The 139,868-nt window shown below is 51.9% G+C and overlaps 7 protein-coding genes across 7 annotated transcripts; 3 read left to right on the top strand and 4 right to left on the bottom strand.

Annotated features, from left to right (window-relative positions):
- Positions 1 to 19,017: 19,017 nt before the first annotated feature.
- Positions 19,018 to 27,151, bottom strand: PLPP7 (phospholipid phosphatase 7 (inactive); the record flags this gene model as incomplete). Its single annotated transcript, XM_079544607.1, has 2 exons — positions 19,018 to 19,382; positions 26,701 to 27,151. The coding sequence occupies 2 exons, from the start codon at positions 27,149 to 27,151 to the stop codon at positions 19,018 to 19,020; spliced, it is 816 nt and encodes a 271-aa protein (XP_079400733.1).
- A 5,233-nt stretch (positions 27,152 to 32,384) lies between these two features.
- On the top strand, positions 32,385 to 37,966 carry FAM78A (family with sequence similarity 78 member A; the record flags this gene model as incomplete). Its single annotated transcript, XM_079544628.1, is given in 3 exon segments — positions 32,385 to 32,429; positions 32,435 to 32,715; positions 37,438 to 37,966. Coding segments are annotated over 3 exon segments (855 nt in total).
- A 7,521-nt stretch (positions 37,967 to 45,487) lies between these two features.
- Positions 45,488 to 84,578, bottom strand: NUP214 (nucleoporin 214; the record flags this gene model as incomplete). Its single annotated transcript, XM_079544650.1, has 36 exons — positions 45,488 to 45,521; positions 46,221 to 46,245; positions 47,088 to 47,230; positions 50,276 to 50,447; positions 51,988 to 52,137; positions 54,304 to 54,460; positions 54,965 to 55,035; positions 56,419 to 58,155; positions 59,760 to 59,833; positions 61,516 to 61,618; positions 62,152 to 62,260; positions 62,921 to 62,996; positions 65,782 to 65,890; positions 66,337 to 66,498; positions 67,202 to 67,447; positions 67,785 to 67,868; positions 67,951 to 68,036; positions 68,507 to 68,689; positions 69,219 to 69,322; positions 71,107 to 71,265; positions 71,493 to 71,642; positions 71,982 to 72,071; positions 72,662 to 72,753; positions 73,365 to 73,540; positions 74,905 to 75,348; positions 76,417 to 76,582; positions 77,946 to 78,069; positions 78,687 to 78,753; positions 79,143 to 79,249; positions 79,435 to 79,538; positions 80,255 to 80,318; positions 80,651 to 80,721; positions 81,323 to 81,527; positions 82,011 to 82,162; positions 82,740 to 82,935; positions 84,537 to 84,578. The coding sequence occupies 36 exons, from the start codon at positions 84,576 to 84,578 to the stop codon at positions 45,488 to 45,490; spliced, it is 6,234 nt and encodes a 2,077-aa protein (XP_079400776.1).
- A 2,576-nt stretch (positions 84,579 to 87,154) lies between these two features.
- AIF1L (allograft inflammatory factor 1 like) lies at positions 87,155 to 97,054 on the bottom strand (the record flags this gene model as incomplete). Its single annotated transcript, XM_079544577.1, has 5 exons — positions 87,155 to 87,242; positions 88,611 to 88,773; positions 89,895 to 89,936; positions 93,110 to 93,176; positions 96,977 to 97,054. 5 exons carry the CDS (start codon positions 97,052 to 97,054, stop codon positions 87,155 to 87,157), a joined length of 438 nt encoding a protein of 145 aa, XP_079400703.1.
- Positions 97,055 to 98,589: 1,535 nt separating this feature from the next.
- On the bottom strand, positions 98,590 to 112,589 carry LAMC3 (laminin subunit gamma 3; the record flags this gene model as incomplete). The annotated part of the gene is made up of 29 exons (XM_079544720.1): positions 98,590 to 98,840; positions 99,313 to 99,412; positions 99,575 to 99,721; positions 99,807 to 100,006; positions 100,087 to 100,189; positions 100,357 to 100,518; positions 100,628 to 100,772; positions 100,996 to 101,130; positions 101,289 to 101,365; positions 101,457 to 101,662; positions 102,009 to 102,147; positions 102,222 to 102,400; positions 102,476 to 102,618; positions 102,697 to 102,850; positions 103,047 to 103,292; positions 103,361 to 103,549; positions 104,534 to 104,748; positions 104,895 to 105,011; positions 105,154 to 105,352; positions 105,478 to 105,591; positions 106,768 to 106,904; positions 107,034 to 107,132; positions 107,210 to 107,327; positions 107,586 to 107,774; positions 107,927 to 108,093; positions 108,606 to 108,736; positions 109,112 to 109,282; positions 109,502 to 109,635; positions 112,226 to 112,589. The coding sequence occupies 29 exons, from the start codon at positions 112,587 to 112,589 to the stop codon at positions 98,590 to 98,592; spliced, it is 4,731 nt and encodes a 1,576-aa protein (XP_079400846.1).
- An 8,550-nt stretch (positions 112,590 to 121,139) lies between these two features.
- Positions 121,140 to 131,694, top strand: FIBCD1 (fibrinogen C domain containing 1; the record flags this gene model as incomplete). The annotated part of the gene is made up of 7 exons (XM_079544850.1): positions 121,140 to 121,211; positions 125,182 to 125,658; positions 126,428 to 126,587; positions 127,260 to 127,396; positions 130,482 to 130,578; positions 131,048 to 131,227; positions 131,435 to 131,694. 7 exons carry the CDS (start codon positions 121,140 to 121,142, stop codon positions 131,692 to 131,694), a joined length of 1,383 nt encoding a protein of 460 aa, XP_079400976.1.
- A 3,424-nt stretch (positions 131,695 to 135,118) lies between these two features.
- Positions 135,119 to 135,556, top strand: QRFP (pyroglutamylated RFamide peptide; the record flags this gene model as incomplete). The annotated part of the gene is made up of 1 exon (XM_079544724.1): positions 135,119 to 135,556. Exon 1 carries the CDS (start codon positions 135,140 to 135,142, stop codon positions 135,554 to 135,556), a length of 417 nt encoding a protein of 138 aa, XP_079400850.1. The 5' UTR covers positions 135,119 to 135,139.
- Positions 135,557 to 139,868: the final 4,312 nt, after the last annotated feature.

Below are 139,868 nucleotides of genomic sequence, written 5' to 3'. Positions count from 1 at the left end.
GCTCTTCAAACCTGTTTGCTCTCTGCAGCACCATTAACAGCAAATGTGGTGTCTAAAACATTTAAACAGCAACCCAGAAAGAACTCTTCCACCAAATCCCTTCCAACAGGATGCCACCTCTGTGAATACTGCAGTCTGCTCCTCTTTGTGCCGCTCACCTCAACTTCAAAGGCTACTGAGGATGCTCCCAGCAGCTAACCCGAGCCCCCTGTACATTTCAAATACTGCACTGCAATAAAGTAGTCCTCTTGGCCACATCATAGTGTGCCATTAAGCAAGTCCTTAGCTGCTTGCCCTTGGTTTCCTTTTCAAGCCTCCATACTTTAAGTCTGGCCCACCAGTTCTCCTCTCTCACTTCTGCCTGTGACAAATCCTACCATTGCTTCTTCCCTCTTGCAACCAAAGGGAGACTGCTTCCAGTAGTCCTCCATAAATTAACATCTACAGTCCTTTAGGGTGGTTGGATTCAATGATCTTGGAATGTCTTTTCCAATCTAGATTCTGCAATTCTGAAAAATGCAACAGTGAGCTCTCACCGCTTCCAGCTAAATGGAGGTGCTCAATACCAGGCACTGAACACGCACAGTGACACCCCCCCCCCCCCCCCAATCTCTTAACACCCCCAAACCTTCTCCTGTCCTCACAGACCCCACAATACATCAAGCCAAGCAGCTTCAATATAGACTAAATGCCACAGCTAGACAAAGAGTGATGCAGTGCTACCACGCCAGCTTCCAGCCCACCTGAGTTACAGCTCCAATGCTTCCAAAGGAAAATAACACACAGCACACAGAATTTACAGCTACACACTTCCCAGGTTTGTTCTCTTCTCTGCTATCTTTGCAGAGGAAGCATGTACACACACAGAACACCCTGAATGCTAGCACAAGTTACTAACAAGCAATTTCAGCAAGGCTTAATATGATGAATAAAATCTTCTGCTTCAGCCCCATTTCTCTCCTGTGGAATAGAACATTTCTTTAGACAAATTGGGCAGTTTGAGCACCCATCTGTCTCCTTCATAAGGTGATTTCCAGGCATATGCTATCAGGCCTTTCATAACAAAGCCATTTAATTTCACCAGTTGGAAAGATATATTCTGCTGAAGGAGAGAACTGCATGTCCCCCAGCTTTTACCTGTTTGCATTGCTTTCACCTCAGTGCCTGATGATACTCCACTGCATTTCTTCTGTTCCCAGTGACAAACTAGTGATAAGGAGCTGTGAAATTATCGACCTATTAGGAGAATGAGTCAGTGCCACATGAAAAACAAAACCCACTTACAAGGTATGAATAGCAAGAAGAGCAATACTGAGACATCACAATCATTGCCAGCTTGCAGAACACAGGAGGAACACAGTGAAGGAAAGGGATGAGCGCAACTGAAGTCCTTGCAGTAAACCCTCCCCCTAAATACCATCCTATGTTCAGCAAGTTTTCCCTGTTCATCGCTTCTGTTCCTGTAAGAAAGCATGGAATTACAAGTGGAAACTCCACTACAGCCACATCTCTGTGCAGAGTAACATCACAAAATAAAAACCTACACCATTATTTTCAGTGCAGCAGCCCTTAAAAGTCAGCCCAGCTTGCCTTCAAATACTTCCAATTACTCAGGTGAGTGTAATGAAGGCCTTGAGCAACTCACGCTTTTGAATCTTAAGCAGGTGGGGACTCTGTAATGGATGATCTAAAAGGCTCTGTGCTGCACGGCTCAGGAGGGCTGGAGGCACTAGAAAGCATGCCAAAACCACCGTCCTGATCTTCACCAGCAGCACCCCGCACTGGACAGCCTGCAGGACACTGCACAGGAGTTGGGAGCTGTGCAAAGAGCTTCTGCACCCAGGACTTGCCTTTACAGCACCGCTCGGGTAGCAGGGCACGCTGCGTCAGGCTCAGACAAAACACAACGCCATTCCTCCTTTTAAGAGAAGGCTGCTGGAATAAACGAGCCTTTGAAGTTAGGCACTACAGAAAGCTTTAATAGAGGGTTTTATGAAATGTCACCGTAGAAGTCAAAACCTTTTATTAAGAATCTTTAGAAACATTACTCATATTTATTAAAACCAAGACATTTTTAAGCCCTTCCTCTACTTTCCAGCGTTTGTATGGGCTGCTTCCTTACTGTTCCCAAGCTTTCATGCACATACAAAAATAGACAAAAAAAGCCAACAGTTTATCAAAACACACACTGTGTGACCAAAGAAAAATGTCTGAATTAAAAAAAGTGGGCTCCTCCCCTGAAAAAAAATAGTTTTTGCAAACTAAAAATAAATTAAAATTCCATGCAAAGTCTGCAGTGAGCACCATATAATGCCAGCTTTGGAAACCTGTATAAATGCCTTTGCTTACTATTTTCTTATTTTAAAGAGGAAAGACATCTGAGTCCTGCAGACAGATTTTCTTATCAGTGAACACTGGAAACATCCTAAGACATGTGACATGTTGTCAACTAAAGACATGCAGAAAACCAGACCAGTGAAAGTGCCTATGAATAAGAAAGGAATCAAGTTATATTCCTTGTGTGTGCCCAATTAAGCAGAAAACCAACATAAAGCTACCAGCAGATGTATCTGGACTGAGGAATGTAATCGATTTGGGGAATCAAGCAATTAAGAACACCAATCTCAAGCAGCATTTGTGATTTTGTCAGTATGATTTTTAATCTGAACTTTTTAACTATAAAAAGAAAGCACCAAACCGTTTCCAAGAGGTCATATGGGAGATGTCTTGTTTATCGTGCCCCCAAAATAGATTCTGCTAGCTAGGAAGAACCACTTTGACCACAGAAAGAAGCAGCATCACCCATGGACCCACAAGGATCTGAAGGATCCTGGGTGAACTCCTGATCAAATGCACGTACAGCATTTCAATGAAGGTGAAAAACACGGACAGGTATTTCAACAGGGCAAGGGCTAAGACAAGCCAAAACGTTCCATATAAACCTCGATTCTGTCCCAAAACGGGTGGGATGGCCTCCCTCTGGGCCGACTTCAGTTGATGATGCAGACACTGCAACCTGCTTGCACTCATTACCTATTCCTAGGAACAGAATTTCTGAGGTCCCGAGCATTTCTTTATCACCTTATCACCCCAAACACCAGTGACAAAGACACAAATGTTCGATAAGCCCACCCCGAGAAGACCATCCAAACCCTTCTGACGTTCAGAGGACAAAAACAACAAAAAAGCCCGCAGGGCAAATCAAAGCAACTTCCCTAAGGAAACCCAGAACTCCCCACTCACCCAAACCCGGTCAGGTTTGATTCCACAGACGAAGGGGTTGTTGATATTCACACAAAACGAGAAAACTGCACTCGCCTCACAGCCAGGGCTGCTGAACAAACCCTGCTCGGCGCTGCACGTTCCCAGGGCCCACCTCAGAGCCACCCCACAGCCTGCAGCAGCCACGCTCCCAAGAACCCAGCGACGACCAACCCCTTCCAGCAACCAGAGCAACCTCTACAAACCCACCCACAACTCCCCGAGCACCAACACCAACTCTCTCCTCGCTGAAACCCCCCCTCCTCCCTCTCACCAGGCGGCATTTCAGCTCTCCCAGTAAACCTTCAGCACCACAACAAAACAACCCAGAGCCTTCTGGATGCACCCCCCCCACCCATCCCAGCCTCCCCCTCCTTGTTTTGTCGAGACGCACACAGCAGCGCCACAAGAAGATCTTTGTGTCACACTCCAGACGGCGGCCAAGCAAACGAGCCGCGATCCTCACAGCAGCCCGCAGCCCCGCGGCCTACACAGCCCAGGCGGCACCGCAGCTCCGGGCCTGACGGCGGGGGCGGCTCGGGGACAATGAGGCGGCCCCAGGAAGGGGAGCGGGCTCCAGGTCCGGGGTGCCGCAGCCGCCGGGCCCCAGCTCCATTTTAGAGCTGCCTCGTCCCACCTTCCTTCACCCTCCCCTCCCTCCCTACTCCTCCTCCTCCTCCTCCTCCTCCTCCTCCTCCTCTCCTCCACCCCCCCCGGTCCCACTCACCGCCCCGAATACCCGCGGCAGCCGCCGCCGCCGGCCCCCGAAACCCACCTGCGGGGGTGGCTGGGAGCCGGGAGCGCCTGAGGAGCCGGGTGCCGAGCGGCGATGGGCGCGGGGCGCGGCGGATGGCGGCGGATTGCGCGGCGGGATGCGGGGCGATACGGGTTCTCGCTGCCGCTCCCTCCTCCTCCGCCGGCCCGGCCTGTCAATCCCGCGCGGGAGGAAACCGCGCCGCCGCCGCCCTCACAGCGCCGCCTGCAGGGCTCCGCCGAGCGGCGGCTGAGGGCCGACCCAAGATGGCGGAGGAGGAGCAGGGAAAGGGGCCGAGCTGCAGCCCGGCAAACGCCTCCTGCTCCGCGCAGCCGTGGGGGAGATGGTCCGTCAAAGCTAGCGGGGCGGGTCACGCTCGGGGCCATCACGGACAGTGAGGTCACCCAGCGCAGTCCACCAGGTGGCACACAGCTCCACAGCTGCGTGCGGCGCCGACGCTTTTACCCTACTGTCAGCCCTGAGCTCGGGCTGCCCGTGCTACAGACGTGCCTCCAAGGGGGGGCTGCATTTCACAGAATCACCAAGGTTGGAAAAGGCCTTCAAGATCATCCAGTCCAACCACCCACCCATCACCAATAGTTCTCACTAAGCCATGTCCCTCAACACAGCACCCAAACATTCCTTGAAAACTTCCAGGGTCGGTGACTCCACCACCTCCTGTGCAGCCCATTCCAGTGCCTGCCCACTCTTTCAGAGAAGTAGTATTTCCTGACGTCCAGCCTAAATCTCCCCTGGCGCAGCTTGAAGCCATTCCCTCTGGTTCTATCACCAGTTACACGAGAGAAGAGACTGCCCCCCAGCTCACTACAACCTCCCTTCAGGTAGTTGTGGAGAGCCATAAGGTCTCCCTTGAATCCCCTCCAGACTGAACATTCCCAGCTCATTCAGCCACTCCTCGTAAGGCCTGTGCTCCAGACCATCACCAGCTTTGCTGCCCTTCTTCGAACCCGCTCCTCAATGTCTTTCCTGCAGTGAGGGGTCCAAAACTGGACACAGTGCTCCAGGTGCAGCCTCGCCAGAGCTGAGTACAGGGGGAAGTACTATCAGTAGTTATGTCAGCAATAGTGTGGTCAGTGGGGATGGGAGTGGGTTGTTCCTCTGTAGTGTGGGGCTGCACCTCAGTGCTGTGTTCAGTTCTGGGCCCTAGAAAGACATTGAGGCTCCAGAGCATGTCCAGAGATGGGCATGGAGCTGTGTGGGTCTGAGCATGGCGCTGTGGGAGCGGCTGAAGATCCTGGGGTGGTTCAGCATGGAGAAGAGGTTGTGGGGAGACATCATCGCTCCCTGAAGTCCCTGAAGGGAGGTCATGGTGAGGTGTGGTCAGCCTCTGCTCGCAGGGAATGGCAATAGGATGAGAGGTGATGGCTTCACATTGTGCCAGAAAAGGGGTATTGGGGTATTTCTTCTCCAAAAGAGCAGTGATGCACTGGCACAGGCTGCCCAGGGGGTGGTGGGGTCACCGTCCCTGGAGGGGCCTCCTTGGTGAGGAGCCCCAGTTAGGACAGCGGGATGATGGCCATTGGGATTTCTGTCCCATCAGAGCCTTTTCTGTCTGTAGACAGTGGGAAGTTGGCTCCTTGGGGAGATTTCACTCCAGAGGTACGGATTTCTTCTCTCAGTGATGATGGAAACAAACTCAACAAACTCAGTAGAGCAAGACAGGCACTCCTGCTCTGGAAGAGAACTCTACCCAGCCATTAAATACAAGCAGCCTCATGAGGCCAACAGTTCCTCCTCAGCCTTGAGCGGAACTTTAGGTCAACACAGTGTGAGCAGCATCCCTGGCAGGAGCTTTGCACTGAAAATGCTGTAGAAGTTGCTGTGAAGTACAGTTCTCCATCCAGGGCATCTTAAATCTTGGGAGTTGTCACCTCAGTGTAAGGACAAACCATTTCCCCCTTTATTTTTCCATCCCAGCACTCTTAGACTCATAGAATCACTAAGGCTGGAAATGGTCTCTAAGTTCTCCCACTCCAACTCCAATTCATCCCCGCTATTCCCACTGACACATCCCTCAGTGCCACATCTCCACAGTTCCTGCACACCTCCAGGGATGGTGACTCCACCACTTCCCTGGGCAGCTGTACCAATGCCTGACTGCTCTTTCTGAGAAGAATTTTTCCCTAATATCCAACCTGAACCTCTCCTAGTTATATTCATTTCTCCCTGTTGCATGTTGTGATGCACCAGCCATGCATTTACAGGAAATATCTGCCCATTTTTGAAAATGACAAGCAAGCCCTTCCAGGGTGTTTTTGGTTGGAAAAAACTCACTATAAATCCTTAAAATCTAGCCTTACGTAACATTTTCTGGATCTCTGCATAGATTGTGATACATTCCCCTGCTTTACCTCAAAGGTGGCACTAAAGTTTCAAAATTCTGCTCGGTTTGAACCGTTTTGGTGATGTCAGTGCGGTGACAACCAACCCTGCAAAAGTCATGAAGGAATATTGGATTATTTACTCCTGTAAATACGTGTTATACACACGTGTGTGTGTGGATATATATAGAGAGAGAATAAACACCTGGGCTAATGCCCGGATGAAATGATCTCCTGCAAGCTCACCCTTTGACTTACCTGTGATCCAGTGTGCTGCTCATGAGAGATGTCTGATCTCAAACAAACTGAGAGTGATACAGAGGGAAGAAATGCAGGAACCATTTTCTGGACCATATGTGTTGTTCCTACGGTTCATCTGCACAGCTACTGAAGTTGCCAGGCACTGAGCTACCCAGAGATGCACAAAACCCACTGCCTGGCTGTTGGATCCCCTCTATCTCTCTTTGTCAAAATATCGCACTGCTTCTTCCCCTTTGGCATCTCTTCTCACCTTCCCCATCAGTTTTTTTCTCTCTGGTCTTATCAATGCCTTCTACTTCTCTGCTAACAGACAGAGGAGCCCACCCTCCTTCCTGGCACTGCTGACCTCCCACCACACAGTACTGATAAGCCATAACAGCAAACACCCAACAGCATTATTAGTGTCGCCCTTCAGGAGCTGGGCACTGTGGGATCCCCTTGCTTTCAGTGACTCATGCAGCCACCTACAACCCAAGCCACTGGCAGGTGACTCACAAACTTGTCCAGGTCAGCGCTATGCACACCTGCTGCTGTAATAAGCAGTTCTCCCAAAGTCCCTGGTGTATCTCCAAGGCAACGATCCAAGGCCAAGGGAACTGATGTGCCAATTAAAGAAAATGCTAATGCAACCTGTTGTGGAGATCAAAAGGACGCAGTAAACAAATGAAAGCCAATTCCACATTCATTATCATGTGTGTACACTGCAGCTCCTGCAAACCGAGGCTTCTCCAGCTCCGTCCAGCAGCAGGCTGAGGCAACTCCACAGAGTTTTGCCCAGTCTCGTGGCTGAGGACTGCACTGGGACTGGGCTTGTTTGCACAGTCTGAACAATGAAAAGCCATCACAGAAAAGAGCGTCTCCAACCCAGCCTGGTTTGTGAGGATGCCGAAAAACCTTGTCATGAAGTGACAAATTCCTGTGCCATTCTAGAAATATCCTGCAGCACTTTTCACCTGCCTCTGTATAAACCAGAACTGGTTTCACTGGTGCGATGAGACCCGCAACAGATGGCAGTGAGTAGGATGGGATTGGTGAGAGGAGATCTGGGCAGAAATCGATGAACAGGTTTTGCCAGGTTGAAGCTCAGTGCGCAGCTCTGTGCAGGATCCATTCTGCTGCCCACTCTGATTTTTGACCTCTTCCAGAGAGCTGAGCGAATTTCCCCTGGACGTGAGAGTCAAACTCAACCTCCTGCTTCTTCTTCCCAGGATTAATTACGAGTGAATGCAGGAACCCCGCTGTGTGCTTTGTTCTTCCACTAATTAAGAATCCTGTCAAATAGAAAATAACCACTGCAGAGGGCTTGCAACCCTGGTATAGGATTTGTATCTACAGAAATGACTTGCACTCTAAGGCTTCCAAGAATTAATTGAATTACTATTATATTCTGTTTTTTCTTCAAACATTTGCTGTACATCTATAAATCCTCAGCCATGTCTAGCATCATTCAGGCTGGTTACAGCAGAGCAGACCAAAGGCTAAATGCTCTTATGCCATTCTGCTATCGCTCAGCTGTAAACGGCAGCCTGCAGCACAAAACAGGCCCTTACTCTCTTTGCAGTCATTCGCAGAGCACCACAGTTCCTTTGGAGAAAGCAAAGGAGTCCTGCTCTGCACGCCATCCAGAGGCCGTTCAGAGCACACAGAGCAAGCATTTGCCTAATGGTGTCAGATCGTGGTCCTTCTCATTTCTCATCCACCTCAGACAGCAGTCAAATCAGCTGCTGCAGAAGAAACAAGGTGGGCAGTTGCGGAGTGCCCTATCCACAGAAGATCATGCTTTATAATCTCATAAGATAGGGGCTGCTTCATGCCTTGAAGCATGAAAATCCATTTCAGATTCAGGTCTAAATCAAGCCATGCCTCATGCCTGCACTGACTTCAACAGCTCGTCTGAGACTGCTACAGGGAAATCCTGGCCTACAGCTAAGTGAGCAGGGCTTAGGATCCAAACTCTGTCAGGAAGAACATGAGAAGAGTTAAACTGTCAAATAGATGAGGCAGGAGAGAAGACACGAGTGGCTCAAGCAGGTCCCTGCAATCCCACTTACGATGCTGCGTCAAACAAAATAAGGGTACCTTCAGTTGCAGTTACAAAAGATTTATTTTCCCCCTTTTATTTAAGGCTTAATATCAATGGAGATGGTTTCATAAAACTGTTTTAAGAAGAAAAAAAGAAAAGTGTTCCAGTGAGATAGGGAGCTGGAGCCTCTCACCTCTCTAACTCATAGTATGAAAGGCAGGGAATGGGAGAAGAGTAAGAAAACAGAGGAATCTTGGTTATTCCTCCAAACTGGGTTAAATATGTTCAGGGAAAGCAACGATTGCAACACAGTGCTCATTAACACCAAGTTGTGGCAGGGACTCTGTACAGCTAATTAGGTACCTGGGGTCTTGCAACACAATTCCAGTAGCACTGCTTTCAGAGCTGGTTTGCAGAGTATATTCATTTTTCCCCCTCCACAACATCAGTGGAGTTCATCCAGTTCCTATTCTCATTCAGTTCTCACTGCCAGAGCAGGATGGACCTACTGACTCCTGTCCCAGTGAGGCTGGGGCTCTCAGCCCATCTGATTTGCTGGTTTGTTTCCTAGTTCTCCCAGGTAGGAGCAGATCCAAGCAGCTGTTGCTCCTCCTAGCTGCTGGATCCAGTAAGGCTGTTCCTTTTCTTTATTCCTTCGTGGCCCCTGGGAATGGCAGGTTCTGTATACAAACAAAATGCCATCGAAGTGTTTCTATTTGTCAGACTATTGCTTGTCCTCCTAAAGTCTGCAGACATACATCATGCTTACTGAGCAAACACTGGCTGCCTGAAGGAAAAACCCAAATGACAACCGAAGGCACTAAAAAAGAAAGTTGTTTAAAACAAGGCTGATTAAAAGGAAGAAACTATTCTTCCAAGTGGAAGTGGATTGCTTTCAGCTGCCTTTAGTGCTGAGCATTGCCTGCAATAAGAACCAAACACCAGTTGCCTGATACTGCACGTATTTTGGAGGCACTTCATCAGCCATCACTTCAGCTTCTCCCTGGATGTGACTGCAAAACAAAGCTACAGCTTCTGCTCCTCCTGGCCGGGTGATTTTCCCTTCAGCTGTGCTGTTCAGAGGCTAACAATGCTGTTCTTCATCCAGACCTAAAAGCTGAAACTCCTTTCTACATCCACTGGGAAGCCTTCCCACAGCCATGGCTGCGTAAACAATATCTGCCAAATCTCCCTTTTTTAAAGGGTCTGGAGAAGGGAGGAAATATCAGAATCCAATTACTTGTCATAGGATCCTAGAGAGCACATCTCAAAGTACAAGAAATATTTCTGAGAAAGGCAACGTGTGACTGCATTAGACCAACTTGTCTGACTTCTACAGCAATTCATAAGCTGGCCTCTGGATTAGGTCAATATATGGGCTTTGTTTTGTTCCAAACTGAAGATCAGCAATTGTCCCAGGCAACACTAGAGCCAAACCTCTGGAGAAGCAATGCGGATGCTTTAACAACAACCCCCCCCCCCCCCACCTCCCCTCAGCTATAGAAAATGCTATTTCATTCACTTCAGTCATTAAACCACAACCAATTCTGAGGACAAACAGCCCAATATTTCAGGCTGGAGTTAGCCACCAGACCTGCATGGACAAAGAGGTTCAAACCTCCCAGAAACTGAGCAGATGAAAATCCAGTTGCCCCCAATTTATCAAAAGTATTTTGAAGAGTTGGACTTGAACAATCCATACGGCCCCCTTCCAACTTGGGATATTATATGATTTGCAATGCCTAATACTCAGTTGAGGCTTAAACTCGCACATCATTTTGTTGCCTACTTTCAAACCCTCCAAATGACTACAGATGTGGTAGGAATACAAGTTCAGGAAGGCGTTTGGGTTCACAGCTCCAACTTTCCATCACAGCCATCCAATCCCCCCGCTCCCTGTGCTGCAAGACAGCTGTTCTTTCACAGCTCAAAAATATCTCGCTTCCCCCTGCCAAAGGGAACTAACAGCTGCCTCTGAACGTGATGAAGCTAATGAGAATGAGTGATTTTGTTAGAAATGCTGTAAGCAAGCAGGCTCTGAAAGCGCAGCTCTGATCTGAGATGGGATCAGCACAGCCTGGCCAGCGCGTGCATCCGGCACAAGCAGAGGCTGAAGTGATAACTTGTGATTAACAGAGGCTGAAATGATAACTTGTGATTAACAGAGGCTGTGGGATTCACCTCCAGGAAAAGGTCATTGTTTGGACCACCTCCAGAGCTGCAGCGCTCCTTTCTTTCCATGGAGAATTTATGAAATGCCGCTATGCTTTAGCGAACCATTTTTCTCCTGACTACATTTGCCCCTTCTGCCTCACGAGAGCTCACCAAATCCCCTGCGAGTTCAGTCTGTCCTTTAATTATTAACAAGATTCCTAAATATTTCAGCGGGAGCTGAGCATCTCTGCCAGGAAGGAGGCAGCTCAACCCATGAAGATCCAACCCGGAGAGACCGGGACCTCCCGATGGGGAATCCTTTGGGATCCTGCATGGAACGCGGGGCATTACGCCCGTGGGGGCACAACCGAGCGCGGGGTTACCCCACCCGCGGGACCCTTCCCTCGTTCCCCCAGCCCGGCGACATCCTGCCGTGTCCCCACTAGGGGGAGCGACAAACCCGTCCCCTGCGAGCCCACGGCTCGTCCTTGGGCCGAGGAGACGCGAGGCGGTGGGAGTGGGGCTGAGGAAGCTGGAGGGGATGGGGAAGGAGAGGGAGAGCCCCGGGAAGGTGGAGATGGAACGGCTTAGGTTGGATGGGATGTTAAAGATCAAATGAAATTAGGGAGGAAGGAGGGATGAAAGAGCTGCAGGGAAAGGAGGGAAAGGGCTGGCAGGGAAAATTTGTGCTGTCCCCTTCTCCAGTTCTGGTCCCCATCAAGAACAGGGGCTTGTTTGTACACTGGGCTCAAGAGAAGAGCAAAGCAGGGTCAGGGAAAGGGGGCAGGGATGAGGCCAGGAGGAGGAAAAGCCATGGATGGAGCTGCTTCTCCCAGCGGGGCTCTGGGAGCTCCTCTAACACTGCCACGAGCCACTGGGCCAGGAAGGACACAGCCTGAGCAGGGAGATCAGAGCAGTTTGGGATGCTGTTCCTAGTGCCAGGAATAGTATCCCAAAAAATTATGGTGACAAGAGCAAAAACCTCAAGGATTCCATCGGACTGTTACGGAGTAAGATCCCAGCAGCTGCAAGTCTGTGTATAGCTGTGTAGGAGGGCAAGAAGGGAAAAGATAAAGGAAGTGATGCTCCAGCTGCAGCCAGGGCTGCTCCAGGCCTGAAGGCAGCACTTGGCTAATTAAAACCTGCCCAGGGAGTGCTAATTAGTCTGGCTAATGAGCACTAGGCATGGGAATCACTGCCTGGTTCACTTTCCAGCTGGAATACCCCAACCCGGCCTGTATCATCGCTGGGGTATCGCTGTACCATTCTTTCCCCTGGGGTCTCATACCTACCTGCAGGGTCCCTAAGGCCCCTGTGCTTCCTCTGCTTCATCCTCACAGCCCTGGCAAGTGTGGGCAAAGGAGGACCAAAGCAGTCCAGCAGAGATGCAGAGTCCAGCGCACCCAATTGGCCGTCGGGATCAAGTACAGCTGGAATCTGCAGTAGTGTGGGGATCCCTGTGTACCCCAGACTTGGATGGGCAAGCAGGATGCTCTGGTCCAAGAAACCCAATTCATCTCTCTTGCAGCCTGCACTGGGCTGGTTTTAGGTAAAAGAAAACAGAGGTCCTGGGACAGAGGCACAGTGAGGCTGATTTCAGCAGCACCAGGAGCTTCTCCTGTGCTGGCAGGAGGCATGAGTGGCCTCAGGGGCTGCCCAGAGCCCTCACACACCTTCTGCCCAGCCCTGTGGGTGGGAAGGAGCCCCTGACCTTGCTCAGGGCACGCATCTTGCCTGGCCATGGAGCAGACAGGCGATGCCAGGACTGACAGGCACTGCAGCAGGAGCACGGCCAGGGGGTTATTAATAACCTGCTGAGTCAGGGGGGGCTCTTAGATTTCAGGATCACAAGATACAGGCACCAAGCAGCTCAGATGCATTCCCCCCCAATTCCTGCTTTCGACACTGACAGGGACAACTGGGAAGCCAGGTGGGGGCTGATGTCGGGTGCCCTCCGGCGTCACACTGCCTGCAGGGCTGCCCAGCCCCATCCTGATGGTCCAAGGCACTCCAAGAGAGGGAGACACAGCTGCTGGGACATGTTTGGATCACCAGCTCGTTGCTCAGCCCCATGAACTACAGCAGGAAGTGGCAACTGGAGCTCTACTGCCTGTCAATATAACTGGATCACATTGTAGGGAGACAAATGAGCACCATGGCCTTTGCCTGCAATCCTGCTTCCCTGTGGGGTTCTCTCTTCAGCCCCCAAATAAGCTGTGATGGGGCTGCCACCAAAAGGAATGGAGCCGGGGACATTACAAAGCACAAGGAGAACATGGAAGGTCTTGCAGACATGCACATTGCTCTAATGGCAAGAGTTTTGCAGGGGATAAGAGCTGCAGGTTGGGGGTCAGATGTCCCAGAAAGCGCCTTGTCTCATCCTGGCTGCCACAATGTCATCTGTGCTCCTGCTGAAGCCCTCAGCCCTGCAACGCAGGCAAGCTGAGCTCTGCTCTGGGATGGCAATTCCTTCTGCTTTGCAATGGAAAGGCAGTCAGTGGTGTGGAACTGATTAACTTTCCGATGCAGCAGCCCATGGCAGCCGTGTGCATTGCCAAGGTGCGATTTCTCCTGAGGCTGCTGTGTGCCTGGAGCAGCAGGAGCAACCTGAGCCTGAACCCTGTCCCAGCAGTGCTCCTGGCACCCAGCATCACCGTCTCTTTTTCCACGCAGGACAGGACCAAAATACCCCATCGCACCGCTCTGCAGCAGCTGCTGGGGACATCACACTGACAGCACGGGCTTTCCCTGTCCCCTCTGCTGTCACAGTGCTCAGCCCCCGGCACCTGCAATTGCTATTGCTGTCGCTGCCACTTGCAGTGGCTGAAAGAAGTGAAGTACTGAGGCTCTGCTGCATTCTGCATCCCCAGAAATGTCTCATTCCTTCGTGTCAGGCTGTCTGAGCAGCTAAGCCCAGCTCATTCCAATTAGCTCGGTAGTTCTCCAGTCTATCTACCTTTATGGACGTGTTAGCATCTTACTATTTCCTGTGCTGAGCCTGGATGGAGGGGCGAGCAGGAGCAGTGTGGTGCTATGCAGATATGGCAATAACCCTTGCCGTGCCCCTCGCTCAGTGCTGAGCAGACAAACACAGATAGGCCGTATCAGAGAGACGCAGGAACCACATGCAGCCGGGAGCAGCCAACAGTGTTAAACCACAGGTTGGAGAGGAGCACGTGCCTTTGCTTTTAAACAAATGTTTTGCATTTTAGAAGATGTAGACAAACGATGGAAAAGCCTTGAAATCTTGTGGTCTTCTGGGTCTCCTTCCTAAATGGGCGCTGCTTCCCATCAGGGCCTGTCTGTAGGCCCACACAACTCACTTGGATTGTAACAATCATTTACCATTGCGACGCATTCCAGCACTTAAATAAGCTCCTTGAGAGGGAGAGATAAGGTATCAGCTTTCCTGTTCATCTTGCCAGTCTGTCTGCAGCAGATAAGCATGTTGGGCAGCAGGAAAAAGGTTATCTAGAAAGGAAACGGAGCAACGGCCACTGTTATTACAGAAGGCTTTGAAAAAAGGAATGCCACCAGGAATCCCGCAGCCCAACGAGCCATTCCCAGCGGGACGTGATTGATGGCCAGAGCCCAGCTGCCTTCCTCCCAGCCACAGGCATCCTCCCATCGATCCCACAGGCAGAGTGCCCCAAACCTGCTGTTTTCCCTCCTGCCTTGCACCTGCTGCAAAGCTTGGGGTTGCTGTAGCATCCCTCATGTCCTTGGGAACCTCTCTTCCACCTATCACAGAGCAGGAGTGGGAAAAGATTCTGGACAACCCCCAGCCTTTCTAAACCTGTGTATGTGCTTGGGACAGGGCGGCTCAGCCACACTGGGGGGTTTCATTTAATTTTGCCAGCTCCTTCCTGCCTGCCTCCCAAGTCATTCCCTCCATGTGCTCCCCTATTTCACTATTTCCCATTAATCTGTGTTTTATATAACCCCTGGCATGTGCTGGCCACGAAGGCTATGCATTGCCGTGCTATTAATACACATCTTTAGGTTTGGGATTTAAAGCAAATAAAACCTTCTTGCAGCCCAGGGAAGCAAACTGTGACAAACCAGCACTGGCAGCTTGGAGGTGCAAATCCCAACGGGGACAGAGCATCCTCAGTGGGCACCTGCACCCAGATGGCAGCAGCAGGTTCCTTTACACCACATGTGACTATTGCACAGCTCTTCAGCTGGAGAAAAACACCACTGAGCACGTTGGTCTCTGGGCAAGTGTTTCACTAGCATCCATCACTGCAGCTCTGAGCTCCAACTTCATTGCTCTTATTTTAATTAATCTCTGCAGGTCTGGCTTTTCAGCTCTGCAGAAGCCTGCTGGTCCTGGGAGGAGTTGAGAAAGCAGATAGGGCCCTGGAGATGATACTGGGGGGAAAGGGACTCAGCAAGGACAGGGTGGTTTTGGGGGAGAGAAAGCCAGAAATTTGGCTAAAAATAAATCCAGAAATTTGGCTGTTAGAAATCCTTAAACCAGTTGAGATCCCAACGCAATGCCCAGGTGCCCAGACCCATCCGTATCCACCCAGAAGCTCACAGTAATCACAGTGCAGAACATATCCACACCCCCAACAATGAGGCGCGATCTCTCACCCAGCCCCACTGAGCCAATTTGTTTCAATGCTGCAATTAGCGCTTCATCACGGCCAAGCTCTAATTCCTCTCCGGCAGAGAGGCTTCCCCTCCCTCAGCTCCAAGGCCTTACCTTGCTTTGGGGGCTGGAGGAGCATCTCCCCTCACGACTGCTCAGACTGCAAGAGGTTAAGGATTTTACACAACTCCTACTTTCCCTAAATCTGGGATTCTTCCCTGCCTTCTATTTTTATAAAAAGAAAAAGGGGAGGAGGGATGGTATTTACAAGGGATTTCACTCAAATAATGAAATAAATGTGATCAGCTGAGGGATTCTTAATCCGCTTTGACTCTCGCATCTTGGGCAATGACCGCGGGGATCTTTGCTGACACCGATCCCGGCAAAGCAGGAAGCAAAGCAACCTTTGTGCCTGCCCAGCCCTGGATGGAGCACAGGGTTGGGAAGCACCGAGTGTTCCCTTACCTGGAGGACGTTACCTGAGGCCCTTGGGTTGATGCTGGAGAAAAAAACCCCTTGGTCACCTGCTCACCCACAGCCACCGGCCATGTGTCTGTTTCAGGTTCCCTGGCTCTGTAGTGTATACCTGTGGGAAAGGAAGGAGCCCTCCTGTGCCTTTAGGTTTTGCCCAGTATATTCGATTTGTAGCCTGGGAATGACACAGTTATCACTTTAATGTAAAAACTCAACTGACGGTCAGTCACACAGCTGGTCTCCCTGACTGGGGGAGAGGTCTCTGAGTAGGAGATTCTTCAGTCTGCAGCTGCTGGGGGAGCTGGTTAAGCCTGAGGGTCCCTTTATCACCTCAGAGAGAATAAAAGGGATGAACTAGAGCCAGAACCCCTCTATCACAGAGACATCTTGTGTAACAGCCTTCCTAATGCTCCTGAGCCCTCAAATCCACAAACCCTCTCCCTGGGTGCCAGCCAGTGTTTGCACTTTCCTGCCCATCACAGCCTTGCTGTCACTCTGGGGCTGCAGAGAGGAGCCCCCAGCAGCCCTGCTGTGGAAAAGACATGTCCCACCGCAATCCCACTCATCACAGAGCTCACCAATGCACAGAGTGTACAAATAAATCACATGTTTCAGTTGGGGAGCGGGAGCTGGACACCCCAGCTGTGATTCCCACATATGCCCACAGATATAATCCAGATTTGCTTCTTTCCTAGGCACCTCATACAATTTTTTTCCTAATTATAATCCCTTTTTGCTGCTGAGTACCATCAGCATAAGGGTGCAGGGAGGGGGTGCCCATCAATGCAATTGCTGCAGCTCTCCCAGCTGTGTCAGTGCACGCGATGCTGTCAGCAGCCCACTGAGCCCCTGTTTCCCCCATGAGGCTTCTTCCTAATTCATCTGTTAGGTGAACTGAAAGCAGAAGATGCCCAGATCCACCTGGCTGCAGCCCCCCAGAACTGCTCCTTCCCAAATCTCTTATGGCTGAGTTTGGGGGCGCGAGAGCTCAGGGAAAGCTCTCTTTTATATTCCTGAAGATGCTCCAACCATTGGATACATCTCCATCCCTAAACACCTTCAAGGAGGAAGAAGCACTCCTGGGGCTGGAGCCAGGCTTTAGGAACAGCTGCATTGCTCTCCTTGGGACAGCCAGGAGCGCAGGGCTGGGAGGCAGAAATGGCATCCAAAAAGCTCGAAGCCCAGGCAGATTTCCCTTCTCTTCCTGCTGCCGTACCCTCCATGCCTCCAAACACTCAGGATCCATCCCTGTGGGTTCAGCACAGGGTGCTGGATCCATCCCAGCTCCCAGCACAGCCCACAGCAGGGTGGATGAGCGATATTCCCAGCCTGGAAGCTGGTTTGCCTGAGCTCCGGGGACACATAAGGACACGGCGGGGGGGGGAGCAGCCCCATGGCAGTTCCCTGCCATCCCTCACCGTTGCCATAGTGACAGAAGCTGGATTTCACCGCAGCGATGCTGGAACCCTGGGCACAGCAGCAAGAAGCACACCAGGCAGGCTCAGCATCAGCCATGCACCCATGCAGTGCCTCCCCAAAACATCCATGCAGTGAGCATCAGGGCCTTGGGGCACTTTGAACTGGACCCTTCCTCTGGATCAGCAAGATGCTGATCCTTAAAGGGCATGGAGCCCTCTGCAATTCCCATTCATGGGCTCCAGCCTCAGTGCAGGGCTCTGTACTGATTTCTCAGCTGGAGTCACCTGCCAGGGATAGATTTTCCCATTTATCATCTTTTTGTACTAATTATCAGAGAGCAACAAATGTTAACAACCTACAACAGTCATTATCTGCACGCTGCCTCATTCTCACCAGCCTGACCTGGAGGAATAGGGATCTCCAGGGTGCTGGGATGGGAGCTCAGGATCTGATTGCTGCCTGGCACTGCAAATCAGGGGGGTCCTGTTCAGCTGGGGCAGCCAGGAAGACGGGCGCTTTTGCAGAAACATCCAGCCAGAAAAATGCTGCATCCAGTAGTGCCTTCTGTCATCTACCAAACAACAAACTCTGCTCTAAAGAGAGGGAAACTACCAAGAGTGGGAAGGTTTTGTGCAAAACGGGGGTTTTCTTAGCCATGGCCGTGACCTGGGCAGGGAACAGCTGGTTTTCAAGGAGGAAAGCAGCAGCAATAATAAAAAGCAGCAGCAATAATAAAAAGCAGCAGCACTGTGTTGGTGCATCACATTCACATCACATTCAGCCTATCAGAACACTTAGCAGATATCAATTAGCTCCGCCTTGCAGTTGAGGAAGGTCAGGAATGCCCTCCTTGTTTCACACTCGGTGAGACACAGATGCCTTCAGGATTTTCCTCTTCAAACAGGTTAGGGCTGAGCCAGCAGCCTGGGCCTGGCCTCCTGCTGCCCTGCTGGGTGCACCAGAAAGCATCCAGGGCTGCAGGGGACTCACCTTGGGCATTGCCCTCTATAGCATTATTTGGCATAAGTATAAACTCATAGCTGTGAAGAGGTAGGAAAAAGAAGCTGTGCATCTTGACCTGCTTTGTGAACTCACCACGATCCAACACAACGCCCCCTGCCAGGGTGAAAATGGGCAGCAGTATTTGCCACTTAGCAGGCAAAAAAAAACCAACCCATAAACACCCCATGGTGAGCACAAACCTCAGAGCCACCCCGAGCTGCCCTCTGTCCCTTCCCTCAGCAGAAGAACCAAGCAGGGCAGGATTTTCACCATTATTTATTATCTGTGAAACGCCAGCAGTGTCCTGACTCTGCACAAGACACAGTTGCTTGGCTTACAAAAAGAAAAAGCACTGTGGTCAAAATCCTTTAGCCTCCAGAAAGTTAACAGCCGAGTCCTCAGGAAGCTCTTAGGCGCTGCCCACGCTGAGGACAAACCCAGGTGAGAGGTGAACCATTCCAATGAGGCAGGTGGAGCTCATTTCTCTCGCCTGTGAAGCTTAATTTGATTGCTGTCCAAACACAGTTTGAGAACATGGCCAACAACATTGGGTGCTAAAACCCAATCCATTGCAAGAAACTTTCTTTTCCAGGCAGGGAAGCAACATTAAAAAACGGCACTACTCATGGAAGTTACAACTGTTTCCAACAAACAATAGGTAAAAAATAGCAGGAGAGGGGACTCAAAGTATCTGCTGGTTTTGGGTGGAAAGGCATCGAGTCCCCCGCGTTCACCAGATGGATATCAACATCTGACACGTGTTGGAAGACATCCATATCAACTCCACCAGCCTAAACTGCAGGTAGCCGAACACGAAGCCGGAGAGCACGTCTGTGATGTGGTGCCGACCGATCATAACGCGGGAAAAGCCAACGCAGAAAGCCCAAAGGACCAGCAGGATGCGGAGTGGGATGGCCAGGACCAGGTGGTTGAGTAGGAACTTGGAGAGCATGGCGGCACGGCTGGCGTGCCCGGCTGGGAACGCATAGGTGTCCATGGTCAGGTAGTCCAAGAGCCCAGGGCTGATGTCGTACGGACCCTTGCGCTTGGCCAACTTCTGCAATCCAGCCACGATCATGATGTCCAACAGCAGGGCTGTAAAATGAGACAGAGGCAAAAGTCAAGGGCAGTTTGCAGTGCTGAGCACACAAAGGTCATCGCTGTCCTTAAAACAAGGCTCAGGTTCAGCCCGTCAGCTGCAGGTCACCCAGCTGGCAGCTGACCTCCCAGCTGAGCGCCATCAGCACCACCGCGCAGTGCAGAAACACAAACCACAGAGCACCCTCAGCACCAAATGACCTTTCAAACTGCTCTGGAACAACACCCATCTGTACTTTATCCTCTTTCCCTTCCTTCCATCCCTCTAGCACCAGCCAATGCTCCTGGCATTTCTACTTCCCAGCCAAACTCCTGGTTTTTCTTCCCAGACAAAGGTGATGCACCAGGGCAGCCCAGGGTGTGTAGGTGTGCACATGGAGGCGGTCGGAGCAGAGGTGCTTTAATAATCCTTTCATTCAGGGGATGAATAAAATGGACCTTTAGCACTGCTAGGTCAGATGTTCATCAAACAGTGTTCAGAAAGCAGAAAGCCTCATTCGCTTGCGTTTCCTGATCAGAAGGCATGCTAGCATCACAACTGGAGAGTTAATGTGCTGTTAAAAGTAAAAAAAAAAAAAAGAACCAAACCTAAGTGTGCTCCGTCGAGTGTTTTTTTGTACTTCCTCCTACACTTTCTGTTCCCTTCATGATGAGGAAGCAGCCTCAGCAGCCTGCCCAGCCCCAGCTGGGGGTGCAACCAGCACCCGTCCATTTGCAGCACACACACACAGACACACACACACCCTTCAGGCCGAGAAGAGTGGAGGCTGGAGGGGACAAAACCACAGGAGGGAACTTGGGGGGACTGATTGAGCAGACAGACACTTGGGGCTGTTGCATGTGCAGTGAAGAAGGCAGAGAGGTGAGATTAGGGGAGCAGGCACCGTCTTTCTAAGCCTTTTCCTCCATGCACATACAGGCAGCACTGAGTTGAAAGCAGCAAAGACACCAAAGGAAGGGTTTGATCTCACCCATTACTTCTCACATTCTTTTTTTTTTTTTCTCCAAGATCCAGAAATTTCTCTTTAGCCTGTTTTGAGAGAAGAACTGCAAGCCCATCCGATCACAGAAAGCACTGCTAACATCCAAAACTTCCTTACAGTGCAAACCCAACAAGCGAGCCCTGCCCATCTGCGACAATTCAGCATCAGAGATCACCTTGGTAAAGCAAATAGCCAACATCTGGCATCAGATGCACAGCAATGAGCTGAAAGCGAGCCCCCCGGGCAGACATTTTATATCTATTAATAAGAGAAGGAAAACAATTATTGCCTCACTCCTACTGCCACATGTTAGGAGCCCATTAGGAGCAGAGAGGCAAAACCTGCACAGGCAGAGCACAAGGACAAACCCATAGAACTGCCTTAGCAAAACCAAACCAACTGCAGCCCTCTCCCCAAAGGGAAGCTGATGCAGCTGCTGTCCTGTCCCTGCCAGGTCCCTTCTGTCCCAGCCCAAGCTGCAGTGACAGCAGGGTGAAGGGCTGCTCTTGCTGCCCATGGGCATCACCTGCCCATGCTGGAGCCAGGAGGCATCCCCTGGGGACCGAGTGGGCTCCAGCTGAGGTGTTTACAGAGATGTTTACATAAGTATCAAAATCACAGCTGAAAACTAGCCTGGGTGCAGTGCTGGGGGATAGAAAAATAGGAGGAAGCCAAAAAAGCCTTTGGCTTTGTCTGTTCCCACAGCCCCGATCCACACGACGTGGTGCACATGGGGCTGATTGCTGTGCCCAGGCATGTGGCAGAGGAAAAACTGAGTTCAGTGGGAGCAGCGTGCCCATCTCCTGCTCATTTTAAGGCAGGGCAAGCCAGGCAGTTGCTCAGTGCCCAATGCTCCCTAAGCCAGCAGCGCTTTGACCCCTGCCCCACTGTGTCAGAGGCCACGCGTAGGGCCCAGGTTGGCTCTGATGTTGCTTTGTTTCCAGATGAGCCAACTTCAGACACACAGGATCATAGAACTGTAGAATTGCTCAGGTTGGAAAAGACCTTCAAGCTCATCAAGTCCAACTACAACCTAATCATACTCCCCTAACTAACAACCCACATGTCGCCCTCCCTAGGAAACAGTTCCTTTTGATCCACAATTAGAATTCCCCCAACATTTGCTTTGAACTGGAGCTGTTCAGTTATTACATACAAGCCCTATCCTACTGCTTCTGCAAGGAGCTTCCCAAACCTCCTGCAGGCATGAGGCTCCCTGACCTGGAAAATGAGCCATTTGCAGCCTTGGCTACTTGACACTAATGAAAGATGCAGGTTCCAGAGCATCATCACCCTCGCTCCAGATGAGCTCCACTCCTCTGGAAGTGAACTCCTCTCTTGCATTTTCTTCCCCAAACGTGGCACCATTAGGTGCAGGAGCTGACAAAAGGCACAGATGGCACGACACAGTTAAGCACTGAATCAGACACTGTGGTGTTTTGGGGAAGGTTATGTTTTGGCTGAACAAGCAGCAGAGGGTTCTGGCTATGGGGTGAAAGGCATGCTAGGCCAAGTGGCCACAGGGAAGGAAAAGAATGGCAGAAATCAGCACTGTGCAATTAATTAAAAAGTCCAGTGACTGATTCCATCACCATCCTGCACCAAAGCTGGCCTGGGCCCTGCTGCCTGCTCAGCATCCCTGCTCCTGCTGCCTGCTCAGCATCCCTGCTCCTGCTGCTCACCCGCTGCACCTCCGCTGCTTCTGCTCCTGCCAAGAAGCTGGGGACAAAGCTGCTCACCCATCCTACGGATGCCCTGCTCAGCCCTGCTCAGCCCTCCACAGCAGCCAGCAGCTCGTGTCCCTGCCCAGAGGGGCAATGGGAAGCTGCTCGGGAGTGACAGACACGAGCATGACTCATTTCCCTTGTTTATTCCTCCTCTTCCCATTCAGCAACCCTCGCACTTCTTTTCTCTTTCAATCTGCATTCAGACTGGGGAATATTTTGCCTGCTCGATTTTAAGCTTCCTGCAATTCCCTGAGGGCTTCACACAGGGATTCAGGGCTCACACCATCTCCAGAACCAAAAAGGCAGGACCTGACCTCAATGCTGACCACAGGGACTTCTCAACCCTGGATCTAAAAGAGACCTTGCACAGATCCATGGAAATATCCCCTGTGTCTGCTGCAGCCACAGCAAAATGGGCTCCAGCCTGTCACCAACTGTCCTCTGCACACAGGGACACTGCAGGCTGCACGTCTGCCCTGCAGTGAACAGAATGCACTTGCCATAAAGCACGCAGGAGAGGAAGGGAAGGGGGCAGGGAGCTGGGCACTGTTTGCTGCTCGGAGCTGCCTGAACTCACCCAGGGGTATGGGGTAAGGATGGCACCTACCAAAGGACCAAGGGCAGGAAAATGATGGGCAGATTAGCAGCTGGATGTGATGAAGAGGAATGCTTAATGTCAGGCTGGACCTGTGACATGGATGCAGGGAGTGGGAGCGTTCCTGAGCAGGGAACACACACAGGGTGCCAGCCCTTGGGCTGCTCTCGTCTGCTGAAATGCTATCTGCCCTGTCTAGCTCAGAAAATCCCCAGCCTCGCAGTGGGAAAATGAAAAGGAAAAAATAGACACATCTGGCCCCAAACCATCTCTGGGGCTCTCAGCTTAGCAAGCTCTGCTGCGTCCGGACTGATCCATCTGCCAGCACAGCTCCCCGTCCTCTCTGCTGGGTCTGAGCCGCTGAGCCCCGAGGCTCAGTGGGATGAGTTTTTCTGTTCTGCCTGGGCATTTAATCTGCTCGGTGACCTTTAACAGCAGCGGGCTGTACGATCCGAATCTTCACTGCGTGGATTCCGAAGGAAAGCAGCTCCATACACAAAGTCCCTCTGTGCGGCTAGAGGAGGGTCAGAGGGTCTTTGAGGGAGCCGGGGAAAGCATTTCTTTCTTCATTTTCCCTTAAACTACCACTTTCTTGGCAGTTTGCTCTTGTGTGGAGGCTGCATGACGGCCTCCAGAGATCTCTCTGTATGTATTTATAAATACATACATATAGGGCTCAGAATGAAGTCGCCGTTCTGCAGGGCGATGTGCCTCACAGCGCTATGGCTTTGTTCCCAGTTGGACTAATGCTAGGTCTGCATCCACGGGGAGAGCATGGACTGAATTCTTGCTGACCTCCAGGCCTGCAGAAACAGTCCTGGCCTCCCTATGGTAGATCACCATATTCCGTCCCTCCTTACTCTACGAAGGTGCTCAAATCTGGAAAGACAATCAGTCTAACGAGATCAGTCTGTTAAGCTTAATGAATAGGAGCTGAAGAGGTGACTTGAGCACTGTCCAAAATATTGAAAGGCAGAAGGGATGCTGGATAAAAGAGCTATTCAGCTGAAGAGACAATGGTGTGCGGAGGCAACGGAGGGCAGGGAGCAGTCAAACTAAGAGCAATGCACTTGTGAGATCACCTACCCCTGCATTCTGTATTCTGTGATACAGAAATGGTTCTGACAAGTTCAGCGCCACTCCAAATCTTACGTCTGATTGAGTGTTTGGGTTTTTTCCCTTAGCAAATTGAACAGGGATAAATTCAGGGATGTGCTACTGCCTGTATTTTGCTGTGGGTTAGATCAGTGATCCAAACGTTCTTTGCTGGCTTAGCAGCCAATGAATCACTGTGTTCGGATCCACGCTCTCTCCAGATGGATCAGAACCAGAAACCAAGGCACTGCTTTCCCTCAAGAGTTCAACAGCTCTTCTGCCTGGTTCTAGAGAAGCTCCAGTGATGACAGCTTTATATCTGCTTTCCCTCTGAAAACCCAGTTGCAAGGTTCAAATGGTTTTCTAAGCATTTCAGTTTCCACGAGATTCTTGTGACTGCCTGACCGGCCCTGAAATTCCAACAGCGCCACACAAATAAAGCGAGCTTTAGCTGGGAGCTTTCCCAAGCTCTGATTTCTGCAGTGAGGCAGAGGGGGAGCAGACTTTCCTCCTGACTCTTTCACAGCCAGGCCTGGCAGTACCAAGGCAGTCTTCCTGAAAGCACATTCTGGCAGAATGATTTTGACAGTGGGCACAGATAGCCGTTTTCTTCCATCTTTTCAGTAACAGGCTGAGATCGTGCTTCTCTGTTTGGCATTTGCTGGAAAAGAGATTACGATGAGGAGGAGAATCAATAAATTCCATCACAGATGACAACCGCGGAGGGAAAACATTGCTGGGGGTTGCTAATCAACATCAGCAGTCAGGATGGATGACGTGTCCCAGGGAGAGAGGTCAGAAGCCCTCACCCTAAATGCTCCCACTCTTCTTGGCACAGATCCTACCAAGATCCCCCAGTGCAGTTCTCCCCCTCCATCTGCAGTGGTGCTCCTGCCAGGTTCCTGGTCCCATTTCAGCAGTCTCCTGTCTCCTCGCCTTGAAAGCCTGATTGCAAATCCTAAACAAGTGCTCTATGATGGGCTGGCTGCCTGCCCAGAGACTGCATCAGAAATTCTGCTTGATGTATCAAACCCTGAGCAAGCCAGGGGGAAGGGCAGAGAGCCAGGGGAGGTAAAGACGGGGTGCTGCAGACAACCCCAGCTTCCCTGCTTCCAGGAGCCCAGCAAAGCACCAGCAAGCTTCCCTTCTCCCTTGGACCTGTCCCTGCTGACCTGCTGGATTTCAATCCTAGGAAAACAACAGTGAGAGGGAGCCAGGATGCCAGATGCAGCAGCACTGTCACACCCCCCCTTTCCTCTGGGGGTCTGAGCCCCAAGCTCCCCTGCTGAACTCCTTCATCCATCAGCAATGCAGGCATTCCAGCAGCAGCCGCTCCGATATTAGGAGCTCCTGACTGCAATCTCAGATATCAACCCAAGGCCATGCTTGCAGAGATCCTGTTCTGCAGAGCAACACGAGTCCTGCCGGGAGAGCTCTGCTGGGAGGCTGCAGGCACCTTGGTCAGCGCAGCCTGGAGCTGCCTTTGCATTTGGCCTCCTGGATGGCAATGGAAGAGCAAGAAGGCTTTCCTTGGTTTTAAGCCAAAAGTGGCGTGAACTCTTCATAAAGATCTCAAATATGTTGGACTCAAAGAGGTGGATTTTCAGGCCCCAGAACTGTCGGAGCCTCTCAGGTCAAGAGACCTCTGGAAATTGTGCCGGCTGATGCTGGCTGCCTCCTATTTCATCCTCGTGCCCTTTCAGACGGAGCTTCTTTTCTCAGCGAGGGTTTTGACCCGGAGCACTGAGCGGCCTGGGGAAGAAGTGCTGACATTGGCGGCCCTGCATCACGCCGATGCTATTCTGGCTTCCTCCCCACCATGGCGTCCCTTCATTGGATGTCACAGCACGAGGACAGCCTCTTCAAAGGCAGAAGGGAGAACAGGGAAGCTACAACTGTGCTTTTCAAATTGGTTCAGCACAATCTTTGCCCTCCTTGAAGGATGAACTTCTGGAAAAAAAACTTGAGCTGCGCTGCAGCACCCATACAGCACACACTGCTGAAATAAAGCCTTGCTGTGACCCTTCACAGTGCTCCTTGAGAAACAAAGGCCTAAATCTAATGCCTTCAACCCTTGTGCTGACTGAAAGTGCGAGCTCTGCACGCCTGTTTTTGGAGAGGATGAAGAGCTTGGGGTGATCACTGCCACTATCACCAGGCTGCAGGCCAAAGGCAGAAGGGAGGGAAGAGGAGGACCTTGGGGGTGACAGCCAGGGTGGGCAGGGGTCTGGATGTGGGGTCCAGATGTGGGGCCTGGTCATGGCTGGGACAATGGCTGCTCTGCCATGACCAACCTCAAGTAAACGACCAGGAGGGGAGCCAGAGAGATCAGAGCTGTGCTCATGGCCACCAGGTGAAATGAGCGCACGGAAAAGAGGACAGCAGCAAGAAAGGCCCTCCTGGGATGAAGGATGGGAGATCAAATCACAGCAAGAAACGAGACAGGACTCCATCAGGCGGCTGCTGAGCTGTGGAGCCTGAGCCCGCTCAAGGAGGAGCAATGTTTGTTGTTTGTTTTCCTACGGCTCTGATCCACATATCAAATTTACAATATTCATGTTTTCCCCAACTCAACAAACCACCAGGGCTGACGGCTATAAATCAACACCGTGACCGCCAGCGTCCACCTGCACTCACAGACACTTTCTTGGCCCTATTAAACCAACCCAAGCCTTGTGCAGGGCTGCTCTATCGCTATGGCCATCCACCAGGATCCCTGCACCCCGACCGACAACATCCATCACCCCCAGCACCCAGGAGCAGCACGAAGCTGCCAAGGCAGCCAATAAGCACAGTGTTCCCCGGAAAGGTCACTGCGACATCGCGGTGGGAGCAGCCAGAGGAGGAGCCCCAGTGCCACCGTCCCTTGTGACCGGGGCTGGGCAGTCCTGTTGGGATGGGGCTTTGCCACTCACCTAGCAGCAGGTTCATGAGGACCTCCTGGCCCGCCAGCGTGCTGCTCTTCACCAGGCAGATGAGCGTGCCTGCGATCCAGGGGATGCCGTGCCCCGTTATCCCCAGCAGGTTGATCATGGAGCGGGCACCCCCCCAGGACGAGGCTCTGTTGGCGCACACCCCCAGCCGCTTGGACATGCAGATATCGATGGCCAGCAGGGAGTTGAAGGCGATTCCCTTGAAGGAGGGGTTGAGCTGCATGCAGTCCTCTTCGGGCAGCTGCTGCGATTGCCTCCGCTCCTTGGGGCTGCTGTTCTGGGTTCCGGCCGCCGCTGTTTGGCCGCTCTGCTTCCTGCCCGAGCTCCTGCTCTCCTGGGTCCCTTTCGGGGGCTGGTTCAAGGAGAGGAACTCAGCCCTGTTGAGGACATTGTTCCTGTCTCGCGCTCTGGACCGAGTCTGGGATGCTGGCATTGCAGTCTTTCTCTAATTGAACTGCTTTGCAAATACCGGGAAGGAGAGAAATCCCTCTTCTCCCTGCAGAAATCTTCCCCACGCCCACCCTCACGAGCTGTGAATTTGGGAAGCTACAAAGGTTCCCCTCTGTTGCAGTTGCCCCCAGCACAGTCTGCAGCTGTTAAATATAGAGTAAGGAATGCACATGGCTGTTTACTTCATGGGCCTAGCAAGCTTGGAAGGAAAATTAATGCCAGGCTTGGCAGCCACTCCAGTGCCAGGGAAAAAGGTTAAACAGCCAATAGATTGGAAGAAGAGGAGGGAAATGCTTTGTGCCAAAGGTTGGTTGCTTCTGGCCTGGTCTATTTAAATCTTCCAATAGCTTATTTCCCAGAGCTGCAAGGGAAACTGGGAAATGTAGTTTGGTTTGGGTTTTTTGTTTTTTTGTTTTTTTTTTTTTGTAGTGTAATTCACATTTTAATATCAGAGCATCATCAATGGAAGAGAGCATCAGTGCTGGGAGCGACCGCAGTGCTCCTGTGGCAGTCAGTGCAGCCTCCAAACTGGGCATCACTCGGTGACTACCCTGCAAAGGGCACAACCTGGATCCCTCCTGGCCCGCTCTGTTCTGTCTCTCCTCCCCACAGGGGCACCCTCAATAACATTTCCCTCTCCCTGATGTGAACGCCTTGCAAACACCCCCAGCCCCATCCCCTCCCTGGCACGGCATCCATCGCAGCCCTGCCTCCAGCCCCAGCCGAGCAGCACCTTCTGATTAAAAGAGACACTGCGCTGCTAATGAATTCCCATCCCCCTGCCCCCGGCGCTGAGCGTGCCCTAAATACAGCACGCCTTTCTGCCGTGTCATCCCGCATCGCATCGCAGACCCCGCGCTCAGAGCAGGTGACAGCAGAGCCCGTCCCTGAGCTGCACACAGCAGCGGTGGCATCAGCCCCAGCATGGCAGCGCTGCAGCCCGGGGGTCCCGCAGAGGGAGGTGGGGAAGGTGAGCGTGGCACCAGGCGGCAAAATGGGCACCGCTCCTGGATCCGTGCTGCTGCTTCCCCATAGGAATGAGGAGTTATAAAGGTCAGCGTTAGTACGGGTAACACTGTGAAACAGCACCCGTGTCTCTTTAAAAGCCTTATACAAAATGTACAGCAGAGCCTGAGTGCTGAATTAAAGGTGGTTCTTGGCTTTGTGAGGCAGCAAGCAGAACTTTGTGCTTCTTGTCTGTGGTTCTCCAAATCCTCGAGCTGAGCCACACACTGTGCCCGTCTGACACCCACACTGCCATGCTGGGCCAGCAAATCCGTGCTGGAGCCCTCACTCCCTCTTGGGTTTTGCTTATGAATCAAAGGAAAATAACACACATCAACTTATTTCTGAATCACATCCTCCAGGAGCCTATCTCGAGCATGTGACAGCGCCTGTGGGCTGCGGGAAGAGCTCTTCCCCTCCTTCCAACACATCAGTGCAACTCCTTCCACCTCAGGAATTTCTGTTGGGGTTGAGGCAGCCCACGAGGACACCTCGATGCCACCTGCTGCAGGGCTGCTGTGGTGCAAGGCTCCTTGCAAGCATCTGTGTGCAAAGAGTTAATGTGATGGTAGCCAGGAACCTGCAGAAATAGAGCGGCTTGGCACGTCACCTCTTGTCCCCTCCCCTGCTGGGGATGCTGAGCTATTACTGAGCACGTTCCCCGGGAGGTGTCACTGGGAAAAAATACCCTGCAAGCACTGGGAGCTGCTTTCATCTGGTGCCTGTCTGTCCTCTGACACGTTCGTGGACGTGGGGCTTTGCTCTGCATGGCACACACTGGGGCCAGAATGTGACAGGCTGAAGGAAGCACGCGCTGCTCATGGTGAGAGCAGAGCAGGAGAGGAGAGCAGCAGTGTCCCATCAGTGGGGCTGTTCTTCTTCATAGGAAAGGAGAATCTGCCTTTCAGCAAGCCTGGAAAGCACGAGGCTGATGGGACCACACTGCAGGGCAGTGATGGATGGAGCATCAAGCACACAGTGGAAGGAAAGCAACCCCCAGCATCACCAGCTCCTCCCAGCTGGTACTTGGCCTCAAAAACCAACTCCACCAGCAAGGCACAGCAACCACTCTGCATGAGGCACAGTGATTCAATCACACTGACCGGAGCAATGGAGGCAGGCGTGGCCAACACCGAAGCAAACTCCAGCTGAAGATGAAAAGCTGATTTAATTAGAGTGAGATAATGCCATTTCCTAGTCGACCAGAACATGGGAGAATGCCAAGTTGAAGCAAAGCAGGGGTGAAACTAGAGAGGAGCTGGGATCTCAGAACATGCAGCTTCACCAAATTCGTAATGCTCTGAGAAACTGTGACAAGCTTGTTTGAAAGGTGTGAAAGAGTCTTGGAAAATGTCAAAGTATTTCAGCACTTTCTGGAGGTTGCTGAAGAAACTGGATTTTTCATTGGGAGATGCTCATTTCATTCTTTCCTGCACCTCCTGGACTCATTCTTAGTTTTTCCCTCTGTTTCAAGGCTGGTAACGGCACCCTTCACAGACATCCTGAGAAGTTTCAAGCAGGTAAATATTTAGCTGATGTTTTGAGAAACATAGGAAGAAAACCGTAACAATACACGGCAATGGTTGCACTCCCTGCCACATCATTGGCACAAAGGTCTTCGGTGCACACCCTGCCCATGCCCTGCATGGAAGGGCAGCACCCAGCTGCAAGGTGCACGGGGTTGGAGCAGAGCTCCCAGGCACGCATGGGCAGGAGCCCCCCAGGACCTCGGAGCCAGCAGGAGCAGCGGGAGGGAATCTGCCCTGCCTGTGACATTCCCTCGCCAGGAGCACCTCGTGGCTCCCATCTTTGCTGGAGGCCAGACAAGAAGAGCACAGATATTGGAAAATGCTGAGTTTGCTGTTGCAAGGTGCTGAGTCTGCAGTGAGCGCGGGGCACGAAGGAGTAACAGGAGTTTCCTCAGCTCCAGGCAGCCGTGCAGCACTGCGAGCAGCGCAAAATAATTCTTGGCTCTCAGCGCAGGGGGTTTCCCCTTTAGGAGAGCATCAAGGTAGGTGTGCGACGCTCAGCACACAGCAGCTATTGCCCAACGTGTGCACGCCTGGTGCTGAGCTCTGCTGGGTGGCACCGACCCCTAAAGCTATCCTCAGTACCCAGCGCACTGCGGCCTCTGGCTCTCCCATTGCCTGTCCCAGCTGCTGCTCAGAGAGCTTTGCGTTCCCATTGCTTGAACCAGGGCTGCAGGTTTGGAGAGCATCCCTTCAGTGAATCGACCAGCTGGGAGAAAAGCCTTCACCAATACTGCGAGAAAACACATTGCATCTGAGCTGAGAAAAAGCAAAGGAGGGAAGGAAGGAAGGGAGGAAGGGTGGAAAGGAGGGAGAGAGAGAGGGAAAGAAGAAAGGAAGGAAGGAAGGAGGGGGGAAGGGAAGGAGAGAAGGAGGGAAGGAAGGAAGAAAGGAGGAGGGGAGGAGGAAACAAAAGAAGGGAGGAAGGAGGGAAGAAAGAAAAAAAGAAAAAGAAAGAAAAAAAAGGAAGACGAAGAAGAAGGAAGAAGCCCCTACCCTTTATTTGCACAAAAACTACATTACCCACAATTCACGGCCACGTGGGAGGAAATGCTGTTTCTGCAAAGGAGGTTTAGCTTCAACAGCTGCAGTTTAAAAGCGAAATGCAGGGGGAGGGATGGGGCTGAGCGCTGCAGGGCGGGCGGTGCGGGGCACGGAGAGCCGCTGCGCTGCGCTGCGCTCCGGAGCGCGATGTGGCTGCGGGGCTGCGGACGGAGCCGCTCGGGGCCGGGGCTCGGGTCACTTTGCCGCAAAGTTTGACCCGGCCGAAACGTTGCGGTTGCTGCGGGTGCCCCCCCCTCCCTCCCTCCCCCGCGCCCCCCGGAGCTGAAAGGCTGAAACCCAGCGGGGAGGGGGGGAGGAAAGGGGGGGGGGGAACCGGCGTCGTTCCCGTATGCGTGAATGTATTGCGAGAGAGGAAGCTTGCGACAGCCGAGAGGCGGAGGCACCGATTCTGCTTCTCTCACCTCCGCGGGCATTTAGCAGAGAAGAAGCGAAGAAATCAAATAAATAAATAAACAAAAATCTCTCACCGATCGCACGGCAGCGCGCAGGAGCCTCCACCCCAACCCCCCCCTCCCCTCCTTCCACCCCCCCCCCCCTCCGCCGCCACCGCCGCTCGGCGCCCCCGCGCAGCGCTCGGCGCACGGCCGCGGCCCGGAGCTGCTCCCCGCGGAACGCACGCGGGTGCGGGGCGGACCCATGAGCGCCGCCGGCTGAGAGCGAAGAGGAGGAGGAGGAGGAGCGGGAGGAAGGTCGGACGGCTGCGGACAGCGCTCGCTCCAAGGAGGAGGAAGAGGAGGAAGGGGGACCGCGGGGTTCCCCCCCAACCCGCCCCGCCGCCGCCGCCGCCGCCGCCGGGGATGTGACGGGCGGCGATTGTGCGCTGCTGAGCGGCCCCGGGGGGGCGGGGGGGGGCAGCGCGGAGGGGGGGGGTGGGGGGTGTTGAGTTGTGCCGCTGCCCTCCGCGCAGCCCCCCGGCACGGAGCGCTCCGGCTATTTCTAACGAGGAAAAAACAGCCAACCAGACGGCGGAGGAAGCTCCAAAACGCACTTTGTCGCTTTTTCTCCACCCGTCGGGTTTGAGGTTTGGTGCCGGGTTATTTATTTATTATTATATATATATATATATATATTTTTTTTTTTTTTTTTGCTTCTTTCTGTTATTATTGTAATTTTGTGCGAAAGGAAGTTGTGAACAACTGCGAGTCAGGAAGTGGAAATCCACACCGGTTGTGACAAGCTGGGGCTCCAAACTATTTCATTATTTATATAGATGTGTCTATCAACATTCTGCTTTTCATCCAAAGAATAAAGGGAAATGCCGGCCGGCCCCACGCCTGACGGGGAATGACAGACCGCATCTGAGCAAAGGAAGGACTAAATATATATCAGCTAAAGCAGCACCGGGATTTATTGAACTCGAGAGACTTTTTTTTTTTTTTTTTTCTCTAACCTAAAGACTGAGCGAGAGATTTAAAGGGTCATTAAAAGGGGAACAATTTGCAAGGCCCTTTGGCTCGTGGAGCGCAGCGAACCTCCGGGCAGGAGCGGCGTTTGTAGGACGGGCACCACATGAAGGCACCACGGCAAGGCTCTGCGCGATGAATTCTCTATCCTATGGATACCAGTTGTGAGGTTACGCACCAAGATCTGTAATTGATCTCGCACCCGATAATTTCAATGCCTAATATTCCCCAGGATTGCTGGAGTACCCGAGGAGCTGCGTCGGACTGTATTCGGGGTATGCCATGGGCTGTATTCAGAGCATTAGCTGCAAATCCAAAGTTTTCCGGGAAAGTATTTCGGTGATTGAAGTCAAAGCCTCCATCGATCCCATCCCCACCAGCATCGACGAGTCCTCCAGCGTGGTCCTGCGTTACCGCACCCCGCACTTCCGCGCCTCGGCGCAGGTGTTGGTGCCCCCCATCCCCAAGAAGGAGACGTGGATCGTGGGCTGGATCCAGGCGTGCAGCCACATGGAATTCTACAATCACTACGGGGACCAGGGAATGTAAGTCATAGAAGTCGTTCCAGAGCGCGTGTGTGCATGTGTGTGTGTGTGGGCATTTGTGAGGTGAGGGGGAAGAGCAGGGAGCCACGGCCTGGCTGGGATGAGCCAACGGCACGGTTGGGTTGATGCTAGAAGCTGGCTTCTGTGAAACTTAGCAGGACTTTCTCCTATGCTTTGAAATAGCGAGCGAGCTGGTGCCTGCACCTTTTAAAGCAGTGGGTGTCCTTGTCTTTCTGATGGGAACACGCTCAGAAAAACGTGCTGCTGGCGAACCAGGAGCAGCACCAGAGAGCCAAGCCCCAGAGCCAGCCCTCCTGCAAAGGGCAGCCCCCTGCATCCCCCCATCGCGCACTGCGCATTGAGGCACCCCGGGGCAGCCCTGAGGCTGACACTTGTGGCTGCTCCCAGCCCCGTGCTGCTGTGCTGCAGTGTTGCTACCAGTGCACCGGGGCACGGGGATGGCGTAGGGGAACCTGCTTGGAGTGCTCTTGGCTGCAGGCAGCCCTGAGATGGGTTTAGCCAGGGGGTAACACTACATCACCTTGGGGCAGGGTTCAAAAACAAAGACATTGGCTTCGTTTGGGGTAATTGGAAGAGTGGGAATAGGCATACATATCTATAGGAGTGGGAATAAGCATATATATGTACGGGAGGTGGGAGGATCGTAGGGGCTGTTTGCACTCCAAAAGCCCCGTGTTAGCGGTCAGACAGTCACAGTGAGACACGAATGAGTCAAATGGAAATGTCACCTCCCTGCTGTGAGCAGTCAGCCCCCCCGCAGCCCTCCGCCGGCGCTCTGCTCGTTGCAGGCTTTGGCCCACAGTGCAGCCGGCAGCAGCTCTGCGTGCCTGCATGGAGCTGCAATTCTGCAACTCATGGTGCCGGCAGCGCAACCCTGCAGTGCCTGAGCTTGGAGAGCAGAGCTGGGTGCAGCGGGGGCTGCGGGCGCTGCTCGGCTCTGGGAGCACGGAGGGAGGATGGAGGGGTGAGAGCTGCTGCCCCTCTGATGATCCTGGGGGGGCTGGGGGGGTGATGCTGGCTTGGCCTGCGTGGGGAGGGTTGAGGGAGAGAGTGGGAAGGTAGGGCTGGAGAGGAGAAATTCGGACACAGCGCAGTGCCCTCCCGGAGGCCTGAGCATCCGCAGCCCTCCATTCCTGCCCAGCTGCAGGCACGGGTTGGGCAGCTCAGACATGAGCAAATGCATGCAGGGAGACGCAGAGCACGGGGAAGGGCGCACCAAGGAGCAGCCCTGAGGGACAGACTCCTGTCCTCACGTCCTCTCTGCTCACACGGAAAGCGCCTGGAGGTGCAAACTGCAGCACCTGGCCAACGCTGGCAGCAGGAAGAGAGCAGCTGAGCTTATCTTGATTTTAGAAGTACTTAGCAGGCCTGAAAGCTGTGGGCTTTTTAGCTTCAAACCCTTCTATAGCAAGGACAATTTGTTGCTCAGACATCCCCAATTCCAGGCCGTGGGGATTTGCAGGTGTAATTCTCACATAGGAACCAGCAGCCTTTAGTGAGCAGCTGCAGGGGGACGTGGGGATGTCCCCAAGTGCAGCTCACATCCGCCACAGCAGGAGGAGCAGGCAGGGGACCAACGTGCCTCTGCTGCTCACCCCACACCCCCCCCCCGAGCTGTCTGACTGCTCTGCCCCCGAGTTCCCCCATTGGTAAAGCAGGATGTGGTGCAGTCTCCCCAGGATGCGTTGCTTTGAGAGCTGCGGGCAAAAGTTTGCTGTGAGCAGGCAGTCAGAATGAAGAGCTGCAGATGTGTGGGAGAGCCATTATCCAGAAAGCCAGGGAAGCAGAGAGACGTTTCCCTGAGAGGCTCATTGGGCTGATACGGAGGAGCAGTGCAGATGTAACCAGGATGGTGTGCCACCATCTGACAGCCCTAAATAAGGGCTGAAAGGCTGCTTCGTGCCATTAGAACACACTCTGGAAGATCTCTCTGCAGGTTATGCCCTCCCTGTGGCTGTCAGCCATTGTAATACCCCGACCTCTATGGAGCTGCATTGCTTTGTGCCATTCGTCCCAGCTTTCCACGAAGGGACGCCGCTGGAACAACCATTTTTCTCTTCTTTTTTTTTTTTTTCCTTCATCTCTGTGGTGGCAGCAAACCCAGGACTCCACATGAGGTTGGGCCAACCCCAACAGCAGCGCTTCCAGCAGCCCCCAGTGCTGGGACAGAGCAGTGAGGAACAGCCGAGCAGCTGGAGCTGTGCATCAGGCTCAGTGCACGGGTGTTGGATGCAGAGGGCATCAGTTTGACACGTGCTTTTAAAGTGGAACCAATGATTTTTTGGCCAGATGAAGCGTTTTTAGGCGTATGGAGAGAAAAATAACTAAAGCTTCAACCACACGTAAATGCTGGGGTTATTTTGCTGGTGGCTCACACTGCCAGGAGCACAACAGCCTGGGCAGGAGGAAACGGAAACACTCTGTCACCTCTCTGCATGCAGATTTGGGGAACCCTCCCCCCCCCCTTTATCCCAGTGCTGCTGTCACCAGGCAAGGCTCACTCCAAGCACCAGGACAGGATGCTGCTGTGCCACGTGGCATCCTCAGTGCTGGGCCGTGGGGTTCTGACCTGCAGGACCCAGCTCCAGCAGAACCAGCATCGCCCAGTCCTGCTTCTTCATCTCCATGGAGACGTGCAAGGAGCAGCGCAGATGGTGGTATGCAAAACAGAGCGAGAAATAATGCGGTTTGAATGGGACCAGCTGCAAATCTCAAGGAGCTGCAGGTAGATTTCCTGCCCTGAGAATCACTGGGACAGCCGGGCAGCGCCGTGCCATCAGTGCACGTTAGTGGGCACCTCTCTGTGGTGAGAGTAATTCTCCCACATGCGCAGGGCTGGAGGAAAAGCCTTTGGTGCTCTTACGGAACGCCGTGGCTGATTTATAAGGGTTATCCCAGGGCTGCTGCTGGGCAGAGTGCCTCTCCTGGTAGCACGAGGATGTTTGTTGTGAGGGGTTTGGTCTCTGGTGATGCTCATTCTGATTGAAGGTTTCGGAGCAGCGGGAGTGACAGAATTACAGCCCAGAACCTAGCAGCGTTGGAGCCGATCAGCCACAGCAGGCCTGTGAAACAGAGAGGATGGTGCCTTTCCTGCTGTTGTCAGCAAAGCGTTTACTGGGCACTTTCTGGCCTTCCCTTGGCTCGACACCATCCCAGAAAGGTGCTGATGCAGCTGAAGATCGTTCCATTGCATTCTTTCCAGCACCACTGCCGCATTACTGAGCGCAGACAGGAGGTGTGCTGGCAGCAGGGCAGCCAACAGCAGCAACCACTGCAGCCTCTGCTCTTCACAGCCCAGCCTGGCACCTTCCCAGCCACACAGCCTCCATGTGACCTTCGTGTCACAGCTGTGACCCTTCTGGACATCGTCACATCTCAGCCCCGGGCTGCAGTCATGATGAGAACCAGGCAGGTGGACAGCAACCCTAAAACCACTGCTGAAAGGGAAGGAGAGCCTGAATTCAACCTCCTGCGTGCTTCAGGGCTGCAGGGAGCAGCCTGCTGAGCCGTGTCCTCCGGTGTGCATCCCTTGGGATGGCTCTGGGTTGGAGGGGAAATGAGCGAGCATCCCTGGCTGCTGGGGGTCCTTCTGGCTGCTGCAGGTTCACGCTGACTTCCAGGGAAAGGACTCCCTCTGTCTGCTGGCTGCAGGGAGCAGAAGGCTGCAGCAGCCAATGCCGCATCCCATCCGCACATCCACAGCCACGCAGCCCAGCACTATGGTTCTGACCCCAGATCCCATCCTGCACCTGCAGATTTGTTCAGGTACCCACGAAAACCATCTATTAAGTGACCCCACGGGGAATCAGGCAGCGACTGCCAGACGTGTGTAGTGCAGTGCTGAACGAGCCGGTGATTACAAACATGTTGACGCTTCACGGTCGTTAACTAATTAGCAATCAGCCTTGTGAGATGGTTACGTCAGTCCCAGCCATGGGAGAGGAGCAATGTGTCCCCAAGCACCCCAGGAGCTCCTGTGTGCCGGCGCTGTGGGATGGCAGAGGGCTGCTCTCCCTTCTTGGCTGACCTTTCCATCAGGTTGGCGCACGGCGCAGTGCCACCGGCGCAGGGATGGGGCGGCGTTACCACCCTGCTGACCTCTGTTTCTCTGATTACTGTAACATCATCCCGGCCTTTGAACCGGGTCCTTCCTGGACTGTAGAGAGATGGGTTACACTTCCAGCATCATGCAGTCAGCGGAGAGGGACTGCAGCTTGGCCAGAATGAAAGGGCACGACTGCAAGCGTGGACACAGCATCAGAGCAGCGAGGGGAAATGGGAGCCTGTGGGGGGTGGGAGGCAGCTCTGTGGGCAAACCGAGTCCTGGAAAGGGTCCTCATTGTTATGAGTGGCATAGAAAAGGTCTTCTTTCAGGTTGGATGTTAGGAAAAACTTATCTGAAAGAGCAGTGCTGCGCTGGCACAGCTGCCCAGGGGATGGTGGGCTCACTATCACTGCAGGTGTTCCAGCCCTGTGGAGATGTGGCACTGAGGGATGTGTTGGTGCGCACGGTGTGGTAGCTGTGGTTGGGGATCCTAGAGGTCTTCTCCAGCCTTTGTGACTCTATGATTCCTGCATGAGAGAGATAAAACCCAATAAGAGCCGAACAGGAGTGCATTCCCAACTCATTCCTTCCTTGAAGTCCTGCGTGTTTCTGAATGAATTCATTAACGTGTTATCTGTAATTTGTTGGTTTTGCAGGTCAAGTTGGGAGCTTCCAGATCTACTGGAGGGTAAAATCCAGGCCATCAGCGACTCGGATGGAGTGAACTATCCCTGGTACGGCAACACGACAGAAACCTGCACCATCGTGGGTCCCACAAAGAAGGAGTCCAAGTTCAACATCAGCATGAACGACAACTTCTACCCGAGCGTGACGTGGGCAGTGCCCGTCAGCGAGAGCAACGTGGCCAAGCTGACGAGCATCCACCGGGATCAAAGCTTCACCACCTGGCTGGTGGCCACCAACACGGCCACCAACGAGATGGTGACCTTGCAGACTATCAAATGGAGGATGAGGCTGGGCATAGAGGTGAACCCCAGCAGACCCCTGGGGCAGCGTGCCAAGCTGCAGGAGCCCTCGGCTCAGGAGCAGCCCCAGGTCCTCAGCAAGAATGAGCCAATACCACCCAGTGCCCTTGTCAAACCCAATGCCAACGATGCTCAGGTACTCATGTGGAGGCCAAAGGACGGACCGCCGCTCGTGGTGATACCTCCCAAGCACCGATAGCAACAAACCTGGCGTCCCGGCACTGAAAGGGAGAAAATGTAACTGGAAACAAAGCGAAACAATCACGTAGGTGTTAGAATAAACACGTATAATCTGAGCGAAATCAAAAATGCACTTTTAGTCATTCAACAAATGCAACCATTCTACCTTCTCCCATTGGGACGGATTTCACTGTGCTAAAGCTACAGAGGAGACCTCGGGCCGGGGTCTGTCTCACCACTGGACTCCTAAGGGAAGGAATGAACACTGATGTCTACCAGTATTGCTTTTTTTGTTCTCTTCCCTCTTTCAGTTCCTGTTTGAACTTCAGTCTCATTAGCTTGCCCAGACTGCCCACGACAATAAGAGCATTTTATTTGGGATTTTAAGAGTCTTTGTGTTGTTGTTTTTTTTTTTCCTTCTCCTTTTTGGTTGAGAACAGAAGTTCCTGGGGCAACAAGTCAACTATTTAAGATAAGGATTTTTCTTTTTTGAGCTGTAAGGTTCTGAGTTGCAAATCCAAGTCATGCGGCCTTATGTAGACTTTGCTTTGCATTGCCAAACTTTTGCCTTAAAGCTACGTCTGAAAACAACAACAACAACAGCAACAACAAAAACACCACCGGGCAGAATGTCCTTTCTACAGAGCTTGTGGGAAAAGAGCTTCGGAGCGAGGAGGAGATGGTCAGCGCATCACAGGCAAACGAAAAGGGCACGGGATTGGAAGAAGCACCATCAAAAGAAAAACCTTCCTGGTTTTCAATTGAGGAAGCTCGGAAATCATCTCGGTTTCAAAGCAATGCAGATAAACTGCTGTCGGATGGAGCTCCGCGGCCGTCTCCCCCGCTCGGCAGGAGGAATCGAGCTCACCCCATTTGCACTTCTCGGCGTTGTACCACGGGATGCTCTGATGGGCAGAGCCAGCAGCTGCAGCCTCGGGGTCACCACTGTGTGCGGAGGCATCGAGACACACGGGTGTAAGCGAGGGCAGATCCATCCGCCGCGTCTACCCAGCAATATCCACAGTTCAGGAACGGCCGTGTCTGCGCCCAGCAGGCACCGTTCCTAGCAAACACTAGAGACAAAAGCTACGAAAAACTCTTCTTCCTATGGTAACGAATCACGTTGGGGTTCGTAGGTATTTTTCTTCCCAATGACCTCATGATCTACACAACTTCCAGGACCGGGGTGAGACCGTGCCCGTTTGGTTACGTAGCCAAGGATCCTGCACGGGGCGGGAAGCAGGGAAGACCCACATCTCGGGTGTAGATCCTCCAGTCAAGAAAGTGCATTTGGAGCAGGAGCCGAAACCTGGGTTTCAGCAAGAACCTCATCCAGATGGCTTCAGAGATAGCAGCTGTGTTTCTGCAGAGGAAGGGGGTGCGGGAAGGTTGCTCTTAGGGGGGAGGGGGCGCCTGTGGCAGCGCTTTCTGTGAGATAACGTTTCTTCCTCTTATTCACAACACGCCTCCAGAGCTGGGGCTGAGCAGAGCCCAGCTGCAGATGCTCCCGGCCCTGCAGAGCTGGTCCGAGCAGGTCTCGGTCCCACGCTTGCTGCTCAGAAGGTTCTCCCATGGGGGAGCACCATTCCTGCTATTGCTATTGCCACCTCCTCCTCCCACACAACAAGAATTTCTCCTCCTTCGCTTCTCCAAAGCCGCGCCGTCTATTATGGCAACAGGCTCAGCATCTCCCCTGCGTGGGGAAAGCACGCCCCACAGCCGCCTCAAACCAGCAAACATGGACGTGGGGTCCCTGCAGCGTGCCCCCCAGCAGGGTGCCCTCCTCCCTGTGCTGCAGAGCTGCTCTCCCCCTCCGATGGGAGACCCTACAGGTAGGCAGTCTGACATCACAAGCAGCTTGCAAACAACTGGACTGGATCAACCTCAAACCCATCAGCCAAAGGTTGCCTACATCTAGGCTTTGGGACGATCAAGGACGAAGCTAGGGAGGCTTTGACTTGCACAGTCACTCTCTATTAAATTCCATTTTCTTACACGGATTCGGATCCCAACTACAGCTCCACAGGCACAGCCCTCAGGACTTGGCTGTCTTTTCTCCTAGGCAATACATGCAGAAGAGGACAAAACGGGAGCTGTGGGCGATTGCTGGTAACACTTGCACACACCTCTGCTGCTGCTCCAGGCAGACCGGCGGGGGGGAGCAGAAGGGGTATTTATGTCTGGTATTCACTTTGTCTCCAGGTGCTGAGTACTTACAGTTCTCACTGATGTCAGCATGGGTCGAACAAACGGGGCCCAGTTGTCTTAATTAGCTGCACAAAGGAATTCCAAGGAAAGATTTATTCTCAGTCACCAAAAAAATCACATTCAGGGAACACCTTTGTCCTTTTCCACTTCGCTTCGTGTTGGACTCAGTTTCTCCCAGCACATCGAGTACATCTGTTTCCTTCTCCCTCTACCTGGTGGACTGGATGCACCCACGCAATTCCATACCGACCTCCTGGCTAAGTTGCCCCGTTGCACTGAACGGACCCAGCTGAGCAGCAATATAAAATCCAACCTTCACTTGGGTCAGCTTTGCATGGACCTCTCCCTCCCCAAAGAATGCCTTTATCCCGTGCCTAGTTTGGACCATGCCTCCCTCCACCTCCATCCGCACCACCACACCCAGCATAGAAAGTGCTGCTGCCTCTGGTGAGATTCCATGCTTGTGATTACAAACGATGTTTTTCCAATGCTGCTTCATTGCGAAACTGACGAGGACAGATGGGCTGTATCTGAAAGGAAGGTGGCTGGAAGGGGGTGGGTGCTGCCGGCACCGCTGGGTGACAGCTGGGAGTGGGATGGGAACCCGGGCCATCCATCCAGGAAAGCAAGCTGCTGCTCTGGCAGCATTCTGCAACAAAACTAGAAAGGATGCCCTGGGAAGGGGATGGGGCACCGCGCTGCCTCGCCACTGCCAGCAGCACCAGGGTCAGGAGCCCAGCAGAGCAAACCCAGAGTCAGAGCAGTGCGGGTGGGGGGGGGGAGAAGGGGAGGTGGGTTGGCCCATTCATTCTGCACGGCCCTGGGAAGGCGAGGGGTGAGGCACAGCAATAAGACTTGTCCTTGGTCTTGCAGAGATACTGTGAAACAAAACCACGATGTACCAAGTCTGGACACTCATGGCGATGTAAAAACAAAACCCTGCTTTTATAACAGACGGAAAAATAAAATGAAGTTTTCAAACCCGCCTGGCCTGGAGTCGTTTGGGTGTTGGCTGGTTTCAGTAGAGCAGTTCCCCACCTCGGCTGCAATGCACTCGTGGTGAGCAGGGAGCTTTTTCTCCCCATTGCAGCTCTGACTCCGCATCAGACAGAGCGAGGAGGTTTCTGGTTAAAAATACCAGCCAGCATCCTGCATTTTTCATGAGCAGGCCGTGTGACGGGAGGACAGAGCAGCGATGGGAGCACACGGCAGCCCAACTTCTGCAGCTCTGCTCCCTGATGCCGTTTGCTCGGGTAGCAAAAGGCTGCAGCCATAAATACTGCACCTGGGGGATCCCTCTGAAGGCGGCAGCCAACCTTTGCTCAGCCTTTTCTATGCTGTTGTTGGGTTCCTGCTCCCATCGCCCCAACCTGCGTGCAGGCATGCAATGCAAACAGCACCGTGCTCAGCTCAGGGAGATGCAGCAGCGCACAGCAGTGCAATGGGTGGGAACACAGCAGGGGAGGGCGAGCACGGCGTGCATGTGGGAAGGAATTCGCAGGGATGGAGAGGACAGGTTCAGAACGGGATTCATTTCAGTGGAAAGTCTCCAGCCTCATCTGTTGATAGGAGGCTAAATTTAGACATCCCAGTCTGGGAGGGAGGAGGGGAGAGGGGACAGCAGGCAGTGCAGCGCTGCTCTGACAGCCTGGGAGCACCAGGTCACATCAACAGTCCATAATGGAGCAGGGATGGGCAGTGCCGCCAGGCCAGTGCCAGCACCTCCAGCCTGCTGAGCCCACAAACCACACTTTGCCTTCCCAAGGTTCTCCTGCATGGCTTCAAGATTTGCTACCCTCCCTGTGAAGCAGAAGCAGCAGCGGCTCCTTGCTTTGCAGCAATATTCTGCTCACCTTGCCCCTGCTCGGGGCTTTTGGCAGGGGATTTCCCTCTGCTGGTACAAACCAGGTCTCTTTTCCTCTCTCTCTATCTCACACCTCTGTAAGCTGCTCAGATGCAGCAGCTGCTAACACCAAATTTCATTCCTCCGTGTTTTCAAGCTTTAAAGCGAGTTCCTTTGAGCAACATATTGACATGAATTGAAGAACCTTGAAACACCAGCTGAAAACCCACACTGTGCCACGTGCACAGAGCTCCTCCAACAGTTTGCACTGGGATTCCCTCACACACGGCCCCAGTGACCCCAGCACCCTTCTGGGTGCACAGCCCTGGCAATGAGTGCCAGCAGGAGAGCCAGAGTGGGCTGTGAGGCATCCCAGGGTTGCAGAGGGCTTTGGAATGCATATCCTGCATTTGGAATGCTTATCCTGCAGCAAAGTACAGGAGAGAACTGAGCATGAGGCAATATGGAGCAAACCACTGGCACCTGTGCTGAAGGACGGCATCCCCACAGAGCCCAGCCCCAGTTTTGCTCCTGGAGGAAGGAAGGGCTCATTTCAGGCCACTGAGGGCCATTCATTGCCCCCAAGCTGCCTCTACCCAGTCCCCCTTCAGTGTGACACTGAAGAACAGAAACTCCTTCGGCACTACCACGGGCTGCCATGCCTGAGCCTCTCGCAGGGTTATTTTTCCTTGTATGAAATGCTGAAAGCAACACACAAGGACAGCACAATGAAAACTAAGACAGGATGAACAAAATGTCACTGCAGCCCATGGGGCTGCCCTGGTGGGGACACGTATGGGGTGACAGGAGATGGGCTGTCACTCACAGGCACAGAGCAGCACCAGAAAAGCACCTGACCCAGCCTCACCACCTCCTCTGTCACTGAAATGGGGAAGAAAAAAAAATAAAGGGACAGAATGGTAACGGTAAGCCTTCCAACAGTTGTTATCACCTCTTTGAAGACCAACCAGCACGGACAACAAAAGTAACAAATAAGGGCTCCAGGCTCACACTTGGTCATTGGCTTCCTCACCAGCCCTGCCAGGCTGGGAGCTGATTTGTCATAGCTTTGTTCTTTGGTGGACATCTGTCCACATGCAGGGCAGAGGCCACGTGCTCCCAGGGCACCCAGCACAGCCGGCAGCCTGCAGCAGTTCCTGGCAGCCAGCAGCCGAGCAGGGCGCACGCTCTGCAAGCCCTCGAGTCATCTGGTAAAAATGCAGACTTTGGGAAGTTGACTTTGCTATGTTTTGTTCCTGTAGGCTCACGGTCACGATCAGCCTTCCAGTGCTGCTCAGCTCCTCCAGCAGCTGCTATGGAAACCAGGAGCAGCACCCATTCCCCAAGGGCAGGCGGTTCAGGGGTTGGCTTGTTTCAGCCACGATTTTGGAAGCGTTGCAAGAGAGCAACTCGTGTGCTCAACCAGCATCTGCAGTCATTAGCAGAGCCTCTCTATCACAAAGGGAAGAGGAGTTAAACAGTCAGCAAGCAGCACAGCAGGGACAACCCCCAACTGCTCCCATCGTTCCAAAAAAGAAACTTGAAATGGCTCCCTGTGCCAACACTGCATTCTTACCCAGCCGGTCTTCTCCATGCTGGCTATCTGGGGGAGCACAGCTGATACGGCCCTGTGAGGAGGTGCTGCATGCCACAGCCATGTGAGATTAACGCCAAGAATTTAAGGTCAGTCGATCAGGCCAGCTGCTGTTTATAAAGAGGAAGGAAAACAGAAGAGCAGTATCACCTCCAGGCCTTAGGAAACGTGCGGTCAAGGAGGGCGCATGGCGAGGGCACGCTTGGAGCTCTCCTGCTTTTCCTTCCATTCTCCAAACCAGCACCTTTCAGAAAACGTTCTCAGTTCTGGCACTGCGACCCCAGGGCTGCCAGCACCCACAACTCTTCCATTAGCAGGAAAGGTTAAAAACGAAACCATCCCAGCAGCACTGCCTCTAATACAACACAGCACGCCTGTGTTCAGAAATTCAGGCTACACATGAAGGCCTTACAGCCCACAGGCTCGCAAAGCCCCTCCTCATCTAAATACAAGCCCTCCCCGTGCAAGATATTCACTGCATGTCAGTGGTCTTCCTTTTAAAGGGAACCCAACTCACGCCATCCCTGGGTGCAGACGAAGGATGCTTCCCACAGCCAGGACAGGAGCCAGGCTGAACACTAAGGCTTTGGGTCGACTCGAGAAAGAATGACTGCTCCAGGAGCTGCTGACAGGTGTCAGAATTTGGTTTATAACATCAGATGTGAAAACAAGCAGTTATCAACTATTTACAAGTCCAAAAAAGGCTCGCGTGCCCACTTGCCAACCAGACCCCAAAATGACACTCGCTATCATATTGTGTGCTATTCAGAAAATGAAACTTCACAATGTTTCTGCTGAAAATAGAAAAAGCAGAAGTAACCCAAAACGTCCTATTAGGACCAAGGTGAACCCACCCCATCTGCATGTATTCAGTAATACATGAGCCCTTCTCTCAAACGCGTTTTTCACAGTGCAACAAAAACCCATCACATCATTTGGAGGTTTCGTGGAGGTCAGATGCATCAAATAGAAAAAGCATTTGTCCAAAATGCCTTGGGGGCATTCTTTATAGCATTTGCTTGGTATGTTTGAGTACAAACATATGAGGATTTTACAAATGTTACTGACTGAATCCAAGAGCTACAGGGAAGCAGTACAATCTCATACATGTTAGGAAGCAACAACAACAGAGCTGACAGTGGAAACAAGCAGCCAAAGCCATGAGCTGCAGAATCACTGATGCCTCTGGATGGAGGTCACACTTCTTCAAGGTCCACTGTACAAGTTTTCCCTATAGCCAGAAATCAGAACTCAGAGTTCTGTCAAATTCAGAGGAAGGTAAAAATAAGAAAGCTTTTACTTCCCACCTCTCTGCTGAATGTTACTGCCATGGGAACGTGCTCTGCACGCTGCCAGCTTCTTCCCAGATAATTTCCTATTTCTCTGCTAAGCCTCTGGCTCACACATGACTCAGATTTAGCACTTCAGTGAGATAAGCATGCACCCCATCCTATACTTAAAATTAGCAGGGCAAGCTTCAGCTCCTTCTTAAGAGCCAAGGATAATCAATCATTTACTTCAATGAAAAATGTGCTGGTTTGTATCCGAAACCAACTTGAGCTACTTACTCCTTTATCTGGGCATAGGGAAGGGCAACAAAAAGCAAAGCTGACAGAAGGCTATGAGCACAGGGCTGGCAATCACACCTCACACGTGTTTGTTTCTTCATGATCCAGGGAGATAAGCCCTTCCAACACAAGTAGCATCAAGACAGATAAAACTGTTTAATACAGAACGAAGATAGCTGCTGCATAAAAATAAGGATATTTAAGGGAAAAAAAAAAAAAAGTCTGACATTTTGTATTTAAACGAAAAGCTGTATGGATATTGATCACACAGGTGACTCATGAACGTAGGAGCTACAGCACAGTTCTCCAGGAGAGTTCAGGATGTTCTTAGCTTCTCCATCCGCTAAATCCAGAGGAAGATCTGTGGAGCAGAAAGAAAAAAAAAAGAGCACAGCAGTGAGTGCTGGAATTTCCCTCAGGCAGAATTAATTTAGCAGATCAGATCTCAAAGAGACTTCCAGAGCATCAGAAGCTTATTATGGGGATGTACTGATATTTCCAGCATCTTTTACTTGACGCTGCATCAATACATACTGCTAGATATAATTGTGCTCATTCTAAAGCTTATCATCCAGAGAAATATTCTACTTGGTAGGGAAGCAAAGTTTAAGAGTCTTGCTAAAAGCAATCCATCCATTCAGTGGCAGAGTGGATCACAGCGTTAACCTCAGTTCTCAGTTCAGTTCTTCAGCTGTAAATCACCATCTCAATTCAGCCAGAAAGGAACTGATTTATTTCACACCCTCTTTCAAGCTGACAAATGGAGTAGTAGCCAGATTCGCAGGCACAGCTGGAGCACACGCATGGTGTGCTCGAGGGGCAGAGGGAGGAGATGGGGATGAGGGTGACCTCAGTGAAAGCCCTCTCTTCTATGAACAACTTATCCCACTGGAAGGCACACAGAGCATGGACTACTAGCCCTGTGCACTGACATTCAAAAGGAGATCAGAACTTGTATGTTGCTGCTGCTTTCAACACTTGTTCTCATGCACTGCTCAACTGCTTTATTCTGGTTCTGTTCGTACTCTTAACGAAGAATTAGACATGAGAGGGTACTTACGTGTTAGTTGATCCAAAACCAAACCCTGGAAGAAAGGCAAAAATAGAAAAACCATGGTTAGAAGTGAATGCTTAAGACACACAGTACGCGTTCCCTCCTGCACACCAATAGAGAAACATTTCTTTCCTGCCTTAGGCCAGGGAAAGCGATGCCCGAACAATGGAAGTCAAATCCCCATCTAGAAGAAAAGTGACTTGGCTCAGCTCCTGGGAGGGCTGTGCTTTCACTGCTAATCTGCTAGCTTCATTCATTAGCACCAACTGCATACAATGAGCCTGCTTCATTCACCTCCCCACAATAAGAGGGCTGCTTTCTGAGGATGGAGTCTGTGCTTAATGCAAGCCAGCGGTGGCAGGCCACCAATGAATGTATGTGTTCATTCTCAAAGGCTGTTCTCTGCCCTGTGTAAATCCCTGCAGCTTCACCAAGCTTCATCAGGTAAAAAACCTGGCTGTTGGTGCTCTAGCTCAATTTGGCAGCACGCATTCTTTGCTTGCATACAGCCACCCATGCACACAGCACCGAAGAGATATTTGCTGCTTCTCAATATTTTTGTTTGAGAAGAGCAACTCCACAAAAAGAGGTGAACAGCAGTAATCAGGTATAGTATAAAGAAGAGTAATTTGAGTGAAAAGCAATAATCAGGTGTAGTACAAAGAGGAGCAATTTATTCACATGCAAAGCAGCAAGTGATGGAATCATGAGATTAAGTCAGATTAATCTCTGCAATGACTTCTCTAGGCCACAGTGCCTATACAGGAGGACCACGCTCTGTTTTTAGTGGGGAGCTGAGCAATCACAGTTGAGTTCCAGGGAAACCTGGAGATGTGGGACCTGTGAGACTTACTATAGTTGAGTTTCTCCTACCTCCTCCACCTGTCCCAAAAGCAGAGAATCCACTGCTCTGTGTGCCAAAACCAGTACCCTGCTGTGACAGCGATCCAAACGTCGGGGTATTCTGATTTGCTAACGTGCCAAATGATGCTGTGTTGTTACTGGTACCACCAAACCTGCAGTTTAAAAGAGAAAATTTGTGTTTGCAAGTTCATTCTCACTCATAGTGGAAGCTTTCCCCACAATGAAAACAGCACACTCCTTACACAAGGATACATCAGTAGAGTGGTATCACAAGACACAAATGATTGTACATTCTGGAAATGGATTTCCTTGATGTAGGAAGAACTGCTGCAAGTGGGAACGTCTGCACAGCCCCCATCCCTAATGTCCACCTGGCAGATGGGCAAATGTGTTCATACTTACACAAAGAACATTTTCAAGTGCTTGGCAATGCCAACACCAGCCACTGAGTAGAAGACCTTAACCCACCCCGAGTAACATTCACCCTTAAAGCTCAACAAGTACAGCACTGTTGTATTTCACAACCAGGGCAGCAAACAGCAATTTACTTCAGGTTGCTCATGGCCAGGACACAAAGCAGAGCCCACGTGCACAACTCAGACTCCCAGCTTTCAGACAGCACCTCACCCACTGCCACACAAACGGCCTGCAGGCTTCCCAGATCCTCTCTCCCCAGCCCATTTGGAAGCTCCACCGCTTCCCTGAGGATCTGCACCTACTTGGCTACTTCCCCACCACACCTTTGGATTATTTCCCCTAACTGCTTTTGGAAACTGAAATGAGAAACACATTTTTATATATGGAATTGATATCTCCTTTCTCCACCCACTCCATCCAACCAAGCCCTGTAGAGCTATCAGCGTGACACGCTAACGAGACCATGATACGCATTATGGTTCCCTACCCCCACGTACACTTCTTCCAAACCTGAATGCTAGAGGAGCACTCAAACAGAAGCTTCAGGCGTTTCTCTCTTAAACCAGGCAAAATACAGACACAAAATATTCAGATGACAAGCACTGCTAAGAATCTGCAAGCACACAGTGCTGCTGACACCAACCCAGTACCAGCCCTCCCCTGAGCAGGCTGCCAGCCACGCTGAACAGCGTTCCAGCTTTGCAAGGCTGTGCTTCAAATGCACTCTTGTCATTTCTGACTTAAAATAGGAAGCGACAGCGCATTAACCCACCTCTCCATCCATCCAGATCTAGTAGAGAATTAAAAAAAAGGAAAAAGAAAAGCAGCAAAAATATCAAAACCTCTCTCTCCAGATAAAGGACAGTCCTTGCAGCAGTGTGACAAGCAGTTTGCCTGCTAAAGGACATCACCTCTCCTAGTCTACACAGACTGTGCACACTGCCCCCCACACTGCATTACAACAGGGCAGCTGAGTGACTTTGCAGCTTTGGCCTCATTTACCAATCCTGGGCTGGCTCCTGGCCCACGTAACCTGCAGGCAGCATCAGTTCAGAACCATGGATGTGGATCTCCCAGCAAGGGGAGAGCAGGTTTTGTTGTTCTTTTAGAAAAGGAGCGAGGTGAGAATATGCAGTGAAGAACAAGAGGGTTTTGCAGTGCTCTGTCTGCTCAGGACTATGCCATTAAATGCACAAATCATGTCTGACAGGAAGCAGTGGTGAAAACAGCGACAAGGAAGCGCGGTTCAAAGTGCTTCTTCCAGCTGCAACCACAAGAGCAAGCCTGCTGAAAAAGGCTGAGCGTCGTGCAAGCAGGAAAACAGCTTAAGCTGTGGAGAGATTCTGTTTATTTATTTCACATACAGAAGGCATGAGATCCAGTCATTGCCTGGGAACAACTGAAGCAAACCCATCTCACCCAGATGTTCAGGTCTTTTGTGCAGCTCCGACATAAGCAGGATTGAGAGGCACTTGAGGTTAGTTTATGAAAGCAAAACCTTATTTGCTCACAAACAGCCGGAATTTCAGACTGTTTAAAGAAGTGTAGTGGTTTCTATTTTTGATACCTAAGTCATTTAGCAAGTGATGCAGATTCTTCAGAATTGAAGGAACAGTGAATCACGTATTTAAGCTAGAAGGAACTGGCAAGTAACTGCACTGGAATTGTGATTTTGGAACTCTCTCCTACAGAGGAAGGCGGAAAGGAAGTCCTGCACAGGACTAAATCACACTCTGAACTATGGCACTTTATGGCAGGACTTGTAAAGTTGCCTGGGGATTTTGAGTGCATTCAGTTTCAGTGCAAAAATCATGCAGCACGGCACTGAGAGATGGAAGTGAAGAAGGTATCACTTGATTTAAGTGCTGACATCTCTACGAGCACATCCTTCTTTGTGGGGATCTAATTAGGCTGTTTTTACCCTTTCCAAAGGGAATCTCCAATCTGCTGCACCAGAGTTCAGGGTGCTGCTGAAGAACCTAGCTGAGGCCTCCCACAGCTCGAGGGTGCCCTGGCAGATGGGTATCTAACCAGCCTCACGGGGGGATTCACAGGTACACTGCAGGATGTTCTACATAAAGGCAGTTCATCCTGAAACCAGGATGAGACAAACACTTGTGAAATGTGTAAGCACTGAGACTGGGAAGATGACCAGTCTCCTTTTTTCTAATTGGGTCAAACAAATCCTGATATAACTATAGGACATGCAGGTGAGTTGCTTGCAGGTGGCACAATGCTGAAGAGGTGGATTTGCTGCCTACTGCAGAAGTTGCTTTGTAAGGTTTGAACTTCTTTATTTGCTGAGCTAAAGAAGGAATCAAGTGCTTACCTGCTCTGGTGCCAAGCACAAACTTAAGAGATAAAGAAAAAAAATGATCAGTGTGAGATAAACACAACTCACACTGGGACCACAGGCTGTTCCAGGTACCTCCTCCCACCCTCCAAAGGTGAGAGAACAGACCGAATTCCCATGAGCATCCCTAGCCCAAATCTCACAGGTAGATAAGGTGGCTCTTCAGCGTCACAGACGGTATTTGTTACTTTCCTTGCTTGGCATAAATTGTAGGTCTCCAACTGAACACATCAAGCGTGCACACAGAAAACACTTCACTTACATGTAAGATCACTCCCATTCCCCATCAGACATTACATCCTCCGGGGCAAAGGCTTTTGCTTTATGCCAATTAAAGCCTTTCCCCTGCTGGAGAGGTAACTAAGCACAGGAGGAGCTGTAATGCAAGGAGATTACTTTCCCAAACCCTGGCCCCACGTTGGCTTACCCAAATCCTCCGGCGCTGGCTGCTGCCGTGCCCTCGCCGAACACTTTGCCTCCCGTCGAGCCCAGAGGGCTTGAAAAGGTTGGGGCTGAACCGAATGCTGGCACCCCTCCAAACCCAGGGGATCCCCCAAAAGTGGGAGGGCTGCCGAACACTGGAGCAGCACCGAAGCCACCTGAGCAAAACAGAGGCAAAAAAATAAAGAAAAAAAAAGGACAAGGATGTAAAGTAAACAACAGTGAAGAAAGAAGTAAAGAAAGAAGAAAACTGCATTTCCAAGTAGACAATCTCTACGAGGGAGCGTTCATCTTGTCCATCATCCAAACAAACAAAACCCACTGCTACAAAGCTTCCAGACTGCAGGATAATTTGGTACAAAAGAGGTGAATAGGAAAAGTGCCTGAATACGTGTGGAAAAACACTAGACAAATTAGGAGACTACCCACAGGAGACCACACTCAGGGCCTCCTGAACATGCAAACATGAAATCAACTCATCCTCCAGGGCTGGTAATAAATCCAGGGTGGTAACACATCATTCATGCTTGCACAGTGAGGCAGGATCTCTACCTGCTTTATGTATGAAGACCAGAATCTTAATTGAGACAGCAAGCATGCACAGTAACTAAGTTTCAGTAATTATACATACAACAGGGAACAGAGATGCTTTCATTGTTATAAAAAAAGAAAAAGATCCTTCTGGAGCTCTGAACAGACTTCTACACTACTCTATGCTCATCTACTGATATTATTGGCCTGTTTCTAATTGAGACTGTGGAATGTGAAGGACACCTGCTCTTTTGTTTGACTAGGGCTGAGGACTGGGATAGCACCACACATTTTAATACCCTGGGTGAAATTCTAGTCCATGTCAAGGTAATGGATACTGTTTGGCTGTAAATACAAAAGGCCTGGAAAAAATAAACTCTAGGCCTGAATTATTTAAACATAGATCAGCTATCTCATTACCCTTAGTCTAGGAAGTTAGAGTATTTACTGGAGGGGCTGAAGCTTTGCTAGGGATATGCTTTCTTTTGCAACTAATGTTAACAAGTAGTGGAGAAAGAAAAGTTAAACATGCAAGTAGTGAGTGCAGAACAAAATAATAATAAAAAAAAAAGACTGAAATTCTCTATATTTGATTAAGTTAATTCAATCAATAGAACCAACAGCTCATTTCCCAAGAGAGGGAGCTGAAGCATGTCTGATATCCACATCATGGAGGAAGCTATCCCAAAGTAGAAACCTGTGCATTCACTCACATGAAGAAATGGGAACGAAAAGGGTTACAAAACCCAGACTGAAGTTTGGAATATAATTTTCCAAGGAAGCAACTACAAGAGGAAAAATCTGTTCAATTCCATAGCCTGTATTTTAAATTGCACACTAAGTAAGACCAGCACTAATTCACACAGCTCCCTGCCTTTAAACCACAATGGGGATTTCTGGAATGAACCACTGAAAATGCAGTTCACTTGAAGTTTCTGCACAGAAGATTGTAAATCTCTGTCTTGGATCCACCAGTTACATACTCTGGGGTTGCTACCTACAGCTTAAAAAGCAATGCTAGTAACACATACTGATTAATTGTCCACAGACATTTCCTGCACAAATAAACAAAAGCCCGGGCTTGGTACTGACATAAAACCAGCAGAATGCTCTACCAAATAGCTGACACAAACATGAGTGCTCATAGAGAGTGGGTTAACAAAGTACCTGCTTTGGTCGGACTAGAGAACCCAAAGCCTTGAGACGCCACGCTGCCACCGCCAGAGCTGAAAGTGCCTGTAGGTTTCTGGTCTCCAAAAGATGAGTTGCCAAATCCAAAGGCCTTGGCTCCACTGTTCCCAAATAAGCTAGAAGAATCTGGGGAGATAAAGGTTACTTGTGAAGCTCATAACACACAACATTCTGTGCCACACCTCATTGCTGGGTTGGGAGAAAAGGAAACCCCTTTAACTTCCCCAGTCCTCACGCACAGGAAAGAGCACCTTGCAGAGGTAAGCTGTTTTCTCCATCTCTTCAGGGGTTTGCAGTTCTACCAAGCCATTCTCACGGACCACTAAGGGCACTTCATTATTGCAGTCTGAATGAATAATAGTAGGGTCACGATATTGAGATTTCTAGCACATCCCAGTGACAGATGATTTGTCAGATGACACTGACACACTGCAGTCAGTAGAAGTCAGTCACTCCAGTGAGAAATCAGAGTAACCCAATTGTCTTTTCTTGACAACACAAATATCCATTCACCACAACTACAGACCCTCTGTTCTTACGGCACTGGCCAGTATTTCTTAACACAATTATTTGACAGTTAGAATTACAGGGCCTGAAAGCAGGAGCCACACTTTGCCAGCCTCACAGAGGCTGTTTGTATTTCATGAGGCTACAGAGAATTTGACCATCTAGCGAGCCAAGGGAGAACAGCTGAAACCTTTCCCTGCTGAACCATGCATTTTATTTCATCACAAAACCCAATACTGCAATAAAGGAGGACTAAGTTAACAAGGATTGAGGACTGACCTCAACCATTAATCTCAGTGGCTCATTAAAGAGGCCATAAAAGAAACAGATTTGCTCTCACAATGCTTTAGATGCTACTTTCAGCCACATGGCTAATTCTACAGCTTTCCTTTGTTCCTCTACTTTCACGCCTTAGCCACTGCTCCCCCACTTCGTGCTTCCTAGCTGCTGGGCTCCACCCCTCCTGTTTTCCTCTTCTATCAAATCCATCTCGCAAGTGACGAAATAAAAAAGCTGGGCAGTCTCTACGAAACAAAAGCCACAGCTAAGAAATAGTTATCAGCAGCTTCTGTGGCATACAGATACAGATAAGGAAAGTAGACCTGCAAAAGCTGTGAACAGAAGGCACGAGTGAGCCTCAAACTAATTGCTACAGCACAGAACAGCACAGATACACCTCAGCACAAATCTTAGAGTATTACCAAGACCCATGAGCCTGGTAATCTCAAGACTAATGTGCTTTTAATCCAAGCCTGGCAATAAAAATAGATCTTTACATCAGTGGGCAGTGATCGATCCTTGCATTAACAGTTAATTGTTTAGAGCTTCTAAGAAAGGATTCCTAATAGAACCCTTAAAGTCCTTCTTGCAAAGGAACCTGGGGATACCTTGCTGTACTCTCAATACTTCCCCTGCCATCTTTTGTGAGGTTGCTTGGCTGGGCAAGAAGCAACATGTGGGAGGGCTGGTTTGGCACTTCACATGCAGATCAATTCAGCTACAACACCCATGTGAAGCGATGCCTGCTAGCTGGCAACCAGCACAAAAGGAAAGCCAAGCACTGAGTTCCTTCTCCTAAAGAGAACTTTAAGGCAATTCCAGACACCTGGAAGGAACCTGCCCTGTTTACCAAATCTGGATAAGAACTGACAAACGGAACTCTACAGCTCTGCTTCCTTACCAAAAGGGACTGCATCCCCAAAACGATTACTGAGTGTATTTATTTTTCTTAACTACAAATATACAACTAAAGAAAAAAAGGTATATCCTAAGCAATAACTGAGAGCTTATCCATGCAGCAAGTTTTAATCCAATATGTTATATATGCTGCAAAAAGACACTCATGTCAAGGACAGAAAGCTGAAGAAACTGCTGTCCATCACATGCATTGACTTGGTTTCACCTACGTATGAGATGCAGTGGCTTTTTTTAGAGTGCAAGGAAAAGCTTCCTAACTTCAACTAAGTTCGAAGCAGACATTCAGAGACAAGAATTTAGAGTATTTGATTTTAAAAAGCACTTTGGTTACAGAATTCCATGAAGAACATAAATATCCTTTGTATTTCTCCCCTTTGCTTGTTTGTTGCAATTGCTGCCCTACTTATTTTCCATAAACCTAGAAGGAAAACTACAGAAGAACACATCACACATCCTGTCTGCCTCTGTTACCCCTACAAGCCTTTCATGTCAACAGAGAATTTACTCAAAGAACAGCAGAAAAGCAGATGGGATCACAAAGCAGATGGGAATCAGAGCACATTTTGTATTCTTGTTTTCTTCACTTACTCTGGGAAGCTGCCGATCCAAATCCTCCACTGGAGGAACCAAAAGGATTCTTATTGGCTGCATCCTGACTTGGCTTTCCTCCCAAACCAGTGAAGAAGCCTCCACCTCTCCCGCCGCTTCCAGATCCAAACAGGCCTCCAGTGGAAGAGGACGACTGCTAGGACACAAGAAGGGCAAGAATGGGGATTTAAACAAAGTCAAAGCAGCTCATGCCCCCAGGGGTGACTTTCCCAGCTCTCTGAGGTACCAAGCGCTGAAGAACCAGTGAGCAGACTCTTCAAACACACAGCACAATGAAATCTGACTTGAGTCTCACATCTCATCTACAGAACAAAGTATGCCTTTGAAAAACGCTCCATGTTGCCCAAGTGACTAAAAAAGAAAACTCCACTTTCCACTTGGCAGGGAATAAAGGCAGGCTTATACTCCATCCCTACCTTATCTCCCCCATGATTAGATGTTTGTTTCTGCACACTCCTTGGAAAACATGCAGATGCAGTTTTGGTGCCTCCTACATTAGCAAATATCTTCAGTAGAGCCTAGGACAACTTCTACTGACCACATCAAATTCCCCCTTTGCTACTAGAAGCAGGTAGAGCACCCTGAACAAATCCACTGTATGTAACATTCCCTTATTTCTGCAAATGCAGTAAATACTTGCCTGCCCAAAGACAATGCCTCCAGTATTTGCTGCTTGCCCAAACACAGAACTCGTGTTGCTAGAACCAAAACCTGCCAAGAAAAGAAAGGAAAATTCATCACAAGAACTGTTTCTAGGATAGAAGACAAACCAGGGAGGCAATACTAGTCCAGAACAGGGAAGGACAGATCTCCTATGCCAAAACACCAGGATACAAATGATGTTACCAAACGTATCTAGGTTGGTAAAGTTTGAAACGTGCCAACAAATAATAAATTCAATTGACAATGTATTTGAAAGCCAATAAACAAAAGGCCTTTTGACTTATGGGATTGTTGCTACCAATATGAGAGAACTGAATTTTTTTTAACGTTGCTATAATAATGCTGCAAGTCATGGACAAGTGCACTGTACATTTTGATTTCCCCTGTGTAGAGAGGATCTGTGCTTTGTTACCTAAAGATTCCTTTTATAGATTATGAAACGTTTTGATTAAAAAAAGAACTCCCCATTCCATTTCCCAGTTCACTTAAATGTGCATTTTGTAATAAAACTTGCAGCTTCTATGATTAGGAACACCTTTCTCAAGTTCATTTCCTCCAGTTTAACTATTCTCTGTTACTGTAGTTAAAATGAACAAGAAGTTTTGCCTGCAGTGCCATCATTTTTAATTAAATGAGCCTAATTAGGTTTTCTTCTTTGGAAATACATGCTTTCTAATATTACTATGTATGTTTCTCTTTTCCCTGGAAGCTCTCTGAAGATTAGACAGGCAAAGCTGTAGAAAAAATCCCAATATATTGCAGCAATGTGAACAACAACAGGAGATTGACAAAGAAGGTCTGGTCTGGGCAAGTGTCCAATTTAATTGTATAGACAGGTAGCTGATGGTCATGTTACTGCTCTAATTTGGGATGCTTCCAAACACAAAAGTGGATTTCACAGATTAGTTCCTCACTAACCCATAATTTTGAGGGCTTAACACATTTTTTGCCATGACAGATCATGATATAACAGCAGACCCAGCTGTACAGCCACTGCAGCATGGGCACAGTGCAGAATGAAATGCTGCATCTGCATTCAGTCCCCTGCTTATAGCCTCAGAGCTACCTTGGTACTTCAGCGTAACAGTTCACAGTGTGATAGTTTGAGATCTTCCAGGTGTGCTGAATCCCACCCCATTCTTATGCAACAGACAGCACACCATGTAGTTCAAAATAAAGCCAAAGCAGACTTGGGAGTTGAGATGAATGCACGATTGCAAAGCCTACATTCAGTGGTGTTCAATGGAGATCAAGGCTGAGCAAAAGTTCCAACATTAACTTCCCCTCCTCATGCACTGCAGATCCTATCCTTACTAATTGAAAAAAAAAAAAATGAAGGGCTAGAGTGAAAGAAAAGCATTCAAAGCAGCCTGACTTTTCCCAGTGATAGACACTGCTAGAATACTGCATGTCTCTGCAGTTTGCTCTTACCTGAGGCCTGGCAGAAGCTGAACCCAGCAGATGATGTAGTAGTGGTAACAGCAGCGGTGTTACCAAAGACAGATCCCCCTTGCCCAAAACTGCTGCTTTGCCCAAACACCAGAGTGCTGCTCTGTCCAAACATCCCACCCCCAGTGCTGGCAGATGGCTGTCCGAAGGAGAAGGAGCTTGCACTGTTGGCACTAGAAGATGCTCCAAACACATTGCCACTGCTTGAGGCTGCAGTGGAAGCTGCTGGCTGGCCAAAGGCAGGCACTGTCCCAAATCCAGACTGGTTGAAGGTAAAACCACTTGAAGAACTGCTCGCTGGCTGCCCAAAGGTCGGTGCTTGGCCAAAGGCTGGCTGACCAAAGCCCCCGGTTGTGGTGGTCCCAAAGGCAGAAGTACCAAACCCTGTGCTGGCAGTCGGTGTGGTCACGGTGGCAGTGGTGGGTTGTCCAAATGGAGCTGATGCTGTGGTACCTGCCGGCAGTTGGCCAAAAACAGATGGTGTGGAAGGAGTGCCAGTCGTATCACTAGCAGGCTGGCTAAATGCTGAGCCAGAAGAGCTGGAATTTGGAGGCTGAGAGAACACTGAGGAGCCTGCAGAGGTGGGGACAAACACTGAGGCACCAACAGCTGGACTCTGAACGCAAGTAGGAACATCAGCAGCAGCAGCAGCCGGTGTGCTTGTTGCTTCTGCAGGAGAGGCAATGGTTGTTGCAGAGGCTGTCACTGAGATGCTCTGATCCTGTGGGACAGAGGCTGAGGCAGCAGGAGGCACCGGTGCCTTCAGCTCACTTATGGAAGCAGGAGTAGCAATGGCATCAGGGGGAGGTGCTACTGATGCAGTACTGGAGCCCACGGTGTCCCCAGCTGCTGTCTGAGACACAGGGGGCTCTTTCATGGGCTCCGAAAGCTGTATCTGAGGCTGTGGAGCCTGTGTTGTTGTAGGTGAAGACTCAGGTGCTTCATTTTCAGATTTTTCTGAAGCAGACAGCAGTTTGGCATCTCCTCCACCCTTATTAGAAGCTGCAGCTGGGGCAGCATTTTGTGATGAACTCAAGAAATTCCCAAACGAGAGAGATGTTGAAGTGGGAACAGTAGAAGGGGCAGAAGTGGATGCGCTCATGCTGCTTGCTTGCTGAATACCGAATGAAAAGTTGAGTTTGTTTCCACTTGAGCCTCCAAGATTAAATACCCCAGGAGACCCTGCGGTTATCTGAACATTGCCGAAGATACTGCCTGTGGCACTGGTGCTGATGGAGGTGGGTGCAGTGCCAGCTGACGTGACTGATGGTGAAGTAGCTTCTCCAGCTTTTCCTAGTACCAGGGGGGGACCAAAGACAAACCCAGAAGGTGATGTAGATGTTTTAGTTGACTGTGCTCCTGCAGCACTGGTGGATGGTGTTTTAGTGGTGGTTTTGGCATTATCATCTGCTTGACCAACACGCAGTCCTGAGAAGCTCCCCAGAGTTTCTCCAGATAGGTTGCTCAGAAACAAGCTGTCCCCTGGCTTAGTTGGAGGGATGTCTAACTTGCCAGAGGCTGCGGAGGGAGCAGAAGACGTTGTTGCAGCAGGTTTGTTTGACTGAGTGCCATCTGCTGAAGAGCTATTTGCTACTACGGCTCCTGAAGCACTTGCTGGCTTGAGGGAGCCAAAAGCAAAGGAGCTCTCAGGGACTGCTCCAAATTTGGAAGCCCCAGCAAGCAAAAATGAATCAGGTTGAGTGGACTCCTTGGCAGGGGCTGTAAATGGAAGACAGAAGTTACAAATTGAGTTATAATATGCTAAGCTCTATTTTTCTTAAACAACAATAGCATGATTTAGTGCTACGCAGATTGCAAGAGAGTGCTTTGGCCTAAAATCTGTAAAGCCTCCTAACCATCAGAAAACTGCTTCTCCCACATACATTCAGGGTATTACAACAGTGACACTTTCTGAAGCCTTTATGGACAGGTTTACAGTGGTAAACACTGTCACATACATATGCCTCAGCTTCCAACTAATCATTTTTTTCGGTGTAAACCAATGGTCAGAACAGAGCTCCAGTCATATTTTCTGGCACTTGAAAAACCTTCTCCAGAATCAAATCTTTCTGTACAGATTCAACCATTTATAGAACACTGAATGCTGTTTTTATGCAGATGTTGTCAGCTTTGAAATACTAGAGAAAAGCTCTTAAACATAACTGCTAAGCAGTCCCAACTGTGTGAAACTGCTGAAGTTTCAAGGGGGGCTGAGCCAACTTTGGTGAACTGTCATTTCATTTCAGAACACCACTGAAATTCTGACTATATGATAATGAGTTGTTGTTTGGACTGTTAATCAGTTTGGACAAGGTATGGGAATCTACACGAGGATCAAGTAAGCAAAAGATTCTTTGCACAACTAAGGCATCATCTTTGTTTTTTACCCTATACTAATAATACTGACACTGAAAAACGCTTCTTTTATTTCCTCCTGGAACACTGAAATTCCTTTTGTTCTTCTTCCATTATCACCTAACAGGCAAAAGTGCTGCCATTCCTTGGGGCAACGCAAGGAAGCCCTTGCTAAGGCTGTGCTGTACAATTCTGTTTCCAGCACTTCCCACTCCTCCTTTAATCCATGTTATTTACCTAAACTTCCAGGGTAACTTCATGTTCAAGTTTTAAAGCAAGTTAGTTGTTTCTGGTTAAGGTCAATAGAGCATTGGTAGCATTTCTGTGGCTGTGATAATTTAAGGACATAAGCTAAGAGGTGTTATCTTGTATCAGAGCCACTGATAATGGAGGAAGGGACAGAGAGGAGGACGGAGACTTCTGAGCATGCAATCTCTTTTTCAAGGCCAAAACCAGAGTCAGTTAAGTTCAAGACAATCACAAAGCACATGCTTCAGATCCCTCTTCCCAGACCAGGTGAATATGATGCACCTATGAAATGGAAAGGCAGCCTATACATCCACATTGTCAAGTTAGCTTTATAAGCAACATAAAGCTGCTTCTTTTACTCCCTTCCTCCCTTACTATTAAATGCTCACATAATGCCAGCTTCCTATGCCAGACTACTTCGGCAACTTAAAAATCTACAGATTAACAACAGAGGAAATGACTGCAGATATGTTACCCTTCTCATAAGCTAGAACCCCTTGGTATGGTAGCAAATATTTTGTTTCCTCTTAATTGAAATGCAGGTCGCCTAGATTCTCCTGCACTACAGCACATAATCCAGCATACGTATACAATGTTATTGCAGCTACTGCAATTTTAATAATAGAAGGGCAACATAAAACAAGAACCACATGAATTAGGAAGAGTAAGCATTCTCTTAGCAAAGGACAGATGCATTTTGCACACTCTTCCAAGCCAACCTTGTGAGGCAGCGAGGCTGGGCAGCGTCGGTGACGAAGCAGCTGACGTGACAACACCAAAATTAAACCCAGACCTAGGAGGAAAGAAGAGAAAGGGAAAGAATGACTTTGAGCTCAAAGCACTGAAATTTCCAACCCCGTGATTAACACAACCTTGAGACTCAGATTTCCTGTGCAAGCCTGTATTAGGTCAGACACACAGGCATATGTGCACAAGAACAGTCTCCTCAACTAGACACTTGTTTCTCCCCGACAAGTTTTCTAGGAGGGCTGATAAGAGTCAGAACTCAAAACCCTTCCAACTGTCCCTCATCCTCTCATATTCTTTCATTTCTGCTGTATGTTTCTTCTCCGTTCAGCTCAGCAGCCAAACCCAATGCACCAAACCATTATAACTCATGGGAGACCAGCACCAGCAGAGGCTGTAGCAGAGCTTATTGAAAATTAAAAGATCAGAATGGTAAGAGAGGCACGTACAGAAGGGAATAACTGGACACTGCCACCCCTTGAAAAGGAGATCATTCACAGCAAGGCAGAAATTAAAGTTTCTGTGATTGCTGAACACTAAAAAATTGTGTCTTGCAAGAATGCTGTGATCTTTCAAAATGAGCAATGGGGTGCTCCAGAGACCTTCATCCCCTGAGGCTTTTTAAGCTTTCTCACTGCCTCGTCCTCTGATTCTCAAGGACCAGCTGCTGATGTAGTAGTCAGGCTGCATAACTAAGACATCACAGACAACAGTGCTGTATTTAGCACATGGTTTATAGACTGAAGCACTGCAGCCTGGGACAAAGGCAGGGCTTGTTTGCTTTTTGAATCCGAATTTCAGTGTTTCAAGAAGACTATTTTAGCCTTTTGAAGAGTACTGCAAGGCATTTAGATAACATCCACTTGACAACCAACAAAGAAATGTTTAAGACTGAATGAAAACAGTTGTTTGAAAGTATGAGTGCATTCTGAAATACTTAGAGTTACCAGCTTCATAAAGAGAAACTCACTTCAATACCAGATATTTAAATATGGAGAAATTCAAACAATTATTTGTGAGGAGCCAACTCTTCTTCCTCAAAGATAGAACACAAGCAAAGAAATATTTTTTCCATCCCTGAAAAACACTCCATCAGAGAGGTTTCAGAATCACTAGATGTTCATACCCTGTTCCTTGCTCTGCATTGCTACATGACAGAAACCACCAGATGGCATGGTGATTCTTTCATCACAGAGAACTTTTCGAGTCACAGCATGGAATTTGTTCTGTTGCTTCAAAATAAAAAAGTAATTCAGCAAGTTTGACCATCAGCACAGATTTCAAGTCCTAACTGGAAATTCCTGCACTTCTGTATCTCAAACTTCTACTGGCATTGGAAACCTGCATAGGCACGTCCAGGTTAGAAAACACTGGATTACTCTCTTTGGAATCAGTCTCCAGAAGGATGTTTAAAATGATCATATTCAGGTTATTCCCCATTTTTCTCTGGATTTGGAAGCTTCCAAAGTTCAACTTCTCCACTTGCTGTTGTAAAGTCAAAATTCATTCTCACATGTAAAGATTTCTCCCTGTGCAACATACCAGGGATGATTTTCCTGTGACTGCTCTCTTTTCCCCTAAATAAGAGCAGAGTTTAAAACTACCCATGCTGTCATTTTATAGTACTCTGAAGCTTGTAGGTAATGCTTGCTGTAACAGATGATACATTCATACAAACATCAAATACATATTCATACATCAAACAGAAATGTTGAACTTCATACAGACCCCACAGAAGAAAATGAGAAAGCCTTGTTAGGCTGTGCAGATGTTGCTGGTCCTGATGTCACTGTAGAGGTCACAGCTGTAGCAGTTTTTGCTGTCCCTTGTCCTGTAAGTTATACAAAGAAGCATTACAAAAAAGAAGACAGCTCACATCATCCAACTACCAAAAAGCAACAGAAGAGTTTGTGGGCACAGCCAACAGTTTTTTTCAGGATTTTTTGCTAGTTGAATGAGTCTGATATTTGTGCATAGAAACACTCCTGCTGCTGTTACATCATCATAGAGTATGCAAATTATTTCAAAGATGGAAGGCAACAACATATCTGATTAGAGGAAAGACAGGGGTCACCATCTTTAGATGCTTTTTCAAAGCTTGCTGCTACAGGTTACACATTTTGAGTCCGCTCTGAAAGAGGAATCACTACATCCTAGATGTAGGCACACGGAGAATACAGAGTTGTACGCAACGCTGCACTCCTGCTCCTCTGTACTTCATCTGTTCAAATTCCTGCCTTCAGAAGGACACAGCAGCCTCTCAGTGGAGGCCGATCTCTTTTCCTCAGGGTCTTCATTCTCTAAACTGTCACCTTGACAAGCGACACCCAAGGCCTTATTTCTGTCTCCACCACCTGAGATTACCTGAGATTTTGTTGCCAGATGATGTGGGACCAGGTGCAGATGCCACAGGACAAGATGTAGATACAGAAGAAGGTGGAGCCTGTCCCTTAAGTGAGCTCGCTTGGGGTGTCTGAAAAACACAAAGATGCTTTAAGTTAACACAGTCTACACACTGACAAAAGTCCTTCTGATCTTGGTCTGATGTTACAAGAGGCAGGCATAACAAATCAGAGGAAGGTGATCAAAGTACTTGGCAGCATTTCAATTTTGGGCCCTCTATATCTTGACATTTAAACACTGCTTAATTCAACTCTTTCAACAACTCTCTTGCAGAGGCCAGCAAACCTCCATGTGCAACAGCTCACTGACTCCAGCAGAAAGAGACCATTGCATGGTTTTCCAACGTGCCATCACAACACTTAGCAGCTTGCCCACCAATAAGAAATGTTTTCAGTAAGACACAGGATAGGGAAACAACTCCTTGCCTTGACTAACTAGCACTTCATTTTGGTGAGATTTGAGTGTATTTACCCAACTCCATTTCCTTTGTTGTTAGCTGCAACCCTTACTGCTGCAAGACCGCAGCCACTGGAAAGCCACAAGGGTCTTCAATAGTGAGAAAAGCAAGACATAAAAATAAACCTAGGACACAGATAAATAAACAGCCTGCCAAGAATGCGGGGCAAGCTGTGAAAGATACAGATGACCTGCACACCAACAACTAAACCCTGAACTGTATTTAACACGTCTGGGCACGGTACACCACAGGGAAAGTTCTGTATCAAGATACCTGCTTAGCCTGATTTGTAGCAACAGTTGCCAGAACTTGGTGGACTGCCTGGGCTGCAGAGTGAGGAACTGATGACCTGAAAAAGAATTATTAAAACATTAAGTGAATGACAAGTCTGAAAGTAGATTTGCTTGTCCCTTGGAATGCACAGCTTCCAAAAGACTTGAATAACCTCCGTTATTAAAGATTCCAAGCACAACTCCAAATGAACAAATCTGATTAGGGAATAAACCTCTTAAATGAATCATCCACATTTAACAAAGGAAGCCTGCAAATGCGTTTAAAGCTCTAGACTTAAATGATCCAGTCTTCTTCACACACTTTGTCTCCAAAGAGAGTCAAGCTTTTCTACTTTACAAGGAGCTGGAGAAAATATCAGCAGGTAAGGGGATTACAATTTTATGCCTGGTGGATAACAAAAGTAAAAAGCTTCCTTTATAGTGTAGAGCCCAGACAAGTACATGTAAGTACATGCAACCCTCAGAAATGCTGAGCTAGGAGCCAAAGCTACAGAAATGATTAAAAAAAAAAAAAGGGTGTTCCATGTCTTTGAAGTGTAATATAAGAATTAATGAAGTTATGACAACAAGTGTGATAAGGCTAACCTATATTCTCCAAAATAGATTTGGAATTTTGACCATGAAATAAACTGCACATAGAGCCTACAGACAACTACTGCAGAATGACAGCTACTTCCAAAGTGAAGCATCCCATGTGCTGTGAGCCATAAATACACCTAATCACTATAGCTTGAGAACGGGCATCTAGTTTGAGCATCTCAAGTAAGAGGCTCACCAGCATTAATGGTTAGTGCCAGAAGCCATCAGCAGCATAACGAATTCAACACTTAATTGCATCCTCTTAAGTCTCTTACCCTAGTGGAGTCTTTCCATCTCAATATAGGCCAGGTATTCCCTAACACAATAAGCAATCTCTGTAGTACAGAAGGGGCCAATGCTGCAAACTCCAGACAGCAAGAGAATCTGAGCATTAGAAGTTAAAAGCATGAGCACTCCCAAAACGCACTGATCAGCTACATGCTGCTCACAGAACCTTCCTGCTAGATATGCCAAAGGCAGGGACACACTCATGCAACAACGTACATCAGGTTCACACAAACCCTGGACAAAGAAGGAAATGCAAAGCCTGTGATACTCAAGATAGGGTGGGCCCTTTTTCCAAGAAAGGTCACAAGCCAACTCGATCCTGAGATCCTCTGACAACGAGAAGGCTGGTTTTGATTTCAGTCTGAAAACTGAATACGAATAACTGGGCTGGAACCACCACCACACCTAGACACAGGGCACTGCACAGCTGGTGACAACTGAAAGATCATCACTGCTTAACAGCCCGCAGAACATGCTGCGGTGGCAAAAGGCAGCCAGTACCTCTGAAGAAGCAAAAACTGATGAATTAATTTTGCTCAGTGAATGCTCTTTATTTTAGTGCTCAATCTGAATGGCGGGCTCAGTCAGGCAGAATTGTTAGTGTTTTATGACTCCAAAACAAGACTGGAAAAAGCCTTCAAGACAACAAGCCAGCTGGTGCTCTATCCTGCCAATCTAGAAGTATTTCAAAGTAAAACGTGTCTTCAGCTACAGCCCAAGTGAACACCAATCTCAGATATGCATCACTAACTTGTGTCTTGGTCTATGTATTGCCAGCACTCTCTGCAGTTTTTATTACTGATTTGATGAAGATGGGAGATCTCCTTAAATCCATTTTACAGACAACCCACTTACAGCAGGTGAAGAACTCTTTCCAGTCAATGCTACTTTTGGCAGAATTTCCCAAGCAGAGCTGTTGGTTTTACCACACTTAGAAGAAAATACATCAGTAAAAAGCTCCCAAACTTCTTCCCCACTTAAAATGCAGAAGAATTCCTGTGTTAGCTTTCAATGAAGCTGAGCTCCATCAGTGTAAGACTGCTCCCTTTTTGAAAAGCTACACCAAAGGTATTTCACTTCCTTGTTGGACAATGAAGAGTATACACACAAGTATGAAAATCAGAAATAATGTAACAGAAATTGTCTCAAGAGCTGCACGTGTTGTCCACAGTTATCTGGATAAAGAATATGCAGCTCCATGAGGACTTACAATGAGGCGTACATGGTGATTTGTCCTGTTTTTAATGCCTTGGCACCATGACAAATGCAGTAACCTCAACTTTGCTCAGACCCTTCAGTAATGCCTTTCCCTCCCTACCCCAGAAATGACCACGCATTATCTTGGTCTTAAGCATTTGTAGGAACATCAAGCAAATACAGTTTCAAGGTCATTACCAACAGAGGGAAAGGGACTAGTTCTGCAGCTGGTGACAGAGCCTGGTGATAAGACAGAAATCTCTGGAATGAGCTGAGCTGGTTGTTGTCTCTAGGCAGCAGAGAGTAGGAAAGCCAAGAGTTACAGCTAACTCAGAAGAAATTTCAAATTCAAGGTTAAATACCAGAAGCCAACCTTGATAAGTTTCCCTATGAGGATGACAGCTTTACAGCTCTGTACTCTTTCACAGTGATCAACACCCAGCCCTTCAGTCATTATTCAGTATTAGTGACTGGAAATCTCAGATCCAAATGTTCACAATAAACCCACTAGATTTCTGCAGGAGAGAATGAATTAAGACACATCTCACAGATAAATGGAGGATGGTGATATTGGTCCTGTTTGTTCATTCAGGGACTTACTAACAGCTTGTCCCGATCTGGAAAGAAAATACTTTTTCCATTCATTCCACAAACTCAAGACTCATTTCTAAACAATCACCACTCCACATTAAGTCAGACTACTGCTCTACTCTGGTAGATGTGCCCTACTGCAAGCACTGGTGAAGGCTACCATGAAAACAGGGAGACCCCACTCACCCTATTACTGTAGAGACAGCTGGAGTCAACGCACCAGTCTTGAGTTCTCGTACATTCACCACCTGGGGAACATTCTTCAGAGTTGATTCAGTCAAGGAGGTACTCACAGCTTTAAGAAAAATAAGAAATGTGGTAAATACCTTCCCCATAACAAACACTGCAGTCAATATGGTGTCTCTGAGTAAATCCAGAAGAAATCTATGTAAATTTCTAGAAGGTATGTGGCACATCTGGCCCAGATGGTTGGCCATCTCAGCCTTCACAAAGGACACCAACAAATCAATTCTTCACCTGTGCCAGGGTCTCCTAAGTCATTGGTTTTTCTGCCACCACACAGATCACACAGGGTACAAAGAAAGGTGATGTGGGAGTTTCTCAGGCATCTTATACCAGCAGCTTACAGGAAAAAGGAAGACAAAGACCACTGGATAGCTCAGAAGCACAACACAGAGACGTGTTGCACTGCAACAGTCCTTTCCTTTAAGAGTGCTGAATCCCTGTGAAATTCACATTCAAATACTGGAGGGTGACTCGAGCAATCAGCCATCCTTTTACCTGAGGACTGGGTGGCCATCTGCCTCCGCAGAGCTGCCGCAGCAGCTGCCTGTGGTGCAGGAACAGTGACGGTGGGAGCAGGGGCCCCATGTTTCACAGTCTTTGTTGCAAGCATTGTGCTGTCGGCCCCTTGTGGGATGATTCTGTTCGAAGATGTAGGCACTAAACAGCAAACAAAAAAAATATTACAGTTCACTGTATCTTTTCAAATCAGGAAAACTTGAAAGCCTTCGCAAACTACATTTCCTACGATTACACAGCTTCCATCTGATAAGACAGTCAACACTTTTCTAGCACAGCCAGTTTGAGTGACTCAATGAATTCAGCATGTAAATTGCAGTAGTTGTCATTTCAGTGCATCAGATGACTTTCAGTTTGTTGTTGCAGTCACTTCTTCTGACAGCTTATTTTTCATTTTAAGGTGCTGACGTTCTCTGACTGCAGACAAGGAAATCTGAGCATACACAAATGTAGTTCTTACTGTTTCTGGGCTCAGAAATCCTAACCTTGTGCACACTGACCAACTGCAGAAGTACTTCAGCCTTCTGTTTTTGAGGGGCAGCATTTTAAGAAATAAGGCAAATTACTAAAGGAAGACAGTGCCACCTATGGCCCGTATGATCTATAAGTAACAAGCTGTCGAAATGCAGACACTAAGTCAAGGTCCTTTGCTGCATTTAGGTACTTTAGTGTGTTGACAAGATTACAATGCCACTCTGCTAGCTGCTTCTGGGAACTTGGCATTGTGAATCTCTTTGCTGCAGTCTCATTTCTCCAGGATTTGAAGCATGGGCAATTGATACAGTGGTTAAAGACCCTGACAGGAAGACACGCAGAACAGCAGAAACAGTGCGAAACAACTCACACAGAGTACCCAAGGAGGGCTGCTGTTTCCCAAAGGACGGAGGCTGAGCCACCAAACCAGGCTGGACAGATGGAGTGCGGACCACAGGGGCATGACGAGGGACTTGGATGGGAGCAGCCTCCTCTTCCTGGTCTGCTGCCTGCAGATCCTCATTCTCCAGGGACTGCGAAACTGAGGATGTTGAACTAACTTCATCCAAGTCTTCATAATATCTTGTGGACAAGAAGGCAGATCGGGACAAACTTGCTACAACAACAGAAACAAAAGACAGTTGCATGCTAAGGTGAGAGAACCATCCAGCCTAACAGCTAAGACATCCATCCTATTTTAGAATGCCCTCCTACTGGCTTGCTTTAATCCTACACTGCTAGGATATGACTTCTGAACTGCCAAGAAACACAACTTTCGGTAAGATTGTAACTGAAGTAAATTCTTACCGAGGGTAGATGAGGGAGCAGTAAGGGTTAAGAAAGGGCAGAGGCTATGAGAAGCTGCCCTAAGCTAATTTCAGCATTGGTTCCCACAGGAGGTAACTCATCCTCCTACAAAGCGTTCCAGACTTTTAACGTAGCTAAAGCTTTACCTGGAGCTGTAGACCTAACTGGTGGAGTCTTCCTCTTGGCTAGAAAATTCCTCAACTGTGTCAGCTTCACAGGGGATAATTTAGCTGGAAAACAGAAGAGAGTTATTAAATCTATATCAAAGTATTAACATTTATACATGAATACCAGGAAGAAAGAATACATTACCAGGTACTTTAGGCGGGGGTTTGGCACGTGATTCCAAGGTAGTTTTCATCAAGGCACTGCGCAGGCTTTCAAGGTCACTATCAAAACTGACATGCAGAACAATGAAACATAAATCAACCAAGTGAAGAACAAAATGAGGCCAAAATGAATCACTAGAACTACTAACTTATCTGGAAGAACAGCTGGCTCCTCTAGATACTGTGCTACTTATATGTACATATCTCGATTTACTTTGGAAATGTCTAAGGGTCATTCACTTCTTCCCCTGAATTCAGACAAAAACAGCAGTACCTCTGCCCAGAGGTTCAAATATCCTGATCATGCTATTATAAAAGTATAACTTTCAAGGGAAATTTGTGACAAGCATCAAACAGTGCATCACAGAAATACAAACAGTGAGCTTCTGTATCACCTGGGCATAGTTTTGTATTATTTCTAGGATGTACTGCTCTCACACACCACACCACAAAACATCATTCCTTGGAGGACACACTTATACACTGCTGGGAGCAAGAAAACAGTGGCAACACCACTCAGAAACCTGCATTTCACATACCTCTGAGCACTGCTAAAAGAAGATGTATCACTGGGAACACTCCACTGAGATGTCTGATTATACAGTCGGAGCTGCTGTAGGCTGTTCACCAACTGATTCAGCCTCTTCTTCTGCTGATTGATTATTTCCCGGTTATTAGCAAGGGTGTTAAACAGAGTCTCTCTTTCAGGAACAATCAGACGCCTTAAGACATCAGACCAAGAAACACGGATCAAAACGGTTCTAACATACCTGTCCACAAGCAGGCATACATATAACAACAGTGGTTTGGTGGTTCCTGCTAGTTCTACTCCATCAAACACACATTGATTTAAACACAAAGGCAATTCTGTTCGTCTCAAATGCACATTCCTCCTCTGGGCATGCAGTATATTTATTTGCTTAGCTCATGTACTAGAATGTATTTCATTTATTACGAAGGTTTCATTAGCTCCCACCAATGGATGCATTTAGTCCCTACACAGCTTGTTTTACAGGTTTTTCTATTATAAGCACTATTTTGCCAGGCAAGGGGATGTAGCAAGCATGTAACAAAGTTCCACAGCCAAGTAATGTGAACCTACAGTTCTCCTCTCACATGTCTTAGTTGAACTTTATTCATAAACCCCACAAAAAAAGACTGTATTGTTAAACAGAAAAAGGGTTTTGTCTATTGATGAGGGGCAGTGACTGATAAGATCCTCACAGTTCTGTATTCCAGTTTGTTACTCACTTCTGCTTTCTCTCCTGTTCCAGGTGCCGATCCCATTCCAAATCCAAAACATCGTTCACATCCTGAACAGCAAACTTGACGTACTGGTGCAAGCGTCGAATTTCCTGCCATGCAAAATAAATCAGATTTTAATTCACTTCAGAACCCTCTGTTTCAGTAAAAGAAGCTGAAGATCCTTTGGGTTCAGTCAGTCCAAGCCATCTGACACCTACCCGTATTTTTTTGCCCGGAAAATTTGACCAGTTAGATAGAATGCAATGCAGACATTCTAGTTATTAATCCGTGCAGTATGCACAGGGTTTGACTGGCCATTTTATCCTAGCTCTGAACTATAAATAAGACTTTCTGTAAGGTCTGCAAAACACTGCCAGGTCTTTTCAGAAAAGGTGGTACAAACATCAGGCATCGTACAAAACAAATCTTATTTCAAGCTTCATTTCCAGAAGATGAGTCATTTGCTTCCACTTCACAAAGCTGAGATGTCTAACAGTTACAGGTGATGGAATCCTTACAGGCTCTTCACATGGCTCTGGAATATCAGCATTCACAGACCACGATTCACAAAAGCATTCATGAACACTTGCAGCTCCCATGTTCATGAAAAGAATTAACTTGATTTTTATAGGTTGGAAATGAAAAAAAATAAGGCACAAAGCATTAAGTGATTTCTGCACAACCACACGGTTGCAAAACAGGCATAATGCAATCAGATACCTCTTGCTGCAAGACCTGCTCCTAACCAAAACCAGCTTTCTGTCTCATAGCTGTCATCCCTCCAACCTGCCTCAGCATGAACACCCCTTTAATTTGCATTTCATAAAATGGAAACGAAAACCGCATTTTGTTTCAGCTCATCTCAAGAGAATGTTCACTGAAGCACAGTGATGAACCAGCCAAGTAACGTTGTTTGGCAAGGATTCCACTGCAAAGGTTTTCAAGATACAGCATGAAATTCTAACGTATCAAAGCCAACCTGAAACCAAACCCAGCACTACCGCAAGCTCTGCGTTACACATAACAAGGCGCTCATTTCCTCTCTTGCAATTACAAGCATCATGTGTTGACATAGTGCCAGTGCTGAGCAGCCAATCAATATGCCTGGACATCAGAAAAGCCTCTGGGTTGTTTGGTTTTTTTTTTTAAAGCTTCATTAAAAACTAGTATGAGAAGCCAACCAAGTGTTTGTCCAGGTGAACAAGGGTGATGCAAACTGAACAAAAACTAACTCAGAGTAAAGCTGCCCTTCTAGCAAACTTCCAGGTCAACTTCCTGAGGGCTCTCTCTTACACACCAATCTACTTCTCTCCCACTCTTGTGATCCTTCCAGCATCAGTGAAATACGCATTTCAAGGTTATCATCTCTCTGAAGTCGCAAGTGTAACCTTTTCACAGAGAAATACAAGACATCAAAAAAGGCATAAAATTCAGATTGTGAATCAATCCACCAATCCAGGTGACAATTAGAGATGAGACCCAAAAAAGTTACTCTGGATCAGCTGATTCCTCCTAGCACTGTCTGAATTCACGTTCTTGATAGCCATTGCAACAAAGATGACACCCAGTTATGCCTTCACCCTGCCAGTCAAACTTCTTGAATTTATCAGTGCACAAAAGTGTATATTTGCAGGGCACATTCACTCTATTTTTCTTAGGGTTAACTAGTGTTCTCATCACCAGAACTGTAACAAAGAGTGCAGAAATTTTGACTCATCACTGCTAACTGCATGCAGTGCAAACTTGGGGAAACAAAACTAATCACACTTACACTATACTGTGTGGAAGCAGCCAATACCGAGGGCAGAACAAAACCACTGGCAACCTGCACACACAAGTCCCACTTATCATATTTAAAGCTGTAGATTTTAAGCTGGTTACTCATGCTTCATACCTGAAGTTGAGCTTCACTCTTGGGATCCAAAGGTTTCTTATAAAGTAAGTGCAAATACCCCAAGCTACGATTCCGCTCATTCTGCTCTCTGGCCTCTTCTACCCCTGCAAATCCTTCCAGCAAGGTTGTTTTCAGAGTACTAATATCTCCATGCAGTGACTGCAAATAGAACAGATGGGATAAGGGTATAAGCAACATTTTTCCACTGCCATCTCTTAGACTAAAGCTTCTGCAAATGTTCATCTCAAAGAGCAAATGCATATGTTGCATGCTTAAGAGGTTCAATCTACATCTGTTCAACCTAGCAGGTTAAGTGGAAACATCAGGTGACAACAGTCATTTCTGAGCAGTTAAACAGCTTGAAGATACTCAGTCACACTTCTCACCTCGGTTGTTTCTTTAATTTCCAAGAGGAAGGTGTGGAGATCATCTGACTCAGTTCGCAACATTTTCATTTCCTCTGGAGTACCCACTTGGAAACAGGCTTTGGAAGTCCTGGCCTTCAGCTCCTCCATTTCCTTTTGAAAATGTGCAATCTGCAAAGTAAAGAAGTAAATGCAGCCACAAACCAACAGCACGGTCTGGAACAAAAGTCACAGATGTTTCTACAAAACCACCAACACGTCTCACTTCACAATCAAACAAAGAAATTCTTCTTGCAAAGTAATAGGAAAGAATACCCAACTTTTCCAGCACAGGGATTGAAATTAAAGATGACTGAACAAGACAAACAAACAGCATTATCACCTTCTGAAAATCTTCCATTCTGGTTCCTGAACTACTGAAAGACATCATCAAAATGCTTGCAAGCTGAAAATAAATGCTTCAGCTTCTAAAATAAAGAAAATTGCTTCGAAAAGAAAACCAAACCTCACCTCCTCTCTGATTCCTGCTATGACAGGGTCTGAATCCTTCCACTGGTGGGCAGGTTTGTCTAAAGCAGTGCTGGAGAGTGCTGATTTGCCCTGGAGAAATAAACAAACAAACAACCCCACACACAATATTAAGTATGCAGTACTAGCAGGAGGGAGCTTTGAATATTAAGAAGGCTGCTGTTAGAACTCCAGACACTGGTGACCTGGAGGACAGTTGCCATCATCATAACCATTTGTTCCATTCTAATATAAAGGCACATGCATGTTCAAAGCAGTACTGCAGACACGTGGCTAAAGCTTTGTGAAAGCAAAGGAAATCTTTATGTGCTGCTCTGTATTACATTTTGATTTTGTTATCTAGAATTGGGGTCTCAAGACACCATCAAAGCAACTTTTGGCAGCTGATTGGCTGGAAGAGCTGTTAATTGCTCATTTCCATAACAACAGTCAGAATCAGTTTCTACAACTCTGATCATGGCAATATACTGTGAAGTTTTGTTTTTCAAAAGTCATGCAAGGAACACAGCTGTGGTCCCACTGACTTGCAATTTTTATTTATGTCATGTCTAAAGCGAGCCAGTTCTTTGACCTAAGGTTATTCAATTAGTCTAAGGAACTCAAAGCAATTCAAGGCCTATGAAAGCATTCACCCACTAAGAATCCACTCAAGTTCTCATTACCGGAGTAGAGCCTGGTTTTGCTGCAGAAGGGGTGATTTTGGCTGTCTTCTGGAGTAAAGAAGCTGCAGGCACGTTTTGAGCAGGACGCGCCACTGGAATTTAAGAACAGAGGGACAGTAATTTATTAATCTATACTGAGCATGAGAAAACAGGTTGTGATTAGACAACTACAATCACCAATGTCAAATCCAACAGCAATGGGCACCTCTGAAAAAAAAAACAAAACATCTTTAGGTGAAGTTTTATTGCCTTCAATTTCTCTGTTAATAGCAACAGCCCTACTCTCCATTACCTGGCTGTTCCACCCCTGAAGGATCCCAAGACCCCCAGTCACACAATATTTCAGAGGAGGAATATTATTCTGTTAACAAATGAACATCATCTAATTTAAACTCACTTCTCAACATCTTGAACTCTGGACACTCCATTTGCAAAACAGAGTCAAGATTTGCATGACTGCCCAGAAATACTCCGTAATCATAGCAGTGTCAGAGAGCACTGAAAGCATCAGAACTTCTGGATAAGTTTAAAAAAACTGAACATATTATTTCAATGCAGAAAGTTGTTTCTGTGAGGAACAAACGACAGAAATGGAAAAACTTCACACTTTCAATATGAAGTCCCTGACAGCATTACAGTGTGCAGATCAGGACAACTGCTGCAGGAGTCAAAGCAACAGTTACGCATCAGTGGTGCAACCTACTTGCAGCAGGTGCCGGGGTTGAAGTCTTCAGTGGTGCGGTGGGAGAGGCTGAGAGAGTCATGGGCTGACTCAGAGGACCTCCAGAAACAGTTTTTGAAGTGGTTGAGAATGAAAACATGGTGGAACTGGGAGGACCGCTGCTGGTAGCCGGAGATGAGGTGTCTACAGCAGTGAACCTGCAGAAGAAAGCAGAGCGGTTTGAGTTCTGAACTGGTCCAAGCTGCTTCACTCCATCTGAAAGAAACCATTAAGCTCTAACAAACAACCAACCTCTGGAATCAGCAATGACTTAAGCTCCAGACCCAAAATTTCACGTGTAGCTTTTGGAAATGGTGGAAAGGTACCATCAGGGATATTTTGGACTATCTGGAACCGTAAAGTCTGCTACCATAGACCTCCAGAGAAGAAAAACCAAACGACAGTCCTACCCTATTTCAAAAGGTACCTCTTCATTTTGCACAAAAGCACCAACTACAGCAAATCTGAGCCACTCCTCAGTACCAGCCTTACAACAAAGCTCAAAGAGAAACTCTGCAAGAAAATATGAACTTCCATTCATCTTCAAACTTGGGCCCTCAAGGCAGCAAAGTTGAATATTCAGCCAATTCACAAGCATATCATTTGCTTTATACACAAAATATGAAATTTAAAAAGCCCTAAGAGCCACCAACAGATCTCAGTGTGGCAAAGATTATTCTAATTACAAAATAATCATTTGAATGGTCAGAAAATTCCTGAAAAACATTTACGCAAAAATTGCTCTCCATGGAAAGCAACTCCAATTAACACAGCTCTGTTTCAAATCTCTCCTTCTGAAAATGGGAGCTAGCCTCAGGAGTTGGAGGGAAGAATGAGTACATGAAATCCAAGAACATGCATCATTCAAATCTATTTTGCCTATTTCATGAACAGTACCAGCTCTCCTTCAGCTGCCATGAATGGCTCAGCACGAACAGGCTTTGAAGATTTCAGACCCTATGTCCACTGAGAAAGCATCCAGTTAAAAACTATGTTGTAATGGCATCTCCTCCATCCAACACAGTGGAAAAGAAATTTATCACCTATGGATACAGCCTCCTCCAGCTCTGCAAATTACTCTTCAGGTTGGAGATAAGAAACCTTCACAAACAGTGAAACTTGTGCTACCACCACTACACTAAAACAGCTACAGAAGTTTTCAAGTCCCAGTGTTTCCCAAGAGTCTTTAACACGCCTTATCTCAAACCACAGCATGGAATTATTGTTTCATATCATGCCTACAAACTAAAGACATGAGAAAGCTAGGACTCTGGCATCTTCCCCAGCTAACAATCTGCCCATGAACATCATCTCTAGCATGAGAAGCGCTGAGGCTTCTCACAGCCAAGACAGTCTTAGATAAGAGGAGCCTCCTCAAAGCTTTTTTGGGATTATGGAGAACAGCTGTCAGGGCAAAAAGCCAAAAACCATTGTGTGATGTTCCAGAACCACCACACATTGTCCGCACCTGGACTGTTTTAACAACTATCCAGCCACTGCACTGCAGCATCTTTATACTTACTTCTCATTGAGATTCACTTTAACTGAAGAAGCCGAAGGGGCAAAAGAGGACTTCTGTGCAGCAGGAGCTGTGGAGTGTGGCAGCCCAGGTGTACTTTCTGCAGATGGTTTCAAGTTCATGGATCCAAAGGAGAAGGAGGTGGCTGTGGCTGCAGTGGTGCCCACAGAAGGAGCAGGTGTTATGGATGCCTTAGGAGAAGCAGAGGAGAAAGAGAATGTTGCTGCTCCTGTCAGACTTGGAGCCAGGACTTCCTTGGAGGTATCAGTGGCAAAGGGGTAAACTGGAAGTTCACTGTCTGTAGAGCCAGGCACCTTTGCAGTTGAAGGTATAAAGGAAAATGCAGCTGCTCCATCTCCTGCAGAAGGCTGACTTGGGACAGGAGAAACAGCTGGTACTGCATCAGGCTTTAAAGAAGTTGGTGGAGTGGTTGGAGCCGAAACAGTGCTACCTGCAGAAACAGAAATAGGTAGAGTCTCATTTGGTTGCACTAATGGCAGAAGGTACTGCAAGGCCAAATACTATTTCATGGAACAGTTAGGTACAACCTCATTCACTAGGCAGACAGTACAGTGAAGAAAAGTGAGGAGGGAAGAGGGCTTCTAGTGCTCACCTCCAGCACATGAGTGCACAAAGCCCAAGCTGTGATCAATACTGCAGTTTACTTGCATCTAACTAGGTTAATATTGCCTGGAATTCCCAGTGAAGAGGTTTCACGTTTCTCCATTGCTTTTGATGATGTTCCTGCCATCTCACATAAAAAAGGCTGTCAGCACAAAAGACAGCCAGCACTGCAGAGAGGCAGGTTGCCAAACAGATGCATTCTGTTTGGAGAACGAGAAGCAAACGCAGGAAAGAAAATGGTGGCTTTGCAATTATTACTGCACACATACAGAGGAGCAGAACAACCAACTAACCTGTCTACCCTAGAATAAGAAACTGTCAACTTCACACTGTATATGGTACTCAATATACAGTCAGATAAAACTACTGCTTTTCATCTCCTGATACTGTTTTCACAGTGCTGAAGAAAGCTGTAACTTAAGTAAGCTCTCTCTGCAGCCAAACATGCTAGTTTTGCCATGGGAGGCCACGATAAGAACACAGAGAGGAAAACCATCACCCCTGGGAAGCATATCGACCCTGCTCTAGGTCTGCACAGCATTTGATCCTCGTCCCCAGGTGGAGCCTGCAGTCACTGCTGCAGTTCCAGTGGACAAAAGGCCTCCTAGAATTGCCCTGGCCCTATTCCCCAAAGGCTGACTGCATAGAGAGGTTTAAATGCACTGTCTGAAAACTGCCTGAGACCCCTTGGATGAACAGGACTATATTATTTCATCTGGATGTACAAGAGATGGAGAACTGACTGGTGAGCACAGAACACCCAAGAGCTGCTCCCACTATCATTATAAAAACAATCTTTCCTGTGACTGCAAGTCTATCTGAACAACAAACTCACAGACAAAGACGACAAAGATCCACAAATGCCAGTCTTTCCTTAACCCACTGCAGCACTCACCTGGTGATTTCGGTGCTCTCTCCCCTGCTGTTGGCAATGGCTCCGGGGTCACAAGAAGCGATCTGACCCCTGGATTTTGATTGATCATGTAAAATGGGCACAGCACACCATCCGTAGAGAGCAAGATGAGAACTGGTGCTGGAGGAAGGGTCTTCTCATCACCTGCCAGGGACCAGATACATAAGCCCAGCAACCAAGGTTTCTCCTCCTGTCCCTACTCTCATCGGCACCATCTTGAGCTAGAGCCTGCTTCAGTTCAGGTATGCTCAGCACAGTTAAAGGCCCCAAACTATTCCTAAAGTATTTTCTATGAAGATTAAACTCTACTCAATATAAAAAAGAGCAAATATAGAACGAAAAGAAATTCATTTAAATATTAGCATTTTTTTTATTGGTTGGTGCAGTGAAAGGCCACATGCCTCTAATAATGCCTCTAATACTGGCTCTTGTTGGGGAAGGGAAAACTCCACATGGAAGTGTGTTCCAGGACAATTATAATTTCCTTCTGATCCAAACTTGCTGCAAAACTGTAAAGTCAAATGATGTGCGGTCAAAAATGAACTGACTAAACTCAGTGAGAACAGAGTTATCAAAAAGCTTCTCCAAAAACCTTTATTGAAACTCGAGGCAGCACAACCTGGGCTTAACGAGGCTGCTCAGACAGATTCCTTAAGCCAGTAAATGTATAGGTTAACAGAGAAAATGCTTCAAATTCAATTCTGCATTAAAGTTTGACCTCAATTCCCTACTGTAGGTTGTCATTCAGGTAAAGGCTGTTGCAGTTCCCAGTTAATCGGCACCCTCCTGTGCTCTTCAGGAACACAACTACACTACCTTCCACTCTGCCTGAAGGCATCTATACTTTAATGTCTCTTAGTTGCAAGAGAGAGCTTTCAGAATTCACTGAGGTACAGCACAATAGCTCAGATGTATCTTCCACTTCAGCCTCTGACAATGTGCTTTGAAGAGCCTTCAGGCAGCAATGTAACCAGGTAGATGCAAAGCACAGCAGGGTTCAGTTAGCACAGGCCCTGTGCTTTAATGCAGAATTAAAACCTACAAAATCACCTCAACGATCCTTGCTTCTTCACGCTTTGTATCCAATCCTTTATTTCCCCTTTAGACCACTGCAAACATACTTAATAAAAAGTTCTACAAAATGACAGAAGCTACAAGCATCATGAAAACCACATAGGCAGTGTGAAATTCCTAATAGAATATGACTCTTAAGCTCATTATTACCCCAGTTCTGTGAAATGCAAAACTAAATGAGATGCTTTCCCTTCCAAAGCTGTTACTGCAGCATCCCAGCCTGCTGCAAGCTTTCAGGAAGAACTGTATCTAATATCTGAATCCTTAAAGACATGTAGGTGTGCTGTGGACTTCCTATAAAACTGTAGGACTGATAATGTGTCAGTCCCACTTTCAGAATAATCTGCCAGGCCCCTAAAGCACTGGACTGCTTCGCAAGAATATCTCATATACTGCTACTATTGGGCTACTTTAGAAGACTAACAAGACTTACTGATTGGGATAGGCATGTTATTGGTGTAGTCTACAGCAACACCAACAGGCAAAGTATCATCACTTTTATCTGTCACAGGAAGTTCTGCTCTGCTGGAGTCCTCCAAAATCCATGATTCCCAGTTCTGAAAAAAAAAAACAACAAAAAAAACCAACACCTAAATTATTATTCTGGCTATTTTCATCTGTTCTGCCCTCTTCAATACGTTAGTGTAGTACAACTAAAAGATCAGACTGCAAGAAGTCTGGAGAGCATCTACCTGAACTTGTCAGATAAATAAACAGAAGTACCAGAGTCCTTCACAGAACTGGCTGTCGTTTCTTCCACAGCACCGTATGTCAGATCTGAACTCAGACTCAAGGACAGATGCACTTCATGTTCTACTTCAACTGATGACCATGAGTCACTTTCTATTACAGTGAATTTGACCGCATTTTTAGACTAATTAAATAATGAAAAATAGATCTGTGGTACTTGGTTCACAACATACAGTCTTTCTGTTTATCCTTTGTGTCATTCAGATCTCTTCTTCTAAGGCTTACATTTATCTTCATCTTTTGCACCACCTGAATGCTTTGGATTTTGTTTGCTTGGTTTTGGTGTTTGTCTTTTTGGTTTGCTTTTTAAAAGCATACCATGCTGTCATGTTGCAACTATCTAACTTACAGAAGTTTTACTTGCTTAGATTTTCAAGAAAAAGGAGGTACATATACATAAATGCAGCAGGAAGAAAAGCCTTACCTGATCTCCTTGCCTGGCAAGAATGCTGACTTCTGTGGAAGCGGCCGAAGCTGCCAGAATTAGATCCCTGTAAGGATGGACACCAGTAGGTTATGACACGTGTGACAATCCATGCAAGGTTTAGCCCTGCAAATCATTATCATCTATCCAAATTCATAATTAACCAAGGAGTTACAACAGTATGAAGCAGACTATTCCTCCCAAGACGAAGGAAACACCATTGGCTCCATCTCTGTACAATGTTTGCCCTTTTTTCCTTTAAAATTAGTCAGCGTACATTGTCATGAAAACAAAGGAGAAACTAGCCATGCTTTCATAAAGCATTTTCAAAGTGGCAATTTCATTTGGCTCATGTTCAGGTCTTATGTAGTTTACAGAAGGGAGAAATACTACAAGAAGCACAGACTACTCAGACATGCACAAGGGCAAAGCTTTGCCATGATTCTCACAACCCACCATTCCTCAACATAGTTGAGGTAGTAATGATGTTGCCTTTCAGCACAGCTTCCATAACAAGGTTCCATGAAATTCACAAACTTTTCTGGTCGCTTCTCTTCCTTTTTCTGTAAGACCAACATTAATAATTTACTGCCCAACGCAGAAATTAGTAACATAAATATGACTTCATTGAGGTACAGTAAACTCAAATTCCAAATGACATCCACAATAAAAGCAGGTTGCCACTGTCATAAACCAATAAAGAACAAGCAAGAAACTTCTCTGTAGCTGTGACTTGTTGGTAACTCACAGGCAACAGTGCTACAACCACTTCTGGAGGCGTTTCCAGTGTCCCATCAGCAGCTGCATACACAATAGCAAAGACATATGTGCCAATCCACAGCACATCCAAAACTAGAAGAGAAGGAAACAAATACCTCAAGTCAGATACACTTCAAAATACTTCCTTGTAGGGCAATTTTAACTGTGCACAAAACACACAAGCAATGTGACACTGCTAGCAGATGAGGAATCACTAACTGCTAAACTACAAAGATGAAGAACTGCAATGATCTGTCTGCACAGCATCAGTCATACTAGCAGGAAAACTATTTATTTCCCAGAAGTTCCAAATACAAAACCAAAGCAAATGTTTGATTTGCCTGATGACAACGCAGGCCAAACAGCACCAAGTGTTTCTAAAAATGGACGACAGTCTGGCACACCCAAATGGAAGGTTTCTGCTTTCTGAACAATCAAATGTCAAAGCAGTAACAGAATCATAATGAAGAGACAGATGAAGCCCACACCAAGAAATACAGTGGATTAATATCCAGAAATCTCTGTGTTGAAGGCAGATTGCTGTCATGGTATTATCACATCAGTGAGCACAAAACTAATATTTCAGATGTGTATTTACAACATTTTAGAAACAGATCAACACTCTGGCCTACAGTTAGTTTTCCTATGGGACCCAGGGATAAAACACGTAATTCTTCTCCCAAATGATTAAAAAAATGATTCTGTTATTATGTAAGCAGGCTACAGGATGTAACTAACAATAACAGTGGATGAATGAGTGGAAATATTTTAAAGGAGGAAGCAAGTTAAACATAAACAAGAAGATTTACCTTTAACAGGATTGTCTGCCTGATAAAAGGGAGGATAAGGGATTACTTTCTTCTCTTGCAGATTCTGCAAATAAAAATCCTTTTAAGTACTAAGAAAAAAAAACCACCAAACCAAGTAAACTGTAAGCTTTGGAGAAACTGCAAAGAATTGTTTTGTAGTGACTCGCTCTCTTGTTAACACTCATCACATGCCATGATGAAGTCACTACATTTAAGTGGCAGGTGCACACCTTAAACTAAACCCAGCACTGGTCTAAGATGCTTTCATATTGCTGAAGTGCTTGGGCATGGCTCACCACACGCCACTCAACTCAAATTCTGTAACTGAAATGCAAAAAAAAAATCAAAGCACATTGCAAACTAGCAAGCAGGTGTCTTAATGGCGACAACACTTACAGGCAGATACTGCACCACAGTGCCATTTTGCCTCCCCACAGCCAGTTGTTTTCCCTTTGGGCTCCAACACACTAAACAGAAAAGAGAGCTTCATCAGCATTAAGGAAGTGTAGAGTTACAAGGTCCCATAAAGCAGGACCAATAAATTAAAGCTGCTTTTTTTTTTTCCTCTGCAAAACCCTTTGAATCTGAATACAACTCCTGTGAATATCACAGTCTTGCCTTTTGGATTACAGACTGACAGAAGAGCTGAAATTCTTAATCCTCACACTAACTAAGCTGCAAACAAGTTTAAACTTCACTCCCGTGTCCCTCTGTACAGCTTTATATTGCCCTATAGTGGAATATATCCAGTTACATTTCAAACATACACTTCAGTTGACACAAATATATGGGGACAAGTTAAAACCACAGCCAGAGGCCTAAGAATTATATTAGAGCAGTCAGAAAGATGCACCAATTGTGCTAAATTTGGGAGAGAGGAATACAGTCAGTGGTAATTATCAGTGTGATTATATGAGCAGTTTTTTCCATAGTCTTAGGGAGTTTAAACCCTTCTGTTCATGATCTATTTTTTAAGAACCTTCTTCCTGAGACACAAAGCTTGTCTTCTTCCACCTGTGTTTCCTCTTCTCTCCTTAATTATCCAACATCACCTTACCCCAAACTCACCAGAGGTAACAGCGACCGAGGGAGGCAATGTGGCATACACTTTCACAGAGTCTGTGACCTGCAGGACAGAGATGCTGCCATCGGACAGACAGACAGCCACCATGGTGGGACTAGCAGGGTTCCACTTCAGGTCATTGACCATTGCTGCACTTCCTGAGTCCTTGGCCAGCTTGTGATAAGCAAACATACGCTTCTGCTGTTTTGCCTTTTAGGAAAGGAAAACGTTTGAGACAGTCCATGCTGAGCTCAAAACACATTTCTCATAAAGTCATAATCCAAACCAGTTTTGGCCTACCTATAAATTAACAGCTGACAGAAATAAGTGAGGCTTTAAACTGAAGAGGGTAGATTTAGATCAGATATTAGGAGGAAATTATTTACCTAGAGGTTGGTAAGGCAATGGAACAGGTTGACAAGAGAAGTGTTGGATGCACCTTGAAGTGTTCAAGGCCAAGATGATGGGGCCCTGAGGAGCCTGGTCTAGTGCAAGGTAGGAACTAGATGATTTTTAACATCCCTCCTAACCCAAACCATTCTATAATGCTAAGAAGCAGATTCTGAGTTGAATAAAAAACTTCTTTACAAGATACCTCCCACAGGGGCAGAAAACACCACTCAAGGCATGACAACCCCCCTGATGTAGTTTAGGGAAGTAAAACAAAACACTTTGTGTGTGTGTACAGCTTACCTGATTAAAGAGTGTGCGGACATCAAAAAAGCCAATGAAGGAACCAATGTCACTGGACATCATACAGACAGACAAGGTGAGATTATCACAGCTGAGAGCCAAGTGCTGCACTGGAAACTTCATGGGAACTGAGGTACTCTGGACATTCTCCACTTAAAAGACAAAAGATGAGGAGGAGAGGATGAAGTATGGATTTAAACAGCAAAAATTTTTAAAACAATGAAGTTAGAAGTTTATGCAAAAGTCATTAAGCATACAGCATTATAAGCAGTAGCTATCAGAAGGGATGTAGAAAAATTCACTGAGTGAAAGCAAAGCCCTTCATCACTAGCAGTATAGTCTTAAAAGTCTCAAATTTCTTATAAGAGAAAATGGCATTTTCATTCCTCAGTAACATGGAGGAAAAACAAGTGGACACTTTCCAGGTTTTACTCGTGGTACATACACAGGGACACTTCAAGTAGCACCGTTACCAGTGACAACACGAGATGAAAACCAAGCAGTTTTTATTGCCACCAGGTTTTTTTTGCCATTAAATGCACTTAGGTAGTGAGGTGGCAGAAAGCCATCACTTCCTCTCATGTAGGACAGTCCAAGTCCAAGCTTATTTGGGATGAGAACCCTGCCCTCTCTCCTGTCACAAACATCTCAGATATACACGTAGTTTCATGGTTAGAGACAGGTTTCTAACAGCACATGTAAAGACCAGGACATATGATTGCATCTTACCAATGCTATTGGGATCTTCTCCAAGCTGATTTTGCATGAGAAGATCTCTAGTGTGAAAGATCTGCAGGCTGCTTCCTCCACCAGCAAAGACCAGGCCGTATTTGTTCGACACTACAAGGAGGCTGCACCGCTCTTTGGGAAGATCATCAGGAGGATCAAAGATGCGGACCTTCTTCAGAGCTCTGAACTGAAAATCCTGTTGGAAGAAAGTTCAAAAGAAGCTTTATGTATGCTAGTGAACATAAATGGTTTACTTCTGTTTCAGCTTCAGCTGAAAAGTCTCTCCCATACTCATGCTATTGCTGAACATCCTATCACATTTTCTGTTCTGCCTACAAAAGAAAAAAAACTGAGATCACAGCTTTGCTGTTATTGGAAGCACTGGTTGAAGCTCTCTTCTACACAGCAGCCTGCTTTCATAAAACTTGTAGGAGCTGAATCTGTCTCAGACATTTAACTCCTCTCAGAAACATACCTGAAACAGGGAGAAGAAAGAGAAAGGAACAAAAAACCTTGTTGCCTAAAAGTTACAAAACACACAACTACTTGGCTCATCTTTGCTAGCTACTGTAGTTTATCATACACAGAACAGATACAGTTCTTCCTTCCACCCACCACCAGCAATTACTCAGTACAGACTTATTTTGTGCACTCACTCATCTCATAACTTATACTGTCTTTATGTAAAGGGAGAAAAAGAAGAGAAGGTGAGAAATACAACTGTAAAAACATGGCTTTAGAAACAGTACCTGCACTATTACTAATGCAAAACTGTGCTCACATCAAGAATGAGCATCTCTTCTCCAACCACTGACCACAGCATCGTGGTACTTAACATCGTTAACTCAAACCAAGCACGTGATTCTTATTTCATTTCGCCAAAGCACAGAGAAATTGCATTTCTGCAATCTGAGGAAGCTGCAGGAACTCAGAATCTTCTGCAAAACAAACAACCCAAATCTTTAGTTTTGAAAGTATCTGTGCAGAAAGCAGCTGCACAGCCCCAGAGAGACTCAGGGGGCTGGAGGAATGTGTGCTGACAGCCTTGTTCTGCTCACACAGCCTCACAGCAACGCTCTGGAACCACACGGGTGGGCCTGGCTGGCAGCACGCAACAAGACTCCAACTGACAGCAAACACAGAATCACAGAATTGTAGGGGTTGGAAGGGACCTCCAGAGATCATCGAGTCCAACCCTCCCTGCCAAAGCAGGTTCCCAACACCAGGTAACAACCAGGTAAACCTACACCAGGTAAACAACCACACCTGCTCAGGTCTGCTGTTCTCTCAAGCACGTGCTCCCCCAAACAAGGCTCACAGCCAGAAGGGCTCCAAAATGTATCACTCCTCTGCCCAGGTGAGCTCCTTACACCCCTCCCTCCAGCTCTCCCAGTGTTTCAAGAAAACATACGGAGCCTAAAGCCTCCCCACATACTCCAACTTTACCAGGACACCTCTCCACTGCGCCCCGAGCCGATCCATCCCTCCTCCACTCCACAGCCTTGTCCAGACGCTGCCGAGAAGCACTCAAACGCACCCCAAGCCGTGCAGGGGTTCCTCAACAATCCCTCAACGCCACGAACCATACACAGCCCCCTCTCCAGCCTGCTAGGCCCCAGTGACCAAACCCCCCCGACCTATCACCCTCACAGCCCACACCAAACAGCCAGAACCGCGCTCCACTAAGGGCCCTCACAGCCCCACAGCGCTCTGTCACCCTCCTCGCGGCCGGAGTTGACCCCCGAGTACCAAAGCCCCGAGCCCGCCGGTCTGCCACCCCCTCAGAGCCGAACCCACCTTCATTTCCCGCTCGGGGACCAAGTCCCCGTCCTCCCCCATGGTGGCAGTGCCGCAGCCGCGGACCCGCCCTCACAACAGCGCACAATCGCGGAACTCCGCACACCACCGAGGAGCCCCGCGCGACGTTGCGCTCACTTCCGCTTCCGTCGGGGCCGCTCTAGACACAGCCTCTCTATGGTCGGCGGCGACCGGAAGTGCCCCGCAGTCCTCCAGCGGGCACAGTGTATGCCGATCTTGGCGCTGAGCCCGCCCTCGCTGTTTAATAAAGCCTTTATTCCTTGCGTCACGAAGCTGGGGAATGCCTCGGCTGCTCCTCCTACAGCACAGCGCCGGTTGGCTTTGCTGCCCCAGGAAGAACCGCTCTCCATTTTGATAACCCACATCAGATAACCTCAGGCAATTGCTTTAAGAGCAGAGAGGATGAAAAAGTAATCTCACAGGGAAAGAGCTGCACGTGTTTGCTCTCCATAAACACTCATTGGAACAAGCACTGCCACCTGTTTTCTTTATAGAAGGTCAGGCTGGCTTTCAGGAGGTGCCCTCTGTATTTTGTAACATGAACTCAGAGGCACTGGGTCAGTTCTTAGTGATAAAAATCAGCCCAAACCCATCTCTGCGATCTGCTGGAGGGGTTTATATTAACCAACATGGAAAACAGCTCAGCTAATCTGCAACCAATCATTTGGACCAAACTTCAGAAAAACTGAACTAAACACACTGACACGGCGTGGCTTCAGGAGATTTATTTTCAGTCTTTAAAGGAGACTGGTGCTGCTTTTACAATTTTTCTCTCCATTACAGTTTTGGTTATCATGCGGACAGTAGTGAGAATGTTTTTTCTTTAAAAGTGCAGCCTTTGGCAGGAACAATAAGCCTAGGCAAGTTAATCATCTGTGTTTTCCTTTAAAAACTATTCAACCGATTTTAAAAAGTTCAAAGCTGCCAAGAACATTTAAGAAAAACGGGGAAAGGGCAAAGAGCAAACATCTGGATTCCAGAAGTTGTGCGAAGAGCAAGATTCACTGCAGTAACCAGAGTGTGGGCAGCACAGTCCCCGCACTTAGTCCACACAGCCATCATTAGTGTGTAAGCTTTGGGGTTTATACATCAGGGAAGTGTGTCTGGTAGTCCCACAGGACCAAGCTGAAACATATGCAGAGCAGTCTGCAAAGTCAAAGAAAGCAGCTGCATGAAGAAAGATCTTCATCCACAGCTGGTTTGGAAAAGCTCACAGGGCTCACAGTTTGGGCACCTCTAGCTTCCTTCTAATTTCCTCCAAAGCCTTCCTGACGGGCTGCAAAGGCATAACAGCAGGCTTGTTTCTACACTTGGACAGTGAAGTTGTTCAGCAATTATGCTCCTGGTCTGATCCAAGTAGTTTTATCAGAAAGAGGATCCTAAAGTCACTTTAATCATCCCCACTTGCTGGTGTCAGACTTCTCCCTTCCCAGAACACGACTGCAGCTTGGCCTTTTGCAGATTAGCTCTGTGACTCTCTGCTTGCCTCTTTTGCTACGGCTGATCAACAAGTCTCATAGGCCGAGAAAAGCAGAACAAACCCTAAACCAGGAAGGGGCAGGGGGAAGGACCTAAAGCTAAAAAGAGCAATGGGTCAGTGGCTTTTCCTCAGATGAAACAGACTTTGCAGAACTTATTCCTGTAGTCGTGGCTCAGTTGGATTTATGCATCAGGGTTGCAGAGACAGCCCTGAGTTTGTCTGCATTTTGTTCACAGCTCCCCTAGCGAGTTCTTGCCTTTGCCTTGTAGCCAGCCATTAATACAATGGACACAATTTCTAATCTCATTTCTAGTAGGAGCTAGCAGGACACTGTCTGCATGGTTACTCACAGAGCATGTTCCTGCTGACAGGTTAGCTCTGATCCTGTCCCTAAGGCAAACTACAGAGGAAGGACCCAGAAAATTGGCCTGAGAACAGAAGGGCACCGTGGCCCTACTACCTTTGAGGGAGGTGGGGAATTCAGGCAGTGACTTCTGAAAACGTGAACACCTGTGATAAGCACTTCGTTCAAGGTGAAGCCCAATGAATGTCCTTTAGCTGCTAAATTCAATGAGAAGTGTTCCCTTACAACATCGCAGCCTCAGCAGCTGACAAAGGTCTTCCAGAAGTAGAGAACCCAGGCACATCAGGGACATCCCATGCTGATTGTGCAGAACTTGCTCCTGGAGCTGATGAGGACACAGATCCAGGACTAGGGTCTAGATTCCGGTCAGGACGCATAGGACAGAACAGAAGGCACTTATTTGCACCCATGAAGCTGCTATCTGATAGCAAGTCTCTTCAGGAACCTGCTGTGACAAGCACAGCTCTGAATCCATCAGGGCATCATCAAGAAGGGCAGGGGAAAGAGTTAAGATCACAGGACTTTTTTTTTGGTCTCACATTATACTTGGTGCTACAGCTTCTGTCTAGGAAATCAAGTTAGCTAGGGGATACTGCAGAAAGATGCGAGCTGGGGTTACCAGCTTCCCTTGCTGTTCCTCTAAGGCAGGTTAGTTGAAAACTAGGACTGTTCACAGTAAAGAGTAACAAAGCACAGGTAACCTCCGTTACAGACCAGCAAAGCAAACAGTGCCAATTTTCCAGCCTGTCCTCTTCAAGGGAGGCTGGCTATATCTCTCTCCGGAGGTGGACCGGAAGGTTTTGGATTGCTTTCATTGGCTTTTCCTTCAAACATCATGACCCTGAAAAACACAATAGATAATACATATTAAAAAAAGCAGGTGCATTTTCACTCATCATTGAGACTGGGATTATCTTACCTTCTATGCAATGGCCATCTGATAATTACAGAGGACAGAAGCCAACAGAGGGCAGTGCTGCCAGCTGAGCCGGCAGCTTTGCTTTTCCAGCAGCTTCAGGGAGCGAGTTCCCAAAGCCTCTGCTGGTTTTCCTCTCAGAGCCCAGAGGATTAGCACGTTTTACTTAGCCTCTTCCAAAATCCTCTGGGTGCACACTGCATGCTAAGTGCTCCTAAGCACCATCCCTGGCCCACCTTGTGCATAACCATCCAGTAGAACATTCAAAAGTCAAGCCAAACTACAGCAATTACAACCAGAAATAGGACAGATACAAGGAGCAAGGCAGTAGCTAGAAGAATCCCAAGCATTTTGCAACAACCAGTGCTGTCTTCCTCCCTAAGGACTGCAGCTACGCTGGGAATGCCAGCTGCCAGGCTGGATCAAAGGAGTGCACTGCTCTTGGGACAAGTTTTACATTTCTGCTCCTGCTCTAAACACTGCTCAACACACAATGGGGCATCTGTTTGTTAGCAAAAGAAGGGACCCATCTGTGAAAGCTGCCGAAGTTGGAAGAATAGACGATATTGGGCTGGCTGCAGGCTCAGCCTGCTTCAATGAAGAGAGGAACAGAGTTGTCAGAAGAGCGTGTGCTCGGAAAAGGAGCATCCTGACATGCACTGAGGGGGAGAGAAGAGATTGCCAAAAGAATGTAGCAGCTCAGAGAGACGTCCTTCCTCCCAACCTGCCCAGAAAGCTGGCTGCCTTTTTAAAGCTCTTTTCAGAAAGGGGCAGGGGGCATGGAGAGGAGCGGCTCCTATTCATGGCGGGCAGACAAAAGCAGGATCAGCCTCTGTGGCTGAGAAAGGAAAAGACAGGCTTCAATGGGGTGGAGACAGAGCCAAGAAAACCCACCCTGATACCAGAGGGAGCCAAGTGAGCGGTGGGAAGCCATTTGTTACAGCAGGACTTCGAGAGCCCTGTTGAGAGGGCAGAGGAGGCCGTGGGAGGCGAGTGCTGGCAGCTGGTAGCACAGCAAACCTCCCCCAGCACAAGCCAGCCGTCCCAAGCTGGTGTCTTCTCTCCACCTACCAGCTCAAGTTTCAAAAAAATCAGGCAGGGAGGGAGCATTCTGTGGGTTATAGGAGCCAGCAAGACCATCGTTTGCTGCTCACGTCCTCCCTCCTGTTGCACAAGGGTTCTCCTCTCTCACCGCACCACCCAACAGGCACAGCTCCAGCTCTGCCAGGCAGGAGAAATTTCTCTTCCCAGCTCCCCCAGCACCTCCCACATCCCTTCCTGGATGGCACTCACAGTTTAAGTACAGCAGAGCGTTTGCCAAGCATCACGTTAACGAAGTCCTGGTAGGAGATGGTCTCGCTAACCCCTCCGGTCACCTCAGAGATCATCTTCTTCAGCTCTAGATGGGTCTTCGGAACACCCATCTTCTCCATCATCCTTTTGACAGACATCAAATCTGCAAGAGTGAGGCATCAGCACTATTGAAAGATAACTACACTGCACCCGGACCAACCTGGAGGCACAGGCTGGAGCTCGCAGCTCACCTCTTCACCAGGGCTGATGGCACGAAGCTGTCAGCTGAAAGCAGAGAGAAGCCCTCAGTGCAGCCCCATTGCTGTATGGGCAGCAAGGAACAGCACTTCCTATTCATGCAGCTCCAGAATAAAAGAAAAACATACTGTTGCAGAAGAACAGTGCTTAAGAGGCACGTAGGGACACCGCTATTGAGCTCAGAAAGCAGTGCCAAGAATCACAAGGATGCAGAGGGAAGAAAGCAACACTGAGGTTAAAGCTGGAGACAAAGAGGCTCTGGGAACAAGCACTCCTGCCTGGCACTGCAGGTCGTTTCCTTCCATTGCTCTCACCAGGCCAGAGTCCTGCAGCCCCTTCCCACCCGGAAGGGCAGCACAGCAGGGCCAAGTCCTCCAGCTCCCTGGGCTGATTTCAAGGGCTGATGGAGGAGGGGAGCCAGGAAGGAGCCTCCTGCAAGGGTTAAATGCAAGCACTTGCCCTCAGGTGTCTGCTCCAGACATGGAAAAACCTGCATCTTTACTTTACTTCTGCTTTCCAGCCCCAAGGCAGGGCCCTCTTTGCTCAGCCACACAGCCACTTCCTCTTCTTCCCTCCACCTCCACCCCAGCAAACAAGTGCTTCTCCACACCACAAGTGCTGGTGGTTTGACACAGCTTCCTCCTCCAGCCAGGCAAAGCCCAGGAGAGCCCGAGCCCTGCAGCTTCCCTGCTCAGGAGATGCTGAGGATTGAAAACAAAAAGGCCTGAATGGAGAAAAAGAATGAATCATTAAGAGCAAAGACACTAAGCAAAGCATTAGGAGGAGATCAGCACTGAGAAAACTGAGATCACAAAACAGGCAAGAGATTGAGAGAGCCAAGAGCAGGGGCTGCAGAGCCAGGAAGCCTCCAACTGGGGTCCAGGAGATGAGCAAGGCTCGTCCCAAGAGCAGCCCATGATCTTCCTCCCCAGAATCACAATTGCAGAGGGGAGCAGCAGTCAGCAGCAGACACCCTCCCAGCAGGCTGCTGCTTTTCCAGCCCAGTAATGTCCTCGTGTCACTCACCAATCTCGCCTTGGTTGTTCAGGTCAAACTCCATGTACTTCTCTGGAAGAGACATAAAAGCAAGTTAACGGGTCAGAGCTGCTCTGGCAGAGAGACCCAGAGCGGGGGACAGCAGGGCTTTGGAGCAGTGCCTGCTCAGAGCAGTTAAAACAGGAGGTTTGGGCATAGACTGATGCAGGTCAGAGAGGGAAATGATCTCAAGACCCAGTTTTAGCACCCTTATCTCGAGTCCAGCGCTCAAGAGTTAAGCATTCTTTAATTATGGCCGCTTTTGTTTGAGCTAGAAGAAAACATTGGCACAAGAACAAGGTATCAGCTAGCCATGGGTAGCCTTAAAAGGCTTCCAGCCAGAAAAAACAAAGCTCCAGGACAACCTCCCAGAAGGAGTAGCAAGAAAAGCAAAACCCTGAGCACTCCCAAGACAAATCTTGATCGGATTAGGAGGGGATTAAGTGACGTCGTTTCCTGCAATAGCAAGGGACAAACTGCATGGCCCTCCGACACCATGCTACGCTCCAGAGCAGCACCTGCCAGCAGAGATGCTCAAGGACCACATGAAGAGGGCAAAGCCAAAATCGTGCTTAGGAGCAGAGACACTGGAACTGCTGCTTGCCCTTCCAGCCTGGTGTCAAACTTCCCCACACCAGGCAGCTCCAGTGTCTTCAGAGAAATGCAGCCTGCAGACAGCAGCCTGGACAGCTCTGCAGGAAGAAAGCTGGCATGCCACAAAATAGCAGTGAGCTAAGTCAGGAAAGGAGGATTTCAGTCCTGTGCTGCTTCTGATCTTTGCAGAGGCACACCTATGTTTCTTACCCCTCCTCTCCCTTGCTAGTTGTTGCCCATTTAGACTGTAAGCTTTTCAGGCAAGGATTTGTCCATCTTTCAGACCTTACAGCTCCTTGCACTGCAGGGCTCCTTGCCTTCATCACCTCAATTCCATTAAATGAAAGAGCAAGATGCCTGCTGCCATCATCCATCCACGCACAGCTGGAAAGATCTCCACCTGCCCTCCAGTTAGCACTCAGCCCCCAGAAGAGCCTCTAAGGACTCAAATTAGTTGAGAGCTCCCAGGCTGCTCCACTCCCCAAAGGGAAGAATTCCTTTGCCTTGGTTTCAGGGACACCAGCAAGCAGATGAGCGTGAACTGAGAAGCAGCATGCTAATTTAGGGAGCCGAAGGGAAGCAGGGATATTTCACACATTGGAGAATGCCCCAGGACTTGTGCTGGGTGAACCAGGCTGGTGTGCAGCCCCAGGCAGGAGACAGAGGAGCTGCTAGGCATAGTTTCACATGGTGGACTGCTGTCATGAGCTCAGCAGAACAGGTCTATAGGAGTACAGGAACTAAGCAAAGCAGTGTATGCTTCGGACAGAAACACACGCCTCTCTTCGAGCACTAAGCAGCTCATTCTAGATGAAATTGGGTTGTCACACACATGCTCAGGGCCAAAGCAAAGCTTGATGCCCCCTCCCCCCCGCCACAGCAATGGCCTTGTGCAAACGAACTGTCACCCACAGGCAGGGGTCAGTGCTTGGGAACACAACCCCTGCTCTGCCATCTCGGTGCTCAGCACATGTTTTCCTTTCTCCTCAGCTGACACTGAGCCAAAGGCATGGAGAACAGAGGAGCTTTACATCACCATGCGCTAAGCCTCAGCTCACACATTTGTTTTTCCCCTCCCACCCCAGCTGCAGGGATTTGGTGGGGCAAAGCTGTCCTGCAGTACCTCCTCCTCATTTACACAAACACCAAGTGCAAGTGCATTTACAGAGCCCACAGGGGCTCCCAAGGCTCCTGTTGGGGAGGGGAGCAGAAGAACTGCAGAGAAATGCTCCCTCCTCACACAATGAGCCATTGTTGGAGGAGATGGAGGCAGTGTTGCAGAGCAGGACAGCCACAGAGGCAAACTCAGGAGGCAGCAGGAGGAGATGCCAAGGGCTCCTGTTACAGGGAATTCTGTGCTCATGACCTAGGGCTGTAATGCCTGAAGAGCCCCAGTTGTGAATGAAAAACACAGTAGGGCTGCAGCCTTGGTTGGGTTTACATGGTAAGGCTTTGGTAGCAGAGGGGCCACATCCTCCTGAAGATCTCATCAGATCAGAGCCAGCTCCATAAGGGACACATTGCTGGGCCAGAGCTGAGTCGCCAAGTAATGCTGGTTGCACTCTGAGTATATTTAAGAAAGGGAAAAAGCTGTGCAACAGCAGCTGAGAGCCCACGATGGAGCAGGCAGTCCCCCTGCAGCCCACACAGAGCAGATCTCTGTGTGCAGTCCATGGAGGAGCCCACAGTGCAGCAGGTGGATGTGGTCTGAAGCCATCTTACAGCAAAAGAGCCAGAGGACAACAGAAAGGATGGAGAGCACAGGAGGTTCCAGCAGGGCAAGACAAAACTCCAGCCAGCTTTCTCCATGCTAGAATTTCTAGCCAAAATTCACAAGGAAATAGCAAACAATGCCTGAAATGGAAAGAAGGTCAGGCTTGGTTTGGCTGGAACCAGCCTGAGGACAAACCTGGAGGGCACTGACACAGAAGGCATGTTTTCTCAGAGGCCGTGTGGGAAATGACTGCCTCAGCCACTGCTTAGGAACAAACTGGCTGCACTCAGAACAGCCAGATTTTGTCCTTGACGTACTCAGGGGTACAAACTCCAGAGGACACCCGGCAGAACCAGGCTTTTGAGCTGTTCTTCCAGCCCTGAGCCCAGCAGACATCCAAACCTAAGCCCCACACTTGCTGAAAATGGAGCTGGACACGCTTTGGGCAGGACTGGATTAGTGCTGTTGGTTCCAGTACTGATGCCTTGGAAAGAACTAGAGCAGACTGAAGAAACTTTGAGGGAGAAAAACGCTCATTCAGGATGCAGGGAAGAAGTCCTCCCACCAGCTACTGCCTCGTCCATGACAGCAGCCAGCTTGACTCAATACTGAGGCAGCAGCTTTCCTCTGGGGGCTCTCCCACGCCGCAGGTTGTGCAGCAGCAGCCGCCTGCAGGCAGGATGTCTGCATAGTGACACGGCCCTGCCCTGAGAGAGCAAGTGGGGGAAGCACAAGGACTCTAGTGGGAACAGCACCTCCAGGAAGCTTCACTGCATCCCAGTGATACGGGGGAGGTTTCCATCTCAGCTCAGTCCCTTCTGTTACTCAGCAGAAAATCTCAGGCTGAAGAAAAGGATCTGTTCAGAGCAAAATGGGAGAAAAGAAAACCAGTTCTCACCTTTGAACACTGCCAGCTTCTCCTCCAGATCTTCCTCATCACTGAACTTTGGGTCACAGAGAAATTCCTGAAACAGTTAAGAGTATCCCCAAGGTTAGTGAAAGGAAAATAGCCTGGAGGGCACGCATGCACACAGTGCTGCCCAGCAGACCTACACAGCTCTTAGACAGCCACATCTGAGCAACTGTGCTAGGAGGGTTAAAAATTAGTCTAACCCCCCTGTACCTTGCCATTAGCTGCCCCCAGTGCCTCTGACTTCTCACCTGCACGACACCCCTCATACTGCTTCATGTTCATCCAAAGTTTCAGCTCCCAGCATCTCTGCTCAAAGCATGCGCAGCACAAGGACTGGGATCCTATTCTGAACAAGGACTCCTGTTCCTGGCTGAAAGCACTCATCTCAGATTTTAAACTCTTGGGTCAACACTGGGGGCTAGCAGATAGAACATGCAGAGCCTGCAGACTACCCTGCACCCAAGAGGGCAGGAATTGAGAGGGTAAGAACAGGGCTCCATTTATCTGTCTACTCATTTTTCCCTGTTACACTGCTCAGTGTGGATGGAAAATCCCAGGTCAGCTCTGGTTGCTCATCCCAACCCAACCCCTGAAAGTTCCAGGTGCCTGAGAGCACAGAGCAGAGCACGCCCTGCCAGCCCCACCACCATGCCCCATCAGCATCATGGTCCTGCTCCTGCCCTCCCACACCGCCCTGCTCCAGCTACTTAATGACTCGATCTGTGTTCAGAAACAACACTGCATTCTTCAGAGCAGAAGTCATTAACATCTGCACAGCTCATGCACTGCTCATCCAGCACAGAACTCCTCCAGAGGCTCGAGTGGAGAGAGCTGAGGCTGTTCCCTGCTCTGTGCATGTTACTCACCAGTTACCCATGAGGGCAGGATGGGGTGGTCCCTACGAGACAACAGGTAGCAGCCAGTGCTGGTAGTACTGGGACAGCATCACACCATCACCGTGAACCCGGACAGATGTCTCTGCTACCTTGCAGATTCCCAAAGTGACACCAGGGACCCTGGTAACTAAACCCGTGAGACACAGGCTCTCTTGCACACTGTGGGCATCAGCTCAAGCTGAAAGCTGTAGGGAATAGCAGTGTTCCCAGTTCCTTCTTTCATTCTCTTCAGCCAACTTGCTTTTATTGATTTCAGCTTTTTCTACCCAGGGATATCATGTGCCTGCCCAGCACAAAGGGACAATTGGGCTTTGAGACCTGGGTTCAGCCCAATGAAGTCACCGGAGAGCAGAGTCGTGTTACCCACTGAACAGCTTCTGCAAGAGGGGATTGCCAAACCTCCCCAAGAACCGAAATGGAGCCAGAGCATCACCAGGTCACAGCTCCCTCCTGCCCTGTAGGAGCTGCGCACATGGGCAGGATAGGGGATAGGAGAGGAGAGTAGGGGAAGGCAGAAGGACAACTGCATCCCAGTGGGTTGAGGGAAATGCACCTGAGGTGTCACAGCAGGTACAGGGCAGCACGGGGGACACCAGGCACACCTGGCACCCAGACTCCATTCATTTCACTCACAGGGGAACTTCAGCTGTTCCAGCTCAAAGGGAGCAGTATAGTTCAAAGGCATTCCAGCCAGCATACTGCATGCAAGCTGCCCCACCACACTGATAAGGCCAGAGCTCACAATAGTGCACGGGAATTCAGTCCCCAGGGCCGGTGACTCAGTCAAGCGGCCGAAGTTCCTCCCAGAGCCCTTTGCTAACATGCCCATTTTAGGGGGCTTGTTCTATTAATAAGAACTGCTTAAAAATAAGCCCAGCCACTCCCGAGCTCCTGCTCTTTCATGGAGAAAGAGACATATCCAGGTAAGGAAATCCAGCCACACAAATCTCAGCTACTTGCAAAACAATCTGTGCAATGCCAGATCCTTCTTCACTCCTCAGAAAGGCTCCAGTCAGCAAGCCAGGCTCTCCTGTGGCTGTTTCCCTGCCTCCAGAAGCTGGAAAGGGGCTGATGGACGCTTGTGCCTGTCCTGGAGCAGCAGGCACCTGGTCCCCACCAGGCTGAGCTCCCCGCAGCCCAAAGCATTAGGAGGTGAAACCAGGTTGAAACTAATCTGTGCTGGGATTAGGCTTGCCACCTTGATGCACAAGGCAGAATAACGTGATTGCCATTCCCAGGAAGATGGGAACAGCCAGCAGGGGATCCCAGAGGAGCTGTTGAGAAGAGCTGCTGGAAGGAAGAGTCCAATGCTGGGCTCAGCTGGCTTTCAGCAGCACGTGTGCACTCCAGACATTGTCTGCCTCCAGACCCTTAACTGAGTGAGAACTCTGGGGTAGAAATCAGCCAGGAAAACAGGGCTGGGTGGGAGCTGTTTGTTGGGATGAGACAATGAGATTACGCCTGATAGAAATGTGGAAATCATTTTTATGAGGAGTAACTCTCCTGGTCTGCAGCCCTGGGATGGGGCTTGGAAAGCCCCCTCCTTGACTACAGCCACAGTCAGCCAGCTCTGCAGCTGGGTGCTCCATGCAGGAGCTGCTCCTCTGCATGGCTGCTCACAGCAGCCCCCACCAAGACAACACACAGGACAGCAAGGACACAAACAAGTAGCTCCCATCTACAAGAACAGGGAAGTTATGTAGCTTGTTTCATTTTTTGTCATCCAGACCTTGCCAAGAGGAACAGCCTGCCAGGAGCAATGGCTGCTTTGAGAGAACTAGAAGCTTATGCCCTGCATGAGAGGAATAGAAGCTTCCAGGGCACAGCACTGGGCATTATTCTGCAGTGTGTGCTGCACTGCACCTCATCCCCACAGATACTGCCTGCAGGAGGATCCCACACCCACCCCAAACCAGGCTGCAGGACAGCCTTGAAGCAGCAGAACTGCAGTGATGGGCACAGCAGCCTTCCTCTCAATCCAAGTGGGCAGCATCCCCTATGGGAATGCTTGCAGACCACCTGCCCCTGCGCTGGGGCACCTCACCCACTTCAAGCAGTCTGTTACAAAGGCTCTATTTTAGCCAAGTGCTCCTATTACCCTGCAGCACCTCCTGGGTTGTAATCACCTAATTCCCTCCCCAGTGACCTACATAACCTCCACCTCAGCTCTCAGCCCTGCTGGGAGGAACGCACCAGCACTTCTCCTTGCCCAGTTAACACAAGGGCAAAGCAAAGCAAGTCCACTGCCTCCTCTGGGCTCCCAGCTGGTGCAGCTCTGATTTCCCCACCTCTAACACAAAGAGGGCACTGCCTGCATCAGCAAGGCATCATCAACCTCACTTAAAAGTGACCCAAAAGTGACCCTAAGCGATCTCGTTTCAAGGTTAAAACCTCCTTTTCACCCTCAGAATGGCTCTCAGCCAGAAGGGACACCATAAGCCATGGCAAGGCAGAGGTGTGGCAAACCCCCAGCTCAAGGAAGGGACTCCACCAGAGCCCGCTGCCCAGGGCACACAGCTCAGCACACTTCGCCCTGATCCAGGAGCTCCGTTCCCACTGCCCAAGGCCTGAGAATCACCCAGCAACTTCCCGTTCCCCTCGCTGTGATTAAAGAGTTAAGAACCTTGAAGCAGCTCTTCGGAACAGCCAAGAGAGGAATTAAAAGCACCTTATGCAGGGAGGGGAGATTGAGGAACAACAGCTCCCGTGGCTGCTGGGCTGCTTTCCCAAAGGGAACTTCACAGCATGCAGCACAGAGCACCCATGGGATGGGTGAAGAGCAGCCGGCTCGGAGGACAACCCTATAGACAGAGGGGACGGAGAACCACCGCACGCAGCGCTCGCACCCCGCCTCCGTCCATTTCCTCCGGGGGGACACCTGCCGCAAGTCGGGGGCAAGCAATGGGAGCGGCTCTACCCGCCTCCTCCCGACCCTCCCGCAGCCCCCCGCCCGCACCTTATTGATCTCCTCCAGCCGCCCGTTCTGCGGGGCACGCCGCGGTCCCCCTCCGCTCGGCCGTCGCGGAGCCGCCATCGCGCGGAGCCGCCCCGTCCCCCGCCGCAGCCTTAAGTAGGGGCGGGCCGGGCCGGGCTGTAGGGCCCCCGCCCCCCTGTTTAACCCTTCCCCGCTGGAAAGCGAGCCCGGTGTCCGCGGGATGGAAATCCGCAGGGAAGTACAGATTTCAAGAAAGAAAAAGTGAAGAAACGGCAGAGCGGCACCCACTCTGCTCGCGGTATTCCCCGACGGGCGGGACGTGACCGAAGAGGGTCGGGAAGACGGGAAAAGGACGGGATGGGGACGAGAAGGGGACGGTCTCCCCCTAGCGCACAGCCCGGGGGTGCCGGGGGCATTGCTCCGGCCGCAGAGCTCCGGGCTGCTATCTGGGAGCAGCTGTGCAAAGTACGTCGGTGCGCGTTGCACCTCGCTCAGGAGCGCATCAACGTGTGTCCCGGCCGGGATCTAACAGGAGGCGGCCTTCAGCCCATCGCATCCCCGGCAATCTCAGCGAGACATCGTTTTTCTAAGTGCTGCATTAAAGCGTCCTTAGCAGGAGGCGGCGAGCAGCATCCCGCACCTCCCCGCAGCTGCGTTAAACCCCGGGGGCATCCCTGCAAAAAGCAGCAGCAGCACATGGACAGTGTGTGCTCGTCCTGCTGCCTTGCACCCGGGGTGGACGGGCAGCTCCGTGTTACATGAAGAACTTTTAATGGATACAGCTGTAGGCAAGTGTCACCAGCTAAAAAAACAGTGCCAGGAAGAGCAGGAGGGAGGGTGAACCACATCTCCAGCCATGCACACAAGGCAGGGGCTCGACGCTTCTGTATCAGCAAGCTGGTGTGCTAAGTAGAGACATGTAACTGTCTTCTCAGGGAGACAGCAGTGCCTGTGATTCCTTGCCTCCCAGCCGAGCCGCATCACGCTGTGCTCTCACTGCTGCATGGCTTTGCTTTTGCTGAGCGTGGAGCCCCTGCCATTATGCTCCTTGGTCAGAAGGAAGAGATGGGTTTGCTCAGGGCAGGAAAATGCTGTGCCCTTTGCAGACCTTTGGACCAGCAGAAGATGGAGGTGGGGGAATCCAAGGTCTGTGGCAATGGTTTTACAATTAGCATCACATCAGACTTCAGCAAACCTGAGTTCCTGTGCTGTGAGCAAAGGAACACGGGTAAAGTAGGTTAATGAGTGAACTGGGCTCCAGCCTGTAATGGACCTCTGTGCTGCAGTGGGGAAGGAGGGATGGAGGGTTGTGTCCAGTGGGGAAGATTGGTGACAGTTCTTTGTTCTCTGCCTGGTGAAAGCAATGCTGTGACAGCTCTGTCCACACCTCATGCATCCCTTTGGCTGCTTTGTCTCCTGGCCTGAGGGATGGAGCTGGTGGCTGAAGCTATGCACAGGGCACTTGGGATGCTAAGTAGAACCAGTGCGGGTAAGGACCTGAGTGCAATATTGTATGGAGGGCAATGTAAAGAGCAGAGCAGCAGGAGGGATGATGCTGGTAAAGTGGGTGTCCTTCACTCTGCTGGTCACCGTTGAGGGCAATGGGAGGTGTTGGGGCAGCAGCCAGGGACCCATCACTGCCACTTGGAGCAGCCTTCAGGGAGGCTCCGCAAAATGTCCTCCAGGTTCTGTTTGTCGGCCAGGATCTCCACCAAGTCGCTCTCAAACGCCCGGATCCTATCCTGCTGCAGCTCTGCCTCCTGCTGCAGCTGCCTGAGCCGCGTGGCCAGGGCTCCTGGAGCACTGAGCCGCAGCCGCAGCCGCTCCAGCTGCAGCCGCCCGGCACCCAGCACCGCCTCTGCCTGCATGCCTGACTCCAGGCCTCCTGGGTGAGGTGAAAAAGTGAGGGTGAGAGACAGGAGCAGGGCAGGATGCAGCCATGCTCTGACCATCAGCACCAGCTGACTGGGAGGGAGCCGGTACAGCGGGACATAGAGGCAGGGCAGCGATCACGGATAAGCAAATATCCATGGCCTGGGCACATCTTTCTCTTACGTATGGATGATGGTTTCTAGCCCTTACCTCAGTCTGCTCCTCTTGGAGATGACAAGGAAAAGCACTGTCCACACACCAGGCACGAGCACATGCTCTGCACACCCCAATTCATCCTACACAATGGCTTATCCCTGACACACAGCCCCACAGAAGCTTTGCGGGACCCAGAGCCACCTCTGGTGCAGGGCATCCAGCTGAGCCTGGACAGTGCTAATCCCATCCCCAACCCCATAACTGGCACATCCCTTCCCCCACACCCCCCAGCACACCCTAGGCCCAATACCCAGGGCCTCAACCCTCACCCAGGCTGTGCAGCAGATCATTCAGGGTCTCGATGTCTGCTATCAGTGAACCCCGGGCTTCCTGCAGGCTTTTTGCCATCTTGCTCACCTCCGTCCCCACCTTGCAACACAGAGACACCTGGATCAGGGACACTGGTGACCCTTGGCTGGATCAGACAAGGAACAGCCCCAAGGCATTCCCTATTCTGTGCTGCTCCTGATGCTCTGTGCTGCAGACAAAGCTCCTGGACAGGATACAGCCACACGAGGGGACCTGACTCACCTGCTCTGCCTCCTCCAGGCTCCCCCTGAGCTCCTCAGCCATGCGCTGCTGCTGGGACAGCTGCTGCTGGGTCTCGTTGACACGTGTGGTGAGTGTCCTGGTGTGCTTGCGAGCCTGCTTGCTGCCCTGCAGCACAGCCTGGGCCCTCTGCCAATGACAGAGGTGGGGACAGTCACCCCAGCAGACAGCAGCGGGGGTCCTGCTCCCTGCACCCCAATCCCTCTGCTCAGACCTTACTGCTCTCTGCAGCAACACGCTCAGCCTCCCCTGCCTTCTTCCTGGCCGCGCTGGAGACAGACAAGGAGTTTCCCATCATTTTCTCCGCCTGTTTAATCTTCTTCTGGGCCTCCACCATCGTTCTGTCCCGCACTTGTGCCATTCTCCTTCTCAGGGCAGCACGACCCTTCCGATGCCCCAGCACCTTCCTCATGCCTGCAGGGACAGCCAACCTTTGGGCACCCAGTGCAGGCACCCAGGCTGTGAGCAGAAATGTTCTGCCCAGAGTCTTTTACCTTCCAAGCTACCCAGGAGGGACTCCGCACCAGAGATCACTGCTTTCCCCTGTGAGACTGCTGAGGTGGACAGATTACGAGCAAAGCCGGCCCGGTCTTGGAGCTGGGGATGGGAGGGCAGGAGTGAGGCTGGGGAGAGGGCAAAGAGCTGCTGGAGCCCCAGCCCTGTGCCTTGGATGGGATGCAGGAGAAGGATGCACCCAATATGCCCACATCTCCAGCTGGCACGGGGCTTCCCCATCATTTATTTTGTGGCTAAGCAGTGATTACCTGTACAAAGCTTTGAGTGCCCTGCAGGTCCCGGCGCAGCCTAGCTGCCATGCTGAGAGATGCTGTGATGCTCTGCCAAGCTGCTGGCTCCTGCGCCTGCGCTGTCTGCTCCAGTACTGCCACCTCCTGTGCCAGGGCCCCAGCTTGCACCAGCAGCACCTGCTGTAGGGAGAGAGCTACCAACAACTCCAGGAGGGCATCTCCCAGCACAGGAGGGAGCAAGACTGATGGGTACAGTATGGGATGCAAACAGGAGCTGGATGCTGCTCACCTGCCCTGGAGCAGTCACCTGCTGAAGCTTCTTGGCCATGCCTACGTTTGCCTCCTGGATGGCTGTGAGAGCTCTCCTGGCTTCCACTGCCACCTCTTCCATGCCAGCACCCAGCTCCTTCCATGCCCACTGAATTTCTTCATACCTATGTGGACAGGATGCCATGGGCACCCAAAGCCAAGCAGTGCTTCAAAGCACAAGTGGCAGCTTGGGACATGGGAAGGAGTCTGAAACACTCCCAGCATGGAGCCCCCTGGCTCTCCACTTTGCAGTGCTGCCGTGCAATGAGTTTGTAGGGACTCTGTCATATCCCCAGGCCAGGGGGAAGGGAATCCATTGCCCCACTCCCCCCACTGCCAGCTTCTAACCCAGCCTCCAGCTCCTTCTGTGCCTCATGTGCCACTCTCCCCTCCAGCAGTGTCCTCAGGAGCTCATGGCTGGTGTTGGAGGCACCCAGCGCTCTCCTCACTGCCGCCTCCACCTGTGCTGCAATATCCCCGTGCCTGCAGGGACAAGGGGACGTGGGGAGGTGTCACTGGGACTGGTCTCTGTGTATTGGCATCAGACAGGGTCTGGGCTTCCCTGTTTCCACCACCACCAACCATGAGTGTGTGCCAGGAAGGTCCCAGCACAGCAGTTGTCCCTGTGGTGCCCAACATACCTCTCTGCCAGCACCCGTGCCTCCATTGCCAAGCGGCTCCAGTTGGTGGGAAGCAGGGGGATCTCCAGGGGAATATCCTTGCAATACAAACAACAGCAGTGAGACCCCAGTGCCATACCCACGTGGATCTGCTGCCCCAAGACAGCCAGTACCCTCAGGAGCCCGCACCGTGGCAGCCAGAGTGTTGGTAGCATGCAGGATTTCCCTCTGTGCTGACTGCAGCACAGCCCTGATCTCTGACAGCAGTGTGCAGGTCTTGGTGGGTCCCTGGCTGGAGCAGCCACTAGCTCTGATGGCATTGCTGAGATGGCCCCCTGCAGTGCTCAGCATCTCTGACAGCCGTCCCACCTGTGCTGAGAGCATGGCATGGGCACCTGTGGGCATATAAACAGCTGCTTAGTGCAACTTCTGGCTGTGCTGGCCCCCATGGGTGCTTGGGGTTGAAGCGCCCGCAGGGTGAAGCCCACCACCAGCTGCCCCACAATGGCTGTGAGGTTCATCCCTGCCCTCCAAAGTGCACCAATCTGCACCTGGAATTGGCCTGCAGCACCCCACAGTGTTCTGTGCCATTGCCCTCCCAGGCTGTCCTCCCCATCTTCGTCATCCCATTGCTGACACAGGATCCCCTTGCATCCACCCAGTCACATCATGGCACCCAGCTTCCCTGCAGGGATGACACAAGGCTTTCTGCTTCCCAGCCCCACTGGGGCTGCCTCTTACCTTGCAGGAGGTGTTGTGTGCTCAGCCCATCTCCCCGGCTTGCATCTCCCATCTCAAGGGGCTGCCCCAGGTGGAGCTCACAGCCTGGTTCTTGCAGCCATTCCTCCGCCTCCTGCAGCTTCACCCTGAGCCGCTCCACCTGCAGGTGAGACATGGGGGCATGGCAATGCAGCGTGGGAGCACCACACCACCTGGGCAGGGCATAGGGCATACCCCATCCTTCACCAGCCCATAGCAGGTGGGACACGGCTGGCAGCTGGAGCTCGGTGGGTCAGGAAAGAAGTTGGCCTGGCAGCGGTCGCACTTATAGCCCACAAAACCGGGGCGGCAGAGGCAGGTGCTGTTCTCATGGCACTGCGCGCTGGCGGAGCCCAGCGGGGAGCAGTTGCATGCTACAACGGTGGCAAGAAGGTGTCACACCACAACTGCCAGCCCCGTGCTTAGGGCCGAGCTGCCCTCCCCGGTACCTCGGCAGCCCCTGGCTGAGAAGCCGAAGAAGCCGTGCTCGCATCTGTCGCAGCGCAGCCCTGTGACACCCGGCTGGCAGGAGCACTGCCCCGTCACCGCATGGCACCCACTGTCCTGGGACCCCATTGGGTGGCACTCACAGCTGTGCACCAAGGAGCAGAGAGTGCAGTGAGCAGGCACTAAGGAGCGAGGCACAGAGCACCCGCTGTGCCCCACTCACCTCTTGCAGCCCACGGCAGCCTGCAGCCCATAGTAGCCGTGCTGGCACAGCTCACAGGTTCTGCCCAACACGTGTGGGAGGCAGTAGCATTGCCCCGTGCCCGGATCGCAGCCCTCCAGCCCCAAGGCTGAGCCATCAGGGTTGCAGTTGCACGCTATGAAGACAAAATGCTGCTTGCACCCCAGCATGAAGCAGTGCAGAGAGGGGACAGAAACACACTGCTGAGCTTTCATGGCTAACACAGCCCGTTGCTCGGCCTCTAAACCCAGTGGGTATCCCTTCTGCCTGCCCCATTGGGAGGGTCTGGGCTGGGGTGGGGGCAGCAGGGCCAGTCCTGGCCATATACATACGTGCACACTTCCCAGCAGGGCTGGGGGCCAACGCATCCCCATAGAACCCTGGCTGACACTGGTGGCACTGCTCTCCTGTTGTGTTGTGCAGGCAGCGCAGGCAGCGCCCGGTCAAGGAATCGCAGTTCCCCACGGCATTGAGGTCCACGTTCCCATGACACTGACAGGGGATGCAGGGACGCACGGGACCTCTCTGCCCCAAGGGGTCCCCAAAAAATCCATCATCGCACAGCTCGCAGCGCTTCCCTGCAAAGCAAAAAGTGTGCAGAGGGGTCCAGCTGAACCGCAGCCCCCTCCCCACATCCCAACCTCACCTCTCTGCCCTGGAGGGCAGTGGGTGCACACCACCTCCCCGCTGCTGGGCAGCTGAGTGCAGGGTGAGCCATCAGGGCACGGGCACGGCTTGCAGTCATCGGGTTGCCCGGTGAAGGGGTTGCCATAAAACCCGGGGCTGCAGCGCTCGCAGGAGGGGCCCTCTGTGTTGTGCAAGCAGTGGCAGCGCCCTGTGAGATGAGAAATGGAGATGTGGTGCCAGGAGGGATTTGCAGCTCCTATCAAGGAGCCACACTGTTTGCATGTTCCCAAAGCAGCCAGTCACACTTTCCCCCGTCCCCTCCCCTTGCCCAGCTCTTGTTTGGAGGAGGAGGATGTTGTGCAGGCGTGAGGTGGATGCAGGCAGCCACAGCATCGTGCCCTAAGTCTGCCGGCGCCTGCAGTAATGGACAACACATTTCCCAGCGCCGAGCTGCCGTGCTCTCAGCCTGGGATGGAAAACACAATCGGGCGGCTGCGACCCAGCGGGGAGCGAGCGTCTCCTCGAGCCGAGCTGGTGAGTCACAGCCGTCCGCAGTCAGCTGGGAACTGGAGGAGGAGGAGGAAGGATGCTCAAGGACCTCCGCCTCCATACAGATGCTTTGCTGATGGAGAGGGGTCAGAGGGGTTCAGGTGACAGCAGGCAGGTTGTGCAAGAGGGAATGGGTGTGTTTCCTTTTTTCCCACAGTTAGACAGGAATGGTCAACTGAGAGCAAAGGAAAAGCAGGCGGCAGAAAGGAGGGGAAAAAACAGCAGAAGGAAACAACACAGGGGCCAGGACATCAAAGCTCCCAGGGCTCAACCCTGTCCCAGCAAGATGCAGGCTGTCTGCAGCCCGGTGTTGTGTGTTGCTGGCAGAGCAGAGGCACACGCTGAACAAAATGTTTCTTCCAGCCCTTCCCATCCTGCCCATAAAGTTCTGTTGTTCCTTTCCACGTGCCCAGGGTCCCATCCGGGTACTGCACACATCACCTCATCTGCATCTCTTCCCAGCACCGATCTGTGCTGTTGCTTGCTGTAGGGATGCACAGGAAGCCAGGCAGCATCTTTGAGCCTCTGCTCTGTGTTTCCCTGACCTCCAGGATGGCTTCCAGCATTCCTCAGAATAAGCAAAGACACAGATGTGCTCCCCATGCTCACTGTGATCCAGCAAGCAGAGGGACCGGGTGCGCACCTGAGAGTGGCTCGCAGTCCCCATGCTGGTTGCAGGTGCAGGGCACACAGGTGACAAAGGGGCCACCGAAGGGGATGTCCCGCTTGAAGCCAGGTGCACAGGATTCGCAGAAGGACCCGGTGTAGCCAGAGGGACACGTGCACTCCTCCACCCATCCTGCCCACGTGCCTGCACCTCGGCGAGCTGATGTGAGCTGCACCCGGCTCAGCCATAGCCTGCCTGCAAGGGGGGAGAGCAGCGTGGGGATGGGGGCATGCACAATGGTCCCAGCTCTCCGTTCTGCCTGGAAATGCTCCATAAAGCCACGGGTTTAACTGCTGATCTCCTGTTCCCAGCTCTATGGGACGCTGCCCACAGCCACCCACCTGGCCCAGGGCCACGGCTCACACGGAGGCGAAGGGCAGTGAGGTTGGAGAGCAGGCGCTGGAAGCTGAAGGCTGACAGCAAAGGCTCTGTGCCCTCCTCTGCCTCATGCAGCCTGTTGGAGGAGGAGTGTGGGAGGAAGGCTTCAGTTCAGCTGCCAAACTGTGACCTGGGCACACAGAGCAATCTGCGGCATCTCAACCCCCACCATGGAGCTTCAGTGTCCCAAAGTCACCCCAAGGAGCACCACGGCACACCTGAAGGTGACAGTCTGCTTCCCATCCTGTGCCTGGCTCTCACTGCTGGACATGGTGACCTCCAGCCCCTCACCCTCCAGCACCAGCTGGACCCCAAGCAGAAACATCCCACTTTCTGCCCTGGTTCCATTCCCCTCCGTTCTCAGCAGCAGGGACAGGGGCTGCCCGTAGCTCAGACGCTGGTTCTGCAGAAACTTCTCTGTGGGAGGAAAGGAAAAGAAAATCTGAAGGACATGGATGTACCACTCTTATGGGGCCTCTGGTCCCACTTTAGCAGTGGGATGTCACACATAGCGGAACAGACCCCAGGAGCCCAGCACATACCCGGTGCACGGAGGTTCAGTGGCTCTTCTTTTTCCCACTCAGTGCCAATCTCCCCATCGGCCCAGTGCAGAGGCACTGCCACATCCCGCACAGCTGCAGCCCAGCCTTCCAACCCTATGGGACAGCACAAAGGAGAGCAGTGAACCCCCATACCCCCAGCACCCCAGTGCTGCTTTTGGGGCTCCACCCCTGCCCATGAACTCCTCTGGTCTCTTGCCAGGAGCCAGCACTTTGCATTGCCCAGCCTCACCCTGGCTCTGTGCTCTCCCAGTGGCCCTGGCTGCCTCCATCCCCCCATCCTCATCTGTTTATTTGCTTAGAGTTGGAGGAAATTGTTATCTTTAAACTTTTGCCCCCCTGCTTGTGCTGCGGCACCGTGGGCTGGAATGTGCAGGAAGCACAGCAAGGGACGGGGTGTAATTGCATTACGGTTGGTTTCCTTTGGAAATCAGTGAAACTCTCCCCCACTCTCAACAGTTATTTATTTCTTCCAGCCCTGCATGCCCTCCCTAACAGAGCAGTCCCAAACTGGCGAGACCACAGGAAGGAAGGGGAAAAGACACTGCATGAAGCCTGGTTTCCTTTCCAGGCTGCGCAAGACAGGACAGCAATTGGCAGAGGGGCTTAAATGCCAGCAGGATAAATGCTGGCTATGTGTATTCAGCTCTGTCTGTGCTTCAGGGTGCAGGCAATGCAGAGCTGGACATGAGTACCCCTCATGTCTACATGGTTACCCATGGTGGGTGCCCGTACCGTGCCCCTGCTGCACAGCAGATGGCATGCTTTCCCCGAGCATCCCACATCCACACACATCCCTGGATGCCAATGGGGAGATCCCCCAGCCCACCTCCTGCCCTGCCCTAGTCCAGCCACAGGTGGGGAGAGGAGGGAGGTGAATTTCCCTCCATCATTTTTGTTTGTAACATTCTGACCCTTTTTTTAGTGCTCTGGCAGTCCTTGGTGTGTCCAGCCCTGCAGTGCTCCCCAAGCCATGGACAGAACACAGAGGGATGCCCTGAGGGAGAGCCTGCCCCTTGTGGAGCTGGGGGCAAAAACAGAGATTTGACAGCAAAATAGAGAAAAAGCAGATAAATCCCCCTCCCAACCATCAGCATTGGTGACTCCCAGGCAGGGTACCCAGCCCCGAGGAGGAGGGATGCTCAGCTCCAAAGAGGAGGGATGCTCAGTCCCAAGGAGGAGGGGATGCTCAACCCCAGCCTTTCCTAACCTTCCAGGTTTCCTGGCCCAAGCCCATATCTTCCACCTCATCCGGGGCCAGGAATTCCATACCTTCCCTGAAGTCAGAGTAGATGTGTGTCACCTCGTAGCCATTTGCTGCCATGCAGACGGCGGAGTGGCCATAGCAAAAACAGCTGGTGCAGCCAGTGGGGTTGTGGGGCTGTAGGTTGAACCAGCCGGGCTGGCACCTGGTATAGGCATGAAACAAGATCACATGGCACGGGGGAGGCAGAGCTGCAGGGAACCATACGGCATCCCGGTGGCTGATCCCAGGGTGGAAAGGAGCCACAGCTCCATCCTCATCCCGCAGTGCTTACCTGTTGCACAGGTGCCCCTCCACCCTCTCCTTGCAGGTGCAATGCCCAGTGTTGGGGTCACAGGTGCCCACGCTGCCCGCAGGGTCACAGGCACAGGGTCTGGCCGGGCCAAGACGTGGGTGTAGGATGAGCCCTGGTCCCATCCCATGTCCCAGCACGGCCAGGGCCCCCCTCACCTGCAGCCACCCTCGCTCAGGCTGTGGTAACCATCCTTGCAGCGCTCGCACTTCCAACCTGTCACGTTGGCTTTGCAGGTGCAGGTCCCTGATCTGTCACACTGGGGCCGCAGGGAACCTGCAAGGACACGGCCAACCTGAGCTGCCCACAGGTGGGCAGGTGACGGGGGAACCCTGTGCTCGAGGCCAGGGCCAGGAGCTGTGCCATAGCAAGGAGCCCACCCCAAGCAGGGCGAACCCAACCCCCTGCGTGGGCCTCTTCCCAAATTCCAATAGACGAGCTTGGCAAAACACAGTGGTGCAGCAGCCCAATGGCACAACCCAAGGTTAGGGAGCACAGGAACGAGCCCTCCCCTCCTGCCCACACCCCACACACCTGCGGGATGGCAGTGGCAGGGCTGGCAGGCAGCCTGCTGCTCCCAGCGGTAGTGGTTCTGCCGGCACTGCTCGCAGCGGGGCCCGGCCGTGTTGTCGCGACAGTTGCGACAGTGCCCCCCGTGGCCGGTGCGGCGGAACAGCTCCGCGTCGTAGAAGCATTCCTCCGAGCGGCCGCTGCAGTTGCAAGCTAGGGGGAGAACCAGGAGGGGCGGTTGGGGCCCGTGGGGCTCGGATGAGGGTCCTTGGGGTGATGCTGTGGATGTGGTGCTCCCCAGCCAGAGCAGCCTTGCTGGATGTGTTCCTCACCACCACCACGAGCCCAAGGTGGGTGCTACTCACGGAGGCACTCGTTGGCAGCCTCGGCGGTGCCACGCGCCCACGGCCGGTCCTGGTAGAAGGGCTGGCAGTGCTGGCAGTCGGTGCCGGCCGTGTTGTGCTGGCACACGCACACCAGCCGCCCTGCCTCATCCGGCGCGCACTCGCCGGCGTGACCATTGCATTTACACCTGCAGGAAACCCGAGCTGCTCTGAGCGCTGCTGAACCGGGATGGTGCTCAAGCTGTTGTGCTGGGGTGGCCGTGTCCCCGAGGCGATCCCGTATGGGAGGTCACACTCTGAGGGTGGCCCATGAGGAGCATTAAGCAGCTCCAGCTGCTGCAGCCCAGAGGGCTCAGACAGAAACGGTGCTCCCGGAGCACGCCCAGCCCCTGTGCCCAGGGGCAGGCAGCTCTCAGCGGGGTGGAGTGTGATGTCTTGTGGCTGGTTTCCTACCTCCCTGCTTGGGGAAGGGCACAGCACAACCCCAGAGCAGCACTGCTGATATCTGTGCCCCACATTGGCCCCCAGTCCCACTGTGGGCTTCTTCAGCTTCTGGGGCTGCAGCCTGTGTCAACCCCTCCGCAGCGCTAGGGTCCCATCTGAGTGGTTTGCTCCTCAAAATGCAATTCAAGCTCTGGAGCTGCCTCAAGCCACATGCATGGTCCCAGGACTCTCCCTGCAGCCCCATCCCAGCCCTCACCTGCCGCCAACAGAGAAGTCAGAGATGGCATAGTAGTACGACTGCAGCACCTTGGGGTCCTTGAAGATGTCATCCCCAAAGGTATTGAGGCGGTTCAGGGAGATGAGCAGGTCGGTGACGGTCACCCACTCCTGCAGGGGACATGGGGAAGGTGCCCTGCAGATAGGACTGGGCCACCAGTACCAACCCTGATCAGGGCACATCCCGCTCCCTTCCTGTCTGCAGGGCAGCATAGGGGCTTTTCTTGGCATCATAGTCTTTAAGTTTGGAAAAGATCTCTCAGATCCCCAAGCCCAACCCACCCCACTGTGCCCACTGACACATCCCTCAGTGCCACATCTGCATGGTTCTGGAACACCTCCAGGGACGGTGACTCCACTGCTCCCTGGGCAGCCTGTGCCAACTCCTGACCACTCTTTTGGAGATGAATTTTTTCCTAATATCCCAACTATTTTACCCTGGTCCCAGGGCCCCACGTTGTCACTCCTCTCCCACCCCACTGGTACCTGCAGCGTGGGACTCCCATCAAAACTGTAGGCACTGGGACGGCCCTCAAGGGTGGAGAAAGCCACGTTGCCACCACTCAGTGGGGAGATGTCACTGAACTCGTCGGTGCAGAAGGCCACCTGCTCGTCCTCACCTGGCCGCAGGTACTGCCTCTGCCGCTTCCCGTAGGTCTTAGAATCATAGAATCATAGAAACACTGAGTTTGGAGAAGACCTCTGAGCTCCTCAAGCCCGAGCCCAGCCCATCCCACCATGCCCACTGGCACATCCCTCAATACCACATCTCCACCGTTCTGGAACTGCTCCAGGGGCAGCGACTCCACCGCTCCCTGGGCAGCCCATACCGATACCTGACCTCTCCTTCAGAGAAGGAATTTCCTAATAACCAACCTTCTCACAGGACGCGCTGTAGAACTGGAAGGGCACCCAGGGGCCATCGGAATGGCTGCGCTTGTAAATGGCGAAGCTCTCGGGGCGACTGGTGTGGAACTTCAGGCGCACGTAGGTGATCTCGTAGGACTTTCCTGGGGACACAGCCACCATGATGTCTTCCTCTCCCATCCCAGCTGGGACAGTGGCCAACAGCACCGGGGCCAAAATCATCTCGGTGCTACATCCCACGTGGCTGCTGGCATTTTCCCAGGGTGGGCAGAACTCGCCACCCATCCACCTGGATGCCACTGCCCAAACCCTGCCCAGCCCCAAATCGGCTCTTGACTCTACTGCAACCTTTGCATGAGGGTAACGGGTAGGTGGTGTGGGCCAGGAGCTGGTGCAAAGCCAGGGACTAAGCAGCAGCTGGGAACAATCAGGTCTTGGTGCTCATCATCATCCCCCATGCAATGGGGAGAGGGTCAAGGGCAGTCCAGGGAGCTGCACGCCAGGACCCGGCCTTGCTGCTGCCTTTATTGGGCTGAAGACAAACAGAGGACATCGATCCCTGGGGTGGCCAACGCAGCTCTGAAATATCTTGAAAGAACCGCTACAAAGAGGGAGGGAAACTACACCAAAGTGAACATCAGAACTGCCTAATTGCCACAAATGAAGGACCGGCTCAAAGAGCAGATTGCTCCATCGCAGCACCGCTCCTGACTGCGCAAAACAATTAGCTGTGAGGTTTTGGCTTTATTTGAAAAGATAATGAGTTGGGAATGTTAGAGGGGTTATTCCAGGACTAGGAAAACAAGCCTTTAATTGGGCCCATATGAATACCGTCGCATATGTGCTGCGACTTTGCTGCAGGGGAGCTGAGCCCAGCCTGGCTACCGGCGCTGGGGACATGGAGACTGGGCCACCCGCCCTGAGGTAAGCGTGGATGGGAAGGTGCTGTGACAGCACGGCTGGGCTGCTCCACGATTACCTCTCCCCAAAGCCCCCGGGACATGGCTGCACCGATGCTGGTGGGATGCCCTTGTCCCAGCCCCACAGGCGCCCGTTCCCAGACAGCGTGGCCCCGGGGGACCCTTGGCCAAGCAGAGGGGTCGGGAGAGGGCTGGAGCTGTGAGCTGTGTCAATAAACAGCCCCTGCCCCAGGGGACCCTACTGCACGGAGGAGGTCAGGGGGCCCACGTGGGAGCTGCAGCAGAGAAAGCGCGCTGCGGTTATCCCAAGTGATGCATGCTTTTTTCCAGACAGTCCCTTTTGTTGGCCAAATTGTGTTCTCTTCCTTCAAAGAAACCCAGAGTGCAGCCCACGATGTCTCCCTGGCAGGGAGCAGGGCTGGCACACTGCTGGGTGGGGACATCAGGGACAGGAGTGTGGGTGGCAACAGGGGGGGATGGTGACCAGGACTCCCAGCTCCCCAGGGAACTCCGGTGCCTTTTGCTTTTCCAAATGTATGGGTATGGTGGGTTCCTCCCTGATGCCAAGGCCAATGCAACCGTGCTCAGGGGTTAGTGATCCTCTCCAAGTCCTGCAGACTGTAATGCACAGCTGAAGACTCATTGAGAAGTGAGATTCAAGGGAGGATAATCTAATTAATGCCAATCAACAGCATACAGGTAAACACAGGTCTCGTCCAGCTCACCCTGCACCCCATTTAATAAGCTCCCCATGCAGCTCCCCTACACAGCCTCATGAGTGAGCTGATGGGGGCTCAATGTGTAGGGTCACAGGCCCATCACTGCAGGCGTGGGACTCATTTGGGGCCATGTCCCAGGGGCTGCAGGGTTGGCCTCAGCACCAACATTTGGGTTTTTCCTCTGTAACCCATACGTAAGCATTAAAACATTAAAAATTGTCTGCAGCTGGGGCTAAAAATGGGGCCCAGAGGCGATGGAAAAGGTCAGGCAGCGATGTGCCAGGCACTTTTTAGTGTAGCAAGATATATGGGGCACGTAGAAACAAGGAGCCCGGGTACACGGGCAGAGGGAAGCACTGGCTCTGGAAGGGATGCAGGGAGCTTGGTGCCGTATTACAGCCTTGAATGGGGCTGCTTCAGCATCGCTTCTCATGTGCAGGGGGAGCTCAGAGCAGACGTCCGCCTGCTTGCAGGGGGCTGGGAACACAGCGATCCTGCAGGGCACACACCGACCCACTGCCTGTCTGTGCCACAACCCCTCACTGCCTCCCTGCAGCACGCCGACGGCAGAAGACAGCAGAGAAGCAAGGTTTTATAGTGCTGGCCAATAGCCGAGATAGTTTAGATGGCAGCAAAACGCAGGAAAAAAAAGATCCTTTTTAACATGCTAGGCATGATCCCACAGGCTGTACGCACCCTGCAAGCACAGTATTTAAAACAGAGGGTCGGCTCACAGCTGGGGAACCCTGCCAGGGTTGCGTGGCATTTACAGGGCTGTGAGTCCCCTAAAATATACATGGCATCCTCGGCACTGTGTGGGGATGAATGGGGACGGGGCTCCACACCCGCAGCCTGCAGGGCTCCTGCTTGACTCCCTCCCTGTAAACCCACATCAGCTTTGCAATGAGGAGCTGGGGAGCACACAGTGCACACGCACGGGCACCGCTGTCCTCTCCTTGCAATGGACCAGGAGATGCTCTTAGCAATGAGCTCTCAGCAAAGAGCACCCTCCCTCCTTGCACCCCACAGCCTGCACTGGGCACGGCGCACCTCCTTCCAACCCAGCGCCCCACGCTCCCCTCTCCCACACCTACCCAGGTGGAGCGTGATGTTGACGGAGTTGGGATGCTGGATGCCGAAGGCCATGGACTGGCTCTGCCACCAGGTGCTCTCCTCCTGGCTGTGGAAGTCGGTGAGGAAAGAGGCGTTGTGGTGCAGCAGCGGGTCGGCGGCATCGCAGCGCTGGCAAAGCTGGCTGGCATCGCGTGCGCCCATCTGCAGGCAGTAATCCTCCGGCGGTGAGCCGCACGTGTTGGTGACCAGCGGGACGCGGCCGAAAGCGGCGTTCTCGAAGACGGGCACGCAGCGGCGGGGCTGCCCCCGGGGGTCGTAGCAGGGGGACGAGCTCACAGCGGCCAGCACCGTCCCCAGCAGGGCCAGCGCCCTGAGCCGGGCCATGGCGAGGATCGGCTCGCTGCGCGCTGAGCCTCCTCCGGCTGGCACGACGAGATGGGATGGGTTGGGATGCGATGCAATGCGATGGGATGGGACAGGCCCCCAGCCCGGCACCTCCTCTCGCTCCGAGGTCCATCTGCTGGATGCTGCTGGGAACGTCAAACGCTCCGTGCGCGGTGCCGGCAGTGGGGCTGGAGCTCCCCCCAAGGCCACGCTGAGCCCCACAGGTGGGGCTGAGCAAGTTGCAACCTCCCCAGCTGGTGCATCCCAGCCCCGTCACTTCGGGAATGCATGGGTTTGGGTCTTTGGCCTCTGAGCATCTCCACTTCTCAGCAGCAGAGATGAGCCTGCAGCAGTTCCCCACCTGTTCACCGTCCCCTCAAATTCATGGAGGCTGCCAATTTTCTCACAGCCTGAAAAGCAAGGAGAAAGTGTGAAAGGCTTTAAAGCACCACTCCAGTGCCCTTTTCTCCTCCCACCTCACTGCTGTCCACTCTCAGCAACCTTCTTGGGACATGGCTCTGTGATCCTCCACGCCAGCACCCGCAGGTGGGGTTCCCAACCTTGATCTGCCATGGCGACAGCCCAGTCCTCTGAGCCAAAATATGCCCCCATAGGTGGGGAAATCTGACCCCCATATGTCCCTCAAATCCCTTCAGAAGGGGATGCTCATTGCACACAGCCTGTGCCAGGACTGTGGCACCCTCTGAACTGCACGTGTTGGACCCAGGCAGACAGGACAGCAACTGCAAAGGGTCCCAGGCAGGCAGGGATGGTGCCATGCCTCACCCTTCCCCCCAGCCCCACTCTGTGGTGTTGGTTTTGCAGAATTTGGGTGATGGAGGAGCCCCACATCTCCCCAAGCTCCGCTAAACTGCACTGCCCACAGAAACCCGGGAAATTTAGCCCTCATCTATAATTTAAGCTCCTTTCCTCTCCCTTCTCCTCTTATTTATTTTATTCTTCTCTGTGCACAGTGCAGGGAGAAAGCACCGGAGGGAAGCTGTGAATCAGAGGTCCTCAGCAGCAGCTCCCGCAGCAGCGCCGCTTCAAAGCCCCATTACCATATATTGACCCAGTGCTGACAGCCTGATCAGCTCTGCTGGGAACGGCCAATTTCCCACTGCCGAGAGCTGAGCTCCATCTGCCTGAGAGCCAACGTCCAGTGGCAAAGGTTTGGGGAGGAAAGTGGAGGGTTTCCAGCTCAGTATTCACCCCCAGAATCTGTAGGGCCAGTTTCAAGGAGGGAATCCGTGTCTTGCGTGGTTGAGGCTTGTTGGGTGTTTTGCTGCCTTGCTCAAATAGGTAGACCACCTCCAAGGGGACCCCCAGACACTAAGTGCAGCCAGATGATTTCCCCACCATTCATCCTCTCCTGCAGAGGGCTTTGGGATGGAGTTGTGATGCTGTGCAGTCAGGGCTGGAGGCAGATCCTGGGATGCATGCATTCACGCAGTGTGCAGGAGCACCCAGACCCATGGTGGTCTGTGAGGCCATCACCCAGATGTCACACTCCTGTATCCACATATGTCCAAATATTTCCTGCACCAGATCACTCCCTTTTCTTTGAGAACAAGATGATGGAGGCATCTTCTCTCCCACCTCTGGGCAGTGACTTCACATGAGAGCTCTCATGTCACCTTGCCATGGGCAAGCATCACCTTGTCAAGAAAAATAGCTAAAATTGGTTATGGGAATCCCTCATTCTTCAGGGCATGGAAGAGCTGGAACAAGGGAATCCAAAGGAGCCATCAGAGCTTGGGTTTGTCCCGGTCATCTCAGCACAGCAAGACCCAATTTCTGCACACAGAGCTGTGGTCTGAGCATGGTGAGGATGTGGGGACCACGCACTGCCCCAGTGCCACCACCCCAACATCACTGCCCCACACCAACCTCACAAGGGTTAAGAGCGGTGGAGGCGGTGAGGAGCAAACGTTCTTCTGATTTGCTTAATGAACGTTAATTAAGAAGACAGAAGATAGCAGATTCCTTCAGGGGAGAGATGAAAGGCCCCGTTAATTAAATCCGGAGAGTGCGCACGGGGCCGAGTGATCCGGCTTCTGATGGGAGCTGACAACGCGGCACCGGAGCAGCAAAGAGGTGTGTGAGAGCCACAGTTCTGACCCTCCCACGGCCCCATACAAAGGCAGGGATACAGGGACAAGGCAGTAAGAGCACAGCGTGGGGACTGGTTCAGTGGCCCCATCCCGCAGGGCTGGGATCCCATCCTTGGTGAAGACGTTGCCAAGCAGCGCAGCGTAAATAACTGTGGAGCGTCTCTTCATTGCACTGGCTTAATTTGTAAACCTGAACTTTGCAAAATGTCACAAAAACAGAGAAATGGGAGGCCTGGGATGAGTAAATCGCTGTTGGGAGTTCCCCAGGACTGTGGCAGTCGTGTTCCTGCTCGGTGATGGCACACAGCGGCCCCAGCTCAGAGTGTGGGGTCGTACATGGCACTGATTGCAGAAAGTATTTAATTAGTATGGCCGTAAATATAGCCCGAGCAATGCCAACCAGGATGCTGCAGCATCGCGGGAAGCTTTGCCAACGCAGCAGATGAGGGAGGACAGAGGCAAAGCACAGCGCTCAGTCCTGCTTTGCCCCCACCTCACCATGCGTTTGGCATTGGAAGAATCTGGAAATACCTTTCTGGAGGCAACCATGCCCAAATTCTCTCCCTGTTCATCACATAGTGAGCAGGAACATCCCAGCTCCCTCACACCATGAGCTCACCACATCCTGCACGGGGCCCTGGGACACAGGGTGACACCAAGCTGATGCTGTCCCAGGACTTACCTCACACATCTCACGTTCCCCAACGAGCCCAGCAGTGCAGGACCAGCCCCTTCCAGGCACAGCCAAAAAAGCCTTTTCCCTGCCTGAGCTCATCAGTATCTTAATGACACCAGTAGAGAAGCTTCAGAGTCCCTAATCGCTCATCACATTACGGCTGCTCACAAGTGAGGCCAACCGCTACAAACCTCCTCTCAGCCTTTCTAATTAACGAGCAGGAGCTTAGGCTCTCCCAGCCCAAAAGCAGCATCTCAGATAAAGTCAGCAGCCTCCCTTGATAAACCCCATTAATGGGCTTGTTAGCATCACCTGAAACCGCCTCATTTGCCAGAGAGGCTCAGCTGTCTGTCCTGCTCTGCCTCCTTTTTCTAGTCCGTCCATCCATCCATCTGTCTGTCCGTTCATCCATCTGTCCATCCATCCATTCACTGACACAGGAGGTGGCGGAGTCCCCATCCCTGGAGTTGTTCCAGAGCCCATGGAAATGTGGCACGGAGGGACGTGTCCATGGGCATGGTGGGACGGGTGGAGGTTGGGCCTGGGGATCTGAGAAGGCTTTTCCAGCCTTAATGACTCTATGATTCCATGATCCATCCGTCTGCCCATGCGCCCATCCATCCATCTGCCCATCCACCCATCCCGCTGTGGCAGGAGCGGTGGATGTGCCCAGCACAGCAGCCCCTATCCCTGTATCTTGGTGCTGTGCCCTGTGTGTCCCCTCTCTAGGACACCAGTGGCAGCTGAGCAGCAGCAGATGCCACCAGATGGTCACCCCACCCAGAGACCCTGCTAAACAGATGACCGGGGCAAGGCACCGAAGCCCCCTCGTTTGCTAATTGAACCCCCCAGTCCCCGTCCTGGTCCCATGTGGGGACAGGAGTGAGCTGGGGACAGCAAAGCCCCTTGTGTGCCATTGCTGTGATGAGCTGCACGATCTCAGCGCTCGGCTGGTGATGGCCCTCCCAATCCTGCCATCAACAGGAGCTGGACCACGGTGCTCTGTGACAAATCAGGAGCTGCTGTGATACCTCTGACTTTAAAGCAGGAGAAATAACCCCCATAACGCGATTCACCGTGTCTTTATATCCCAAAGCGTGCTGCCTGGGCTGGGGCGGGGGCTCCCGTTTAACATTCTGATGGAAAACAGCGCCCTGATCCAATTACCACAGGGATTTGGGAGCACTCAGCAGCTCAGATGCTGCAGCCCCGGTGTGGGGCAGGAACAAACCCACGGCTCAGACTGGGGCTGTTCTGACGGCGATTCACCCCAATAGCAGCTGGGCTGTGTTGGGAGGCACTGGAGGGAACCGGGAGCTTCGGGCAGGCAGAGCATCGCACCGAGCTGAGCTCTATGCCAACATCCCTGCAGCTTCCCCTGAGGGCAGGGATCCCTCACACAGCCCTGCTGTAATTCCAAATCACCAATTCCCACCGGCAGCCACGAGAAAGCGCCCTCAGATGGCAGCATCAGCGTGGCTGGAGGGTGAGACGCTGCTTTCATTGCCCGTCGCTGTGCACTGAGCAAGCAGGAGCAGCACAAACCCTCCACACACACACACACACACACTCGTTCTCCTCCTTTATAATTGCCGTTTGGTCATTTTTACCACCGTATTTTAGATCAAGCACAACAAAGCCCATTCTGGTGCCAGGAGTGATTTATCCCTTTCAGCACTCCATGACCTGTGGACATATTTCCCAGCCTGCAAATAGTCAGGAGGCATTCCTTAACCAACAAAACAAAGCAAAACAAAACCCTGTTGTATTATTTTCCCCACATCAAATGTCATTTTTTCAACCAACAGAATGTTGTTTCCAGGCTGAGCTCCCAGGGGGTGGGATCCCATCCCCATCTGCACGTCCCATTGCTAACAGCTGGGGTTTGCCCTCAGGTTTTCCTGCATCCCTCAAGCGCCCGGCTGCCAGGAGGACAAAACGCTCTCAAACCCATCCAGGAACCAAAGCTCTGCCCTTCAAAGCCTGAACGCAGGGGATCACAGAGAGGCAGCACAGGGAAGTTGCTAGGAGATGAGGGTTTGGGATGCTGGATGCCATGAGCACGCAGCCCTGAGCACCTTGAGTGGGACCCACATCGGTTCCACCCCCCCCCCCCAGGGGCTCCAGCTTCCCACAGAAAGGGCGGATTATGGAGAATCAGCTCCGATCGATCCTCTGCAGCGGCGGAGAAAAAAATAAAGGAACAAAAGGAGATTTCTCACTCGTGGAGGATTTGAGGGGGGTTTTGTTGTGTTTGGAAGGGGAAATAAAGGCTGAGGGAGGGCTGTGCACAACGGGATGGCACCGGGAGCACAGCGGGACCCCGTGATGCTGCGCTCCATGGGGTGAATGAGCACAGCCCACTGGATCCAAAGTACGAGCAGGGTGTGGGAATGGGGTGGGAATGGGGTATGGGGTGGGTATAGAGTGGATATGATATGGATAGGGGTGGGCATGGGATGGGTATGGAGTGGGAATGGGTGGCTATGGGGTGATTATGGAGTGGGTATGGGAGGATATGGAGTGGGTATGAGATAGGCATGGGGTGAGTATGGAGTGGGTATGGGTGGCTATGGAGTGGGTGTGAGATAGGCGTGGGGTGAGTATGGAGTGATATGGGAGGATATGGTGTGAGCATTGTCTGGGCATGGGGTAGGCATGCTCTGCACCCAGCACAGGGGCTTTGGCTTCTTCCTTCTCAGGTCAGGGCTCCTGGCACAGAGCAGAGGAGCAGAGCTGCACATCCCATGGCCCAACGCTGCCAAGACCCACACAAAGTGCCCAGCATTGGGGGAACACACGGGACATTAAAAAAGGATGCCTGAAACCCAAATGTCTCACAGGGTGATGAGCTATGGGGACGCACTGGGATGCTGTAGGGTCCAACCCATGGCCCTGTAGGCTGTCTCAGTCCCCATTTGCAGCACAGCTCACCCCTCTGCCCTGTTAGAGATGCTCAGTTTGCCCATTCCTTAACATTCCCATATTTGGGGTGTTCAGAGAGTGCCCTGCGCCCTGCCAAAGAGGAGAATCACAGACTCACGGCCACCAGACAGGGGATGTGAGACAGGAACCCTGCAGCCAAACACGAGGAGCCCCCAGGGGCTCCCTGGGCATTTTTGTGACCCAGATTGGCGTCGCCCCATGGCTGCTTGGGATGAGGCTCACGCAGCTCCTTTGCATTCCGCGCTCAGCAGCCGTGCAGCGCAGGGGCGAAGATCTTTGAAGGCTCTGCCCTTTCATTATTAATATTATGATGATGCCTGACGCTGCCTGTGTGCAGCGATGGCTCCCGATGGCACACATCCAAGCACAGCTCTTGGCTCCTGGCAGCCAACCCCGGCCCCCAGCCCTGCTCAGCAATGGGGGAATCGCTGTGAGATGGGGATTTCTGCCCCTCCAGCCTTGATCCAATGGCTGGAAACCCGTGGGCTTTGTACCTGCAGACACCCATCCCCTGTTCTGCTGTTCTGCGGGTGCAGACCCCTGCCCCAGTCCCATCTCAGGATGTCTTGCTGCCCTCAGGTCTGTCCCCATCTCCAAAGCATGGGGCCGACAGGAGCCCAGCTGTGATGCATGCAGCTCTTCTCGCTGCCTCCAATCGCAACACAGAAGACAGCATCCAAACACGATATCGAAACGCCATATTTCAGCACACAGCTCTAATCCCAAGTTGCTTTAGTCATTTTTTGCCCCAGGCCCAGTCCGGCACCCTCAAGCAATGAGGGCAGAGCCTGTTCAGGGCGGGTAGAGCCGCAGCTCCCAACAGGACCCACAGCCTCACATCAAACATTTCTCCAGTTTTTGCCCTCAGGCCATAGCCTGGAACATGAATCATGCCACGCTTGCAGGATCGATTTGCGTTGGGCTGCCAGGAGGAGCCCTTCCCCATCCCACCACGCTCCCAGCCCTGGGGTGCTCCCTGGGCACCTGATCCCATGTGGCACAGCCCTGGGCTCTGGGGCCGGTGTCACCATGCCCTGCAAAAGCCACACATGGGAGCGATGCTGCCAGCAGGGCTCAGTCATCTGGGGGTGCCCCCTCCTGTGTCTTCATGGTGGGTGACATGAGGCAACACAGCATGGCGTGAGTCAGCAATGAGCCCAAGCCATGTGTATGGGGAGGGCTCGCCTTGAGCATAGCTCAGAGCCCCCAAAGCATGCAGAGCCACCGATCCTGCACCCACATCCCCAGTGGGCACCCTATGGGGATGCACCCCGGGCACAGCAGGGCTGCATGGCATTGCTCCCCGAGTGTCTCCTCCCATCTCATGGCAGCACCCATGGTGATGCTGAGGGTTATGTCAAGGTATGTTGGATTGCAAATTAAACTGCGCGGTCCTGGCTCCATCTGCGGAAAATGAGTTGCTGGACTTGGAGAGTGTCCAGTTGCTCAGCACGGCGTGCCTAACACCGAGGGCTGACAAGCCACTGAATCACTCCTCCCCGCGCTGCCAGGCCGCGTGAAGCCAAGATACATTTCTTTTTAATGATAAGTTTTTATTGTTTGGAGTTCAGCTCAAGCAGCCCCCTGATGCCTGTGGCCTCACGCTGCCAGAACGGCACAGACTGCCACGGGTGGAATGAGTTGGACGGTCTCATCCGCGGGAAGGAGCTGGGCTGCTGGCCATCAGCATCACCCTGTATGTCCACACGGCATCACCAGAGCCAAAGCTGGGAGGTGCACCTGGCCAGCAGACAGCCAACGTTTGGTACCATGCGCACACCGCAGAGCTCCGTTCCCCTGTCCCCCTCCTGGAGGGTTCTCCAGTGGTTTCTTGGCAGATGAGGCTCCATCCTCCCCCCGCTGCTGCGCTCAGGATGCTCTCTGAACCTCTCAGCAGCTCCTGCCTGCAGGTCAGACATGCGGCGGATGAAAGATTTAAGGGAGGTGCCGCAAAGGGATGGGAAAGAAAAACCACATCCCAGCTCGGAGTGGTGACAGTAAATCAGGCGGGCGCTGCTCCTTTGGGCTGGAAACGGTGGGATTTGGGCAAAATGCCTCACTGGGTGGCAATGGTGGGCACACCCACATGGGGGGGGTCCTGCTGGTGCCCCTCCAGGACAGCACTGTGGGTTTTACCACCCATCGCTTTGGCTAGCCCTTAGCACTAAGGCCTGGGCTGATGTTTCCAATGTTTTCCAGCTGGGGGGGCCGATCCCAGAGCCCCCCTGCCCTGCCCAGATCCCTCCTGCCACTAAGGGCAAACCCACCCGAGGGACACAGTGGTGCTGAGCCCCCTGAACACAAAGTGCTGCCCCCAGGATTGTGGCCGTGGAGACGGGGTTAACGGCCACGACATACCCCCAGAACAACCCCAAATCGCCTTACCTGCTGCGGCTTCTCCAGCTATGCCGGCACATCTGGATCTGGAGTGGATCTGGAGTGAAACCGGAGCAAAATCGGAGTGATTCTGGAATGAATCCAGAGCGGATGGAGCTGCCGAGGATGGGATGGAGAGGGAGGGGGTGTTATGTCAACGGGGGGAGCCGACGAGGATTTCGGGGGGAGTTTGGGGGTGACGCTCACCTCACCCTCTGCCCCCTGCCCGCGGTCGGAGGGGGGGGGGAAGCGGGGCGGGCGGGGCTGGCGGGGAGGGAGGGAGGGCCCAGCCCCGCGTCCGTGCCCGTGTCCTCCTCCTCCTCCTCCTCTCCCTCCTTTCCCTCCGCCGCCGCCGCCGCCCGTTCCTCCCTCCCGGCGAGGAGTGCGGGGCGCGCCGGGGCGGGGGCTCGGGGACTTCGGGCCGAAGTTGGCGGCGCGATGGGGAACGAACGCTGGAAAACCATGGGAGGAGCCTCGCAACTTGAGGACGGGCAGCAGGAGAAACCGCAGGTACGGGCCGGGGGTCCCACGCTTGTCCCCCCCCCACCCCACTCTAACTTCCACCCGGGGGTGAGCGGCCCCCCCGGCACCGGCAGCATCCCTCGGGCGCCGCTCCGAGTCCCCGCCCGCTGCATCCCGCATCCCCCGGCTCCGTGTTGATTCCCGCATCTCCCTCCGGCGCAAGGGCTGAGCGCTGGGCTGGCAGCGGGTGAACGCTCACACCCGGCTCGGATGGACTGCCGCACATTTTAACTGCTTAAATCACCTCTTAGAGGGGATTGCGAGTCCTGGCCGCGCGCTGCAGCCTCAGCCAGCTGCCTTCCTTATCTCCTCCGCTTCCCAACCTGCCACAGCCAAACGCCGGCTGGGTTTTGGGCAGAGGCCGGCGTCGCGCTGGGGCAGCGGTGCGTGTGTCGGAGGCTTTAGCAGGGCGGCTGCACGTGTGCATCTCCTCCAGCCGGAGCCATTGGGGTGCGGGCGGCATCCGAACGTGGATCCGCGGCGCGCAGGCGGCAGGTAGGGGAGCGTGGCTGGGACGCGGAGCTGCCTCGCACCTGGTGGGGGGAGGAGGACAGGCACGGAGCGCGGGTGAGAGACGTGGGAACGGTGGGAGAAGGCGAAGGAGCTGCTCCCGACCGAGCCTGCGAGCTGAGGGATAGAATCTCCCTGTTTTCAGCTCCGTCTCCCGGCTACCATCTGCACCCCGCTGCTGAGGACAGGGGATCCCCAGCAGGAACGCGCTCATCCCCGTGTCCACCGTTTCGTTTTCCCTCTTCTCTTTGGTGAGGGAAGTGCATTCGGGGCTGGGCGTCGCAGCGCGGAGCTGCTTGTTCCTGCACGTCTTTGCAGAGGGAGCAGAGTTTGCTTCCAGCTCCCGGAGGCTCCAATGGAAGCCTGTCCCCGTGTGCGCTCTGCGCCGCGCCGCGCTGTGCTGTGCTGTAGGAGCTCTGGGGAGAGCAGGCGGAGGGATGCAGCTCGGCTGTGCCGCGTCCGTGCCTGGGAACGAGCAGAGGAGCTGGGACGGGTAGAGCTGGGCAGGAGAGCAGGTGGAGAGGAACTGGAACAGAGCTGCATCAGCCCAGCGGAGAAGGGGCAGAGCAGCTGGGATGCACAGTGAGCAAGCCGTGGGATGGACTGGCCCTTGTTGTCCTCTAGCTGGGCTCCTCTGGAGCCAGATGAACCTAGTAGGAGGGGGGGATGGCTGGGCTGCAGGGAGTGCAACCAGGGTCCTGCTTCATCCCTGGCTGGCACGCAGCTCGTGGAGAGAGCCCTGGGGCTGCCCCATCCCGTGCATGGAGCTATCCCAGCGGCCCTGCCGGGTTACAAAGAGCCGTGCCTTTGGCTGGAATAAAGGACACCTCCTCCTTGCAGAGCATCCCCACGGCTCGGCGCAGCCTCTCCCACCACCATTCTCCATTCTTGGTTCCAACTCTGCTCCACCCGCCCGGGGACAAGCAGCCTTCCTCTCTCTGGCTCTGCTCTGGCTCTCCATACTGGAGTTGCTGCTTCTGCACCCACATGGCTGCTCATGTTCCTGGGGGCCAAAGAGGATGGGATGTGTGGTGGGGTGATGATGGCACCCCCAGTCCCAGGATGCACAGAACCCGTGGGCAGCTCACACCACACAGCTCAGGTCCCTTGAGTGTAGGAACAGTGAGTAGGAGCAGCATCCTCGGTTCCAGCTCTGTCTCTGTGCTCTCTGTGCAAACAGAGATCTGGGCTTGGCCTCGGCAATAGGCAGCAGTTCTGCTCCCCAGCCTGGCACTGCTGCCAGCAGATGTCAGATCAGAGGCCACTAGAATTCCTGGCATCCTGAACCCAGTCAGGACTTGTGCTGGGTTTTGCACTGCTGCATCCCTCTCAGCCCCAGCACCCTGAGCAAGTTTGCAGGAAAAGCTCTGCTCACTCCTTGGGAAGAAGCAATGTGGGGACATTGGCCTGCTGGCAAAGAGAACAGCAGGGTTTGTCAGCAGAGGGATGACCTATGGCTGCTCAAAAGCAAGAAAATCTGTGAGCTCAAGGCCGTGCAATGGGCAGAAGAAAGCCCCAGAGCTCCAAGGAATGCGGTGCTGGCAGGGCTCCATGCTGGATGCTGGGCACAGTTTTGCTGAGCAGGGGGCAATGAGAGACCCCAGCCCCAGCTCAGAGTGCTCCAGGTGCTGCCGGAGGAGTTTCCCTCCTCTCCCACCGCAGGTTGCCAGGTAACACAACCCGCCAGCACAGCACTGGGGGACGGGGAAGGCTGTCACCACTCAGCATCTCACAGCTGCAGACAGGGGTGTGTGTTAGCAGAGGGGCCGTCCCCTCACTCCTGCACCCAGCAATGGCAGGAAGGTGACAATGTCGGGGCTGGAAGGCTGGAAACCAGCAGCGTTCCCTGCTTGGATCTCAAATTACTCGACGTTTCCCTCTTCCCAGCAGCCGTCCTGTCCTTCTGCATCTGTGCTCGCGGCGTCCCAGCTGTCCCCATAGGGCTGCCAGTGATATGCGTCTCTGCTTCCTTCTCCCACTGCCCCATCCTGTGGGGAGGGCTGCCCTGGGGCTGAGCACCACGTGAAAAAAGGCAGAGCAGCCCTCGGGCTGTGCGGGGCAGCCGTTCCCCCCCCACCTCCCCGGCTGCCGCAGCCGTGGTCACCTTAATGCAAATGGTTGCGGGAGCGTGAATGAAGGGTGCTTGAAGGAAGGTGTCACTCCAGATAGATGTGCACGGGAGGGGACAGGGCTTGGGAAATCTTTGCAGATGCAGCAATTTTCTCCTCATTCCTGAAGAAAGTAGTCTTTGTCTCTCCAAATAGGCGGCTTTCTGGCAGCGCTGCAATTCCCTGTGACAGCTGCACCGGGGTCAGGGGAAAATCACCGCCCGTGTCCCGCAGGTGTGATGAGAGGGGCCGGAGCCGATGGGCGGGCGGCAGCTCACACCCTCCGTGCTGATGGCTTTGCAGGAATGGCACTCACTGCACCCTGAGCAGCTCCTGCAGGCTGAGCCTGGGAGCAGTCGCTCCTCCATTGGGTCACATTGGGATAGGATCATAGAGCAGGGAAAAGCCCCGCTGGGAGCAATCCCCATTGCTGCTCAGCGTGGCTCCAGCTTCCCCACACCTCTGGGAACATCCCTCTCTCTCCCTTTGCTTTCCCTGCTGTCCACACTGCGGGGCACAGCACGGGGATTCTCCCTTTCCCTCCCTGCATTCTCACATTCCCAGGGCAGTGGGGAGCCCACCTGCATCTCCTGGGGCTGGTGCTGCTCTCCCTGAGCTTTATGCCTTCAATAAAACATACAGATGGTCACATGCTGCTCTGCTCACCCTCTTCTTATTATTTCACACCCGTGGCTCCCAGGCGGCTTCAGCAGCTTTGCTGGCTGAGCTCACCCATGCCCTGTTGGAACCACAGGTTTCCCTGCTGTCCCCACGCTCCGTCCTGCAGCACTACGTCAGGGTGCAGTGTGACCTCCCTCATTGCCAGAGCTAGAGCAGAGGAGCAAACCTAGCCCATGCAGAATGTTACCCCCAAAACCCCACATCCTGACCTCTCCAGAGTCCCCTGGGCACAAGGTTTATGTTCTGGCATAGTTTTTGGGTCTGCCCCAAATGAGGGCATGAAGACAAAGCCACCCTCCAGGCTCCACGCAGGGACTAAAGCACTTTGCTTTTGTGATGGGCATCTCTGCTTCCACTTCTCTTTGCTCCATCCTGCGGGCAGAAGTCCTTGGGGGGTGGGCTTCACTTCTCCATCCCATTGCCACGGCTGATCCCAGTCCCTGTGAGAGTCTGAACCCATCTCATGGTGGAAGGGCTCTGGGGTGGGTCTGTCTGGATGGGTCCTAATGGCCCCTCATGGCGATGGGTCCATCTGGAAGGGTCCCGGTGGCACCTCGTGGTGATGAGTCCATGTAGACAGGTCCCAGTGGCACCTTGAATGGGTTCTGATGGCCCCTCATGGTGATGGGTCCCGACATCCCCTCTCTCTGTGTCCCCAGAGGATGAGCTGTGGCTACGTGCTGTGCACCGTCCTGCTCTCGGTGGCCGTCCTCTTGGCAGTGACAGTGACAGGGGCCATCCTCTTCATGAACCACTACCACACACCCGTCACCGAGCCTCCGCCAGTCATCAGCACCAACCCCGAGGAGGCCAACGCGTTGGTGACCATCGAGAAAGCCGACAGCTCCCGCATCAACATCTTCATAGATCCCAACTGCCCCGACCCGGCGGGCAGCGTCGGGCGCCTGGAGGGGCTGCAGGGCTCCCTGCTGCGCGCCCTCGCCGAGCACGATGCTGAGACCAAGGCCACCAAGGGCCAGCAGAAGGCCCTGCTGCTTGGTGTGGCCGACGAGGTGGCCAAGCTGGTGACGCACGCAGCGCAACTGCGAGCTGACTGCGATGGCCTCAAGAAGGGGCACAGTGCTATGGGGCAGGAGCTCAGCGCCCTGCAGAGCGAGCAGGGCAGGCTCATCCAGGTGGGTGTCCTCGTGTCCCCATGGCATGGATCCTGTTCTTTATGCAGGGAAAAGCTGTGGTTGAGGGTTGGTGGGGTTTGGAGCTAGAACAAGTTCAGCTCCATGCCCAAGGGCTGGGGGGTAGCTGTTTGGGGTGTCTGTGCCCTAGACCACACGGTGGGGGATGTCCCTTCCCTGCTCAACCTGGAACCCTGCTCACAAATAACTCCTCTGCCTCGTTCACCACCCCAAACCCAGCAAAACCTTACCAGGGTAAGCCGGGGAGGTTCTGTTGGGCATCACAGTGAGATCCAGAGCATGGCTGGATGCTGAGCTCCGCGCCGTCCCTTCTCCACTCCACTCCCAGCACCACTGCTCTGCTCCCGCCTGCCCTCACCTCACAGAGCTCTCCCAGCCGGGTCACCTCGGGGGAAGGCAGAGCCTCAGGACGCAGCTCCTCCCAAAGTCCCCATGTCCCGGCTGCTCCTTGTCCCCAGCTGCCCGCAGGCTGAGCTCAGGAGCTCTCGCTCCCAATGCAGTGATGCATTGGACATCATCTGGGAGCAGACCCGGGGGAAAAACATCACCCAAAATACCGTGTGGGCTCTGCCACGGTCCTGTGTCCCCACCTCGTATCCTGGCTGGGAAAGTTGCTCCTACAGCTGTTTGAAAATTGTGGGAGCGGGCAGAGCATGCATGGGGATGGATTTGCCACTTCCTTGGAGACACGAGGGTCTGAAGTTCCATTTAACCCCAACCCATCACCCCATCGCATGTCCCCCTCCTGCAGCTCCTCTCAGAGAGCCAGACCAACATGGCCCGGCTGGTGAGCTCAGTCAGTGATGTGCTGGACACGCTGCAGAAGGAGCGTGGCGGCGTCCGGCCCCGGCTCAAGGCTGACCTGCAGCGAGCCCCAGCACGGGGAGCACGGCCTCGTGGCTGCTCCAATGGTGAGAGATGAAACCCCGGCCCTGGGGAGGGTGTGCCATGGGGAGGGATGAGCCATAGGGCATCTCCCAGCTCTCTACCTGCCAAAAGGGGAGGGAGAAGGCAGTTGGGATGGGGAAAGCAGCCTGCAAAGACAATGGATATGGTAGAGGGAGAAGAGGCAGGAGGGAGATGTGCCCACAAAATGGGACTCTCGCCATGCAGCCCCCAGCGCCCCATCAAACGGCCCATGCAGCCACCACAAAATCCACATTACTTCTGCTTGCTCCCAGCATCCATGAAGGAGAAGCAAAGCCAGAAGTGACCCTTCTCCTCTATTTGGGTGCAAGCACTGCGGGCACACTGTGCAGCACCGGGAGCAGTCGCATTCATCATTGCTGCGCTGAGATGGGGCTGAGTAAGCTGCCCTGGAGCCACCAGCACTGTGCCCATGGCCACCTCCAGCCATCAGCCCCCTGCTCTGCTGGGGTCCATCCTGCCCCGACCACCCCACAGGGACATGGGGACGGTCCCTGCGTCCCTCCCAGCACCACTCAACCCAATCCCTGGAGGAAAAGGGAGGGAAAGAGCAAAGCAGCGAGGTTGGGAGCCTGAAGAAATGGCAAGCCTTGAAATTAGATCATTAATTAACCAGCCTTCCTCTCATCCCACCCCATCCCTGTGTCATGCTGCAGGCTCCCGGCCCCGGGACTGCTTTGACATCTATGTGAGCGGACAGCAAGAGGATGGGATTTACTCCATCTTCCCCACACATTACCCCTCGGGCTTCCAGGTCTACTGCGACATGACGACCGACGGGGGCGGCTGGACGGTGAGCGATGTCCCCAGGCTGGGATATGGGGGCTGTGGGTGGGAGATGTCACTCGATGTGTCATGGGGATGGGGCTTGGCTGCAAGCAGGGACCTGGCGAGGGTTCAGCAAGCTGGAGCTTGGGGTTGGGCTGTTGGGTTGTGCCATGGTTGGAACTCGTATTTCATGGCAATGGGGACAAAGGGACCCCTACAGCACAGAGCCAGGTGCTGGTCTGGGGCCATTGACACCCCCTGGCCTCCATCACACCCAACATCCCTCAGCCCCAACACAGAGGGCACGACTGAGTGGTGACCATCTCTTTCCTCCCCTTTTTATGGAAGCACAAAGAAAAGCTCCGTGCACTCACACCCTCCCCCCCCCCATAGCATCACCCACCCCAGCTCATTTGTGCACCACTAACGAAGGGGTGCCCGGGGGCACCTCTGCTGCTGTGCTGATTAACTCTCCCTGTCCGTTTCGCTTTGTGCCATGGCTGCGACAGCCCCGTAATCACAGTAATGCAGCAGAGGGCGACAGGGGGATGCAGCCACCCCCCACGTTCCATTGAGTGCCCCCAGCCTGGGGGATGTTGAGCACAAAGCAGAGACCCCAGGGTGGTGAACAGGGGTGGCAGGCGGCCTCTCCATGAGGACATGGCCCAGCACCCCTCCAGCTGGGCGCTCTAGGAAATAAATCCTCACGATCTGCTTCCCTTAAGCAGCTTTGAGTGGTGCCAGGAGGCAGCTTAGCCCCCCTTTCCCCTCCCCCCCATTGCCTTCCAGGGGCTGATGAGCCTTCAGCCTCGCTCTACCCAGAGCCCACCCAAGCAGACCTGAACATTGGGTTCACACTGGGGAAACCGAGGCACAGCACAGCAACCCCACATCCTGGGGGTCAGAGAGGACAAAGAGGGGACACTACAGTTCCCAGGGTGTCCTTGCAAATCCCATGCACTGCCTCCCCCAGCCACACACTCAGGAGCTGCCTGAAGAGCAGCCCAAGGTGATTAGCCAGACACTCAGAGGTTTATTTAAAGCTGCTGCAGCTGGGAAGGCTCCAGCGGGGCCAGAAGGGTGCAAAGGGAGCAAATGCACACCGTGAGCTCCAGCCTTGATGGGGGTCAAAGGACCAAAGCCTATGATTGCATCCCAGCATTATGGGTCAGAGCATCCGGCACTCTGCCATCCCCTGCCCCATGGCACGGCCCAACCCGGCTCCCAGACGTCCCCATGGGCTGTGGGGTGGGGGGCTCACCCATCCGTGGTGCTGGTGCACATCGGGCCCCACTGGCTCCAGGTAAAGATGCTGTGGTACAGAGCCTGGGAAATTTCCCTCCCCTCCTCCTCTGGAGCCGTACTTCTGACATTTGGGCTTATTTGCATGTGGGGAGGTGGGTGGAAGCAGCTGAATCCATTTGGGCTCGGGAGCTGCTGAGCTAAGCCTTCAGCTGCAAGAGCTGTGGCAGGAGATGGGGTCCATCCCCAGCTGCAGGGCCACCCATCACCCATCCCCAGGCAGCTCTCTGCTCCCAGCACACGGGAGCATCTGCATCGCCTCTGCGCTGCCGTTAATTGCACCTCACCCGGGGCTGACCGCCTCGTAGCACGGGGCAGCACGCTGATCTTCCCCCCCCCCCCCCCCCCCCCCGGCGCTTTATTAAAGCAATAACGGTGTGACGGAGGGCGGCAGCACGGCCTTCCCATCGCCTGAGGACGCTGCTTCGTGTGCCGGGCTCTTTGCAAACTCTCTGCGCTGTTTCATCACTGCCAGGCTGCGCCTCAGCATCTCCGCCCCGCGAGGAGCGGTGCGCTGGGGACGCTGACCCCAAAGGAAGGTGGCACTCCTCCTTTTTTTTCTTCATTTTGTCCACTTTCCCGGTTCTGTGCCTTCCCAGTGCCTCCTGCCCCGCTCTGCTGAGCAGCCAGGCAGCGAGCCGGGGCGATGAATATTTCAGCCTAAGCTTTAAAGCGGGGAAGGAAATCCTTTTTGCTTAAGAGGGGGCGATGCATATTTCATGAGGAGGGAAGGAACGGGCAGCCCGTGCTGTGAGCATAGCCGGCCCCGCTTCCCAGCTCCCCTCACCTGCAGCCCTGGCCCCACTTCCCCTCGCACGTCCCTCTGCGGACCCTCAGAACCCGCTCACCAAAACCCATCGCTTCCCTTCCCCGTCCCCAATGTGACGCACGAGGAGAGACCGCACACAAACTCGGGGTGCAGCTTTCCCAGCGCAGGGTGCGGGGTTCTGTGGGACTCCTGCAGCCAAATGTGGGGACCGTGGGGCACGCGGGGTCCCTGCGGTGCCGATCCCAGCCCAAAGCTGCCGACAGCTCGGTAATCGCCGCTCCGCGCCGGGGCTCGGCTAATGAAGATGTGTCCCGTGCGCTTTCCCGAGCAATTGGCCTATTTACAACCTCGAGTCAAAGCCGATTAAATGAGAGAGCCTCAGCATCACCGCTGCTGCCTTCCCTGCGCGGCACGGCGTGGGGAGATCAGCTCGGGGCTCCCAGCCAGCCCCGCCGCCCCCTCACCCACCGAAAGCCCCTTTAAATGGGCTTAGCAGCAGCTTCTCAAGCGCTCAGTGCAGGGATTAAAATTAAGGCTCTAATTCTAGAAGGTAAGTACAGCAGGATCGGCGCTGGACCCGCGCCCGGCCCCATCACACCCGGCCCCAAAGCAGCCGGGCGCTGGGTGTCTCACGGGTGGGCAATGGGGAAAAAAAACGCATATGGGTGCTTCCAAGGGCAGGGGCAGCTCGGGGAGGTGGCCCAGCACACAGCGCTGCCTCCCTGCCGGCTCTGAGCATCGCAGCCGTAGGAGCGCAGCGCTCCGGGGCCATCTCGCCGGCTCCGTTCTCTTCCAGGCAGGCTGGAGCGGCCAAGTTTAATGCAATTAATCCAGGGCTGGAAGCTTAATTACGTTCGAATGGTCAGGCGGGGAGCAGCGTTTTCTGGATCGTTGTCAATAAATCAAACTCCAAACTAAAGATAAAAGAGGACGAAACATACAGGGCGTGAGATGCTGATGAACAAAGCGAGGGGGAAGGGGAGGAGAGAACAGCTGGGTTGAGCCCGGAGCTGCCCTGCCTTCCCCTCTGTCTTCCCAGGTGTTCCAGCGACGGGAGGACGGCTCTGTGAACTTCTTCCGTGGTTGGGAAGCCTACCGGGACGGCTTTGGGAAGCTGACAGGAGAGCACTGGTTAGGTGCGTGGGGTGTCCTTTGCAAACAAGTGAACCAATGCACTCCAATGGTCAAACCAAGGCACCCTGATGGCCAAGCCAACGCACACAGTGGCCAAAACAGTGCACCCAATGGCTGAGCCAAGGCACCCAATGGCTGAGCCAAGGCACCCAATGGCTGAGCCAAGGCACCCGGTGGTTGGGCCAGCACACCCAAATAGCCAAAGCAATGCACCCAATGGCCAGAACAGTGCACCCAGTGACTGAACCAATGCACCCCAAGGGCTGAGCCAGTAGCCGTGTCTTGCATGCCGTGACCAGGCAGCCACAGGGAGTTCAGGGCAACTGCAAGGGTCATCGGTAGGCAGGCGAGCGGTGCTGCCATTTGCCCATGGGCTGCACACATGTCCTTGGCCAAGGCAGCGAGGGCTGGAAGTGGGGATCAGTGCATCCCAGGGACCCCCCTGTGCCCTACTCACCCCACTCCATGTAGGGCTGAAGCGGATCCACGTGCTGACGGTGCAGGGCAGCTACGAGCTGCGCGTTGACCTGGAGGACTTCGACAACGGCACAGCCTTCGCACACTACGGCAGCTTTGGTGTGGGGCTCTTCTCTGTTGACCCCGAGGAGGACGGGTACCCCATCTCCATCGCCGACTACTCAGGGACAGCAGGTAGGGCCCCTCAGGGGACCAAATCCCATCCCCGGAGCATCCACTGAGAGCTGGAAGCTGGAGGGTGGCTGTGGTTGAGTAGTGATGAGACCGAGCGCCCTGTAAGGCACCAAGAAGCTCCATTGAGGTGCACGGGGCTTTGGAAGCCACCCCAAGGGCAGGGATAGGGGTGGGGAGGGCCCTTCACGGCTCCTTTACCTGTGGCAGGAGATTCCTTCCTGAAGCACAACGGGATGAAGTTCACCACCAAGGACCTGGATAACGACCACTCAGAGAACAACTGCGCGGCGTTCTACCACGGCGCCTGGTGGTACCGCAACTGCCACACCTCCAACCTCAACGGGCAGTACCTCAAGGGCCACCACAGCTCCTACGCCGATGGCATCGAGTGGTCGTCCTGGACCGGCTGGCAGTACTCCCTCAAGTTCACTGAGATGAAGATCCGGCCCGTCCGGGAGGAGAATTAGCGGATGGACCGAGCCCCTCCCTGACCCCTGCCCTTCCCACTGCCCCATGGTTCCTCTCTTCCTGGTGCACCCCATGCCACCATCCTGCCCTGGGGTCCTGTGGGAGCATCTCTCCTCCGGGGACGATGGCTTTGTCCTGACCCCATGCCCTCTGCTCCTCACTGGGATGGGCGTCCCCTCCCTGGGCCACACCGGATGCTCGTGGTGCAGTGGGGACTTGGGGAGCAGTGCACAAGGAGGGGAGGGGATGGAGAGGCTGGAGACCATTTCTGGGGCGCAGAGCCCCCACGGTGCTACTGAGAACAGGGAGGGCTCTGCTGGGTTGGTGCTCACACGAGTGCCAGTGGTTCCTTCTCTGCAAACATTCTCCTCTCTGTCTTCAGAGAGGGGAAGGGACACCTACAGACCTCACTGCCCCTGCTCGTGGAGCTGCACAGCACATGGGCACAGCGCTGCAGGGATGGATGCCCACAGCCAAGCATGGCACAAAGCTGTGCAGTGGCATCAGCAAAGCAGAGAGCAGGAGGAAAAGGAGGAAGCAGGGAAGGCACAACCCCCAGTACAGCTCTGCCTTCCCTGCACAGCTCCTGCCCCAGACACACGATGGGTTTTCACCATCCAGAAGCTGTGACCTTGCCCTCTGTTTCAGCAGCACCCCCACAGGGCCCCCTGCCCGGCAACCCACATTCATTTCCATCCCCGATGAGCCACGCTCCAGCTCTGGCTCTGCACCTGCAGATATTCAAAGCCTTTCGTTTCTTCAAATCCCATTAAGGTTTTGCAAAAAGCAGCCCTGAGTGGGGCTTAGCATCTGCAGGGCGCTGATAACGGGGCTGCATCCTCAGCCCACCAGGCACTGTGCTGCTGAGGGGTGCAGCGGCCCCGGCCCCATAGGAACGGGAAAGGCTCCTACAAGGACTTCAATGGGTGCTTTTGTCCAAAAACAACACCAATAAAGCTGGTGTGAGGGGAGGGGAAGCCGGGACCCCCTGCTCCTTTGCATCATTTCCTGCAGCACTGAGGATACAGCCCCACAACAGACCCCAACCCCATGGAGAACTATTGGAGCGCCCCGAGGAGGGGAGGACAGACCCAGAGCTGTGCTGTGCGGGGACCCAAAGCACAGTGAGATCAAAGGTTCATTCCTGCAGCCGCAGCTCTGCACTTCTCGACGTGCTCCTTTTTTTAAGCCTTCCCCTGCTCTCATTCCACACTGGATGAGCGCTTCCATCTGCAGGTGATTCTCCATCCCTCTGCCCCACGGGGACCGGGGACACACGATGCGCTGGGACCACCCTGAGCCAGAGACATTGCACTGCTCACATCCAACCAAATCCACTGGGGGGGCCCAACACCCCACAGAGGGCAGCAGCCCCCCAACTGCACCCCAAGGGTCTGCAGGGCCGTGCCCACCTTTGCTGTTTGATGTCGGTGGGTTCATATAGCTGGTTCATATAGCATTTGCCTTCGGGAGGAACGACCCAGAGCCCATGTGTGGGGTCCTTGCGGTCCTGAGCTCTGAATGGACAGGAATGGGGTGTTGTAGTGTGTTGGTAGCACTTCCCTGTGTCCTGCCCCTCCCACCCAGGACTCCCAAACGAGTTCGTTTCGCATTGCACGAGAGGTATTCCATACAGCCCGAGATGACGGATTTTCCAGGATGAGTGCTGGGAGTGCACATGGCACTCAGTAACCCCAGGCTGGGATGAACCCACTCCCAGTGCCACCTCGCCAGGGTGGCCATGGGGACATCAGGGGACGGCACAGCTGCAGTCTGGTGCTGGGGACAGAAGGGGAGGCGTACGGCTCCAGGCCTGGAGCACAGCCATGTCCCTCCCCGCGGCCGTCGCATCGTGTTGCTGTGCCGTGAGGTCTCCATTGTGTGTGAGTGGTGTCCAGCGCTGTCCATGTGGACTTTCTGAACTCCTTAATAAAAGGAACTCATCGTTACTGGTGTGCTCTCCTCTATGGTCACAGCACAGGGACACCACCAGAAGGACAGCGGGAGCTGGCAGCCCTTTGGGGAACCCCATGGGGAACCCAAACCCAGGGGAAAGCCACAGTGTGCGGATGGGCACAGCGCTGAGTGGGGACCCAGCTCCTTTCAACCACTGCTCAGCCCCATCCCAAGATGTGGGAGGGGACAGCCAAGTGCCTGGCGCTGGAGACCGGCCGGTGGCTGTGAGCATTGGCCAGGTAGGGTGGGAAAAATAGGGCTTCTCTGTGTGGGGATGGGTCCTGAGTGGGTGTAGGAGTGCAGGAGCACCTGCAGGCTCTGCACACCCATCTGGACCTGCAACGACAGGCTCACATCGCGCTGCAGGTGGGAGCGCTCGTGTCCCCAACCGGCGTCACTGCCGCTGGCTCCAAGCCAAGAGCACCGGCTCCTGCTCAGCCTCTCCTCCAAACAAAGCCACAAATGAAGGTGGCTCATTAACCCTGTTGTAGTGGCTTGGCCAGCCCCATCCCCTCTGTCCCCCCACCTCCCTGCAGCAGCCCAGCCTCCGGCAGAAGGCAATTAGCACCCGCAGGTATTTAATGGCCAGCTCAGCCCGGATGCAGGCAGGGCAGCGCAGAGCTGGGCATCGCCCAAGGCAGAGAGGTGAGTGATGGGGACAGCAGAGACATCCCTGGGCTGCAGGAGTGGGAACACCCCAGGATGGGATGGGGTTGGAGCACGGCAAGGCGCTCCCTGTGTTTGGCTTTGTGCTGGGAGTGCCCAGGTCAGGGGCAAGGTGGGATGGAGGCACGGAAAGCAAAGCCCGTAGCAGGAGGGGAGCTGGGACCCACAGTGCTTTGGGCTCAGAGGGGTCTGCAGGAGAGCAGAGCACCCAGATGGGGGCAGGTACCCCATCCCCCAACACCAGCAGCGATTTTTAAGGCAGCATCTCCTGAAAAAAAAAAAAATAATAATAATAATAATAAATTAAAACTCCATTCTCCCTCTCTGAAGTTTTGCAGAGCTGCCCAAGGTCACCCAGGCACCGCTCAGCCCCATAAAGCAGAGCGATGGCTGCGAGCTCCTTCCCCTGCACGCATTAACGGGGCGCTGCGGGTGGCACCTGAGCGCTCAGAGCTGAGCACTGCTCAGGTGAACGCACTTAAGCCCTCCCTGCAGTGCTGCTAAGAGGAGCACGCGGCTGCAGCTCCCATCAGCTGCTCCCATCAGCCTGCCCCGCTAACAGCCCCGCGCAGCCAACCCGAACCGTGCCAGGCCTGGCAGTGGACCAGAGCAGGGACTGCAGGCTTGTAGAGAGGAAGAGAGAGGTCAGGAGGAGAAAAGATGCAGGGAGAGCAGCTCAGTGAGAGTTTGTAGGGGTGCCGGAGGGGTCTTCTGGCTTCTTTAAGGGTGCTGCAGCACATACATGGGTATCTGCCCCATAGCAATACTGGTACAGAGAGGGGATGCTCCACAGGAGGGATGCTCCACGGGAGGAAGCCCTTGATGCCCCCAAGGATGCTGAGCGCTTTGCCATCTCTCTCCCTCCCTGTGTCCCCCCAGATGAGAGCATCCTACTCGCTGTCCTGCTTCATCCTGCTCAGCCTGGGGGCCTGCTGCCCACCCCACGAGCCCCGACACCCCGAGGATGCGCTGGAGCCACGCTGGCGAGGAGCGGTGGCTGAGGCCGCGGGTCCCTGTGGGTGGGCAGCCCCGACGCGGCGGCGAAGCGAGGAGCTGGGCACGCTGCTGGGCATCGCCCGGGTGCTGCGGGGCTACGGGCAGCAGCACGGCGGGGGCCCACGGGGACGGCAGGAGGGCTCGGAGAAGCGCGGCGGTGGCGGCACGCTGGGGGACCTGGCTGAGGAACTCAATGGCTACAGCAGGAAGAAAGGTGGCTTCGCCTTCCGTTTCGGGAGGTGAGGGCTGCGGGGTGAGCTGCATCCCCACCGCTCCCGATGCCTCGCCGTGGAGCAAAGGAAGCTGCGGGGTGGCTGCCGGGGTGCCCTGGGGAGGGGAGGCACCGCGTTTGCTTTGCGCTCAGCCCTGCCCCACATCTCCCAGCCTCAGAGATGGAAGAAGAGGAGGGAGCCCTGCATCCCTTCCTTGGGGACACGGTGTGTTGGCCGGGTCCCGGAGCCGTGCGTGCCATGCTGGGACTGCAGTTGAAGATAGAGGGAGGTGCAGTGCAGGGGGTGATGCTGCAGTGACAGTCCCCGTGGGGACAGCCCAATCACGGCCGTGGGTGTGGAGCAGCGCTCTGCGCTCTCCTTCCTATTAATGAGAAGCCCCTCTGGCAGCAAATTCTGCTTAGTGTCACACTGCCACTTGCATGAGTGAGCTCCTACGTGCCAATCCAGACACGGCAGCGGGGCTGGAGAACATCTTACCCCTAAGACATCCACATGCGAGCACGCAAACCTGCCCCGCACCGACCCGATGCAGCCATCCCCAGCGGGCGGCACAGCACTGACTGACCTCCAGCATCCCTGTTCCCTCCTGCCCTCACCCACATTCTCCCATCCAGCCCAGCAATGCAGGAACACCTGGTGCAGAGAGACTGGAAGAGCCCCGGCTGCCACAACCCTGTGCTCTGGTTCCCCAAAGGCAGTTTGGAGAAGAGCCCCCCAGCAGCCCCACAGCCGTTCTGCCTTCTCCTTCAGGCAGATTTAGCACTGCCAATGCCAACGCTGCCCTTTGCTCCTGCTAAGGCCGAGCTGTCGGCCATCCCAGCTCCAGCTGCCTCGCTCAGGAAATTCAGCACCAAACGATGCTCCTGTTTCAGTGCAGGCGCAGAAGTGCGGCAGGGCAATTATTTGCAAGCGCTGAGTTGCACCCTCAAAACCAAAGGCTGCGTCAGGACTCGGGTGGGGAAAAGAATAAAAAATATATATTAAAGAAATCTGCCTCCAAGAGGTGCATTGAAACATCCATCAAGCAGACAGAGCACTCGGCGCAGCAGGGCTGGAGGGGCTGCAGGCAGCTGGAACAGGGGTCCATGGGTCAGGGGTGTGGGAGGGCGGATGGACAGACAGACAGAGATGGACAGACAGAGCAGGGAGTGGGGGTGTGGGAGGGGTAGGATTTGGGGTTTGCAGGGATGCAGGTGGTGCTGAGTTTGGCATGGGGTTGGGGGGCTGAGCGCAGTCCCCCAAATCTGAGCTCTCCTCTGCTCCCCAGGAGCCCCCCAGCAGCACAGGGTTTGGGCGCACTGCTTTCCCCCAGTGCTGGGGATGGGAGGCTCTATCGATGTTTCTATGGCAACATTTCTTTCGTCCTCCTTTTTTTCCAAGTGTTCGTAACATCAATAAATATGCAGTGATCAATTTTACCCTGTGCTGGAATGGGAGGGAGGGGAGGAGGAGAGGAAGGGGACTGTTTGGGAGCGGGCTCATCATCCCAAAGAGGAACGGGGTCAGAACAGCATGACAAAGCCACGCGCCCAGTGAGGCTCTGACTGAGGCACGACCTTTCTCTATGCTGTTTCAAAGCAAAAGCCAACGCTTGCTGCAGTGCTCACCTGGGGCAGAGCTGCACAAGTGCCCACAGTCGTCCTCTGAGATGGCCCTGTGCTCTGGGCAGTGGGTGGTGGGGAAGGGGCTGCACCAAGGGACACCAGGAAGCCACCACCAGGATCCCATCACCTGGGTTTGTCCTCATCCCTCTGCGCTGCCAGCACACAGCAAAGCTCCCAGGCACGAGTGGGTGCTTGGCTCGGATTCCTACAAGGGGCTACAGCATCCCTGCATCACTGAGCACAGACGGGACCTTCAGCAGAGGTGGAAGGATCAGTGCACATCCAAGGGCCAGGCAGGGAGCTGCACCCATCAGTGTGGGCAGTGCTTCACACATCTCCAGCACCAACCCAGCTGGGGAAAGAGAGTTACACACAAAACACTGACCACGTTTTCCATCTTATGACAAGCAACTACTCAAAAAACAAGGCAGGATGACATTAAAGGGAAACTTAAAAGAGTGAACATTGTAATTTCGAAGCCACAAAAAGCAAAACAAAAACACAAACACAGCTATTTTTCCCCTAGAGCACTCTCACTTTCAAGCTCAATAGCCTTGAAAATTGGAGCAATCAAACTGTTAAATGCATCGATCTGTTAAATCAACTCCTACTGTACTCGGCTAAATTTAGCCTTTAATCCCTCTTTCACTCCCAACGCCGCAGATCCCAGGGCTTTCCCCAGCTGGGTCAACTGACCTCTGCCTTCCCACGCCAGCAGACCAACCCAGCAAACAGGGACGGACATCCCCAGGAAGGATCCTATGCAGGGGCAGGCGGAGCTTCTCCATCTCAGCCTACAGGCTCTCACCATCCTCAAGCCTGGATCCAGCCCCACACAACCACAGCCAGGGCTCCTGCTGAGCTCCCATGCCCCGTGCTGGGGCTCAGAGTGCAGATTATCGACGGGGTCAGAAACGGGGTGACCTGGGACAGAACCCAAAACCACCAGCGAGCAACTGCAGAGCCTGGGGCACAGCGCTCCCACCTGCCCTCTCTTCCTTCCCTTCCTGCTTTGCCCTCTAGCAGCTCGGGCTGATGGTTGGACTGGATGATCTCGGTGGTCTTTCCAGCCTTAGCGATCCTATTATCTTCATTTATTAAGGCACAGCATCTCCTTTCAGACACTGCTTGGCACTCAATACCAACCTCAGTGCCACCCTGCCTGGACGCCCCTGCCCAAAGGTGCCCTTCAGCAGAGGCAGCTGGCACTGAAAAAAAACATTTGTTAACACGGGCTTTCCTCAACATTGATTTATTTTTAAATACACTACGCAAGAGAGGCCGGAATAAAAAATGAATCAAAAAAAAAAAAAAAAAGGTAGAGAAAGAGAGGAGGCAGAATTGAAAGTCATGTACAGAAACAATCTGTACTGGACCAAATTAAAGAGGAAACAACCCCCTTAAGTATCGCAGAGATGAAGGACAGAGCTATTTACACACTGTAAAAAAGACAAGTCTACAAAAGTAGTGTAATAACGCGATACAAATGTATAATATAGTGGCACAATATGTTATCAAAGTAAAAACAGTACCTCCAGGAAAGAGACAGTCCAAGGTGTTTTGTTTTCTCTTACATTTTTAAAGGCAGCCTGTGGCAGAAGTGTGTATTTTCTTTTAAACATTTGTCATGGGTTAAGTCAGGGCTGTTTGTGAGGGCGAGGAACGGCGTGAACACACAGAGTGAACTACTGGAAATCATATACAAAACGTCAGTTCCAAAGAGAACAGCATGAAATACAGTTGAAGGCAATCAGTGTTTAAGATACACAAGAGGGGCCACAAAAGTTACGGGGAACAGGACACAGAAAATATGGTTTTTTTTCTCGTTTGGAACTGTTAAGAAGTTAAATTGCACTGTTAATAGCCCTAAACCTTGCTTTTTCACTACAGTCACAGGTCACAGTTAGTCCCCAGCTGTGTCGCATCAGCTGGGAAGGTTACAGGACCGTGGGCAGGAAGCCCAGCAGCCTTGCTGTCATCATTTTGGGGCAGTTTCCTTGGGAGATCTGCCCAAAGAGAGGTGGCTGCAGTCTTCACAGAGCCTCACACGACGGGTGCAGCCACACAGCCATGAAGGCGATGACAGTTCCAACCCCAAGAACCGGCGTCCGAGCTCTCCACAGGGAGCTGGCACTGGCACGGCAAGGGAAGGGCACCAGTCTCACCAGGAGCACAGGAGCCAGGCCCACAGAACAGAAAAGGCTGCAAATACAAGTAGAGAAACAGCAGTTCTTGCCCATCGGCGATGCGCAAGCTCAACTGAAGCAACTGCTGCAGGCACAGTGGTATCTTTGAACTCGGCCCAAGCTATCCCCTCCTGTCACCCACACAGCAGTGCTGTGCTCAGCACCGCCTGCTGCTCCCACACCTCCTCTGCCACCCCCTGCCCCGAGCACCAGCCTGAATAACGCCAGCAGCGTCCTTCTTCAGCCCTCTGCCAGTCCTCTAGTGCTACCGGGGAGATCTGCAAATGCTGCTGCATCACTGGGTGCTGCCTGCGACAGTTTGAACCCAGGCAGCTCAGCTGGGCTCAACAGCATCAAGGAAAAGCTGAAAACACAGACACAAAGGGCAGCAGGTGGAATCATAGGAAGAATGTGAGTAAACATCACTTGTAGCGTTCTATCGTTCTTTAAAGTTACGTTAACAACTTCCCACCCCTCCTCCTCTCTCAGGCTCCAAATCTGTCGCATGAATGCCAGGCTAAATGTCAGACTC

The sequence above is a fragment of the Tetrao urogallus genome, assembly GCF_951394365.1.
Source record: "Tetrao urogallus genome assembly, chromosome: 19".
Classification (NCBI taxonomy): domain Eukaryota; kingdom Metazoa; phylum Chordata; class Aves; order Galliformes; family Phasianidae; genus Tetrao; species Tetrao urogallus.
Note: the sequence above shows the minus strand (reverse complement) of the source record. Positions and strands in the feature narration are given on the sequence as shown.